General features: G+C 61.9%; 1 protein-coding gene and 1 long non-coding RNA gene across 6 annotated transcripts; both read left to right on the forward strand.

Annotated features, from left to right (window-relative positions):
- The first annotated feature begins 10,809 nt into the window (after window positions 1-10,809).
- NACC2 (NACC family member 2) lies at window positions 10,810-77,764 on the forward strand. 5 transcript variants are annotated; one of them, XM_086684525.1, is made up of 7 exons: window positions 10,810-10,957; window positions 50,009-50,436; window positions 50,767-50,941; window positions 73,033-73,197; window positions 75,212-75,317; window positions 75,667-75,764; window positions 77,103-77,764. In XM_086684525.1, the coding sequence occupies exons 2-7, from the start codon at window positions 50,071-50,073 to the stop codon at window positions 77,606-77,608; spliced, it is 1,416 nt and encodes a 471-aa protein (XP_086540651.1). In that variant the 5' UTR covers window positions 10,810-10,957; window positions 50,009-50,070; the 3' UTR covers window positions 77,609-77,764. The 5 variants fall into 5 exon arrangements, with proteins under 5 accessions (XP_086540651.1, XP_086540652.1, XP_086540653.1 ...); XM_086684526.1 differs by having other exon boundaries at window positions 50,770-50,941; XM_086684527.1 differs by having other exon boundaries at window positions 50,785-50,941.
- A 5,921-nt stretch (window positions 77,765-83,685) lies between these two features.
- Window positions 83,686-90,088, forward strand: LOC147575168 (uncharacterized). Its single transcript, XR_015243237.1, has 2 exons — window positions 83,686-84,039; window positions 89,333-90,088. It is a non-coding gene; the product is annotated as an uncharacterized LOC147575168 (long non-coding RNA).
- Window positions 90,089-110,340: the final 20,252 nt, after the last annotated feature.

Here is a 110,340-nt window from a genome sequence, read left to right on the forward strand (position 1 = left end):
AGGTGAGATGGCCCTGGGACAGGGCAGGAAGGCCCTTCGTGGCGCAGACCTGTTCCAGGTCCTGACCTCAGGGGTAGGTGGCCAGACCTCCGGGGGTGCGGCATGCTGGCACAGCTGTGGGATGGACGAACAGGGGTGAAGAGCTGTCCTATCTCAGGGCATCCCCGCGGCCATAACCCAACACCACCGACGGCCCCATGACCCCGGCTCTGGAGGCTGCGAGGCCAGGGTCCTGCACCGGCAGACTTCTCGCTGTGTCCTCCCGCGGCGGCGGGAGCCGCGAGGGAGCTCTGGAGTCCCTCCCCTGAGGCTCCACCCCACGACCCCCTCCGCTCCCCAAGGCCCCGCGTCCTAACACCTTCACCTCGGGGTGGACCCTGAGGACGGCATGTTCTCGTGCCCGTAGGCCCTTGACGCTTTCTGCACGACCGTGTCCAGGGTCACTCCGTGCTCTGCGAGTTCGGTGTCCTCGGCGGAGCGTCTCCCTCCAGATGCGTCCGTGGGGATGGGCGGCTGCCTTTTGCCGAGCTCTCCTGGGCAGGTAGCCGCCGCCTCGGACCCAGCCCCCGGTGCCCTCGCACGGGTCTTCCCTGGGCGTCCCCGGCTGCGCCTCCGAGGCCCGCTTCCGGGCAGTGTGTGCCCGGCCCTCGCCTGTGTCCTGCAGGCGGCACAGAGTGTCCCCCAGCTGCTGCACCCACCCTGGCGTGACCGGGCCAGGCTCCGCCGTCCCTCCTGGGAGGAGGGGAGTCCGCGAAGCCACCCCGCGCCTCAGCCTTCTCGAGAGCAGGAAGCCACAGCTGCTGTGCAGCTGCACAAAGCGGTGGAAATTTAGGACAAAAGAGGAAGGAGATGGGAGCATCCGATTTAAACTGAGGGGAGGCGCGCAGAAGCCGAAACGGTGCTGCCCTAATTCACGTGCGCGGAGAGCCACCAAGTCCGCCGCCGCTGACGCGGAACCAAAATACTCACCCAGTTTCCTTCTGTGTAAGGGATCCAAACTCGCCTCCGAGGACTCACAGATGTCCCCGGGCCCCGTGGGGCGCGGCCTCAGATGGCCCCGGTGCACAGCAGTCCCCCTCCGGCCGCAGGGTCCCGGGGCGCTGGTCCGGCTGCAGAAGGGGGTCCGGCGGAAGCAGAGGCTGGGGGAGCTGGGGGGGGACAGGCGAGCTCAGCAGTCTCCAGCTGCCGCCTGAGGACCCACTCTCAGCGGAGCCGCGGGGCCCAGGGTTGGCGAGCAAGCCGGCGAGTGGAGGGGGCGAGCCCCAGCCCCAGCGCCGAGCTGCCGGGCCGCCCCCCCCCTCCAGCCTGGAGCGGGGTCTGTGTGCCGACACCAACTAAGCCAGTGCCGGCAGAGGAAAAGCCCATCTCTGCCAGGGTGGCCGCGGTGCAGGCTGACAAGCTGTGACCCCTCAGGGAAGTTTAGGAACGTCTGGTTCTTACTGTGCCTCAGTCACACGCTCCAACCGACCAGAACGAGCCTGCTCTGCCTGGGTTTGGGAGAGGTGGCTTCTACGATCCAGAGGATTCAACCCAGCTGTCTGTCCGGGCCTTTGGCGGAATGCCCAGGGGAAACCCCCTCCCCTGCGCAGCTTTGGAGGGGAGTCAAGGAGAGGGTCTGCCCCTGCTCACACACCTGTCTGGAGCCAGGCGCACCCAGCCCAGGATGCCCTGGCTGGGGCCGGGTGTGGAGCGTGGGGGGTGGGGAGGGGGCAGGTTCCACCACCAGCGGGGGCCGGGACCCCACACCCTCAAGCACCTTCGCCCTTTCTGTTCACTGGGGAGACACTCTCGACCTGGCTCCTGCCTCCCCTGATGTGTCGTTCTCTCTCTCTCTCTCTCTCAAATAAATAAACTTAAAAAACAAGGAGGTACCTGGACCCAGTGGCCACAGGGCTGTGGCAGTTCCCCGGTGGGGCAGGGGTTCCAGCAGCCATGGGGACGTGTCACCAGCACGTAGGCCAGGCCTGAGCTAAGGCCACACCTGGTGACCGGAAGGCCCACCCTGGCCCTTGCCCCAGGCTGACCACCTCATGTGGGCAGCCCGAATCTGAACCACCAGGGCCTCGCCCAGAATTCTCCAGGATGGGGCGCCTGGGTGGCTCAGTTGGTTAAGCATCTGACTTTTGATTCACTCACTCTCTCTCTGCTCCTCACCCCCTCTCTCAAAATTAATAAACATTGAAAAAAAAGAAGAAGAATTTTCCAGGACAAAAGACAGATGACGAGGATGGTGGCCACGGCCAGCAGGGACCAGGGCCCTGGTGTCCACCGGGCAGGGCAGGGCTGGATTCAGTCTCCCCTGCAGCCCCAGTCACCACCCAGAGCAGACAGTCAGGTCCTCGAGGGGCAGGGCTGCCCCCCCCCCCCACCGTCTGTCACTTTTGGCTTTTTTCCCTGGGGAAGCCCAGACCGTGGCCATCTGAGGGGACCCCACAGACCGCAGGGCAGTTCTGGGACACGTGACTGCATGGCCACACACAGGCAGGGACGAGGGACAGCACACATCCCTTTCCCCCCGGGGTGGGGGGTGGGGGCGAGGTTGTGAGCAGGAGGACCCTGCCTGGGACAGCCACATGGAGTGACTGCAGGGGCTCGCTCCATGGGCCCTCCTACCAGCTCCTCCCGGTCGATGACCAGCTGTGGGTCATGGGCTCCCCCTGCCCTCCAGAGCCCTGGAGAGTCTAGGTGAGGCATGTCACCTGGGTCAGGGCTTGGAGCACAGAGGCCCGGGGCCTCCTCTGTGCTGCCCGTCTGAGCAGAGAGCAGGCCCAAGACCCCTTGCCGGGGAACTCGGACGTCTTGCGAGCCAGAATGGCAGTGGAGGCAAAGGAGGAGTGGGAGCCACAGCTGGGGTGGCCCATCACCCCGCCATGCTCCACACCACCCCCAGGGGCCCGTCTGGGGGTGGGCCATGCCTGCGGTGGGCCCAGGAGCAGGGCTGCTGGGGGCTTGGAGGAGGCGTGCCCCTCGAGGCCACTCTGCTCCCAGCCTTGGGGCTCAGTGGGAAGCCCCAAGGTGGGGGATGGCGCGCAGCCCACGCTGAGGATTTAGGTGAAGGCACGGAGAGGAGTCACCGCGTCAGAGGAGTTAAACCTCACGATCCATACAGACAAGGTGAAGCGGCCCTTGGAGAGGCAGCGGGGCATGGAGAGGAGGGTCCAGCGGGTCGGAGGGCAAGAGAGCAGAGCGGATGTGTCCCCTCCTAACCCCAAGGGGAGGGCTCTGCTGGTGGGCACACCCGGGCCCACTGCGCTGGCCCCACCACCTCTGGCTGAATGGCTTTAGTCTTTCTGTGCCTCCAGACCAGCAAGCGCCCAGCTTTCCTCACAGGACCAGACCCAGATTTGAATCTGAGGGGCCCAGCTGCCCTCTAGCTGCCTGACAGTGGGTGAAAGCTCCTGGCAAAAGAGCCTGCACGTGCAGACCCCAGGTCCAGCGGTCCTGCCTGGGGACTGTGCTCCCTGGAGTCTGGGGTCTGAGCCATCACGTCCCCCCATCCATCCCCGAGGGCTCCGGGTCCACAGCTGGCAGCCAGCAGGGCCTGTGGGTCTCAGGCAGGGGCCCACGGGGGTGGAGGGCAGGCCAGGCAGGGCCCGACGGCGCTCCCCACGGATCCCGGTGTGGACCAGCGCACCTCAGATCCTAATGTGCACACTGGTCATGTGGGGGGGGGGGGCAGCGCAACGCAGATTGTGGTTCAGCAGGACGGGGGCCCAGGAGGAGGTGTAGCAAGTGGGGGAGGACCAAGCTGGCAGCGTGGCTCGGGGAGCCACTAGGTCTTTGGTGGAGGGCAGTTCGACCGCGTGGCCAGACGCTCACAGACCACTGGCTTTGGGGCAGCGGTGAGCACAGGTGACGGCAGAGACCCTGCATCCCCGCGCACTGGTCCCTGGCCACATCTGGTCTGACTCCCGGGGCCTCTGACTCCAGCGGGAACTATCCAGGGGCTCACGCAGCCCACACGGGAGGCCACGTTCCCCCAAACTGCCCCCCAGCAGGCCTCCCGTCCTGCTCCCTCCCCCTGGTTCCATCTCCTGGGGTCCTCACCAGCTCAGCCCTCCCTGGACTCCGGGGGAGTCCCCAGTGGGTCTCGTAGAACCCAGCGGTCAGGGCCCCCTCCCCCTCCCCCACCGCGCCCTGTCTCCAGCAGCGTGACCCTTTAGGTATTTCCCGTAAGCGGAATCTGAACACCGTTCTGCTGTAAGAAAGACGACATCCGGCGGTCCCATCGAAGGACACGGGTTGTTTCCACCCCTTGGCCGCTGCGAAGGGTGCCGCGAATGTGGGGGTGCAGACAGCGCTCCGAGCCCCTGCCTGCAATGTTGGTTCGTACCCACAAGGGGACCCGCTGGACCGTGCGCAATTCTACCTTTGATACCGGAGACCCGCGCACCTTTCCCGGCCGAACGCGTTCAGTCCGTGCGGGCAGAGCTGGAGGTGAGTCTGTGGCCGCCCCGGCTGGTTTCTGGCTCCCGCTCTGCTGTCCTACCGCGTGAAGGACCTCACTGTGCGCACAGCACTTTCTAGCTTCGTTTTTAACTGACCGTCCCCCTGGCTCGGACAGAAGCCCCAGGACTGCGGCCCTGGCCCACCTCGCTCCACAGCACATCCGTGGCCGAGCACCAGGCCTGGCACACAGCTGTGCTCAAGGATGACCTGGTCTTCCTGCTCTGGGGGCAGGCGAGCCAGCCTGTTCGCCCCCTGCCCCCCCACCTTGGCGAGGGGCCTGGCCCGCAACCCTCCCGGGCTGCCAGAGCTCAGCAACTGTGTCTCTTCACCCTGGGTAGGGGCCCGATTAGCCCACGTGCTATAGCCATACCTGTGGCTGCCTTGAGGGGGCCCAACCCTGCGAGAGCCACCTGGGGGGTCGGGATGGCTTCCCTGAGCACCTGAGGAGACCACCTAAGGGACGAACCGATCAGAGTTCACTTGCCAACACAGAGTGGAGGCATCCCAGGCAGGGAAATTGCAGGTGCAAAGGCCCTGTGACAGTGGGCACAGGGGCAATCAGCCAGCACAGGCGGTGGCCCGTGTGCTACAAGGAGGGTGTGGGTGGGTGGGAGGAGGACCAGGGCCGGGGAGCGGGTAGAGGCCAGCTGCTCAGGCCTGCTGGGAACTCACTGAGCACAGAATGAGGCCCTGGCCAGGCCTTCTCTGCGGGGCTGGGACCCCGGGACTCTGCTGCCAGGTCCGCTGCAGAGCAAGCCTGGTCCCCGTTCGGCGTGGACCTGGCGGTGGGTGAGGGGTGCCAGGCAGCCCGAGCCAGGAGCCACCGCGGCCTGCACGCCACGCTGGGCTTCTGAGCACAGCAAGGACACCCCAAAAGAGGTGCCAGTGACCACATGTGCCCTTGCGTGCAAGGCCCACGTAAGTGCCTTGCAGCCCAGTTCATCCCCAAGGGGGAGTGGAGGGACCCCCGGGGTGGAGGGTCTGTTGTCTCCTGGGGGTTCCCGCCGATCCTCCAGGGTAACCGTGGTAAGGACAGAAACGGCAGAGGGACCAGGAAGGTTTGTGAGAGGCCAAGCTGGCAGACCTCCAGGTAAGTTTGGCTGCCGGCCTTCCTAGGAGGGTCTGGGGGAGGGGCAAGGCCCCTGAGACTCCCAACCTGCTGGCACCTTCCATTGTCCCCTCCTCCAGCAGGAATGCACAGAATGCTGCCCTGGGGGCAGGCCCTCAGCTCCCCATCCGCCCCCAATCTCCAGGAGCTGGGCCAGGAACCAAAGCGAGGTGCTTTCCGGAGGAGGGGCGTGGGCTGTGTTTAAGGTTGGCCACTGCCCTCCAGATGTCCTGTGTTGGGCTTTGGTAGGAAGGGTGGCCTGGGTCCGTGGGGTCCCTGCCTGGTGTCCTATGCCCTATCGCCCAGGATGGCCACGAGCTGTGGGCAGCTCTTGCCCCCCCCCCACCCCTTCCCATGGATCCTGGCTCCCCTCAAAGGCTCCGCAGCGCCACCCTGGGGTCCTGGGCAGGCTTCCTGGAGGGTGTGGGCTACAGGATCAGGTTGGAGTGTTTAATGTTAAAAGGGGTGGTGGCCTCCATCTGAATCCCAAACTGGGGACGGGGGAGGGGCGGGCAAACACCCACCTGCTAAAACTGGAGGCCTGGCTGCAGATGTGGGGGTAGGGGTCTGCGGCGTGGCCGGCCTCTGCCCCCGCTGAGATCCCGGACTCCGGGGTGAGACTGGGGGCCCCACTCAAACCCTGGCCGCGAGGGGACAGCCGGGGCTGTCGGGGGGGCCCCCCTGCACCGCCCAGTCGGCAGGGAGCAGGATCCCAACAAAGGGATGCTTTGTGGGCTGCTGGCGTGTGGCCGCAGACCAGGCGGCCGGGGCCTCTCCCGGATCTTCCCTCGGGTGGGGTGGAATCGGAGAGTCGCCACTTTGCTGGCAGCTACCCGGGGTCAGGCCTAGGGTCTTCCCTGACTCTGCCATGCTGGGACCGCCGGGCGCTCACGGGAAAGCCCTCCCCGTGGCGGCGGTGGCTGGGGAAGAGCCCACCTGGGGCAGCTTCTGAGGCAGGGTTAGGGACCTGCGGTCAGTCGGTTCCTTTGGGCCCCAGTAAACTCCTCTTTGGACGCTAAAAGAGGCTTCCTCGCGAGAGGATGCAAATGCCACGGCAGCAAAGGGCTTTTCGACGTCGTTGCTTCTGTACCAACAGGCAGGAGTGGGGGGCGGACACCCTCCCTCCGCGGTCCCTGCACAGCCCGGCCCGGAGCTCCCCCCGCTCTCGCCTCGCCGAGAGGACAGGCCCCTGCGCACATCAGGGGGGAAATGCCGCTCTCCATCACTTATGGGGCTGTTCGCTGGCCGGCCGTCCTGGCCTGGGCTCTGACCCTGAGGTCCCCTGCCTGGTGCTTCCCTTCCTGCTGACTGGGTACTCCTGACACTCCAGGGGCAGGAAGGAGGCACCAAAACTCAGGCAGGTGGGCAGGGGCTCCGGCCCCTCATCAACGGGGGCACAGCACCCCTCAGGCTCCCACATTCTGCAGATAGGTACTGTCACCTGACCTGTGCCGGGCATCCCACTGGGCCAGGGCCAGGGTGGTGGGCAAGACGGGGAGCCTGTACCCGTGCGGGCAGGGGAGAAGGGGGTGTGCATGTCGGGAGTGGATTAGCATTAGCACCAGGGTTGGGTCGGGGGGAGCTGGCTGGCAGTGGCCCATCTGGCTCTTTTATATGGGAGGGTCGGGAAGGCCCAGGCTCCAGGTATGACTGGCAGAGACCCAAAGGAAGTAAGTAATCTCAGAGACAAGGGGGTGGTGGGGGGCCGTGCTGGAGAAGGCGCACAGGTACTGGGAACAGCAGGTGCAAAGTCCCTGGGGCAGAAGGAGGCCAGCAGTTGGAGGGCCCATGCAGAAACCGGTGTGGCTGATGCTGGAGCTGCACGGGGACCAGGCAGGGGTGAGTGTGGGGTGGGGACCCAGGTCGTGGCCATCGCAAAGACTTGGGCTCAAGTTCTGTGCGGGAAGGAGATTGGGGGACCTGAGCAGAGGGGTGATGTGATCTAACACGTTCCGAGCCATCTCTGTGCTGCTGTGCCGTGACAGACCCGGGCAGGGGCACTGGGAGGTAGGGAGACAGGGAGCCCAGCTTCAAGGCCGCTGCAGTAACTTGGGGAGAAGGGGGTCGGACCAGGAGGGCAGCGGGGAGTGCTTGGGTTCGAGAGAGGTGACGAGGAGGGGTCCGAGGTGGTTGGGCCTGAGCCGCCCAAAGGCTGAGCTGACGTTCCCCGAAGCAGGGGAGGCAGGGGCGGTTCTGGGGCACGGGGAGCCGCTCTGTGTGGCCACGTCTCCGTGACACGGCCCTCAGCCACCCAGGCGGGCAGGAGTCGAGGAGGCGGCTGGCGAAGCAAGGCGTGAGTTCGGGTGTGCTTGCTGGGCCTCAATCCTTGTTGGAGACGAGCCTCGGATGGAGGAGGTCGGCGTCCTCCAGACCTGGTGTCGCAGTGCGCACAGACCTGACGGCTGCATTCGGTCCTGAAACCCCTCGGTTCAGAGGCCCAGGAAGAAAACCGTGCAGGATGCAGAGTTTGGGGGTGTGTGTGGCCAGGGGAGCCCAGGGAGGAGAAAGGTGCTCCCGCAGCCCTCCTCGATGGAGCACCAGCTCCGGGGAGTCATTTCCCCGGCAGGTGTTCGCAGGGCACGCAGCCACCTGCAGGACGTCCCCCTTTGGTGGGGCGCCAAAGCCTACTGCGTGGGGGAGGGGGAGGCAGACAGGTGGCCGGCACTGGTTCCCCGCCCTGCTCCTCATACTACACCTGGGTGGTTCCTCAGTGTGCAGACCTCTCTCTGGTGACTTCCCTCTTCCCCCACAGCCCGATGCTCTCCGCCCCGGCGGCAGGACCACACGCCAGGCCGGGCCTTCCTGAGTGGAGAAAACCCTTGCTGGCATCTCAGAGGGGCTGCGGTGCTAATCAGGTCCTGCAAGAGGGGCCTGTGGCCACCGGGCCGGCGTATCAGCCAGCAGCAAGCTGGCGGCTCACAACGTCTGACTCACAATGGTCAAACGGAGGCAGGAGGTGCTCAGGCCCCCGCCCTGGCTGGGCTCAAGTGCTCCCCGCCTGCTGGGAGCCCTGGCTGAGCGAGCCCCAAGCTGGCTGCACTTTCTTGCTGAGCGGCGCTATCCTCGTTAGCAGAACAGGGCTAGAAACAGCTAACCTCACCGGACCCTCGAAGCGTAGTTAGCCCGCACGGACACGCACAGAGCACAAACAGACCACAAACAGGACACGCACAGTGCACGCACAGAGCACGCACGGACACGCACAGAGCACTGCGGAACACGCACGGACACGTGCGGAACACGCACGGAGCACGCGCGGAACACACACAGTGCACGCATGGAGCACGCACGGAACACAGGCCACGCACAGAGCACGCGCGGAACACGTGGTGCAGGCCTGGAGGCCAGCGGGCCGTCAGCATCTGCATTTAAATGTGCTTGTGCAGTGTACTCACACCCAGTTGCACAGAGACTGCAGCAAATCCTGTTACCTTCGGGGAACAGGTTTTTGGTCATCTGTTGTCTTTTAAAAACTTTACAATGTTTTCCGAATGTCATCCATTTAAGAAGAAAGACTTTGAGATTTAGAAAACAGAGTGATGGAAGCAATCAGATCGTGCAAATGTGGGAACCAGCTCCCCACGGGCAGGAGAGTGCAGACAGACGCCTCCCATGCCCTGTCTAGGGAGGCCGTCACACCTCTAGACCCTCTGTGGGTCCTTATCCATGCAGGGACCCCGGTGCTGGCCATGAGGATCTCAGGAACTCATGGATGGCTTCTCGTGCCCTCGCCCTGGGCTGGAAGTGCTCAGACGCTAGTCTGTCCCTGCTCACGCGTGTCCTATGTAGAAGCCCAGATTTCCCAGGGCCGGAGGGTGTCTGCACAGCCAAGATCCTCAGTAGCACGTAGGAGCCGGTGGATCCTGAGGCCCGGAGCCTCTGCCCCACACCACCCTGCGGGCACCTGTGCTGGCAGGGCACCTCCCGGACCACGTGAGCACAGGCCAAACCGCAAGTCTGTGCCTCTGGTGGGTAGAGGCCCCTTGGACACGCCAGACTGCCCCTTGGGCTTGGAAACTGCAGTAGGCTGGACTGGTCTGGGGGTGAGGGGATTGGGGCCCTGTTTAGGTCTGAGTGGGGTTCTGGGGGCGTCCCAGAGAGTCCTTGAGAGTTCACACCCATCCTCCCAGAGGGCAAGGCAGGAGAGAGCTGGCGGGAGGCTGTTTTCTGTGCAGTCTCAAGTTGGAGTTGGGGGGGCGGGAGGGGTCAGTGTACGATCAAGGTGAAGGACCCGGCTTGTGCTTGGGGACGGAAGTTCTTGGTCGGGCTTCTGACCATTGTCCTAGGAATGACCTTGGCTAACTGTCTTGCAGGGCTTTAGCCCTAGCCTCTTACCCCCAAGGGGTCCAGAACATTCTCTGGGAGGGTGGGTGGGCATCTTGTTCTTCACATTAACCCCCTCCTCCTGGTGACCCCACGCTCCAGATCACTGTTTTGGTACCACCCCCATTTTCCCATGAGGACCCTTGTGGGAGGGAGGGAGCCAGGCTGTCTCTGGCCTGTCCTGACTGAAGACTCCAGATTGAAAAGGGGGCCTTTGTGGGGTGCTGCGGGTGCGGGTGCGTGGCCTGTTTGACTTAAAGGCGCACCTGTGTCTACAGGAGTGTGGCCTCGGGCAAACCCGGAGCCCGGGCTGGCGAGGGGAGGGGAGGGGAGGGGAGGGGAGGGGAGGGGAGGGCGGGGTGGGGGGAGAGGAGGGGGGAGGGGCGGCCGGTGGGAATGAATGACAATAATGCGCCAGCGCGCCCGGATCCAGCCAGGCCTGAAAGCAGCCCCGGCCGAGTTCCCGGGGCCTAGCGAGAGGCCCCGGGGCCCGACGCCAGGTTCGCCCAAAGGCGCTCCCGCATCCCCGCTTTGCGCGCACGCCCTCCCGCCGGCGGCCCCGCTTGGCGCCGCCTTGCGGAGGCTGCTCGGTGCTAGCTCGGGCGCCGCGGGGAGGGGGCGCTCCAGGGCCCGGGGCTCCCGGTCTCCGCGGGTCCGTGCGAGGCCTGGAGGGCGGGGGGGGGGGGGGGGGGGGGGGGGGGTGTGGGTCGGGCCCGGCCCAGCGTCCCGGGCAGGGCCGGACGCGCGAAGCCGGGGAAGGCGGCGCGGAGGGGCCGAGGAGTGCGGCCCCCGCCCCGGGACAACTCCCACCCCGCGCCCGGCGCCCCCTCCCCCCGCCGGCACCTCCCCCCGCCCACCCGGGCTCCCACCTGGCGGCGGGGCGGCGCGCCCCGGGGCGGCGAGTGCGCGCGCGCGGCCGGCGCGCTGTCCCTTTAAACGGCCCGCGGCGCCTCCCCGCGCCCCGCCCGCCGCGGTGCGGCCGGTGCTGGGCGAGGCCGGAGAAAGTCCATGTGAGCCGGAGCGCGGGGACGCGAGACTTCCTGCCGCCGCAGGCCGGACCGGGCCGGGCGCCCGCAGGTACGCCCAACTTGGCGCCGCCGGCCGGCTCGCCGCCGCCGCACTTCCCGCAAACTCCGCGGCGCGCCCGGCCGCCTCCCTGCCGCAGTGCCCGCCGGCCGCCCGCAGCCCAAGTTCGCGCGGCGCGCCCGCCCGGCCCGGGGGAGGCGGCGCGGCCCGGCCCGGCCCGGGAGGCGGCCGGCCCGCGCCCGCGCCCAGCTGGGGCCCCGGGCGCCTCCCCCGCGCCGGGCCGCCCGGGACGCCCGGCCTCCGGCTCCGGCGTGGAGGCCGGGGTCAGGGTCCGAGGCCGGCCGCGCGGGCTGCGCATCCGCCGGGCCGCCGCCTCTCCCTCCCGGTCCCCGCGGGCCCCCCTTTGCCCGGGCGCCCCTGCCCGCCCACCCCCGTTCCTGCCCCGTGCGGACCCCAGCCTGGGGAGAACCTGGGCGCCGGCTGCCCTGGGAGGGGGGGCTCGCACCTGTCACCCGCTGCGCCCACCCTGCGGAGCCGAGGTCTTGTCGCCCAAGCCCCTTATCCAGGAAGCTCAGAGGTGACCTCTGAGCCCGCTGCCCACGCCCATGGCCCGGGCAGACGACCCAGGCTCTTCCGAAGTCTGCCGCGTTGATGGGGGGGTGGGGGGGGTGGCATGAGGTCAGAGGTCACCTCCGGGTCCCCTCTTCCGGGCTTCTCAGAAGTTTGGTCTTGGGGCTGGTGATTACCAACTCTGTCCCGATGCCCTTTAATTAAACCTGTGGATTTGCCGGTGGTAGGCCCCCTGGAGCTGGCCTTGTAGACCTTTCCCACTGCCCCCCCCCCCCCCCCCCCCCCCCCCGGGGGCCTGTAGATCTGGGATGTTTTGGACGCATAGGCAGTCGGGCGCCTTCTTTCCAGTGGTAATTCTTCGGACTCACTGGGCACCTGGCTGTGTGTGTCCCCTGGCTGTCCTAGTCCAGCCCATCCTGGGGGGGGGGGGGGCGTTGCTGGAGGCAGCCATCCTTCCTGCCCTCCGTGTGCCCACCATCCCATAAGGCTGCTTTTTCAGCCACCCTCCTCTTCCTGCGCCCTGCTGGGCTGGGCTGGGCTGGGCTGGGCTGGGCTGGGCTGGGCTGGTGTGGGTCTCTCCCCTGGTCTTCCCTCTCGCCGCCCCTGACTCCCCACCCCCCTCCTCTCCTCTTGAGCCCCTGACCCCACTCCCCTCCCTCTCTCCAGTTTGCCCAGGTGATGGCGGTAGGTGGCTCTCCACACTTATTGTCATTTAAGCCTGGCAAGGGCGCCAGGAGACGTAGCCTGTGTTATTGGCTCCGTTTCGCAGGTGAGGAAACAGCCCGGCAGGAAGGAGTTAGGTAAAGGGTCAGGCAGCGGGCACTGCCTTCCCCTTCCAACGAATCACCTTGTCCCTGCTCCTGTGGCCCCCTGTGGTGCCCGTCCCTCCCAGGAGGCCCGTTGGCATTTCAATAGGGTCATTCCAGGGTTGGGTGGTACCTTGGCTGGAGCCTGAGTGAAGGAAATAGAAGGAGGGGACAGCGAGGTGTGGGGCCCCCGCGTTCTTCGGTGAAGGCTGCTGGAAGGAGCCTGCAGGTGGAAGATATCACTTGTCACCTCTCAGTGGCCAGAGACCTGCTGTCGGTGGTCACGGCCCGGGCAGAGGCCGGGCTGGACGGGGTGTCTGACACCACGCTGACCCTGGGGCGACTTTGCCCCTTCTCTCCTGCAGCCATTTAGAGCCTCCTCCTGAGCAGGGGGGCAGCACGTACTCCTGGCGCGCCCCTGACCTGGGAGCACCGGGCCGCACGGGGGTGTCTCGGGATCGTCACCGTAGAGCCGCTGGAGGGTGTGCCAGGGCGCCCAGAGAGGCCGGCTCTGGGAGGCTGGACTCTGGGTCACTTTTGGCAAAATCCTTCAAAGCTTTCTCTGGTTTCCAGCTAAAGCGAGCACGAGGTACTCACGGAAGGGGTGACGGCAAGCCCTGAGCCGGGCCCTTTGTGCGTCCTTGCCTTTGGGTCCTGCCCGCCTTGCGTCATGGCTTGAGGGGGGCCCCGTACCCCTGGTGGGACAGGGGATAAGAACCGTGGCAAGGAGTCTTCCAAGGGTGTTCCCAGGGCTCCACCCCACATCCCTGCCTCTGAGGTCTGAGCTCCCCCGAGTGCAGAGTTGGGGATGGGCCGCCCAGGCCAGGCCCCGGGCTTCCCCTGACGGGCGGCAGCACCTGCCATCCACAAGGGCGACAGCGTCAGTGCCCTGAGGCCCCCCCCCCCCCCCCCCCCCCCGCCATGGCCCAGCCCCCATGGGCCCTCTTCCAGCTCACCTTGGCCTTCCCTGCCTGGGCTCTGCCTGGGTTCTGTTGTCCCGAGAGACCATAGGGTTGCAAAAGCCACCCTGGCCGGGGGCAGTGTGGTGAGTGTCTGCCCAACTGTCCGCGTGTGGACTGAAGCCCAGATCATGCCCCTCGCCCCGGCACACTCGCGTGTTTTCCTGGGAAGCAGGGCCTTTGACAGGCCCCGGTGTGACGGGCATACTTGGGAAGTTCGACTAGGTTCGTGGGACGCGACGAGCTGATGTTCGGTTCAGAGTCGTGTTCGCTACCTGGCTCTTTCTCGAGGCTGCTGTCCCTCAGGGGTGCCCTGGGCTCAGGACCCCGGGGCCGGTCTTCCAGCCCTGGTCTTTTGAAGGGGAGCAAAGCCTGTGGTGTGGTGCCACTGCGCGTGGGGGGGGGGGGGGGTGGTTCCAAGGCAGGAACAGGTGCCCCTGGTGTCCCTGGCTGGATCCTGAGCTTCTCCAGCTCTGTGGGCGGCCCCACTTTTGGGGGCTTGTAAAGTCTGGTTGGGTGAGGGGTCTGCCTGGGGCCGGGGAGTGGGCACAGGGCCTGTGCAGGGCTGGCTCCTGTGGGCCTGTCCTCTGCCCAGGCCAGGCCGGGCCCTGGGCCCCCCGGAGCCCCTGTCCAGCACCGCGCGTCGGCCCTGCCTGGCCTGCTCCCCTCCCTCGGGCCCTCTTGATGAGCAGGGGGCTCCAATCAGTTGTCTGTGTGTCCGCCTCAGTTCAGAGATGTGCGGACCCCACACCGTGACCTGCTGCCACCTCGGGTGTGCCTGAAGGGTCACGTCCTCCCCCGACTTGGACCTGGGCTCCAGGGGACCTGGCTGCGGGCTGGGGAGAGCATTCGGCTTGGTGAGGCCAGAGGCTCGCCTGCAGGGCAGGGCAGGGATCCCGGCCATCTCTGCTTTTCTTTTAGCAAGTGCTTGCTCTCACCAGGCCTGGCCTCGGGCTCTGTGGAGACTGGTTCCGGGCTGCCCACGGCTCTCTCCTGTGCCACGTGCAGCTGCTGCTTGCTGGGAGCTGGGCCTCCTCCTCCACGGTGGCCTCCGGCCTTTCACGTGCTGGGTTCTGGAAGTGGGCCCCGTGGGTGAGGGCCTGGCGGCCCGTGGGGGGGAGGGGGCAGACACAGAGGTGGCTGGAAGCGGCAGCCGTTGATGTTTGGGACGTGAACTTTGGAGTGGGGCTCCCTGGTGGCCGCCTCTGTGGTTAGCATCTTCAGAGTGGGGCAGTGCCCTTGAGGACAAGGGCGGCGGGAGCACATCTGCGCGGGGGAATGGATGGAGGGGCTCTGACCGTGACCCTGGGCTCTCCGGGCCCCTCCCTGGCCTGGGTTCAGGAAGGGGGGGCGGTTGTGAGCACGAACTCCGGGGTCTCTCCCAGGTCTCATCCCGCCTGGAGCTGGGTGACCTTGGATGCATAACTTGCCCTCTCTGAGCCCCCACCCTGGCCTGTGAGTTCCAATGCTGAGTGGTAGCTTCCTTGTTTGCTTGGAGGATGAAGGTGAGCGGGCCGGCCTGGGGCCTCTGTGCAGGTTGGGCCCAGCCTGGAGGCCCTCCCGGGATGCCCCCTCCCTGTGAGTGGGCCGCAGCCAGTGAGAAGCACATGGCCCTTTAAGGGGAGGCTGCTTCTCAGTCTCCAGGGAGGGCACAGACATACTTTCCTCCGAGGCGAGGCGTTGTTCTCTGGTCCCAGGGGGGGAGGAGAGGCTGGCTCTGGGTCTCTGAAGGAATCTCCCCCTCCCCCTCGGCCCTGGGCCCTGGCATCCAGGAGGGCACATGGCCATGGATGGGCCCCGCCTAGCGCCTGCCTGTGTGCCTGGGAAGCGGGCAGGTCGGGGGCGGAGACCGCAGAGGCCTGAAAGTGCCCATATATAGTCACTGGGTTTGAGCAATCAGCACGACTGCAGCACTGTGTCCCGGGCCCCGGACTGGCCGGCCCCCAGGCCCAGCCAGCAGGTCCCCGAGGGAGGCACGGTGTGGGGGCTGTTGCAGAGAAAAGGCACGTCGGGGAGGGGGGCGCAAACCGTCAGATAGAGCAACAGGCTTGGGACTCTGAGTGTTTGTTGATTGAAAATAAAAATCTGCAGAGCCCTCGGTAGTCAGAACCAGGTGTATCTGTGGAAACGCTCACTCTCTTTGAGAGCTGGAGCTGGCTGGCCAGGACCGCCCGGGTGCCTCGCTGTGGGTGTTGGAGGCCGGATGCCCGCTTATCCGCCACCCCAGCCTTTGCCCCGCAAAATGCCCGCCGCGTTACGGTGACGTCCCTAGATGTCTCCTCCACTTCCGCACATCACCAGGGGCCTTCCGCTCTGATGGCTGGTGTCCTCTGGACGGCGCGTCCCACCTCCGTCCCTCCGGCTCCTGGACGCGGCTGGCAGTCTGGACTGTGGGTGCTGCCCCGGCCTGCGGGTCAGGAGCAGAAGGGTCCGGGTCTCAGCAGTACCTGCGCCCGCGGCTGCTGCCCCGCTGTCTCCCGTTTTTGCCCCATCGCCGTCTCTGTGCCAGGAAGGGAGAAGTAACCGCCTTTGCCGCATTCCTGACTTTTGTGCCGTTAGAAAAATCACAATGTGAGCATAGTTTTGCTCATTTAATTTAGTTTCCATTGCGCTGCTAAGCGCCTTTGTTAAATTTTGTATATTGATACTTTTTGTTGTCGTCAGCGGTTTTTTCTTCCCTGTTTTTGGATATAAAGCCATTAGAGAGGGAAGATTAAAAAGATACATTACGATTAAAATGTTAATGAAATCTGCATCATACAACTTACGAAGCCCTTTAGGCATTAATCTTGCCTGTGTCACGTCCATTAACTCTGGCCATTCTTATTTCACACTGACCCCTGCTGAGAGATTTGTGCTATAATTGGATTTTTTTTAATAAAAAAGAAAAAAAAAAGCTTTTAAGAAAATAAAGGTTGAGTGGTGGCCCTCGCTCCCAGATGAAAGGAGAGGAGAGCAGGGGGCGTGTGGCCTCTTCTGTGGGGCTCCCCTTCTGAGCAGGGCGGGGGCCCCTGCGGCTCCCGGCGCCCCCCCCCCCCCCCCACGGCTGCCCCAGGGGCCGCGTCTGTTCGGGCCCTCGCCTTCCCCACCCCCAGGCACCGGGTCGCCCGTGACGTTCGCCCCCCCGGGCCGTCGGAGGCACCACGGGCTGCACCTGGGGTACGGAGGTGCGACAGTCTAGGACAGGCCCACCTGCCCGCACGCTGGGTGAGGGGTGACGGGTGACCCCGGCCGGGCCGCAACCTTAGAAGGGCCTGTGGCACCAGAGCCTAGACGTTTGAGTTCTTAGGCTCGTGTATTGCCTGGGATCCCACGAAGTCTGCCCCCCCCGCCGGGGCGCTGGGGTCTCCAGCGTGAGGCCGGGGCCGGGGAGGGTGGGAAGGGAGAGACTGCCAGGGCAGTCGGGACCCCCGGCAAGAGTGGGCGGTAGGTGCCCCGTGAACGTCCCCTTGTAGACGCGCCCCTGCCGGGAAGGGCCCCCTGGCCCCGGTGACGATGGGGCTGGGGCCCCGGGGGTGACGTGTGGCCCCTGGTGTCTGGGCTTCCCGGGCCCCGGTGCTGCAGTCACAGCCGCCACTGGGAAGCTGGTCAGGTGCTTGGCAGTGGGGCTGCTACAGACAGATTTCATGTCTGTGTGTTTTTGCAACACCTTGCTATAAAGGGAAACATAATTTAAAATATGATTACTTAGTGTTGTAACAGCCGCCTCAGCGCTCCACGCTATGCCGAGATCATTATCAGAGGCTGATATTAACTTGCAAAGAATATTATGCAAATTGCCCGCTGGCTCCTCCGGGAACCTTCTCCCAGGATGGGCGTGGGGCACATGGGGGTGGCGGGGGTGGGGGACGCTGAGGGACCCGGGGAGCCGGGGGCAGAGTGGACGCGGTGGAGGCTTTGGCGTGGCTCTCGTCCAAGCTGCTGCCGGGCTCCGTGAGGTTTGCTGAGCTCGCGTTGCCTCCGTGCCGGGGCCGGGCCCTCCCTGAGGTCCCCGTCCACTACAGGTAGCCGGTGGTGTTTGCTGCGGTGGCCTCTGGGGTTCGGGTGAGTCCCCGAGGAAGGGACTGAGGTCACAGACCCGGCCCCGCCTCCGGCTGCTCTAGCCCGTCACCCTGACCAGCTTTGCAGCTCGCAGGAGGGGCTTGGGGCGGCCTCGAGGGACATGTGGCCAGCCTGTGGCTCTGCGAGGTGGCCAGAGTCTGAGGACGGCTCCCTCCGCCACCAGCCCCCAGCTGGTCCTGACGGGGGGCGGAGGGGCTCTAGTTTCATGGCTTTGTGATCCCTTCCCCATGTCCCCTCTCTCCCACCATCTAGAAGAAGTCGGGCAGGGCCAGTGTGGCGTACAGATCCGTGACCCCCCCATGGCAGAAGAGCCCATTTACGGGTCCCCAGAAGTAGGGTCCGCCTGGCAGCCGTGGAAGCTGGTGGTGCCCCGGGGACCTCGGGTCTCCTGCATTTCCCGTGGACGTGGTCACATATGGGCAGGGCCAAGGAGCCTGGGACCGAGCGCACGTCCCCCCGTGTGGATGGGAGGCTCTCTCCCCCTCAGGGCCACACAGGCAGGAAGAGGACAGGGTTTTGGGGGCCGCTGGGACTGGACGGGACCGTGACCATCCCCACGATCCTGTCAGGGCCACTCGGGGCCGTTCTCAGCCGAGCGGCCACTTTCTGCAGAATCCAGGTTCGGAGCGAGTCTCATCTTGGGATTTTTGAGCGCTGTTCCTTACTGTGTGCTGTGCTACCGTGGCCTCCCTGGGCCTCAGTTTCCCCACAAGTGAGAAGAGCTTTGAAGGAGAAACGGAAGTGGGGCACCGCCCACTCTCTGGTCACCGAGATGGCCCCGGAAAGGTGCCTCGTAGGCTCCACGCACAGACGCGCTCGCTGGAGGGTGGGGGCCGTCCCCGGTGTGCTGGTGCGTGCCGTGACCCAGCCGTGATGGGGCAGTGCTGCTCTCTTCCCTGCCAAGGTCCTTCCCCTCTGTGGTGCCCCCCTCCGTTCTGTGACTGCTGCTCTGGGGCGCCCCATGGGGTCTGTCCGCCCCGGGGAGGGCAGTGATATTTGCCAACAGGCAGGGAGGGAGCGGGCGGTGGGAGCCCAGGCAACAAGTGACCGTAAAGCTGGTGGCTTCAAAGGACAGAAATGTATCCCCTCCGCCATTCTGAGGCCGCAGGTCCAAAGTCAAGGAGGCGGCAGGCCTGGCCCCTTCTGGAGGCTCCAGGGGAGAACCTGGCCTCTCCCGGCGTGCCGGAGGTCCTTGGCGTCCCTTGGCTTGTAGACCCGTCCCTGCCACCTCTGCCTCGGCTGTCACATGGCCACCCTCCCTCTCTGTGTCTGTGTTCAAATTTCCCTCTTCTTACGAGGACACCCGTCACGGGATGCGGGGCCCGCCCTCAACCCAGGACGGTCTCGTCTCGGTCCTTAACCGATCACATCTGCAAAGACCCAGACTCCAAGTACGGTCCCGTTCTGAGGTCCTGGGTGGACGTGAATCTGGGGGGAACGCTGTCCGGTGTGTGGAGGTCACAGAAACCCCTTGGTGCCGGAGGGGAGGGGATACTGTTTGGGAAGTGGGGGGCTGGCCCTGTGCTGGCCTGGGAGGGTAGGCAGCCAGACACACAGACAGAGGCTGCTGCCCCGACGAGTACTGGCTGGCAGGGCTGGAGGGCCAGTACCAGCTGGGGAATCTAGAAGCAGCTTTGTTTCCAGGACCAAAGCCCGGGGTCGAGGGCAGGAAATGGGGCCATGGGCGGAGGAAGCTTCCTGAGGCACAGTGTCTGCGGTTATGTAAGTTTTGGGACAGGCGGCAGAATTTGTGTTAATTGTTGTAACCCAGTTTAGTTGGCCAGCCCCTGTCATGTGAAGGGCCAGGGAAGGAAAGGCGTGTCGTCCAGAGGAGCCCTCGGGGCTGGGCCTGGCCGTGTGCTGGATCCCAAACCTTAGTGCAGACTCGGGCTCCTGAGGCCCCTGGAGCCTCCTCCTTCCTCCCCCTAGAAGGAAAGTAAGCTGATGAGGGGAAATGATGCAGCGGAGGAGGCGGGAGGGCCACAGCGTCCCGTCCCGGCTGTGGGCCACGGGAGCCGAGAGGCTGTGCTGTCCCTCGGGACCACACGAGCCCGGATCTTGAGGGGCCCCGCTGGCCTCGGGACCCCGAGAAGCAGGCGGCTGGCTCTGGAGACCTGTGATGGGGGCCTCAGGTGCTTCTCGGCGGAGGAGCAGGGTCCCTGGTCTCTCCCCACACCGCTCCAAGCCACGCAGACCGACCTGGGCCCGGCTGGACCACAGCAGTGAGGGCCCCAAGGTTGTGGGAGGCTGGCCCGTGGTTTTGCTCTGGGTCCCTTGTCAGGTTCTCCATGACCTAGGAAAATGGGAAGTCCCCTCCACCGAGCATCCTTGGGAACAGGCCCGAGTTCTGCTTGGGAGGCCCCTGGGGTGTTTGGGGGCACTCCTCTGCCTCCCCCTCCCCCAGCTGCTGGGCGTGCTGCAGCTCAGAAGGTCCTAGAGGGTCCTGGCCACATTCAGAGACTCATTTCTGAAGGCTTTTACCGGCTGGGCTTGGGGCCGACCCGCAGAGCCCGACGTGGGGCTCGAACCCACGAACCTCAAGATCATGACCTGAGCTGAAACCAAGAGTTGGATACTCGACCGACTGAACCTCCCAGGCATCCCTAAAGTTTTAATTTAAAAAACCCTAGGGACGCCTGGGGGGGCTCAGTCAGTTGAGCGTCCGGCTTCGGCTCAGGCCATGATCTCGCCGTTTGTGGGTTCGAGCCCCGCGTCGGGCTCTGTGCTGACAGCTCGGAGCCTGGAGCCTTCTTCGGATTCTGTGTCTCCCTCTCTCTCTGCCCCCTTGCCCGCTCACACTCTGTCTCTTTCTCAAAAATAAATAAAAACATTAAAAAAATTTTTTTTAAATCCTAGTTACCGTATGTATAAAGCTTACCATCTTAACCAGTTTAAGGGCACAGTTCAGGGGCGTCAGGCGCATTCACGCTGTCGGGCAGCCGCCCCCTCCCCCTCCGTCCGTCCCCAGAACGTGTCCGTCTTCGCAGACTGGACTCTGCCCCGTTACACACGGACCCCCCCCCAGGCTCCCTCCCCCGCCCCGTCCCACCGGTCCCCTCCCCTCCCCCCGCCTCCTCCCCGCGTCTGGAATTTTCTCCCCCTCTCCCTCCTTTACTGTGGTGAACGGCACAGGGCATCACGTCCACCATCCGAGCGTTTGACGCGTGCGGTTCAGGGGCGCCCCGCGAGTGGCCGCCCTCCGTCGCGGGACCGCTCGTCGGGCAGATAGGAGCCCCCGGCCCCCAGCTCCCCTCTCTGTGTCCGTGGGTCTGGCCACCCCAGGGTCGCAGGTGAGCGGATCCTACGGCGTTCGTCCCTGGCGTCTGGCCGTTCTCACTGAGCGCGTGTCTTCCGGGTGCATCCGCGGCCGAGCTACGGCTGAGGGGGGTCCACGCCGGGTCGACCACGCTTGCTTCTCCGTTTGCCTGTCGATGGAGACTTGGATTGTTTCCACTTTTTGGCTTTGTGAATAATGCTGCTGTGAGCGTAGGTATGCTCTTATGTGGTTGAGTTTTTTTTTGTTTTTTTTTTTAAATTTGTTTTAATGTTTGTTCCTGAGAGAGTCAGGGCCAGGGGCAGAGTGAGAGGGAGACACAGAATCGGAAGCAGGCTCCAGGCTCTGAGCTGCCAGCGCAGAGCCCGACGCGGGGCTCGAACCCACGGACCGCGAGATCGTGACCTGAGCCGAAGTCGGACGCGTAACCCACTGAGCCACCGGGGCGCCCCGTGTGTTTCAGTCTTACTGTGTCTTTTAGGCTCCCTTAGTCTGGAAGCTTCTGTGGTCTTTCCCTGGCTCCTGTGCCCTTGACTCTGGAACGCAGGCCAGGTTCGCACAACGCCTCCCAGCCCGGGTCTGTCCGTGTGTCTCCGGGGGGAGTGATGGGCCACACGGGACCCTGTGTGCAGTGGGGGGTTTGGGTCTCAGGCCCAGGGGGGCCGGAGTGGGTGACGCTGTGGTCCTGTCGGGACCAGCTGCTCCCAGAGGCGGGTGAGCGGCCAGGCCCCTCGGGGCCCCGAGTCTGGCAGCTCTGAGCTGGCGGGCTGTGGCGGGCAGTGAGGAGGCGTCCCGGACTCAGAGCACGCCTGGCCGCCCTCGTTCTTGGCAGACATTGTCCAAGTCGGAAAACCAGTGGCTTCCCATTGCTTCCGAGCCGGGGTCAAGGTCGATGTCGGTGGGGCGGGTGTGTGCGGGTCCTGATGCTGCTGAACAGAGGCCCATGAGCTTGGGGTGGGGGGCGTCCAAACAGCAGGACTCTGTGTCCACCTGGGTCCGGAGGTCAGACTGTCACCGGGCCGTGCTCCCTCCCAGCCTCTGGCCGCTGCGGGCATCCTCAGCTCACGACCACATCCCTCCTGTCTCTCTGTGTGTCCCATGTGTCCACGCCTGCTTTTCAGAAGGACACCAGCTGTTGGGTATAGAGCTCACCCTCAACCCAGTAAGGCCTCTTCTTAACCTGGCATCTGCTGCTGGTTTCGGCTGAGATCCCATTGTGAGGTGGGATTTGGGGGGATGTGGTTTGGGGGGACCCTCAGCCAGTACAGGAGTGAAGGCCCCGCTCCCCGTTCTGCACGACTGCTGCCCCCTCCTTCTGCCAGCCCTGGCCTTGGAAGGAGCAGCAGAGCCGGCCCCCCGAGCACGGACATGTCCCTTTGTCCCCCGGGCTGGGGTAGGGCCCCTGGTCCTCTGACCTCCCGCCCGGGGTGGCTCCATCTCGGAGCAGAGGAGTGTCGCGGGGGGGGGGGGGGGGGTTCCAGCCCGGGGCCAGGCCCGCACACTCGTGGGGACAGAGGAGATGGGCATGATCGCTGTCGTGTCTGCATGGGTCAGATGGGGCCCGAGTCACTGCAGCTGGAAAACACAGGATCATTCCTCTTGCTCCAAAACTTGATGGGATTGAGGCAGTCAGCACAAAACCCTAGTGGTAAAGGGGGCCATCCGTGAGGGTGAGGGTACAGTTAGCAAGAGAAAACCAGCCGCTCTTGGAAAATGCGTGGTTTTCTTTGTGGGGAGAAGGAAGCAAACACCCCTGCGAGCCAGCCCCACCCAAGGGGGAGAAGGGTGGGGGCCCGGGCTCTGCAGTGGCCCGCCGGCCGCTGAGGGGCGGTGAGCGCTGTGGGCCTGTGTCTGGGGGTCCAGGAGGCCCAGGCCTTCCCACCCGCGGCCCCAGGAGGGGGTCACCCTGCAGGGAGGGAGGCACCGCCTGGGGCGGATGGGGGGGCCTCTCCTTGGCTCCTGTTTTGTTTGGGGTGACTCAGGGCGCCCCCAGGCAGAAGGCTCGCGGGTCAGCCTTCCCCAGGGGTCAGGCCGCTGTACTTTCCGCGGGCACCGGGAGGAAGCCGGTGAACTGTGCCCGAGAGTTCAGCCACCAGCTCCAGGCCGCGAGGCCGAGGCTTGGGACAGCACTCCCGGCTGCCCCCCTTGTGTCGGACCCCTGTGGCCCCTTTAGGAGAAGCCCCTCCTCTCCCCTCCCCCTGCCTGCAGGGGTGCTGGGCAGTCATGGTTTTGCTTTGAGCTGCTGGCGGGTCACGCCGGGACCCACGGTCTCTGGAGAGTATCTGATTCTCCCTTCCATTTGTGGAAGGGAAATGAGGCCCAGAGGGGTTGGGTCCAAGAGCTGAGCGGGGTGTAGGGATAACTGCCCCCCCCCCCCGCTGATGGTTTTCTGTGGGGGCCAGGGGGCCGCTCCAGGTGGGCTGGGGTGAAGACAGCAGGGCCCCTGGGCAAGGGGGTCGCCAGCTGCCCTCGCAGCCCTGCCCCGCCCTGGCGCTCCTGGTTGCCTGGACGGGGTATATCCAGGTGGCTAGAGCTGGGTCAGGGTGGGGTGGGATGGCTCCAGGAGGGGCCAGCAGGAAGGGGCCGGGTGTCCTCGTCCTGGGCGGGGTGGTGGGGTGGCCGGTGAGGGCATGGCCACAAGGTGGGGCCGCCCCTCCACCGGCTGTTGGGTATTCCTGAAGGTTTCCGTTTCTCCTCGCTGTTTCTTAACTGTGCTTTCGTAATAATTATAACCGAACGGAGCCACTGAGCGGGCTTGTTCAGAGCCCCAGCAGCTGTGATTACATTACAGTCACTGATTTCCAAGAACCCTCACAAGGGAATTGGTTAGAGCCCGAGGTGGATGCAGACGCTCTGCACGCCTGAGCCTCGACGCCTCGGGACCCTCACCCCGTGCATCTGGACCACCCCTGCGGGGACGGGGCACTCGCCAGTTCCTGGGGCAGGCGAGGTGGCCCCGGGGGCAACGTTTGCAGGTTGTTGGCTAATGTGGGCGGGCCAGGTTCGCCCGCTGACCCCCGTCCTGCCTCCGCCAGAGCCCCTGAGGAGCTGGCTGGCCTCTTTCCCCTCTGGGTTTCCAGCGGCTTGGGATCCTGCAGGGTCCCAAGGTGGGCGTCTTGGTCCTGAGCTTGGTTTGGTGTCTGTCCTTGGGAAGCCTTTCCCACGTCCCTTGTCGGCCCTGGGATATATGAACACGTGTGAACATGTTGTTTCTTTTCCCCGAGGCTGCTTGATCCTTGACCTTGGGCTGTGGTGTTCTAGGTCAGCCTCTTCCATTCGTGGGAGCAGGCACCCACGGGGTTAGCCATCCCCGGGCCTCCTGGAGGGCACAGGGAGGGGCTGGCCTCCCTAGGCCGTCCCCAGGCCTGTCCTGCTGCTCAGGTGGCTGAGACGAGCCGCACACACCGGGTCCGGCCTGGGCCTTCCTGGGGCTGGGCTCGTGGCTGCGTGCGAGGGAGGGCGGCCCCGGGGCCCAGAAACGCTGTCCTTGCGGTGACGAACAACACAGCAGTGTGGCTGGTTACTTGTTCTTGAACCACTGCTGGAAAGGCCGTCTGTTTGCCTGTCACTGACTTCCCGCCCCGTCACCCCAAAATGCCCCGTCTGGGGGCCGCGGTGCCCGCCTGCTGCTTGGGGGGCTTTGCTGGGTGGGGGGCTGCAGGCCACCAGCTCGGGTATCTGGCTGCTCTCCTCTTCCCGGGCCCCTTCTGCCTGGGGTGTCAGAGTGCCCCCCGTGTGTCTGGAGAGGAGCCCCCTGACCGGATGTACCTCCGGCCCCCCAGAATGGGACAAGGAGGAGCGCACCACAAAGTGTCCTTTGTTGGCTAAGTTCTGTGCCGTCTGGGTGGGGGTGGGGGCGGTCCAGGCACCTACTGGAGAGTTGATGGCTGTTGTTGAGACCCCGGGGCAGTGGGCTGACACTCGGGGAGGGCCAGCCAAGCAGCTTCCCTGGATAGAGCCCTGAGGGCGACGGAGGGAGGAGGGGCCCAAGCGGCGGACTCTGCTCTGGAGTGGGCCTGGCCTGCCACCTCCGGCCCAGTGGCTGCTGGAAGCTCGCTCCCAAGCTTGCTCCAGTGCCAGCCGAGGCGGGAGGGGTGGCCGGTGTCCCTCCTCCAGGCCGTACCTGGGCAGGCCTCGGGCCGTCCTGGGTTGTCCCAAGCGCGTCCCGGGCAGCCCGTGATCTGCGGGCCCTGCTCCCCCTGCATGGGCCCGAGTCGAGTCTTGTGCTGGTGGGAAGTGTCCCCTGTGAGCAGCCAGGGCAGCGGCACAGGGGGCTGATCTCACGGGGGGGCTGGCGGGCCGGCCTCCCCTGGTGCCCCCTCGGCCGTCCCCTTGGCCCCTCGTGGTCAGTGTCCTTGCCCAGGATGGAATGCCCAGACGTTCGAGTGAGTAGTTTTCAGGTTCTGTGCCCTAAACCGATAGAGCGTGCACTTTGTTTTAAAAAGCCGTGATTGAAGTCAAATTAACATATTTACCTTCAGTGCTCCCCGGGGAACCGTTAGGGAATCAGAGAGGTGCGGCGGCGGCTGGAGCGGGTGGTGACAGTGACGGTGGCTGTGGCTGTGGCTGGCAGCAGTGGCCCCGGCTCTCCCGGCTTTGGGACGGATGGTGGTCCTGCGCGTCAGCCCCCAGGCTCCCCTGCGGCTCCCTCGCTGCTCCCAAGGGCTCCCGGGCACCTGTCCCTGGAGGGGCCCAGGCTGGTGGGGGGTTGTGCCCCGGGGTTGGGGCTCTGGCCCCACCTGCCTCCGCCCCCACGTGGCCGACGCCCAGGACCCTGAGCCTGGACCCTTGTCCCCCTTGCTCTCCGGCACTGGGGTGGGTCCCTCTGGTGCACGTGCCCTCAGCGGCTTGTGGCCCAGGAACATTTGGTCCCCGAGTTCTGTCTGCACCAGGAGGCCTGATGTCCAGTCTCGAGATTCAGGTCAAATTCCTGGGCCGGTGAGCCAGTTGGCTCCCCACGCAGACCCTCGGTTTCCCTACCTGTAAAAGGGGGGTGTGGCATTCCTCGCAAGCTCGGATAAAAATGCTGCTCAGCACCCGGACATTTCGACCATTGTGACAAGACCTGGGATTTTCTTTTTTTTTTTTTTTTTAATTTTTTTTTTTTCAACTTTTATTTATTTTTGGGACAGAGAGAGACAGAGCGTGAACGGGGGAGGGGCAGAGAGAGAGGGAGACACAGAATCGGAAACAGGCTCCAGGCTCTGAGCCATCAGCCCAGAGCCCGACGCGGGGCTCGAACTCACGGACTGCGAGATCGCGACCTGGCTGAAGTCGGACGCTTAACCGACTGCGCCACCCAGGCGCCCCAAGACCTGGGATTTTCTAGCCTCCCGCCTGTGTGTCCGCTCTCCCGTGGAGATGGGGTTCTGAGGCCTTGGGAGCTCTAGGCCAAGGGGGTGGCCATCCTGGGCGGGGGGGGCCGCTGCTACAGCACAGGGTGTGGGGGTGCACCTGCAGCCTCGGTGCCGCCCGCCGACACTGTTTTTAAAAACCCGCGCGTGGATTGTTGAGCTACGTGGCGGAAATTTTCATCGTCGGAAAGCTGTTAGTAGAGCGACATCACTTACCTGGTTTTTCCCCCGTAAAAAGCACACCTCTGGGTAGCGAAGTGCACAGAGGCGTTTAAGTTCACTGGTCAGGTCTCGGACTCGTTGCTCACGTGGCCGTGCAGCTCACAGGAATGTGCACCATCCTAAGCGCAGAGTTCGATCTGTTTTCATGCAGCTGACACACCACTGTGTGTCCGGGGTGCAGGTGGACAGGGCCAAAGTGTCACCCCCCAGACCTCTCCCCCCCACCCCCGGCCCGCCCGCCAGCCGAGCTCCCGGCACCTGGACGGTGTGCCGTTGGATCCCAGGTAAGGGAGTGGGCCGAGGCTCCCTTCATTTGTCCCTGCGTCCCCGCGGCACCTGCTGTCTAGAGGTTCTTAGTGGGCAGGTGTTCCTTGGCGGGGGGGGGGGGGCTCCCCATGTTTCCAGCATCTAATCTGTCACGGGCTCTGGGGTCGGTTCTGCTGTGGGGCACGGACGGACGGCCTCGGCCAAACGACCTGGTGTGTGGGGGGTGAGCCCGGGGCAGGGTGGGTACAGGTAGCTGGCCCCCCCACCCCGGCCCCTCCCTCCCCTTGGAGGCTCTGCTTCATCTCCCTGGTGACTAATCCTCCCTTCTTCTCTGGTGCCTTTGGATGCTGTCCCCTGAGTGCCTGTTCTCAGCTTTTCCCTCCCTCCCAGCTGAGTTGTCCTTTTCTTGATTGGCTTGTAGAATTCTTTCAAGGTCCTGACCACACAAATTTGCCTTACAGGTATTGTAAATATCTTCGTCCTCCTTGTCTTTTTTTTTTCTTGGCGCCGATCTTTTGAATTCTCGATTTCAGTGAGAAAATTGGTTGGTACAGTTTGCCAACAATGCCCTTTATGGCTGCTGCCGTTTGTGTCCTCCTTGGAATCCTTCCGCCAAAGGTCACGTTTCTCTTCTGTTCTGACATTTGACTCTCGCACCTTTCACATGGAGGTCTGATAAATTATTACTTAAAAAATTCTAATGGAAAAATACACATGACATAAAATTTATCATCGTAGCCGCTTTTAAGGGCACAGTTCAAGGGCGTCAAGCACAGTCACACTGTTGTGCAGCCGTCCCTTCCGTCCCCAGAACGTGTGCGTCTTCCCAGGCTGGACTCTGTCCTGGGACCCTCCCCTGCTCCAACCTCTGGCCCCTCTCCCCCACCCTCCGTGTCTGTGGCTCCAACTCCTCTCCACGGCCTCCGGTGAGCGTCCACTCCTACAGGACGTGTCCCCTGTGACGGGCTGACGTCACTCAGCACGGTGTCCTCCAGGTGCGTCCGGTTGTAGCAGGTGTCGGGATTTGCCTCCTTTTGAAGGCTAAGTAATATTCCGTGGTGTGGACAGGAAAGCCGGTTGCAAGAGCATTTGAGGAACTGCGTGTTTCTAGTCGCCGAAGAAAGAGTATTGGAGTCTGGTTGTTCGGTTGGTTACAGAATTGCTCGGTGTCCCACAGGACAGGAAGACCAGAGCCTTCGGGGCTCCCTCTGCTACTGTGCAGAAATCCCCGTTTGCCCCCCTTTTGGGCACCAATCTAAGGGCTGACACGACCCGGTCCGGAGGTAACGAACGTCAGATAGTAAGTCAGACAGAAGGATCTGAAGGAGCTAACCCTCGGTGGGCCCGCCGGACCCTTCCTCCTGTCACCTGGAGACGGCACACGGTTACCCTTTGCCACGTTTCCAAGTTTTGGGTAGGCGTTCCTAGCAGCATCCTCTCGTGGTCATAACCGAGCTCCAAATACGGTTTTCGAGAGCGAGTTTCGCTGCCTTCTGTGTGATTCGCGGTGCCACGCGGCGGGTGAGCGCGAGGGTGTGGCCGGTGGCCCCAGTGGCCTCGACGGCCGCGGGGGACACCGGCTTCCCCCCCCCTCCCCCTCCCAGAGCACAGGAGCCGTGCACGTTCCGGAGGTCCTTCTCGGCTGCGCAGTCAGCCTGGGCGGCTCCGTCGGGGGGCGGGGAGGGGGGGCAGGTTCTCAGGGAGCACTGCAGATTGCTCTGCTGCCATGAAAGGGAAAGAGACTCCAGAAAGATCTTTGCTTCTGAACCGAGAGGCTAGGGAGACGGCGCTCGCAATGTACAGAATGTTCCCTTTGGAATGTTTCCACGCTGTGTACAGAAAGAGGGCCGGCGGTGGGTCTCCGGGGGAGGAAGGGTTTTCCGCCCCAGAGCCCCACGGCCACCACCCACCGTGGTCCGTGGGGGCCTTGGTCCGCAGCCCGCGCCTCCGCGCAAGGAAAGGCGCCTGGACACGGGGTCCCCTTGCTGGGGGTGAGCCGTGCGGCACGCCTCCTCGGGAGACATCAGCGTCCCTGTCTGGCCGGCAGCTTCCGGGCAGCAGGAGGCACCTGCTGATGGCCAGACAGGGCCCGGCGGTCTCCCAGGGAGCCCTACGGCGCCGGCCTGGAGGAGGTTAACCCCTGCACGCAACCTAAGCGTCGCGTGAGGCCGTGATCGCTCTTTCCCCCAGAGGAAGACCATAAATGGACGGTGTGGAGAGACCCGTCTCCTGGAAGGGAACGTGTGAGAATTCTCTTCCTACGAACGGCCCTTGACAGTTCAAGCTTAACCCTGGAGGGCTCTGGGTGGGCAGCCGAGGCCTCCTCCGGGGCGGTTCTGGAGGTGCGGTGGGGACGTCCCGGCGCCGCGGTAAACCCTGCGTGCCCCGACTCACACGCCCAAGGCCGTGGGCCCCCGGGAAACTACCGGGCTGGAGAGTCAGGAGAAGACGAAATCAGAGCCATCGGAAGAGGTGAACATTCCACTGTGGGACGACGCCTGGCTTTCGCCTGGGTGCTTGTTAATCGAATAATTATAGTCTTGGAAATCAGGAACGCCTTTGCGAGGAAACGTCACTGCTTTGGGAGTGAAGAACTTTAATTTTTTTTTTTTTTTAACATTTATTTATTATCGAGAGACGGAGAGACACAGAAGGTGAGCAAGGGAGGGGCACAGAGAGGGGGAGACAGAATCCGAAGCGGGCTCCAGGCTCCGAGCCGTCAGCACAGAGCCCGACGCGGGGCTCGAACCCACAAGCCGTGAGATCATGACCTGAGCCAGAGTGGGACGTTCAACCGACTGAGCCACCCAGGAGCCCCTATTTACAGGTATTACAAAGCAAGAGAAATAAAGATCACTTTGTGCAAACCTCCTCCAGTTTCCCATATGTCTATTTGAAGTTTTAGGTGCTTTTTTTTAAGTTTATATATTTTTGAGAGAGAGAGAGAGTGCGTGAGCAGGGGAGGGGCAGAGAGAGAGGGGACAGAGGATGTGAAGCAGGCTCCAGGCTCTGAGAGCAGAGAGCCCGATGGGGGGCTCGAACTTGGGAACCGTGAGGTCGTGACCTGAGCTGGCGTCAGATGCTTGATCGACAGAGCCGTCCCCTTCCGCATGCTGGGACAAACAGCCATTTCCCTCTAAGACAAGATAACTCTTTTCCCCTTGGTAACAGAAGACGCCCTTTGATATTCTTGGACCTGTAGTCACACTTCTTTGTCCCGTGTTGTTATGTCTTTGGAAGGGGGTGACTAACTTCTCTCTGACACAGAGGGCTGCGAGCGGAAGGTGATGGGGGCCTGCCTGTCCTACACACACGTGTGCCTGCCACACCTTGTCAGAGTGGCCGGGAGCGTGTTCCTCTGATCTGTGATGAGGACAGATGAGCAAAGTACCTGCCGTCCGAACACTGTTTCCATCATGCGCTGACTGATCACGCGGAGCTACCCGAATGCTGTTCGTTCCGTTTAATGTTCGCATGGCGTGTTACGGTGAGCGAGGAGTTGGGATATCTTACGTTGACACGCTGATGCTTTTTGGTTTTCGTTTTAGCTTTGTATTTTGAGATAATCCTAGGTTCACGAGCAGTTGTGAATCATACAGAATGAATGGAAAAACAAAGTGGTGAGTCCCTGTAGGGAAGGTTATTTGCTCATAAAAGGGAACGGGTGGATTTTGTGGTATCTCAGTACAGCTGTTACTGGACCAGGTAGCACTACCGACAGACCCAGTGCACCCTCCACAGGCCCCCCGGGGCCCCTCCCACCCCCACCCCGTAGCCTCTGACAGCCACCACCCTGGTCTCTTCTGTAAGTGATCCATCGTCCCCCTCCGTCACCAGCATTTGGTGTTGCTGCTGTTGGGGCTGTAGCCGTTCTAATAAGTTTGTGGCGCATCTCGTAGTGGCGTTAATTTGCGTTCCCTGATGGCTGATGGCGGGGAACAACTTTCGTGTCCTTGTTTGCCATCTATATGTCCTCTTGTGAAATGTCTGCGTGTCTTTTGCTGATTTGTTGTAAATCGTATTAATTTTGAGAGAGAACGAGAGCGAGCAGTGGAGGGGAGAGAGAGAATCCCAAGCAGGCTCTGCACTGTGAACACCAGGCTCGTCACGGGGCTCGAACTCACGAACCGGGAGATCACGACCCGAGCCGAAACCGAGAGTTGGATCCTTAACCGACTGAGCACCCCCAAGCACTCCCTTTGCTGATTTTCTAATTGGACTGTGTTTTACTGTTGACATGTAGGGCTTCTTTATATAGCCTGTATCCTAACCCTTGGTCGTCCATGTGCTTTGCAAGTATTTTCTCCCAGCCTGTCTTTCCATCTTGCTAACAGGGTCTTTTGACGAGCAAAAGTTTAAAATTTTGATAAAGTCAAGTTTACGAGTTTTTGCTTGGGGAAGAATGCTGTGTCTAGCCCTAGATTCTGAAGTTAATTCTCCTGTCCTTTTTTCTAGTTTTAAATCACACATGTAGGTTCTCAATCTCTTTTGGATTAAGTTTGTGCACAGTGTGAGGTCGAGGTTCATTTTGTTTGCCTCTGGATATGCACTTGCTCAAGCACTGTTTGCTGAAAAGGCTGACTGTCCTTTACTGAATTGCTTTTGCATCTTTATAAAAAGTTACTTGGACATAATTGTGGGTCTTTTTCAGGGTTCTCTATTCTGTTATTGATCTGTCAGTCATGCTGTCTTAGTCTCTATAGCTGTCTGGAAAGTCTTTATATCAGGCGGGTTGATTTCTTCCACTGAATTCCTCTTAAAAATTCTCTCGCCTACTTTAGTTCCTTGCCTTTTCATATACATTTTTGGTCAATCTTGTCTATATCTACAAAAAAATACGCTGGAATTTTGGTAGGATTGTGTTAATAATTGTGTATAAATTTGGGGAGAATTCTTTGGGGAGAATCTTCCTGTGTCATCTTTCCATCCATGAACATGGTATGTCTCTCCATTTATTTAGATGTAGATTTCTTTCATCAGCATTTTGTAGTTTTCGGCATACAAGTCCTGTGCATCTTTTGTTTTTGTTTATGTTTTTGTGTAGTTCTTTTTAAGTTTATTTATTTTTGAGAGAGAGGGAGAGGGAGAGAATGAACAGGGGAGTGGCAGAGAGGGGGAGACAGAGAGAATCCCAAGCAGGCTTCATGCTATCAGTGCATAGAGCCCAATGCAGGGCTCGATTTCATGAACCATGAGATCATGACCTGAGCGGAAACAAAGAGTTGGATGCTTAACAGACTGAGCTGTACTGGAGCCCCTACCTGTGTGGGGTTTTTTTTAATGTTTATTTTTGAGAGAGAGAAAGAGACAGAGTGCAAGCAGGGGAGGGGCAGAGAGAGAGGAAGACACAGAATCCAAAGTAGGCACCAGGCTGTGAGCTGTCAGCACAGAGCCTGACGCGGGGCTTGAACCAACAAGTCATGAGATCATGACCTGAGCCGAAGTCAGACACTCAACCGACTGATCCACCCAGACGCCACTGTTGTTTGTTTGTTTGTTTGGTTGGTTGGTTGGTTTTGTTTAGTAAACTCTACCCCCAGTGTGGATCTGGAACTCACAACTTTGAGATCCATTTCATGCTCTACCAACTGAGCCAGCCAGGCACCCCTTACATATAGATTTTTCTGAATGATCATAGTATCATCTTGGTAATTGATTGTATATAGAAACACAGTTGTTTATCTTGTATCCTGTGACCTTGATAGACTCACTTATTCTAGAAGGTTTTTTTGGTGGATTCCTTGGGATTTTCTATGTAGGCAGTCCTGTCATCGACAAATAGGGACAGCTTTTTTTATTTCTTCCTCTCTAATCTGTATGCATTTTCTTGCTTTATTGCACTGTGTTGAGTAACAATGGTGAGGAGGATGTCCTTGCCGTATTCCCCATCTTAAGGAGAAAGCATCAGCTGTAAGATTTTTGTAGATGCTTTTTTATCAAGTTGAGGAAGGTCTCTGAGAGTTTTTATCGTGGGTGGATGTTGACTACCGTCAAATACTTCTGCATCGAATGGTACGTTCATGTGATTTTTCTTCATTAGTCTGGTGATAGTGGGTTACGTTGATTGATTTTATTTTATTTTTTTTTAATTTTTTTTTCAACGTTTATTTATTTTTTGGGACAGAGAGAGACAGAGCATGAACGGGGGAGGGGCAGAGAGAGAGGGAGACACAGAATCGGAAACAGGCTCCAGGCTCTGAGTCATCAGCCCAGAGCCCGACGCGGGGCTCGAACTCACGGACCGCGAGATCGTGACCTGGCCGAAGTTGGACGCTTAACCGACTGCGCCACCCAGGCGCCCCCGTTGATTGATTTTAAAATGTTGAATCTGACTTGCCTCCCTGGAATAAATCCCACTCGGTCGTGGCGTATGATTTTATTTTATTATTATTTTTTTAATGTTTTTATTTATTTTTGAGACAGAGGGAGACAGAGCATGAGCAGGGGAGGGGCGGAGAGAGAGGGAGACACAGAATGGGAAGCAGGCTCCAGGCTCCGAGCTGTCAGCACAGAGCCCGATGCGGGGCTCGAACTCACGGACTATGAGATCATGGCCTGAGCCGAAGTCGGACGCTTCACTGCCCGAGCCACCCAGGCGCCCCTGATTTTATTTATATGTTGTTGAATTTTATTCATATTTTGTTCAGGGTCTTGCATCTGTATCACAAGGAACGTTGGTGTGCAGTTTTCTTTTTTGTGTCATCTTTGGTTTTGACATCAGGGTAACGCTAGCTTCGTAAGTGAATTGGGAAGTGTTCCTTCCTCTTCTGTTTCCTGGAAAAGATTGTGTACAAGTGGTGTTAATCCGCCTTTCGATGTTTGGTAGAATTCTCCGGGGAAACCATCTGGGCTTGGAGATTTCTTTTTTGAGAATTTTTAAAGTTACAAATTCAATTTCCTGAATAGTTAGAAGGCTATTCAAATGCCCTGTTTCATATTAGGTGAATTGTGGTAGGTTTTTTCCCTTAGGAATTGGTTATTTAATTTATGTTGTCAGGCTTACGTGCAGAAAGTTGTCCGTATTATTCTTTTTCATCTGCAGGGTCTGTAGTGATATCCCTTGCTTCATTTCTGATACTGGTGATTAATTTGTCTTCTCTCTCTTTTTCTTGTCAGTCATGATAGAAGTTTGTCACTTTCATTGATCTTTTAAAAGAACCGATTCTTGGGGCGCCTGGGTGGCTCAGTTGGTTAAGCTTACGACCGGCTCAGGTCATGATCTCGCAGTTCGTTTATGTAAATAAACGTAAGTGTATGTAATACAAATAAATGTAAAAAAAAATTTTTTTAAAAGAACCAATTTTGTTTCATTGATTTTTTTTCTCTATTTTTTTTTTTTATATTTTCAATATGATTGATATCTGCCCTCATCGTTATTTTTTTTCAGTTTATTTTGCTTCTTTTTCTACGTTCTTGAGATGAGAGCTTAAGGTTATTGATTTGAAATTTTTCCTACTACAAGTACTTAGTATAAGCTATAAATTTTCCTCTCCGCTCTTAAGTAGTGTCCCACAGGTTTGGATATGTTGTATTTTCCTTTTCATTCACTTGATTTCCTGAAGACTTCTTCTGACACGTGGGTGACTTAGAGGGGTGTTGCTAATATTTCCAAGTGTTTGGAGATTTCCTTGTTACTTTAGATTATTGATGTCTAACTTGATTTCATAGTGGTGGAAAAACACACCCTGAATGATTTCAGTTCTTTTAAATTTCTTGACGTTTATTTCCAGGATATTGCTTGTCTTGCTGTAGGTTCCACGGACACTTGAAAAGAGTGTGTATTCTGCTGCTGTCGGATGGACAGCTCTGCGAGTGCCGATCAGAGCCTGTTAGTTGACTTTGGCTCTCTCTGTACTTTTGCTCTGTCGACAGAGGGTTGTCCAAGTCCCCGGATGCGATGGTGGATTTGTCTCTGTCTTTTAAGTTCTGTCCATTTGTGCTTCATATATTTAGCTGTTCTGTTTCTGGTACAGATACATTGAGTACTTCCGTGCCTTCTGGGTGGGTTGACTCTTTGGTCCTTGTGAAATGTCTTTCTTTGTCTCTGATAATTTTCTTTGCTCCGAAATCTACCTTACTTGATATTAATATAGCAACTCCTGTTTTCTTTTGATTATGTTTGCATGATTTACCTTTTCCTGTTTTTTTGAAATTATCTGTATCATTATGTTTGAAAGTGGATTTCTTATAGACCACTTATAATTGGGTCCTGTGTTTTCATCTACTCTGCCAATCTCTGTCTTTTAATTGGTATATTTAGGCCATTTACATTTGGTATGCCAGGGCTTCAGTCTGCCATTTTATTTTTCGATTCTGTTTGTCTTTTTGTTTCTTTCTCTGTACTCCCCCCAACACCTTCCTGTGGGTCTCTTGTCATTTAAAATTTCATTTTGGCGGATCTGTAATTTTTCTCTCTTTGAAAGAAAGGTTTATTGAGATATAATTCACACACCATACGGGTCACTTGTAGGCACACAATCCAGTGGTCTTTAGTCTACTTGGAGTTGTGCACCCATCATCACAGTCAATTTTAGGACATTTTCAGAAAGAAAATTCTGAAAGAATTTCGCAGAAAGAAATTCTGTGCCCTTTGGCTGTCACTCTGATTCCCTCTTTTCCTCCCTGATCCCCCCACCACCTCCAGCCCAAGGTAACCACTGATCTGTTTTACGTCTTTATAAATTGCTTGTTTTGGGGGGCACGTGGGTGGCTCAGTCAGTTGAGCGTCCAACTTCGGCTCTGGTCACGATCTCGTGGTTCATGAGTTCGAGCCCCGCATCGGGCTCTGTGCTGACAGCTCGGAGCCTGGAGCCTTCTTCCCATTCTGTGTCTCCCTCTCTCTCTGCCCCTCCCCCGCTTGTGCTCTCTCTTTCTCTCTCAAAAATAAACATTTAAAAAAATAATAAAAATAAATAAATTGCCTGTTCTGGACGTTTCATATAAATGGAATCGTGTAATATGGTCTTTTGTGACTTTTTTTTTCTTAGCATGATTTTTTCAAGGTTCATCCATGTGATAGCATCTGTCAGTACTTCATTCCTTTTTATGGATGGATAATATTCCATTGTATGGTTTTGTCACATTTCATTTATCCATTCATCCGTTGATGGATGTTTTGGGTTGTTTCCACTTTTTGGCTATTGCGAATAATGCTGCCGTTCATATACTGGTTTTTACATGGATATTTGTTTTCATTTCTGTTGGCTGTACCTAGGAGTGAAGTTGCTGGGTTATGGCAACTCCATATTGAACCTTTTGAAGAACTTCCAGACCCTCGTCCACACTGGCTGCATCCACTTATATTCCCATCACATCTACACCAGCACGTTTACTTATTTACTCACTTAATTTTTTTTAAAGATTATTTATTTATTTTGAGAGAGTGAGCAGGGAAGGGGCAGAGAGAGAGAGGTAGAGAGAGAATCCCAAGCAGGCTCTGCACCATCAGCGTGGAGCCCCACGCGGGGCTCGAACCCACGAACCGTGAGACCATGACCTGAGCCGAAGTCGGACGCTCAACCGACTGAGCCACCCAGGTGCCCCTTCCTCTGTGTTTTAAGAGTCGTATCGTTTTATCTCCTACATTCAAATCTTTGGTGTGTTTTAAGTTAATTCTTGTATGTGGTGTGAGGTGAGGGTCCAACTTCATTCCTTTACATGTGGACGTCCGGGTGTCCCAGCACCATAGTTTGAAAAGGTTGTTATTTTCCTGTTGAATGGTCTTGGCCCCCTTGTTGTTTGTTTCTAGACTCCCACTTTGATTCCATTGATCTATATATATCCTCATGTTAGCACCACACCGTTTTGATTACTGGAGCTTTGTAGTAAGTCTTCAAAGTGGGAAGTATGAGTGCTCCAACTTTGTTCTTTGTCAGCATTGTTTTGGTTATTCTGGATTCCTTGGGTTTCCCTAAGAATTTTAAGATTGGCTTGACAGTTTCTGTGGTGATGTCACCTGGGGTTTTGATTAGGATCCCACTGAATCTGTGGGTCAGTTTGGGGAGTACCTGCTGCCTTGGCGATGTTCGACCTTCTAATCCGTGAACATAGGTATCTTCCCATTTATTTACATCCGTAGTTTCTTTCAACACGGTTTTACAGCTTTCAAAGTGTAAGTTTGTACACTACTTCTGTTGAATTTATTTATTTAAGTATTTTGTGCTTTTTGATGTCATGGGAAACGAAATTAGTTACTAATTTCATTTTCGGATTATTTGTAGCGTACAGAACTGTGTTTGAGTTTTGTCTACTGATCATATAGCCTGCAAACTTGCTGAACTTGTTTATTGGTTTTAATAGTTTTTTGGCCGACTCCTCAGAGTTTTCTGTGTACAAGATCATGTCACCTACAATAGAGATAGTTTCATTTTTTTCCTTTCTAACTACTTTTGCTTTGTTTCGTTTTCTTGCCCACTGGGCTCCGTGAGGGCCCCTTGTACGGTGTTGACTTCCTTGCCTTTTTCCTGACCTTAGGAGGAAAGCAGCCAGTTTTCTGCTGCTGAGTATGATGTCACTTGTGGGTTTTTCACGTGCGCACTTTTTCAGGTTGAGGAAATTTCCCCCTTTCCTGGTTCACTGAGTGCCTTTATGTGTTGTTTATGTGTTACGTGTTTTTGGATGACAGATGCTGGAATTATCTTGACAGAGATTCTATTTTTTATCTTTATTTTTTAATGTGTATTTATTTATTTTGAGAGAGAGCGTGCGCGTGCATGAGCAGGGGAGGGGCAGAGAGAGGGAGAGAGAATCCCAAGCAGACGCCCCATCATCAGCGCAGAGCCCAACTCGGGGCTCGATCTTACGAACCATGAGATCATGACCCGAGCTGAAATCAAGAGTTGGACGCTTAACCGGCTGAGCCACCCAGGCGCCCCAACAAAGAGAGATTTTAAAGAATCACTCCCGTGTTCCATATTCCCGGAAGTAGAAATTCAACACAATTTTGATACAAGTTTTGGCATCAGTTTGAGTTATTCAGTAGAGTCGACCATAGATTTTCTATTTTTTCCTAGTCGGGAACACACGTGCGTGTATCAGTAGCTTCTCTGATTGGTCGAAAGGTGTAAAGAGTTTGGGAAATTCCGATTAACTACTTTCCTCATGAGAAAACACATCCGGATCGTGATAATAAAATCCATGCTGGATTTATAAATTAAAGACATCAGGTTGTTTTTAATTTTTTTTTTTAATTTTTTTTTTTTCAACGTTTATTTATTTTTGGGACAGAGAGAGACAGAGCATGAATGGGGGAGGGGCAGAGAGAGAGGGAGACACAGAATCGGAAACAGGCTCCAGGCTCTGAGCCATCAGCCCAGAGCCCGACGCGGGGCTCGAACTCACGGACCGCGAGATCGTGACCTGGCTGAAGTCGGACGCTCAACCGACTGCGCCACCCAGGCGCCCCCTTTAATTTTTTTTTTTTAACCCAAGTTACCGGAGCACTCTCATTTGTTCAAGATTGTGGACATTTGGAGTTTTGCTTGGAAATACTTTTTGAGCTGGTTGTTTTCTCTGCAAAGGGCTCCCTCCTTAAAATGCTAGCTCATTTACAATATTAGACTTTCCTTCTCTTTATATTGTGGGAATTCTGAAAGTATTAGGTTTGTGAAGTTACTTATTACGTATGAGTGCACGAGGACGCCGCTCTCCGAGAGACTCTGAGTCACAGACCCCTTCAGAAATCCCAACGTGAGAAAGGTCTGGACACAGCCTGCGGCACCGGCCACGGGTCAGAAGGGAACATGGAGAGCGGCTCACCTTGCCTCGTCTGATGAGAGAGAGGATTTCCTTTGCAGCGGATGTGAGCTCTTCCCTTGACTGATGAACGAACACGACTGACGGCACAGGCGAGACCCCTCACCTGCCCCTCAGAGTCTCCCCGTGGTCACACTGGAAAGCCGGCCGTCGGTCCGCTCGCTGGCTCCCGGCTCCGGCGGTGCCCCAGACCGGGGTGGCGGAGACCAGCCGGGGCCCCGGCGACTGCTCCTTCCCGGTCCTTGCCACAGAGAAGGGACGTGGCCCGGACCACACGTTACCCGGGATATGGGTGGGCTGACAGATCAGGCCACCTGCCGGGGACGGAATAGTCTTGGGGCGGGGGGAATAAACCGCCAAACAGAAGAAGACCGTCAGCGGAGGCCGCGGTCTGCTGCCCCCTGGGCTCACTCGACGGGAGGCTTGCGGGCCAGCCCGCGGGATGTCCGTTGGCGCATAGTGTTTTCAGTTAGGCCCCAGACCCGCGTACACGTGCAAGGTGAGCGCGGTTGCAGATGTGCTGACCTCACGGAGGAGGAGATGGCGGGTGGGAAGGTGACTGTGAGGGCGCCCGAGGAGCCACGGACACCGAGGCCCGAAGGGGAGCGAACAGGTCGTCTCCCGGACCTGCCAGGCCAGACCCGCGGCTGGCTCGTGTCCTGCAGAGCAAAACCCCGCGCCTTTGGGGCTGTCTTTTCCAGCGGAGAGAAAGTTTGCATCTTTCCTGGACGAAAATGAGCATGTTTACATGTAACTTGGCAGAGCCTGGGTAGAAAGGGAGTCGGAGGGCGTCCTCCCGGACGGTGGTCGTCCTGGGACGACCTTGCGGCGGCCCGGCGGCCCCGCCTCCCTGTGATGGTCATTTCCAGGTGTTTGATAATTCTCTGAATGGCGTCCCGTCCACCTGGGGTTCACGATCGTGTATCTCCCGAGCTTGCTTCCCTCCCAGCCTGCCCGCCTGCCGTCAGCCTCTCGGCCCTTCTCTGAGCTGGTGCTTTTGGGGCATCTGGCTGGGGGCGGCCAGCGTGGCCCGTCCGCCCACCGCTCCCTGACCTGCCTCTCTTGGCTCCTTCCTCTGCTGTCTTCCCTCTACCTCCAGCTTCTCCCGCAGGCTCAATTGATTCCCAGCTGACCCCCAGTGGCCAGGTCCCCCCATTGAGAAGGGCAGACCCTGCGGCGGGACTTGGGGAGCCTGGTGTTCTGCGGGGCCGGGGGAAGCATCTTCGTGGGACAGGTGCCAGGTGGGGGGCCTGCTGTCTGTCCGAGTGGCTGCTGGCAGCCTGGGGTTCAGTCCCGTGAGCCTGGGGCAGCGGGAGCCCTGACCTCACCCCACTGTGCCCCGGCCAGGCCGTAGGAGGCCACCTGGTGTCTGGCAGGACGTGAGCTGGTGGCCGCGGGCTCCCTGACCTCCGTGGGATTCCAGGGCAACTGGGGACCAGGCCTGGGGAGGGCCTGCCACTGCTCCCCTCCCCCAGCCCCTGGGGGAAGGGTCTCCTTCAGCCTAGAAGGTAGTGGTACCACTGGGCCTTGTCCCTACTCTGAGACAGTCCAAGATGAATAGTGTGGTCCCGGGCCAGGAGATCTGGGGACACACACACACACACACACACCTCTCTCTCTCCACCTCCTCTGCTCCCTGCCACCTGTTCAGACCCCTCACCCACAGGCTCCCAGGAGGCGTGTGGGTCTGGGAGGGCTTGGGGCGAGCAGGCAGCGCAGGGGGGTTCTGGTGAAGGCGCCGCCAGCTGGATGCCCGCATAGCCGCTACCTGGCAGGTGGGAATGAGCCGGGGAGGGCTGGGGCCCTGGGCTCCCAAGGGTGGTGAGCATGTGCCCCAGGGTGCTGAGGGTCTTCAGAGAACGTGGTGCCCACCGGCTGCGTCTCTGATGGGCACGTGGCTTTGTCCTCTGTCTCAACCCCCACCCCTGAGGTGTGGGGGCCAGCCCGTCGGGGGGGGGGGTCCCACCCTCCTGGTGTGAGCACTGCACCCCGCCGTTCCCGGCCGCTCTGGCTGGTCCTGTCCGTGCCCCACAGATTCCGCAAGGTCTGGGGCTCTGCGGCCCCTACCCCCCAGCTTGCCACGGGAGCCACATGAGAAAGCGGGGTGGGGGCCAGCCCGGTGCCCCCACCTGTGGCACAGGGGAGCCGCCTCTGGAACCCACCGCCCTGGCAGTAATCCTCATTCCCAGGCTATAAAGTCGGGCGTTCGTATTTACGATCTTTATTTTTCATATCAGTAATTACCTTTTACAGCCCCGGCTGTATGCCGCGGCCTGTGCCTCTGATCGCGGGCCAAGCACGGACCTGCCCCCTCCTGCTCCCCCCACCTTCGCGCGGCAGGATGCCTCCGCCTTGCACAAGGGCTTGGGGAGATCTGGGTTTGTGGTTAAGATTCTCACATTGGAGCACGAGGACAATTATGTGTAGCTTTTATTCGGCCCCCAGGATTCTTACTGCATTATCCGTATTTCCTTTAATTTGTGGGATTTCTAGTAAATGGGCTTAAAAATAGGTCTGGGCGTGATGCCAGGCAGATGCGGGCAGCAGGCATCTCTGTGTCTCCTTGTATAAAGGCAGAGTGGGGCAACCCCCGTGTCACTTGGGCCCAGCCTCCTGCATGTCCCCTGAGGCAGTCCCACTGCCACTGCCCCCTGGGAAGGGCGGGGCCGGGCCAGCCCAGGTGCCCTGACTCCTGGACAGGAAGTGGGGCTTGTGTTTGGGGCTGTCCGGGAAGGCAGGGCCAGGGGCATTTGGGGACTCTCTGAGGGGAAGGAGGCGGGCAGATGCTGTGGGGCTCTGGTGCAGGGCAGCGGGCGGGGTCCCGGCTGTCGGCATGTGCACCCCCGGGCTCACCAGGTGGCAGCCCCCAGGCGCCCCGAGACCTGGGTCCATGCCACCTGCTGGAGCCCCGGAGGCCCCCGTGGTGCCCGTCTGTGAGGGCTGGTACTGTATTGGGCTCTAAGCGGCTGGCGTGGCCTCCGTCCCCCAGACCCTTCTGTTCTGCAGGTCCCGATGCCCCGTGTCCCTGCAGACAGGGGGACTGGCCCCAGAGCGTGGTGCCAGAGCCCCCTCTGTCCTGCTTGTGTGGGGCTGGAGCACCCTCAGGACTCAGAGGACCCGCTGACCTGTCCTCTTGGCCCCTCGGTGGCTTGGCGCCCTGTCCCCAACTCCATTCCAGAGTGGGGGTGGGGGACATCTGTCTGTTTCCGCCCTACTGTGTGAACCGAGCCCGCGGGAGGGCCAGAGTGTCCAGGGGGTTGAACGTGGAGACAGGGAAGTAGAGATGCTCCACCCATGGGGTCAACCCTCACGGCCAGGGGGAGCGGCACCTGCTGAGGTGGGCAGTGGGAAGGAGGCCGGGAGTTGGGAGCCCTTAGGGAGAAGGTGAGGCCGGCTGGCTGGCCCTGGGGGTGGGGGTGGGGGTGGGGGGTGGGGGGGGGAGGTGTTGCTGAGGCTCCTCAGGCATCCACCCCGCCCCACACTGGCTGTGGCTTCAGGGCCAGCAAGTGTGAGGTTGGCCAGGGTCTCCGGGCCAGGGGGGCCACCGCCACCAGCTGCCGCCTTGCCCGGAGCTCCGAGGTGGGGGCTGCTACGTCGTGGCCCCGTCTCCGTGTAATTGGACCCCCCCTCCGGCAGCTGATTGAGTATTTCTGTGTCTGTCTGATTTACATTAGGTTTTTAAGCATAATTAGAAATGCAGGGGAGCTTTGTGTCTTACCTCGACTATTTATGGCACGATATGCAGATGAGAAAGGCTATGAATATTAAGGACGGGGGTGTGTGGCACAGCCGCGATGGATGAGGAGCCGGTGACCGGCCCAGGGCAGCGCCCCCCGCCCCCCCCCCCGGCGCCGGGACCCCCGCCCGTCCCCCAGGTGCTCCGGGACCCCCACAGGCCTGTGGGAAGGGGAGGGTGCCCAGCGGGCTGAGGAGGGAGTCCGGCTCCACGGGGCCTGGCCCGCTCGGTCTGGGCAGCCCCGGTGCCCCCGAGCCCCGCCCTCCAGCCGGGGGGGTGGGGGGGGTGGGGGGGTGGGGGGGGGGTGGGGAGTGCAAGGGGGGACCTCCCGCCAGCCGATAAGGGGGAGGAGGCCCGTCTGCCAGCGAGTGGAGCTGGCTTTTTAAGTTATTAAACTATGCCCGAGGGAGACACTCTTCAAGCTTACGTTATTTAAATTACAAATACGGGTGAGGGAGATTGTCGGCTCTGTTCAGAACACTGCTTCATTCTTTGGGAGCCTTCTGGAACCGTTTTGTGGCTCGAGAGCGGACCTGCTGGGTCGACGGGCTCCTGGCGGGGCGGCGGCCAGTCCCTGCTCCTTCATGCCGTGTGGCCGTGTGGCCGTTCGTGCCGTGTCTGTTTGTCCCCCCCCCCCCCCCCAGCCCCATACCCACAGTAAAGTCAGAGTATTTGAGAGTGAAGGGTGGGGGGGCTGGGGTGTCGAGGAGCCCCTCGGACGTGGGCCCGGCTCGGCCACACGGACCACCAGACCGGACCCTTGTCGGAGCCCGTGCCGTGGGACATGTGCTGAGATGCGGGACCCGCTGCCCCATCTGGCGGGGTGTCCGCCCAGCCCGTGCCCAGCTCTGTGGCCCTGCAGCAGCAGCGGCTCTGATGGCCGTTGGTGGCCTGCCTGGTGCCGTGGGTCCCCGTGTGCGTTGAGCCTGTCTGAGGACCAGCCCCGGGTGTGTGGCACCCTCCTTGGGGCGGTGAGGGGGAAGGACTGATAAGCACATGTTTGAATTTGCAGATTCTGGCACCCTGCCTTTTTCTGTTTGGGGGAAGGAAAAAAAAGCTTCCAGGCAAACGCTTGTTGTGAAGTTGAAGCCAGTTGAAGCCAGCTGTGGCGCCCGATGCCGGCCCAGGCTGCGGTCGGGGGTGGAGGCTGCCGGGTGCCGGGGGGCACGGTGAGCCAGGGTGGGAAGTGCGTGCCCCTTCCCCTGGCACAGGGGCTCCGGGGCCAGCACGTGCAGAGGCCGAGGGGGGAGTCTCCTCTGCAGCGGATCCTGGGGGCGCCGGGCGGGTCCGGGCCCGAGCCGCCCCACGGTGCCTCCCTCTCTTGCCACCCGAAGCTCGTCCTGGGTGGCTGCAGATGGGGGACGCAGGTCCCGGGCCCTGGCCTTGGCAGGAAGCTCAGGCTCCTTGTCCGCACCCACCTGGAGAGGAGGGGCTGGGAGGCGGGCACACGGTAGGTGCGGTGGGTGCATGTTGGGGGCCGCGGGGAGGGGCTCCCGGCAGCCGAGACCCCACCCTGGAGCCCCGGTCCTCGAGGGGTGACTGGCCCTTCCATTAGCAGCGAGGCCCCGAGGCCCCAACTGGCGGGTGCCTCACCCAGCCCCTGGGGACCTGGCACGCCCAGCTGGCGGCCGTGCTGTGCTGGCAACCGACACCTCGACCCTTGAAGGGTCGCCCTCCCCCGGCGAGGCCAGAGGTGCTCGGCACAGCCAGAGGCACTGCCGGGCGTGGGGTGTAAGTGAGCCTCCGCTCCCGCAGGCCGGTAACCGGAGCCTGCGCTGTAATTGGAAAGCTCCCTCCCTGCCCTCCCTTAACAGCCCAGACGCACACAGCAGGCGCGGCCCTGGTGCCCCCCCCCCCTCACGTGTGCGCGCTGACTCACGGGCTAACTTGCCTGCCTCCCGGTGAGGCACTGTCCTGGGGCTGCGGCCTGCCCCGCCCCCACCAAACTCGGAGCACCTTGACTTTCAGGAGGTGTCCCCGTTGCTGAGCCGGGAGAGAACCCCGGATGGCAGGGCTTGGCGGCCTGGCCGAGGGGCTGCCCCGGGGACGGGCCTGGTGCTCGCTCGGGGCAGGGGAAGCAGGGAGGCAGAAGGGGCTCCTTTGTTTCCTGGGGCACCTGCCTCCCCGCCTCCCTGCCACGGGCGTATTTGATAGCTGTGCGTTTGCCGAGGCCCAGACCTCTTATTAGATTGGAAGAATTAAATCCTGCCCGATGATCTTATTTAATTTCATTTATCATTTATCTCGCCTCTCCTTCCTGGGCTGGTGGTGACCCTACAGAAGGTAGCCGCTGCATTGTCCCACCTCAGGAAGCTCCTCGGGATCTGGGGGGCCGGTGGGGGGGGGGCTTCTGACAAGGACCCCCAGACCTTGCAGCCATACCTGCGTGGGGTCCTGGGGAGGAGGCACCCCTGCTTGGAATCCATCCTTCTCTGGTCCTCTGGGCCCCCAAGAGAAGTCCTCGGCGTGTTCCCAGTACCTGTTGGAGCCCCTGCTTCCCCAGGTGCACCTAGAGCCCTGCGTGGCCGGCCTTGGCCTGGCTGCAGCCGAGAACCTGTGCCCTGTCTGCATCCTGCCCAAGGCCCTGGGGCGCACACCCTGCGGCCAGTCCCTCGGTACCTGTGTGGGCACCTGTCTGTGGCTCCTGGGGCCAGTACCCTCACCCCCTTCTCGTTGGGCTCCTTCCCTGTGCACCTGCTGGCCGCGCTGCCCGTGGGGGGCCGGGAGGACCCCTGTGACCCTGGGTCCTAGATCCTGGCTCTCCCCAAAGGAGGGTCTGCGGTGAAGAGACCCACCCCCTCGCTACCCACATTTTCTCATTCTGGGGGGAGGTCGTGGAGTCTGAATGGGGTGGCGGCCCCCGAGGCTGGCACAGCTGGACTCTGGCTTCGGGATTTCCCAAAGTGGGTTCCGTCCTGAAGGTCGTTAGGAGGGGGCGGGGTTCCGTGGTGCAGCGGCTTTGAGGATGGCCAGAGTGAGCACAGTTAGAAATTTCTGCCGTTCCTTCTGGCTCTTCAGAACCTTCAGTAATAGGCCAGTGGGCATGGTGAGTCTCGCTGTGGCGGGGGAAACCGAGGCGTGGAAGGGGAAAGGCGGTCTTGGTGGGGCTGGTGCCCGCTGCCCTCGGCCCACTCGGGTCCCGGCCCTTCCTCTCTGGCCACCGCACAGGGTCGGCCCTTGACCTGCCCTGCTTTGACGGGTCTAGGCACGTAAACCAAGCCTTTATTTGATTCTTGTCTCCTAAAGTTCAGCTTTGTTCTTGTCCCGGCCAAGGCTTCTAAGAAAGCAATCTAAAACCAGCTCTTGTAGGGCTGTCCTGGGCTGGGCCGTGGGATGGCAGCCTGGCCTGTGCAGGTGGCCTGAGGACACACGTCCCCCGGGACCCGATGGCCTCATCACCTTCCAGAGGAGGAATGGTCCCCTCTCCGGGCCAGCGGTCTGGCCCCCAGCCCTGGGGCACAGGTGTGGGCGGGGATGGGCTGGGGGCTGACGGAGGCACCCATCTGGACCACCGCCTCCTGTCCCAGTCACCGCAGGTAACGGCATTGTGATGCAGGTTACTGGGGCATAGAGCATGCCACGTTCGCCGTCCGCCTCGACCCTGTAGTGACCGTCAAAGCGTAAACCTGACCCCCAGGGGACAGATGAGCGTCCCAGATGTGGTGCCATTTGCTTGAGGCCACAGGACACGGATAGGAGAGCAGCAGGGCCGGGCTTGTGGGAGGCGGGGGGGGAGGGGGGAGGGCATTGCCCGGTGGGACCCAGGATTGCAGCCCTGCTGACCAGCCAGGACCTGATGCTTGGAGGGACAGGCTCCGAGGGCCTCTTGGTGTCCCTGCCCTCAGTTTGGGACCTGGCCACTGGCTGGCCCAGCCCCAGGCCACTGGGGCCCTCTGGGCACCGATGCACAGTGTACCTTTGCTGGCCAGGCTGACTCACCCCTCTCACGGCCCTAGAGCCCTCATCTGGCTCAGGGGACCCCATCTTGCTCTCCAGGAGACTCCTGGCAGTGGGTGCTGTGGGTCTGTGAAGGGGCCATTTGGAGGGCCCCTCTCCTCTGTGGTGTATTGCTGGCCAGCACAGCCCCACTCTCGTGGCCCTCCCTGGCGTGTCCAGCATTGGGCTAAATGTCCACCAGGCAGTGGGCAGACCACCCCCCCCCACCCCGACCTTGCTCAGGTCAAGAGACACCCTTGGCAGGCTTCTCTGAGGAGGTGACAACAGGTCTGTTCCAGGCAGGGCCGGGACGCAGCACAGCCAGCGATGGGGGCGGGGGGATTGCTCCTGCAGAACTGGTGGAGGCTGCGTATGCTGGGCCCTGGGGCCCAAGGCCAGCACCCAGGCCAGGAGTGGCCCTGCCCCGCCCCCCATCACGGGTCCCGCCATCCTTTGGCCTCTGGGTGGCCCTCTGTTTCCCCATGTCGGCTCTGCCGGTGCCCCGGTCTGCTTTCTTTTGTGGCCGGGTGGCACGTGGGGGGTTGTGCCCCCAGCCCCCTCATCTTGGGGCCAGTGGGCTCCTCCTAGGCCCCAAGACAAGGAGGCTGCCAGGACAGCACAGTCCAGTCGGGAGGCCTGGCATGGCTCCTGGCGGGGGCGACCCTGGGTCTGTCCTTCTGGGTCTGGATGCCGGCGAGGCTGTCCCACCGCCGCCCGGGGTTGTGCGGACACAGGCGTCCGCGTGGACCCCCAGGCAGCTTCCCCAGGGCAGCGGGGCCAGGCTGTGCGGAGCACGAGACCCTTGCCCTGAGGCCTGTCTGCTGTTGACCGGGCCACCCGCGCCGCCCCCTCCCCCGGACTTGCTGCTTCGACACCCTCCAGGTAGAGGAGAGCGAGGGCCCGGGGTCCGGACTGGCTCCATCGCCAGGGGGACGAGGGCCAAGTCCCCCGTCGGAGCAGCGAGTGGGGACCATTTCTGCCGACGCTCCAAGCTCAGCGCTCACGTGGCCGCCACGCCGAGTCGCCATCCGTCCCACGGAGGAGCCCGGCAGCCACTGCTGCTGGGAGGCCTCCCCACACCTGTATTTCTTCCTGTGCCGTTCCTCCCGCAGTGTTTTATCTGCTGTGGGAAGCTGAGCCCGCCGCATGTGAGCGCGGACGCGCCAGATGGCCCTTTCTCTCCCTCCGGACACGCCGCTGCCGTGGAGGGGGCGGTGGGAGGGCTGCTGCCTGTGCCCCGGCCCCTCCCGCTCCGGCCGCCAGGGTTAGGTTCTCGGTGGTGGCAGCCGTGCCGTCACCCGTCTCGACCGTCTTCCTTTTTGCAAGCTGTGTGTGTTCTTCCCAGGGCCGCGGTTGGGGGCGAGAGGGGAGACCGAGGCAGGGCGGGCCAGTGGTTTGCCACAGGCGGGGGTGTGGGCCTGGAACAGGACGGGCTGTGTGCACAGCACAGCCTCCCCTCCCAAGGGAGGCCCGGGGGAGGAGCCCAGCCTCCTTCACACGGGCACCCTTGCAGGTGGTGGCTTTGCTGCCCGGCTGCTGGGAGGGGCCCCCTCGGCCTGGCCCAGCTGCACTCACAGAGTTGTTCTTCTTGAAAAGACCCGCGTGGGGGCTTGGGGGACAGGGTGACTTTCCTGGGTGAGTGGGATGGGGTGTAGGGCTGCACAAGCGGGCCCTGCTGCTTCCGGACCCCAGGGAGAAGTAGGGAGGCGGGCAGGGGCCACTGCGGAGCCCTGTGGGGGCACTGGGGGAGGCTGGGCCTCGTCCTCGCCCCTCCTTCCCTGTCTCTGGGCCTCTTCTCCCACCTTTGCTTTCCTTCCTGCCTCCCTGTTCTCATCACCTGCCCCTCTTTCCTCCCGGGCTCCCCACCTTCACCCTCTGCCCTGCCTGTGCCACCCCGTCGCCCCCCTTCCTCCTAGCCTCCCCGCCCTCTACGCCCCCCTGTGCCCCCACACCCTCATCCTCCTGTCCCCGGCTCCCTGCCCCCTCGTCCCCCACCCCCTCTCCCCTGTCCCTTTATCCCCCCTGCTCCCTCATCCCCCACCGCCTGACCCCCCCAGCCCCCACGACCCCAGCCCTCCGCCCCCCTCATCCCCCACCCCCCTGTCCCCCCACCCTCCCTCCCTGGCAGAGTTGGTGGCTGTGCCAGCCCTGCAGACTGTTTGGAATACTTTAAATGCTTTGACACTCGGGCTGTGCTGGATGGCAGGGCGGCAGTTTACTGGGTAATTCACATGCAGAGCCGCACCATAAATCTCGGCGCTCAGTTGCCGTGGCACCACGGAGCGTTTCTCCGCGTACAGTACAGTATTTCTGCCATCTTTGTTTGCATTGTGGTGAGTCATCAAAGTCTGTCTTGTACCAACACCCGGAGCCGTGCATTCCTCGGGCACCAACACTCCACTGTTTTTAAAGCCGGGGCTGGAGCTGGCATTTACTTGGGCTCCCAAGTCAAAGGCCGCTATTCATTCCCGAGAGCTGCCTGAATGTCCGTCTGCATCCGGCCTCTTCATTTAGATGCTGTGCGCTGCCCCGGAGAGCCGGGCTGGGTACAGCTGAGCTGCGGCCGCCGAGCCCAGCGCCGAGACTCTCTGCCCTGCTCCTCCTCCTCCTCCTCCTCCTCCTCCTCCTCCTCCTCCTCTCCCGGCTCCTCGCGCCCTCCCCACCCCAAGGGCTCCCGCTCTGTTTGCTGCATTCCCGGAGCAGCTGGCGAGCCTGCCCCTGCCAGGCGGAGCGGGCACTGCCGGGCCACCGGCGGCAGCCGCCAAAGGTAGGTCTCCCCCGCGGGCCGGTGCCACGGCCGACCGACCGGCAACTTCTCCGCAGCGGGGGCACTGCGGGCCCTCCCCCCCGCGGCCACCCATCTGCCCAACTCCTGTCGCCGGGGTCCGGGCGCTCCGCCCTCCCTCCGCCCTCCCTCCTCCGGCCGCCCGGCGCCTCTGCGGCCGCCTGCACTTTCCTCCCTCGGGACAGAGCGGCCCTTTGTGCGGGCGCCGCTGTGCAGAGTTGGGCCGGCGCCTTCTCCACCCGTCCGTGCCCGGCTTCTCCGAATCTTCTCTGAATCGGGCGTCAGATCAACCTCGCTGGAGCCCCGGCCCCCGGCCCCTGGGGCGCCCGAGGAGGCAGTGGCATCCCAAGCCCTTGCCGGTCCCTCCCCCCCACTCCTCCCCGCCCGACTCCCCCCCTGACCCCTTTAGTCACCTGGGCTGGGGCCGAGCCAGCAGGGATTGGCCGGCACGGGGAGCTGGGGGACCAGGAGGGCAGGCAGGTGGGGTTGCGACAGACTCCCGACCGCTGGTCCAGCCGGGTCCCTGACGGGCGCTGGCGGCCTGGGGAGCCGGCCCCGGGGGAGGGGCGGGGGTGGCCAGCCACTGACTTCTGGCTTCAGCTCACTCCCCTGGGCGCCCCCACCCCCACCCCTTGCCCGCCTCTGCAGGGGGACGAGGGGCCAGCATCTCAGCCAGTGGGGTGGGACTCCCCCCCTTGTGGGCCCTCCGTGTGGCTGCTCTGAGGGAAAAGAGGAAAAACAAACCAGAAACCAAGAGCCTCCGAGAGACCCCCTGCGAGACCCCCCCTCGCTCTGGGCTCCAGCCCCTCCGAGGGGCAGGGCTGTGAGGGGTCCTTTGCTGCTAACTTTTTCTTGGGGAGAAGAGTTTGCAGACGCAGCCCGCCGCCCTCACCCCTCCCAGCCGCCGCGGGTGGCAGTGCCCTGCTCCGTGTTCTGTCCTCCATCCACCCCGTCCTCCCCTGAGTGCAGGCCTCTGTTTGCATTCCTGGCTTCTGCTGAGACGGGGCGTCCCGGGCCCCGAGGGCTCAGGCGCTCTCCTGGGGGTGGGCTCTGGGAGCCACGCAAGGAGCGGGGGGGGAGGGGGGGGGCGTCCCCCTCCCCCTTGCCCCCCACCCCCACCCCCCCCACCCCCGGCTGGAACATGGCTGTGCGGCTCTGAGTCCCGTGCAGCGCTGGCTGCAGGCCCAGCCAGGGTCCTGCCGTGAGGAGCTCGGGCCCCAGGACCTTCCCTGGGTGGCTCTGCTGGAGCGGGGCCGGGGCTGGGACCGCGGCGGAGGAGGGCGCAGCGGCCGAGTGCCTTTCCGTACCCTTGGCCGGTGGGCCCCGGCCGTCCGGGGAGCCTGACCCGCGTGTCCCCGCGCCCTCTCTCCCCCACAGATGTGCCCCGCTCGGGCGCTCCCGTGCTGAGTGTGAGGCGAGCCCTCTAGCGCCTGCCCGCCATGTCTCAGCTGCTGCACATCGAGATCCCCAACTTCGGGAGCACGGTGCTCGGCTGCCTCAACGAGCAGCGCCTGCTGGGCCTCTACTGCGATGTGTCCATCGTGGTCAAGGGCCAGGCTTTCAAGGCCCACCGGGCCGTCCTGGCCGCCAGCAGCCTGTACTTCCGCGACCTGTTCAGCGGCAACAGTAAGAGCGCCTTCGAGCTGCCGGGCACTGTGCCTCCCGCCTGCTTCCAGCAGATTCTATCCTTCTGCTACACGGGCAGGCTGACCATGGCGGCCAGCGAGCAGCTCGTGGTCATGTACACGGCCGGCTTCCTGCAGATCCAGCACATCGTGGAGCGCGGCACGGACCTCATGTTCAAGGTGAGCTCGCCCCACTGCGACTCGCAGACCGCCATGATCGAGGACGCCAGCTCCGAGCCCCAGAGCCCCTGCAACCAGCTGCAGCCGGCCGCCCCCGCAGCCCCCCCCTACGTCGTGTCCCCCTCCGTGCCCATCCCGCTGCTGACCCGCGTGAAGCACGAAGCCACGGAGCTGCCGCCGGCGGCCGGCCCGGGCCTGGCCCCCAAGCGCCCGCTGGAGACGGGGCCCCGGGATGGCGCCGCGGTGGCGGCGGGCGCGGCCCCCCTCAAGCTGCCCCGGGTCTCCTACTACGGGGTGCCCAGCCTGGCCACCCTCATCCCCAGCATCCAGCAGGTGCCCTACTCCCAGGGGGAGCGGACCAGTCCGGGGGCCAGCAGCCTGCCCACCACCGACAGCCCCACCTCGTACCACAACGAGGAGGACGAGGAAGACGACGAGGCCTATGACACCATGGCGGAGGAGCAGTACGGCCAGATGTACATCAAGGCCACCGGCAGCTACGCAGGTAACGCGCCGCGGGGGACTGCGGGGGACCGCCGGGGCCCGTGCGGGTGCAGAGGCAAGCCCGCCCCCTGCCCCGTGGGCCCTCACAGCCTGGCTGGGACCCCTCGGGGAGACCGCCGCGCCGGGCCGGGCTGGATGGGCTGGAGGGCACGACCTAGGTCAGCCTCTCATGGCCTTAGCTGAGGCCTCGACAGCCGATGCCACGCGAGATGGGAGCCGCGGGAAAGCCGAGAGACCACCCACTGGAAGCTGCCGTCCAGCACGTGGGATGGGGCTTGGTCTCCCGCTCGTCAGACGAGGAGACCGAGGGCCTCAGCGGACCAGGGACCTGGCTGAGGGCTCACAGAGTGCTGTGCGCGCCGCCTGCTCGAGGCCCGAGCAGCCCCATCAGCAAAGTGCCAGACGCTGTTGGAGGCCCCAGCGGGCCCGTCTGCATTACCTTTGACCTCAGCCGGCCCCCCACCCGTGTGGTGTCACCTGCCCTGTGACTCTCAGTGAGGCCAGAGACTCCCTTGTAACGCATCTCATTTGTCACCACCTCCCTGGGTCCGCCACCAAGGGCCAGGCCAGAAAGTGCTTGTTGAGCTGAGTGAGATACGTCCCCCCAAGTCACTCGTGGGGTGCTCCCCCATTGGGGACCCGTGCGTCTGAGGTGCCCTAACTCAGCATGGCGTGACAGACCGTATCACATCCCTGGAGACTGTTTGGGGTTTGTTGGGCGGAGGGTCTGGTATTTGGGGCCCCGGATCGGGTGTCTACCTGCCTTCCGTGTTCCCCGAAAACTGGCCGTGTGCCTGGGCTCGCTGCCTGCTAATTTGCATGCAGGGCCCGTGGTACCAGCGGGAAGTGGCGATGTAGAACCGGGGCCCCGAGGGACCGCGTGGTGGCTCTTTCCTCCCCTCTGTTCCCCCACGTCCTGGTGCCTGATGGGGCAAACGCTGCTCCCCCGACCAGCCTCCCCCTCCATTTCCAGGCAGGGACTTGTTGATCAGTGCTGGGGAGGGGGGGGGGCGGTCCCAACCAGCTAGGGCCCTTGGGACGGCCGCTCCCCCGGGGCAGCCGAGGACTGGACAGCCTGGCCAAGCCGGGTTCCTCTTAGCACCGTGGAGAGCAGGGAAGCACCGCCCTCGGCACCCCCCTGCCCCCTACCTGCCCCCTACAGGGGCTGTGGGTGGATGGTCGTTCCCTAGAAGTCATTACTTTATTTAAGTGCATGTTGTTACGTTTGCATGAATCCCACAGGACGCTAGTGCAAAGACCACCCTGACCTGGAAACCTGCAAGCTCGGTTCGGCCCTTCAGAGGGCCGCTGGGCCCAGGCCTTAGGGGGATCTCTGGGAACCTGCCCGGTGTGCGGTGCCCTCTGCCCACGGCCGACAGCCACCCAGGGGGCCGTGTGAGGGCCGTGTGGAGCCCCGGAGCCTGCCACAGGGAGCTGGAATCTGCCAAGGGTCCCGGGGCGGGGGCTGTGCGCTGGTGGCCCACAGTGGTACCCCACTGAGGAGATGGCCCAGCCTCCAAACGTCTCCATCCAACGTGGCCATTGGCCTTGGCAGGTTTGGGGTAGGAAGAAATAAGACGAGGCCTTGGCATCTCTGGGTGCAGGTACTCTGAGACGGCCCGTCTGAGTACACCTGCCCTTCCGGCCTGATGAGCCTGGAGCCCTGTCTCCACCTGGACGGCAGTGGCCTACCTGTGTCCTTGGCTTTTCCAAGGAGCCAATGGGACAGTGGCCCTGGAACGGCCAGGGTAGGGATTGGGGGGCCGGGCCGCCCCACTGCCTCGACTCTGGCCCGGCCGTCTCACCAGCCCCCCCACCCCCACCCCTAGCTCTCAGGCAAGATGCCAGGGGCACAGGCCTGGCCCGGGGCAGTGTGCCTACAGGGGTCTCCCGTGCCTTGGGTGACAGGAGGGAGTCCGGCGGCCATCAGAGCCCCTTGCCCCCATCTCCCTGGGGGCTGTTGGCAGAAGAATGGGGTGCTGGGAAGCTGGGAAACAGAAAGGGACGGTGGGCAGAGGTGGGCCGGGCATGGGACCAGCCCTGCCTCCAGTCGGCCCGGGGTGCTGCAGTCTGGGTTTTCTCCTCAGTGAGACCATAAGTGGGGCAGGGGGGGGGGGGGTGTGATTTCTTGGTTAAAATCTAGGTTATTGGCAGTGACGTCGCTGGCATCACCGGCCGCTGGGAAGACGTTTGTGGGGGAGGGGGCGGTGGGGGCAAGCAGGCAGAGATGGGGACCTGTTCCCCAAGGCTGGCTGCCCCTTGGGTGCCGGCTGCCTGTACCCCGGGCTCCCTCTTCGCCCTGGCTTGGCCTGGTTGGGGGACATCCTCACAGCCCCTTGGGCGGCCGGACATCCTGCTGCCCCTGGTCCGGGGTCCGGACGGGGGCGGGGCAGGGCAGGGCCGTCGAGAGCTGGTGGGATCGGGGATGTCCCAGAGTGCATGCCTGCCACATACGGACGCTTGGGAGTCCGTTCTTCCCGGCCTCACTTTCCCCGCCTGCCAAGGGAGAGGTTGGCCTGAGTGACCCTCAAGGGTCTTTTGACCAGCAGCCTCTGTGTAGGGAAGTGGGGGACACCACATGGTCACCCCATGTCTATCCCCCGCCTTGACAAGAGCCGTCAGCAGCTCCCGTCCTGGACGTCCAGGGATTCGGTGCGGCAGAGGCAGAGGGTTGACTCTGACCGTGCCCCAGCAGCCCCGCCGTCCCACGCGTCTGCCGCCTGCCTTCCGAGTCCCGCGTTCTCGTCCGCGGGGCGGGCACACCACAGCTGACTTCCTAGTCCCCGAGGACCCTGGGTTGGTCTTCTGATCTGTTGCTCTTAGGACTGACTGATGCGCCAGGAGGGTCCTGAGGGGGGTGGGACCCTCCTGGCCGTGGGGCCCTCTCCCCACGTCAGGGCCCGCTGGGTCCCTCCTGCTGGCTGGGGGAGGGTCTCCTCCGGGGCTCAGGAAACCCCTGCTCCAGCTCTAAGTGCTCGAAGGCCCCTGGGGTCTGCACGCCTGCTTGCCATGCTGGGAGCGAGGGGCTGCCCCCGTCAGGGCAGCGGGGTCGGGGGGGCAGGTGCTGGTTCCAGGGTGAGCAGGGCACCGAGGGCACCCCAGTGCAGTAAGGGGTCTGCTCTCGCGGCCTCTACTTGGCCACACTCCTTGGGCACGTCTGTACCCACGGGCAGACGGGGAGACAGACAGGCAGCAAACAGGACCTCGATCAACTATTTAATCTTGGCTGGGGTCCCTGTGAGGCAGGACGGGCTGCCCCCTGGCCCCAGGGAGCGAGGCTCGGTGGTGGGGAGAGTGAGCTGCCCAGGGGGGTGGGGAGGGCTCCCTCTCCCATCGCTGCCACCTCTGCGTGAGGAGCGTGGGTGGCCGGGAGGAGCCACCTTCGGGGCCGCCGCCCCGGGACCGGGCTTCCCGTGGCGCCTTCCGCCGCGGGCCCAGCCCCTCCTCTGCGCGGGCAGATGTTTGATCGTTGTTGGCAGACGCCGTTCCCTGTGGATGAGACAAAGGCACTCCTCGGCACTTACACTCTAGCCAGGCATGTCCACGTTAGGGGCCCCGCGGGGCGCTGTGCCGGGATGGGACAGGTGGCCGCGGGCTGGTGGCCCTGCCTGGGCTCGCCCTCTCTTCCCCTCTGCGGGCTGGCCGGCTCCTCCGGGTCTGCCCGCTGTCCCGGCCCCCGGACACGGGACAGACACTGGCGGTGCTTGGGATCGGGTCCTGTCTCCCCCGCTTCGAGCAGAAGCTGCAGACGACTCCTGTGAGCCCTAGAAGGACGCAGAGCGTGGGCGCCCTGCCCCGGACCAGGCCCTGGTCAGTGCCACCACGGCCTGTGGTACCCTTGTGTCCTGCTCACCCCAGAACCAGCAGCGCCCCCCCGCCCCCGACCCTACCTCCCTGACTAGGGCAGCCCCTCGCTCCCAGCATGGCGGCAGACAGGCAGACCCCTAGCCTGTTGGGGGGCTGCCCCCCCCTGCAGCCCAGCTGCCCCTTGAGGGTCCCGCGGGGAACGGGGAAGGCTAGGTCTGTCGTGCGAATCCCAATCCTAAGCACCCCTCACCGCCTCCTGACCTGGGCCCAGGGTGTCTACGCTGATGGATCCCCGCCCAACTGCTGGGAGGGCCCCGGGAGCAGTGGGTGCGTTTTGTCCCTGGCCTGGTCGGGGGGGGGGGGTGTCCCTCCCTTTGGAGGCAGCAGTCAGGGCACGCGAGGGAGGCGCGGGCCCCAGCGTGCCTGTCCCACATGTGCCCGGGGAGCTGGCCCCGGCCTGTTCTGAGGTTCCGGGGGTGGCCTCCCCGGCTCCCTGGCCCTCAGCTTCTCCTGTCTCAGGCACAGGGACAGGGCATTTCTGTGCAGTGTCACGTGTGGCCCCCAAACCCCGGGAGACCCTGAGGTGCCCTCTTACGTCTGAGTGACTGAGGTATGACGTCCGTGCCTCCCCAGAAGGGGCGTGAGATGCACCCGCTTGAGTCTTGGGCTGTGGCACCAGAGCACGGTCAGACGGAGGACGCTGCCGTCACCCGCCCGCCCCAGGCAGCCCTGGATCTGCTGTCACTCGGGATGTGTTTGCCGGTCCTAGAACATCAGGTGGGCACGGTCGTGCCCTGCGTCCTTGCGTCTGCTTCTCTCCGCAGAATTCGGGTGAGACTCGTCTGTGCTCCCGGGTCAGGCCCACCTTTCCCTCCCCTTGTTGGGTGGTTATTCCAAGTGTTTGCACACAGTGAAATGTACCGATTCCAAGTGTACAGGCGATGACTCTGGGGGCTGTAATCAGTCGAGTACCAGAGTCACGGTCAAGATCAGATCAGTCTGCCTCCCCTCAAATGTCTCCGGGTCCTCCCGCCCCAGCCCTGGCCCCCTGCGGCCTCCCCACCGGCTTCCTGTCCTTGTCGATTTGCCTTTTGCACAATCTTTTAGGTGGCATCGTTCAGAACGCAGTCCTTTCTTCTCACTCACCGTATTTCGTGGCCTGTCCACGTGGTGCCAGGTGTCGGTCCTCCTAGTCCTAGGCCGTGGACGCGGCCACCAGTGGCCAGTGCGTGGGTGGCTTCGGGGGACAGGAGCTGTTGTCATCTTGCTGCTGTGAACGTCCGCGTGCAGGTGGCGCTGCTGGGTCACGGGAGAGGCACGTGTCCACGCTGCCACACGCTCACTGGTCTCCTGAGAGTTGATTTGTGTCCTGAGCGGTGACGCGGGTTTTTGCCTGGATTGGACACGTGTCGTGCTGCATCGGTTAACTTTCTAACGCAGAGCCACCCTCGCAGCCCCGGGATGGAACCCACGTGGCGTGGCGTTTATGCCGCGCTCGGTTCAGTTTGCTGACGTTTTCTCGGGGGTTTCTGCGCCCGTGTGCGTGGCGGGCAATCACCTGTAGTGCTCTTAGGATGGTCTCGGGGATCAGGAGAACGCGAACCTTCTCTTCCCTTCTGTAGTTTTTGAGAGTTTGTGTAAGTTTGATGTGACTTCTTTCTTGTGCGTTTGATAGAACATATCCACCCGTGAAGCCTCTTGGCTCTGCGGGTTTTTATTGTTGTTAATTGTGGGAGTTTTTAGTGATAAATTCTGTTCCTTTAGGTACAGAACGAATCGATTTCCCTTTCCTCGTGCTCCAGCCGTGGCGGTTTGTGTGTTTCCTGGAGCTCATGCGCTTGTGAAGGCTGCTCTGACACGATCCCTGCGGCCATGCTGGCTCCCATGTCTGGCTTTTTTAGCCTCACTGTTGACCTCTGTCTTGGGCCGCCCAGCCCCCTGCGTCTTCACCCCGTCCCTGGGGCCTTTGTCCCTGACGCCGCCCCCCGTGGCCCCCTGTGCGGTCGTGGTCACGGGTTTCCCTTCTTGACGTGCGACCAGCCTTCCCACACGTCGTCCTCTTTACCTGAAACAGCCAGCCGGCTTTTCCTCACTTTCGGTCCGTTTTATTCATTTAATTAATTTGATAAATTAATTACTTTTTACTTAAAAAATTCTATAAGTTTTTTAACATTTATGACATTTTTTAGCGTTATCTTTGAGAGCGTGAGTGGGGGAGGGAGAGAGAGAATCCCACGCAGGCTCTGAGCTGTCAGCACAGAGCCCGACGCGGGACTCGAACCCACGCACTGTGAGGTCGTGACCTGAGCCGAGGTCCGACGCTTCACTGACTGAGCCCCCCGGGCGCCCCGGTTTTCAGTTCTTTGAAGTCCCGTGAGACGTACCGGCTTCGGCCTGCGGCTCTCCAGTTCACAGCAGTGCCGTCAGCCCCATCCTCGTCTCTGCCCGTGGGCGCCAGGCCGGCCCCCTCTCCGCGGCTGCCCCGGCTCTTGCCCCGCCGCTCCGCCTTCTCCTGTGGGTGGGCCGCCAGCTGCTCCGCGTTCCCGCCAATGCTTGGTCTTGTCTGATGTTGAAAGCTGTGCCCGGTGGCCGTAGCGGTGTCTCTGTGACGTCCGATGATGTCGGACAGCTTTCACGTGGGTCCGCCGGGTCCGCCGTCCCTTTGAATCCGTGCCCTTCTTACTGGGCTGTCTGATCAGCGAGGGTGTGAGGCACCGTTGAGAATCGGGCGTTCTTTGCATGCTGCAGGCGGAGGCCTCTGTCGGGCCTGTGATTCGAGAACGTTTCCCCCCCGCCGCAGTCTGTCCGTTCCCTTGACAGAGCCTTTCATAGACGGACACTTTGGGATATTGATGAAGCTAAGTGATTAATTACACTGACCCCGAACAATCCGCTTAAATGTGGATTTTCTGCATTGCGGTGCTGTAAGTGTGTTTTCCTGTCCTTTTTGGTATTATTTTCTTTCCCCCAGCTCACCTTGTGCTAGGAACACGGTATATGGTGCGTAGAACGTACCGACTGTGTGTTAATCGACTGCGTGTGACCCGTACGGCTTCCGGTCAACAGTGCGCTAGTTACGTGTGGGGGAGTCCAAGTCACGTGCGGATTTTCGACGGCTAGGGCGGCGGTCGGCGCCTCTGATAATCGCCTCGTACAAGGTCAGCGATATTTCTCTACAGACCGCGCTCTCGTGGTGGTTAAGTCTTTACCTGACCAGCACGCAGACATTTCCTCTACATTTTCTTCCAGATGTTTTACGGCGTTGGGTCTCACATCCGGCGTGTGGCCCGTTCTGGGTCAAGTTCTGCGTGAGGCGTGAGTCAGGCTCCTTTGTCTCTCTCTTTCAAAGAAATGTCACTTATGAAAAAACCCGGTGATAGTTACCGCACGTACTCATTTTGTGAGACTTGAGCTTCTCACGGTCCTAGTGAGGGACCCGCAGTGGATTCTGAAAACTCGCAAACACGTCTTTATAGCGTTTGACAGTTTGCGGTAGTGATGTGTGATTTACGTGCCATGAAGTCAGTCCCTTGTCGTTGTGCGGGGGTGTCCGTGGCCGCGAGCGTGCGTGCCCTGGAATTCTGGCCGGACGCTTGTGTTCCGCCTTCTCTTGTTTTCTTCGTGGGGACTGTCGTCCTCCTGTGTCCCTTGTGCATGCTGTGTCTCTGCAGGCCGCCTTTGTCCCTGACCGTCCTCCACCTGGTTTCGACGTGCCCCTGTGTGGTGTCCTCTGTGTTCATTCTGCTGACGTCCATGGAGCCTTTCAGGCACGTGCATTTATACCATGGTTTCTTCAGGTGTCTTTGTGCCCCTCTGTCCGGAACCCCGGTCACGTGGCCTTTTGCTCCTGCGATCTCCGAGGCTCCGTTTGTTGACCGAATAGTTCCTATTGCTGTTTCTAATGCTTGCTGATCTTCTCTGCAGTTGCATTTGGTTCTTAACTTTGGCTCCCTGTTTCTCTCCTCATTGGGTTCCTCTTTTTTTGTTTTTTTAAAGTTGATGTATTTATTTTGAGAGGGAGAGAGAGAACGAGCCGGGCTGGGGCAGAGGGAGAAGGAGAGAGAATCCCCAGCAGGCTCTGCAGTGTGAGCACAGAGCCTGATGCGGGGCTCGATCCCACAACCCTGGGATCATGACCTGGGGCGAAATCAAGACTCACTCAACCCACTGAGCCACCCAGGCGCCGCTGCCCTCCTCTTTTGCACAGCTTTAAAAGTTGCGGTCGGGGCGCCTGGGGGGCTCGGTCGGTGGAGCGTCCGTCTTCGTCCCAGGTCATGATCCCGCGCTTCATGGGTTCGAGCCCCACATCGGTCTCTGTGCTGATGGCTCGGAGCCTGGAGCTGCTTCGGATTGTGTGTCTCCCTCTCTCTCTCTGCCCCTCCCCTGCTCTGTCTCCCCAAAATAAGTAAACATTAAAAAAAATTTTTTTTTATAGTTGTGGTCACGTTATGTGGCTAGTTTAAAGCCTCTGCCACTGGTGCCGTCCTGTGTTGTTTCCTGGGGTGTCTCTGCTGACCGGCTTTCTCCTCCTTAGGGGTCGTCTTCTTGTGGTGTGTCGGTTGTTTGTGGATACGGGACATCGTCAGTGTTACCTCGTGGAACACTTGCAGTTTGTCACTCCGGGTCTCTCGCGGTAGCTGGTTACGTGGCACCCCGTAACAGCGGGCGTGGCAGCCTGCGCCCCGGAGCCTCCCTGCTCTTGTGGGCTCCCTGCTGCCCTTTGTGTCCTCTGTTGGGCTTGACGTCATGAGGTCCGCTCACGATTTAGCAATGGCAGTTTTCGGATTTTGTTTAAAGACCTCTTTCTCCACGTCTGGATGGCTGTGATGTTCTTCTAGGTGTTAAACAATTCTGATTTGGAATCATTTATTTTACTTATTTTTTTTTAACATTTATTTTATTTTTGAGAAGGAGGCAGCGCGCGAGCAGGGGAGGAGCAGGGAGAGAGGGAGACACAGACTCTGAAGCAGGCTCCGGGCTCCGGGCCGTCAGCGCCGAGCCCGACGTGGGGCTCGAACTCACAGACCGTGAGATCGTGACCTGAGCCGAAGTCGGGCGCTCAACCGACTGAGCCCCCCAGGCGCCCCATGATTTGAACTCATTTTAAATTTACAAAAACGTTTCAAGATCAATGCCCTTTGCTCAGACTCGCTCACGGGTAAGAATGTGCCACGTCTGTTTCTCTTCCTGCGGAGAGGCTGTGGGGTCTTTGGACCGTTGGGGGGCGAGCTGCAGACATTGTGTCCTTTGCCCCCAAGTACTGAGCATTTCCTGCAAGCGGGGACAGCCCCTTCCATAGACACAGTCCCGTGCTCCACGCACAGGAGGCCGGGCGGTGACGCCATGCTGCTCGCCGGCCTGTGCCTGAGTCCCTCCACGTGTCCCCATGCCATCCTCCAGAGCAGCGCGGTTTTCCCCCAACCTGTGCCCAGTTCAGATGCGCACAGTGTGTATCGTGGCGATTCTGTGCCCTCCCCCGTCCTCGGCCTTTGCCCTTCAGGACACTTCTCTTTCTGAAGAGCACAGTTCAGCCGTTTGGCTGAATGTCCCTCTGTTTGGGCTCAGGTTGTGCGTTTCCGCCGCATGTCGGAGGAAACGGTGCCTGGTCCCTCCCGGCGCGTCCTCTCGGGAGGCACCTGAAACCCATGCGGCTTCACGGTGGTGATCGGTGACCCCGGCCGGGTGGAGCGCGGGTTCGCCCTCGGCGTCTGTTGATGATCCTGCCTGGGCTGGTTACTAACTCCTTACGCCCTACCCTTGCTAGTTGGCCCTCTGCGTTCGGAAGGGGCTTCTCGACATATCCCACTCCGCTCCTGCGGTGCTCCCTCCCTTACTGTGTCTCCCGCGTGAGTGGAGAGGGGTTTTTGGAGCATTTGTCATCTCGTTGGGCAAAAATCCAGCTGTCTCTCCCTTCAGCGGGGAGTGGCGTGGAGAATTCACCGTCGAGGTGCGAGGTCTGCGTGTGGCCACAGGGACGTCCTTGTTTTCAAGCCCCCCTGTCCGTCAGAGCTGGGACTCATAGATTGTAAAAACCGCAGGTTCGGGCTGGTGTCTCCGAATCCAGTCCGACCCCAGGGTTGTCCTAGCCTCCCCTCTTCCTGATGTCCGTTCTCCGAACAGACAAGATCCGACGCTCCTGTTTCCGCGTGAAAGGCGTTTACGTCTGTAGTGTGAGTGGAATCGATGTTTCAACGTGCTGTGATCTGGGGTCCACGGTTTACTTTTTTCCCACCCAACTTCCGAGTGGGTCTGCCACTTTTCATTGAGAAGACCACCTCGGTGGGCACCGCCCTGCTGACCCCGTGTGCATGTGGCATGTGGGCCCCATCCCTAGCCCTGCCCTGTCCCCTCTGTCACTGCTGGTCCCTGTGCCAGGGCACACCGCCCGCATTCCTGCGTAAGGTCGGCCTCTGGTTTTGTTCCTTACAGCCGTCCTGCCATTTTGCTGCATTTTTACGTGTTTTGTCAAATGCCACACAAAAGTACCTGCGGGGTTTGGTTGGGATTTCGTTGACTCTGCAGATCAGGCTTGTGCGGAGATCCCTCCAATGTTGGGTGTTTCCTCCATTTACTTACATCTTTTTCGGGTTTTCTTGGGACTGTTTTGTAATTCTCTGCATGTCTGTTGTTAGATTAATTCCTAGAAATTCATTTTTTGTTTGAATCTACGTGGTATTTTTTTTTTATTGTTTGTTGCTTGTATGTAGAAACACATTGGATTTATTATTTAAAAGCAAATCTGGGGGCCCCTGGGTGGCTCAGTTGGTCAGAGGTCTGACTTCGGCTCGGGTCACGATCTCACGGTCCGTGGGTTCGAGCCCCGCGTCGGGCTCTGCGCCGACAGCTCGGAGCCTGGAGCCCGCTTCGGATCCTGTGTCTCCCTCCCTCTCTGTTCCTCCCCCGCTCACACTCTGTCTCTCTCTCAAAAATAAGTAAACATTGAGGGGCGCCTTGGTGGCTCAGTCGGTTGAGCGTCTGACTTCAGCTCAGGTCATGATCTCGAGGTCCGTGAGTTCGAGCCCCGCGTCGGGCTCTGTGCTGACAGCTCGGAGCCTGGAGCCTGCTTTGGATTCTGTGTCTCCCTCTTTCTCTCCACCCCTCCCCTGCTCATGCTCTGTGTCTCTCTATCTCAAAAATAAATAAAAATATTTAAAAAAAATTAAGAAAAATAAGTAAACATTGAAAAGTAAATAAAAACTAATAAAAACAAAAAAAAATTTTTTTAAGTATTAAAAAAAAAACCCTGGCCACCGCCCACTCATTTATTCCAATAGTTTCCCTGCAGACTCTCAGATTTTCTCTGTGTCCTATCCTGTCACCTGCTGGCAATGGTGGCTTTATTTCTGTTCCTGGCCCGTTTGCTTCCTTTTTGCCCGACCGTACTGGCCAGACCTTCTGGTTCACTCGTCTCATCTCTGAGCTCAGGAAACGCGTTCAATATTCATCTTGAGGTGGGATATTTGCTCTAGGCTTTTGTGATGCGTGTTATGAGGTTAAGGACGTTCTTTTCTTACGTTACGAGGTTGGTGTGTTTCTTTTTCATAAATCAGGGTTGAATTTTAACAAAAGCCTTGTGTCTAGATACTGAACTGGGCATCCCGCTTTCCTCTTCTGCCCGTTACTTTTCTGAGTTACGCTGATCGCTTTTTTGAACACTAAAAAAAACAAAACACTTGTGTTTCTGGAATAAGTTAGGCCTAGTTACGATTGAATTTCTGCATTCGGTCTCCTCCTCCTTTTTTTTTTTTTTTGCCCGGTTTTGGTGACCGTCCTGAGGTGTGAGGCCCTCCGCAGTGTCCGTGCCCCGGAAGGGGCGTCAGGCAGTGTGGAAGGGGGCCACCTGCTTCAGTGGGAGCCTGGGCACGTGGCCTGCACGGTCCTGGGCTCCGGCCTCAACGCCAGGAAATCTGCTGGCACAGGCCCCACACGCGGTGTGGGCGCCCCGGTGTAGACGCATCCCCGCCCCCACGCCCGCCTCGGAGGAGGCGGGGGGCTCCGAACCAGGGCCTGGGGGCCGCGGAGAGCGCCTCGAGGGTCAGATCCGTTTCACGGGCGGCCACCCGCCGCGGGAGCGAGCCTGGACGTTCCTCGCTTGCGAGCACCGGGCCGCGTGTCTCATTTCCCGTCAGACGGTGCCTCACGCTTCCCTGCGGGGTTATCCACCTTCTGAAATGAACCGAGAATTCCTTCCCGCCTGTTTTGTACTTTTATGTCTTCTCAGTTGAGGACTCGGTCCGCCTGGAAGCGTGCTCCTGCCTCTCCGGACGGTTGTCGGCCGCATCTGGTTTTCTGACTCATTGGCGTGAACTTGTCCCTAACATCCTCTTAAGGTGCCTCCTGACGTCTGGAGCGGGGCCGTCCCCTCGTGTGTTCCGTGCAGCCCACGACCTAAGGATGCCGTTTATGTCGTTAAAGAAAGATCTCCCGGGCGCCTGGGGGGCTCAGACGGTTAAGCGCCCGACTCTTGGTTTCGGCTCAGGTCACGATCTCACGGTTCTTGGGTTCGAGCCCCGTATCGGGCTCTGTGCTGACAGCGCGGAGCCTGCCTGGGATTCTCTTCCCACGCTCTCTCTGCCCTCCCCTGCTCTCTCTGTCTCTCAAGATAATTCATTAATTAACAGAAACATGTGCAGCTAAAGTCGCGTGCGCCCCAGACAGCCTCAAATACTTCCCGTCGGTCTGTTCACCCTGGAGGTCTACAGGCCCTCGTCCTGCAGGGGCCTGTGCTGTGTTCCGAACACTGTTAGTTTGTGCCTTTTTCCTTTCCCTTTTTCTTCGGAGAACCAACTTTTGGATTTTTTTCTCTATTTTCTGTCTTCGTATATGTTTTCATCTCACCGTACTACAACTTTCTCTGAGTTTATTCGCTGTTCTTGCCCTGGATTTTTAAGACAGATCCTTCGGGGCGCCTGGGTGGCTCTGTCGGCTGAGCGTCTGACTCCATTTTGGCTCAGGTCATGATCTCAAGGTTTGTGAGTTCGAGCCCCTCGTCGGGCTTTCAGCTCTCAGCACTGAGCCTGCTTCGGACCCTCTGTCCCCCTCATTCTCTGCCCTTCCCCCACTCTAAATAAACTTGAAAAAAAAAAAAGGACAGATCTTCAGATGACTGACTTCTCAGCCTTTTACGGTAAGTGCGCGTGGGGCCACGCACTTCCTGGGCCGCGTGGCTGGCTTCACCCTGTCTCGCGCGTTTTCATCGTCACCCACGAAACAGATTTTCTGGTTGTGTCACTGAGTCGCGGTGTTTTCCTCGACCCTTGGCTTGTGCGATGGCGTGTGCCTCAACTTCCAACCACACTTTGGGTTTTCTGGTCATGTTTTTGTTGAAGTTTCCAAATCAAATGCCCTGCGCATTTCATACCGCCTCACTGCTCTGGAATTCGTCAGGAATTTCTTTATGCCCCAGAATATGTTCCATATGCACTGAAGGAAGCAGCCAGGCCGTCAGCTGAATGAACTGCACCGATGATTACGTCGCATCCCACACGCGCCCGCACGTTTGTTCTCGTGTTCCTGCTGGGGTGGCCGCGTACGGTGGTTCTTACGTCGTCCCCTGCTGCGCTGGAGTGTCGCGTGCTCTCAGGTTGGCCCGCCGGCCGCCCCGGTCCGTGGCCGCGGCCGCGCTGTGTCGTCTCCACGCGGCTTCACGATGTGTCGTGGGTTTTGGTGTTTTTGTCCGGGCTTAACAAACCTTCATTGTCTTCTCGCGCACAGTCCGGTTCCATCTCGTGTAATCACTGGTGTCTTTGGGTTTCATGTCCCGTCTTTCTAGCGATTTCCCATCCATCCCCTCTGATCTGTGTTTCTCTATCTTCCCCCTTTCTGGCTGATCAGCCATTTGGTTCTGTTTGTTTCCCTTTCTTTTATTATGAGTGTGGGGGCTGCTGTCTTCAGGGTTAGAAAGTCCAACATCCATCTGAGCATGGCCTCCGTCCGGGAGCGTGTTCAGGGCCCGGCCCTCTCCCTCTTAGCTGGGACCTCTCGGTCACCCTGGCTCCCGTGCGCCGCCGGGCCTCCTGGGCTCCCGGGACACGGGGTCATGCTTGCCCCACGTTCCGTGTCTCTTTCGCTCTTTGTGACTCTTGTGTTTCCTTTCTCCGCTTCAGTCTGGATATTGGCATTCTTTTCCAGGTTGGCATTCCTGTCACCTGCTCTGTTCCGTCTCCTCCAGCGACACCGATCTTCCGTCCAGGGTCTGATCCTTCCCACAGATTCTGGTTTTCTGGTGCAGCTCCCCATTGTGTTGCTACTGTTTCCTGCCCTGTCGAGAGCAGGCGCTCCACGGGTGGTGGCCATTGTCTGGGACGGACCACCTTGGGTCTGATCTAATGTCTTTTTGTAAATTGGTTTCTTATTACTCATTTCCCCCTGTTCCTGCTGAGTTCTCGCTGAAGCTCGACACGGTAGGAAGCATCTGGGAGCTCCCGCCAGCGCTCCTCCACAGACGGTCCGTCGTTAGAGGCCTCAGGTGGGAGCCGGCGAGGTGCTCGCCGCGGCTCCAAGGCCACGGCTGGTCCTGGGGTTCCCAGACTGCCTCCTCCCGGCAGGCCCCCGAGTCTGCCATCTCGCACGTGGGCACCACATCCCCGATTTCACCTTTCTTTGGTTTCTGAATCTGGTCCTGCACACGTGCTGCTTAGTGGTGGCAGGAAGTTGAGGGGAAGCCGGGCCATCTCCCAGGCCGAGGCCCGTCGAATCTGCACGCTCCAGGCCCGGCTGTCCCTCCCACCCAGCCCTACGGCAGCTGTCCCCTCAGCTCAGGGGCCTGGCCTTGAGACTAATTTTTTTTAAGTTTTTTTTTTTTTTTTTTTTTTAATTTTGAGAGAGAGCCTGTGCAAGCAGGAGGGACAGAGAGGGAGTGAGAGGGTCCCAAGCAGGTTCCACACTGACAGTGCAGAGCCCGACTCAGGGCTCAAACCCAAGATCGGTGAGACCTTGACCTGAGCCGAAATCAAGAGTCCGACGCTTAACTGACTGAGCTGCCCTGGGGCCCGTCCAGCACCTTATTTTTAATGCAGCATTTGGAGTTCTTGATGGGGGGGGGGGGTGTCACTCCCCCATTGCCGTACAGGGGTCTCTGGGGCACCTCACAGGTTAAATGCGTTTGTGTTTGTGTAGCTGATGTGCGCTAATCATTGTAAAGAGTATAGAAGGTCACACTGGGGAGAGCTGTTCTCCACCCGTTGCTCCGCCTCCCGCTGTCTCCCAGTGGCCTCGCGTCCCGTGTTTTGTCTTCAAGCATAGCCCGTGCATGCATCTTACATAAACACGGTCCCAGGGCACGCAGAGCCCCACTGTGTTTTCAGGGTGACCAGTGTCACCTGGTGTCACGGACCAGGATCTGTCCAGGCCGTCCACGGTGGACGTCTCGAGTCCGCGGAGCTGACAGAGGAGTAATGCGGTCAGGCTGGCAGTGCGGGCAGCCGCTGGGTTTGCCGGGACACCAGCTGGGGCCTCGGTGGGGTCTCCCAGGGCCAGACGTGGGTGCTGGACACAAAACCGGCAGACCTGTGGGGTCTGGGGACAGGCAGCATCCATGGCAGGTTTGAGTGGGACTGGCTGAGCTGGACGGGGAGCCTCCCAGAGGAGGTTTGGAATGTTATGAGCCGGGCCCCAGAGGAGCTGCAGCTCAGGGTCGCCCTGGGTGCCGTCCAGGGCTGCAGGGTCAGAGCCTCACGTCCTGTCCGGCCGCTGTGCCTGCGCCTGCCTGCGCACGGGGACCCGGGGACCCTACCTGTGCACGGAGACTGTTCCTGCGTGGGGGGCCCCTGGCAGGGTGTTTGCACACAGTCTCTCCTCAGCGTTTCTGTGTCCGCTCGTAGGTTTCTTTCTTCGGGGCTTTCCCTGCCAGACATGTTATTTTGTGCCCGATGTGCTGGGATCTCGTTGGTTCTGAGATGCCTTCTGTCCTTCCTTGCCTTTTAGCCCCCGCAAAATAGGGTTCGTCTCACAGTCGCTGGGGGACGTGGCTACATTGGTGGCATTTCTGTCTTCACGTGAGAGCAGTCATCTGTGATGACCCCCAGCTGCTGATGCTCTGCCCCACCCCTCGGGGCCCAAGTGCGCCTTTTGGAAGGACCCCCTGCCCTGCATTCAGGATGCCAACACGGTTGTGTTCAGACACATGGGTGCCTTTGTGGGTGTGGCCCTTTCAGAACTGCCTGCCTGGTGGGTGTTGGGGGGGCCTCCTGGGGCCCAGCAGCAAGGGGCAGGGCAGGGCAACGCTGGGCGGGCTGCCTGGGCGCTCACGATATACAGCAGCTCCGTCAACCCTCCGTGCTGCCCGACACCACCCACCCCCACCCCATCCCCTGGCGGTCACCGATCTGTTCTCTGTCCCCACACGAGACACTGGGCCGTCTACAGTCAGGGCATTTGTGAGCAGAGCCACTGTCCACGTCCTTGCTCAGGGCCCGAGCGGACTGTCTTCATCCCGTTTCCCTGGCTGAGCACCCAGGTTAGGGGGTGTGGCTCCCACACTCAGCCTGTGTTCAGCTTTGGAAGAGCTGTCCAGCCATCCTCTGGAGTGCCCGTGTCCCCTGCCCAGCCATCCCCCGGGGTGCCCGTGTCCCCCTGCCCAGCCATCCCCCAGGGTGCCCGTGTCTCCTGCCCAGCCGCCTGTGGAGTGCCTGTGTCCCCTGCCCAGCCATCCTCTGGAGTGCCTGTGTCCCCCGGCCTAGCCATCCCCCAGGATGCCCGTGTCCCCTACCCAGCCGTCCCCCGGGGTGCCCGTGCCCCCCTGCCCAGCCATCCTCTGGAATGCCGTGTCCCCTGCCCAGCCATCCTCTGGAGTGTCCTTGTCCCCTGCCCAGCTGCCTATGGAGTGCCTGTGTCCCCCTGCCTAGCCATCCTCTGGAGTGCCTGTGTCCCCCTGCCTAGCCATCCCGTGGGATGCCCGAGTCCCCTACCCAGCCATCCCCCGGGATGCCCGTGTCCCCTACCCAGCCGTTCCCCGGGGTGCCTGTGTCCCCCTGCCCAGCCGTCCCCCGGGGTGCCTGTGCCCCCCTGCCCAGCCATCCTCTGGAGTGCTGTGTCCCCTGCCCAGCCGCCTATGGAGTGCCCGTGTCCCCTGCCCAGCCATCCTCTGGAGTGCCCGTGTCCCCCTGCCTAGCCATTCCCCGGGGTGTCTGTGTCCCCGTGTGCACTGTGGCTGGGGACCAGCGCCCAGTGGCCACCCCTCGCCCCACTCAGGCCGCAAGTTCAGCCGCACCGTGCGTGTGGAGTGGTGTCTCCATGTGGTTTTATTTGGAGTTTCCGGTGGCTAACGTGGCTGCCTCTTCGGTGCCGGTCTGCCGTCTGTGTGTTCTCTCACCAAGCATCTGTTTGGATCTTTTGCCCATTTTAAAGATCGAGCTGTCCGTTTTCTGGCTGTCGGGCGTTGAGAGCCGCTGCGGGTTTTCAGCACAAATCGCCTGTCGGGTACAGGCCTGCAGGCTGGGGCCACTGTCTTTGCGGGAGGCTTTCCCTTCCGTGGGGTCCCGCTAATCAGACCATTCCTTCAGGGGCTGTGCTTTCGGGGTCGTGTGTAAGCTTTTCGCCAAACCCGAGTTCACGAAGAGTCTCTTCTGGAAGTTTTGTAGTCTTGTGTTTTACGCGAGGTCCCGGGTCATCTCTGTCAATTTCCGCGTCAGGCGTGAGGCTCAGATCAAGGGCGGCTTCACTTTTGTGATCTGTCCGTGCCTGGCTGCTTCCTCTGCACCACGTGCCGAAGCAGCTGTCACCTCCCCCGTGGAGTGGCGAGCGAACCCTTGTCACATCTCAGCCGAGCGTGTCTGTGCCGGCCTGTTTCCGTGCTGTGGACCGCGTGTCCCTTCACTTGCCCGCACATACCGTTACGATCGGTTTATAGTGGGTTGAAAGTGGGTAGTGTGACCGGCCTTTTTCTTTCCGTTTGGCTTTACGTTGTGTTTTCCGATATAATCAAGGACTAGGGGTTCGATTTCTTATTGTGCCATTTTAACAAATGACACGTACTCTGAGTGTCCCCTCCCTTGTCCCCACACCTCCGCGCCCAACCTCCCAGGGGCTCGGTCACCTGCTGGCGGCCACACACATTGGTGGGGGCTCCCTGCCAAGGATGGGGGCTGCCTAGGCCATCTCCGAGGGGCCGCCAGAGACACTCTGTGCATCTGGGGACAGGAACAGAGGCCACACCGTTGGGGCGTGGTGATGCAACGGCATCCCGTGGGCTGGGGACTCTGCGTGTCTTGTTTGGGGAAAGAGTCCATCACTTCCTCCAGGTTCCCAGTCAGTGACCCACAGGAGGGCGCGACGGTGCAGGGACGGAGGTCGGTGACCCTCCCGGGGCCCCTGCAGGCCTGCGTCACCAGCGCTGCCTTCTATCCGTGCTTAACAGACTGCGAAGTGAGGACCACAGCCCTTGTCTCCCACAGAGGCCTTTCATTCTTTCAAGAGAATCGTGTTGTTGGGCTGGAATATCGTGACGCAGGATTTGCCGTGACAGCTGTTGCTGAGGGCACAGTTCGGGGGCGTCGGGCACACTCACGCTGCCGTGCAGCCGTCCCCTCCGTCCGTCCCCAGGGGTGTCCGTCTTCCCAGACCGAACTCGGTCCCGTTACACGCCGACCACCCTGCCCCCCGTGCTGTCTGTCCCTGTGGGTCCGACTCCTCTCAGCCCCACAGCCAGTGGAATCTGACGGGACTTGTCCTTCTGTGCTGGTTTCCTCTCACCCAGCACGATGTCCTCGCCGGCCGGATTCACGCAGCGTCACCGAGCCAGGGAGCAGCTGGGTCCCTTCTTGGTGCCCAGAGTCCCTGGCAGGTCCACCCATGAGTCCTGTGTCCACAGTTACAGTTTTCTCTGTCCGGTGATCCGAGGGAAACTCTGCCTGTCCTTGGTTGCGACTGCCCCTTTGGCCCAGATCAGCTACTGTTCTGGATCATTCCGTAGAGGCCTTTTGACCAGGACTCACCTTTCCTATAGAGAGAGCAATTACTCACCTCTCGGGACAAACACCTAATTGCTCTTCACTTTCATGTGCTTCTCTCCAAATTCCATGGGCCCAAAATATTCGGAGCCCACGGTCCTGGAGACTGGAGCTGTTGCTGGTTGAAAACGAGGCCGTTGATGGTGAGGGTGGTGGTTCCGCCACGGTGGCCAGTCCCCGAGTGACCTCAGTGTGATCCGTGGGTCCGTCTGCGGGCTGCCGTGTCCCTGCCCACAGCCCACCGAGGGGCCTCCCGCCAGCCCCCCAGTCAGGGACGCCTGCCGAAGGCCACGGGGACATGCGAGGGGCCCCGTGCACGCTCTCCCAGGCTCCCAGAACCTGGTCGTAAGCTGCCCCCTCCTCTCCCTGGGAGGAGGAGACTTGGGGCCGGGGGAAGGGGCAGGGGCAGGGAAGGCTTTGGGCGCACCTTTCCAGATGAGCCACCACGCGGGTTCGGGTATTTTTAGCTGGCGCAGTATCCGCGCTAGGCAGAGCAGAAATAGAAGAGGCTGTTCTGGGTGTTCTGGATCTGCTGGTCTCTGGCTCTCCGGAGCTGGGCTGGGGGCCGGGGGCCGGGGGCTGAGGCGGGGGTCCGGGGGTGGGGGCTGGGGTGGGGGGCTGGGGTGGGGGGCGGGGGGCTGGTGGCCGGGGTTGGGGGGTAGGGGGCTGGGGGCCGGGGGTGGGGGCCGGGGGCGGGGACTGGGGGCCGGGGGTGGGGGGTTGGGGGGTAGGGGGCGGGGGGCTGGTGGCCAGGGTTGGGGGGTTGGGGGGTAGGGGGCGGGGGGCGGGGGCTAGGGGCCGGCCCCCCGGGGGGGGGGGCAGGGGCCGGGGCCGGGGTGGGGGGCTGGGGCTGGGGGGTTGGGGGGTAGGGGGCGGGGGGCTGGTGGCCAGGGTTGGGGGGTTGGGGGGTAGGGGGCGGGGGGCGGGGGCTAGGGGCCGGCCCCCCGGGGGGGGGCAGGGGCCGGGGCCGGGGTGGGGGGCTGGGGCTGGGGCTGGCGCTGGGGCGGGTCGGGGGGCAGGCAAGAGGAGCGGAAACAACTTCTGCTGTTTGGAGAAACACGGCAGGCTGCGTTGTGGACGCCGTTATTTCTGTTGGTTAGCGCTCTTTATGTAAATGCCGCGGCGCTGGCTTTGGCTCTGCGTCTGCGTGTGTAATCACAGCAGGCCGTGGGGGGGGCGGGGGCGGGTAATTATGTTTTAAAATACCACCCGGGTTGTTTTTCCTGTGCTCCCTGAGCCCCCGGGTATGCCAGGTTTGGAAGGTTCTCTGTTGCTCTCTGCTCATCTGCCCCCACCCGCGTTCCCCACACACACCTGGTGGGAGGTGCCTCCCGTTCCCCAGAGCGACTGCCCCCCCCCACACTTGAGCCCTGATCTGGGGCGGGGGGGGGGGGGCTGGGCACTGGAGCCCGGCCTGCCTTCTCCCGAGGGGATCTCCTGTGGCTCCAGGAGGCCGGTCCCCACCACCGCCCCGACGGGAGCTTGAGGCTGCCGGGTTCTGGCCGCTTGGGGGTGAGGGTCTGCCCAAGACGCCTTCTTGCCACCCTGTCTCCTGAAGCTCCTTTGCAGCAGCCCCCGTGTGGCTTTCCCAGGTCTGTGGCCCGGCCCAACCTGGCACCTGCCACAGTGAGGCCAGGTGCTGATTTTTCCTGGGACCCCCTAAGCGGGGATGGGTCACAATGCGGAGGGGACAGGACCACTGCTCCAGCCTGAGTGGCCAGGTGTCCCTGCCTGGAGCCTGATGGAGAGCAGGTTCCAGCCCGGGCTGGACACTATAAGGTTCTACAGCCACCTCCTCTGGCCCAGGAGCCACTAAGGCTGCTACAGAGAACTGCTGTCCTTGACCACGAGGGCCCAACCCTGAGTGACCCTCTGAGCAGCCTGAGGCCCTTGCCGGCATGCAGACCTTGCCCCTGTGTCTGGGTGGCTGAGGGCGGGCTGGGCCGTGCTCTCTGCCAGCTGTGTGGGGGAGTCCCCTGCCCTGGACCAGCTGTGATTTCCCAGTGACAGCAGCTGACCGGGAGCAGGTGGCCCTCCTGGGAGGTGACCCAGAGTGGCCCATGTGCTGGGGACACAGGGTGAGGGAGGCGGGGTGAAGCGTGCCGGGCTGATGGCAGCATGTGTGTGGCAGGGGGCTTTGCCCTGGAGCCCTGCCCCGTGCAGAGGCCCTTCGCTGACCTTGTGGCTTGTGTGGCTGCTGGGGTGGGGGGGCAAGGACCAGGGGGCTGCAGGGACATGGGGGAGGATGTGGGGCTGGACTTGGGGGCACCTGCTTAAGGGGTCTTGGGACACAAAGCCTGGTGGGGCTCAGTCCTCTCCACCACGGGAGCCTCCATGCGGCGTCTCTCCCCACCCAGCCTGGCTACCTGATGAGCCCCCGACGGGGCATCCTCTGAGGGCCTCTCCTTGCCCCCCAGCACCTGGACGGCACTCGGTGTGGCTGGTGCCCAGTAGACTCAGGGCCTTCATGAGCACTAGCGGGGGAGCCCCACCCCGGCCTTGAGAGACTGGCCAGAGGGCCTGTATCCAAGCCAGGGGAGGGGGGAGGGTGGGGCCTCGGGAGGGGAGGGGAGGGGGGAGGACAGTGGCCTTGACGTCCAGCTGCTCTTATGCTCCCGTGTGGCTTGGGGACATCAGAGGGGGCTCAGCCCCTGCCCCAGCGTAGCTGCAGGTTCGGTGAGCTCAGGGACCCTGACTGTCAGCTGGCAGTGGTTTGTCAGGAGCATTCCCAGACCACCTGGAGGGCTGGAGGTGCCCTGGGTGCCCTGCCCGACAGTGCCACTGCCCAGCTTTACTGCTGGCAGGTACTTACGGAACTGTCTCTCGTCCCGGCAGCATGGCACAGCCTCCGCGAAGTGCCCACTGGCAGGCAGAGGCCCTGTGTGCCCCCACCTGTGGAATGGGACCGCCCCAGCAACCAGGCCAGGGGCACAGTGCAGGCCCTATGCGCTCCAGGCCTGCACTCCACCCGGCAGAGTGCCCGATGAGACCTCGGGGCCAGCCCGGCTGCCCTCCGACCAGCCCCTTGCACGTGCCATCCTGAGCCCTCAGTCCTGCCTGATCTGCAGGCCTGTGTCTGGTGGGCACCTCCCGGGCCCTCAGAGCTTGTTCACAGGTCTGGGTGGGCATCCCTCCCTGCCTTCTTCCCTTCACTTCTCCACTCTGGTCCTCCCTGCAGAGGTCAGGGTGAGGTGGGCAGGGAGAGAGTGGGGACGGCACGGAGGCAGGGAGGGAGCAATCGAGCCCACCCTGGAGGGTCTGACCCGAGCCTGGCTGGGCAGGATCTCCATCTCCGTGCCTGAGAGCACCCCTAACCAGATCGGGTCTGTGTCCGCAGTGCAAGAGAAACCAGAACCCATGCCGCTGGAGAGCCGCTCCTGTGTCCTCATCCGCCGCGACCTGGTGGCGCTGCCCGCCAGCCTCATCAGCCAGATCGGGTACCGCTGTCACCCCAAGCTCTACTCAGAAGGGGACCCTGGCGAGAAGCTAGAGCTGGTGGCAGGTGAAGTGCCCCTCCCCGCCCTGTCTATTGTGTGCAGATGCCCTCATTTACTTTCTTTCCTTCAGAGCTCTGAACAATGTACTCATCACTAATCAGTCAAAAAAAAAAAAAAAAAAAAAAAGAACATCTTAAATTTCCTCTAATTTCCTTTTAGGAGAATGTGTCATTAAGAGAAGTTATTCAATTGAATTAATTTAGCATTTTAATTGAATCCCCTGGGCTGGTCGCGCATCTGATTGGCAGGGGCTGCAATCACGATTGTGTTTTAATTTAGGTGGCAGATAAAACCAAATCGAATACAGCGCACAGGCCCCCCTCCCCCAAGTCCCAGAGCGCCCCATCGCTGCGCTGACGGGTAGTGACCGAGGCTCCAGACACAGGTCCGAGTCAGAAACGGAATTCTGCAAAAGCGAACGACACAGTAGAGTCCGAAAGCCCATTAGGGCCGGGTGCCTTTGTCAGAAATACTTATCTTTTCGACATGAGGATGCATCTGGCCTCGCAGGCCCCTCGTAGATTTCTAAGGCTCTTCACAGGGAAGACAGAAGATGCTGCCGTCACCCTCGGCGGGGAGGTGGAGCCATTTGTCACCCTCGCTAGGGAGGTGGAACCATTTTCCAGGACTCTCCTGGTTGGCCGGGGGAGCCCCTAACAGGCTGGCCAGGACCCATGGGCTCCTTCCCTCCCTCCAGTGGTGGTGTGGACCTTCTGTGAGCTTCTGCCCCACCCCCAGCCCCAGTCCTGTTGGGCACTCCTGACCACCACGCCCTGGGCAGCATCATAGGGTTCTGCCTGAGCTGTCCCCTCTGCTGGGAGCCACTGTCCAAACAGGCAACCTTAGAACAGGGCAGAGAGGGGTGGCTTTGCCTTTCAGCTAACAGCCTGTGTGTCGGGGTTTGGGGTTGGGGGCGGGGGCCAGGGCTGGCCACCATCCCTGGCCCAGCCCAAGCTGGATATCAGGTTCCCAGGCCCCACTGTGTCCCAGCCCCCACTTTACAGGTTTCCCCACAATGAAGGGGTGTCCCCCGTGTGGCTCAGAGTGACCTGCTCTGCTGTTGGGTTGGAGCCTCTGCAGACGGGAGCGGGGTGGCCCTCAGGGACACGTGGCATGCTGTGGCTGAGGACTGTCAGGCCACACTGACCCGACGCCCCCGACGGTGGTCTCCATCCAGAATCACGTGTCTGTTTAAACAGTGGGCCTAGGCTCCCCCGGAGACCTGGCCCGTGGAGGGAAGCCAGCCCCAGGCCGCCCAGCTGGGGACCCACATGCAAGAACACCTCCTCGTGTCTTCCTTCCACCCTGCCCCCCGAGAAAGGAGCCCCACCCCACCCCCGCCCTTGTCTTTTTCACAAGATTCAGCACGTGATCTGTGACAGCTGGGGTCACAGAGGCCTGAAGGAGACTTCAGGAGGCCCCAGAGCCCGCTGGGGTTTACTGCACTGTTGTCTCAGGGGGTCGGGGGCACCGTCCGGTGCGGGCTCCTTTCTCTGCAAGCAGCGTCCGTTAAATGGAGGCCACCCCACGCTCTGGGCAGTGTGTCCTCTGTGGCTTGGCCCACGCCCTGCTGGGCCCCTGGGCCTTGCCAGGTTTCTTTGGGGTAAACAGTACCGTGTGGGCTCACTGCCCCCACCCCTGCCCTGGGCTGGCAGCGCCCCTCCCCCCACAGGCACAGGGCCGGGTGACCTCCAGAACTCCAGGCCCCAGCACTGCCCGAGGTGCTTCGGTTTGGGGGAAGGGATAGAAAGGCGGGGAGCGTTGCCCAAACCCTGGGCTGAGCAGAGAAAACCCCTGAGGCTGCCAGGGTGATCTGGGGACACGTGGCCAAGGCTGCCTCCTCCAGGTGACAGGGCACGCCCTGGGGTGCTGCACCCAGAAGTCGGGTGGCCTTGCGCCGCTCCCCACACCCCCCTGTGCACCTGCTCTGGCCCCAGGAGCCTCCCGGGGAGGTCCTGGCCTTGGGCTGTGTGGGTGGGGAGGCCGAGCGCTTCACTCTTCTGTGTCTGGTGCTCACAGGCTCTGGCGTCTACATCACACGAGGTCAGCTGATGAACTGCCACCTCTGCGCAGGGGTGAAGCACAAGGTCTTGCTGAGACGGCTCCTCGCCACCTTCTTTGACAGGTGGGTCCCTGGGCAGGTGCAGAAGCCTCGAGGGTCTCCTGTGGCTGACGCCTCTCGCGTGTGAGGCCCCCACCTTACTGACTTCACACTTGGGTGTCGGCCCGGGGACTGTGGAGGTGAGGGAGGGGGGGCCTGGGTCTGGGGAGGGCTGTGGACCACTCCCCCTGTAAAACAAAGACCTACGTGCTTCACTTCACGGGTGGGTCAGAAGGTGGCGGGCCTGTTCCCCACCCCTGCACCCTTGGAAGTCAGGAGCGGCAGAAGGCGGGGGCCAGGTAGACTTCTGGGTGGGAAAGCCCCATTCCCGTGGCACCTCTGACTACCCCCCCCCCCGCCCCCCCACCGCCAGGAACACACTGGCCAACAGCTGTGGCACCGGCATCCGATCGTCCACTAGTGACCCAAGCCGCAAGCCTCTGGACAGCCGGGTCCTGAACGCTGTGAAGCGTAAGTGGACGGGGTCTCCCGGGTCAGGGGTGCAGGAGCGGCGGGGTCCCCCGGGGACCCCGGCCTGGGCGGGCGGCCTCTCCCCGGCACCAGGCTGGCCCTGCAGGGCTGGGGGGAAAGAGAAAAGAACAGCTCTCAGGAGCCAGGTCTCGAGGTGCTAACGTTCTTGGTAGGTTTCCAAGCATGATGGATTCAGCTGCGTGCGAAACTATTTTAATATGTGAAATAGATCTAATTTTCCTTTTTGAACAAAACCCCTTATTTACATTTCGAGGTTATTTTGAGCCTTTGCCATCTGCTTGCTGGCTCCTGCCTCCCGCTCCTGGGCGCGTGGGGGCGGAGCCGGTCCATCTCCGCAGCCGACTGCTGCCCCCCGGCCCCAGCCCCGGCCCCGGGAGGAGCCCACCGGCTCCGATCGGGCCAGACGGGCCGAGAGCCGGCACTCCTGCGGCCGTCGGCTCACGAGACACTGTCTTACTTCCTTGCTTGGAAAACATCTCTTGTGAGGCTAATTCTGTTTTAGAGCAAAGAGGGGCCTTTGTGGTGGATAAATGGGAGTCCCAAAGCGTGCAGTGCCAGCGGGGCTCCGGGAAGAGGCCGGGAGGTGTGCGGCCGATGCTGGTGTGAGGGGCTCGCCCTGGGGACCTGGCTCCGGCTCCCAGGTGGCTTGCAGAGCGGGGTCCTGTGGCTCCCAGTGGAGGACCAAGGAGAGGCTCGGCACTGTTTTCAATGACGACGGATGCAATCACCGGGGCTCACTTCCTCCCGGCGCGGGCTGGGCCGAGGGAAGGTGCTGACCGGCTCCGCCTCGCTCCTTGTCCGGACCGTGAGGAAGCGCCTCTGACGAGCAGGTGCCGAGGGCTGCCTGCCCTCCCTGCTCTGACTCCCCTTCTGGCCAGGGCGGGGTTACCCATCAGGCTTGTCTGAGCAGGTCTGGGACCCAGGGTGGGTGGGGCAGCGATAAATGAGGCCCAGAGATGCCAGGGACCTGCCCAAGGCCACACAGCCAGTGGGTGCTCAGGGAGGTACCACGGCCTTGTGTCCCGATGCCAGTTGTCCCGAGGGAGCAGGGCAGGGTCTCCAGGACTGGAGTGGAGAGAAGGGTGACCCCCTGTCCTCAGGCTGAGGCCAGAAGAGGCCTGGGTGGCCATGAGGTCTCTGGAGGCCCCCAGCCATGCGCCCACTGGCTCAGGAGTGGCCACTCCAGCAAATAAGTGCCCTGACCCCGGGGCTGTGGGGCCCCTCGGGAGGCGGGGGTCACCCTGACCCCGGGGCTGGTGGGGCCCCTCGGGAGGCGGGGGTCACTCAGCCCGTGCCCCCGCACCCCTGTGCTCGCAGTGTACTGCCAGAACTTCGCCCCCAGCTTCAAGGAGAGTGAGATGAACGTGATCGCCGCGGACATGTGTACCAACGCCCGCCGCGTGCGCAAGCGCTGGCTGCCCAAGATCAAGTCCATGCTGCCCGAGGGCGTGGAGATGTACCGCACGGTCATGGGCTCCTCGGCCGCCGGCCCGCCCCTCGACCCCGACTTCCCGCCCGCCGCGGCGCAGGTGTTCGAGCAGCGCATCTACGCGGAGCGGCGGGCCGACGCCGCCACCATCGTGGCTCTGAGGACTGACGCCGTGAATGTCGACCTGAGCGCCGCCAACAACCCGGCGTTCGAGGCCGGCGAGGAGGCGGACGGGGCGGGCTCCGTCATCCAGGAGGTGGCCGCGCCCGAGCCGCCGCCCGCGGCCGCCCAGAGCCCCCCGCAGCCCTTCGAGCAGGGCGGCACCAGCTCCAGCCGGCCGCAGACGCCCGCGGCGGCCCGGAGACAGGAGGCGTCCTACGCAGGGACCTTGTAGAGGAGCCGCCGGCCCGCGGGACGGTTTTCCAGCTGCTTGCATGCGTTACTAATACAACAAATGTGATCAAGCCACTTACCTACGGAACTGCTACTGTTGCCTGAAAAAAATGTGATTTTTATCCTGCTTGTATTTAAAGTTGATGAAGGAAACACACGCATTCGATATACTGTAAGGACGAGTCCGCCGGTGACCTCGCGAGGAAGGTCCCAGGGCCCCTTTTGATACCTGCGAGGTTAGCCTCCAGGCTGTGGCCCCGCCCCCCGCCCCACCCCCACCCCTCGAGTGGGCGGGGACGGGGACGAGAGCCTGGGGGAGGGGAGGGGGGGGTCCGCCTGCCCGCCCCCTCTGCCCAGGGGGCCTGGGGTGTGGGGCACCTGCCCCCTGACGCTCACTGCTCACCCCCCTGGGGCCAGGGGCCAGGGCTGGGCCCCCGGGGGCCAAACTCCTCTGGTTTTCCTTCTTCCTGAGACTCGGGGGTCAGGCCTTCCGGGTCCACTGTGTGCGTGGGGTGTGGGAGCGCGTGAGAGCGTGTGTGCGTGTGCGTGTGTGTTTGAGCGTGTGCGGGGGCAGCGGGATGGGCCGCCCACAGGAGGAGGCAGGGTTCCGGCATCTCTGTCCTCCCACCCTGTGCCCGTGGGCTCCCCTGGTCCCCCAGCTCCTTGGTCCTTGGTGCACCGGGGCCCCACAGGCTGGGCCAGCTGCCGTGAGCGCCCGCGGGCTCCCGCCCGGCCACCTGCCATCCTGTGGGGCGTGGCTACGGCCCTGGTGCCGCCCCACAGCCCTCAGCCACGTTGGGATTACGTTTGTCTGTTTATTTGTTTTTGTCTTAATTCAGATCTATTTCATGTATGGTTTGAAAATTTTCAGACCCAAAAGAGCAAAAAATTAGGGAGGATTTGGTGTCCCTGCCTCCAACCCACTGTGGCGGGGGGGCTGGGTCATCTGTATCCGGGTCCCGCCCGGCCCTGGGTCCCACCTCCCTCCTGTGCAGAGCAGGGCCCTCGCAGGGAGACGCAGCAGCCGGGGCAAGTGACACAGGAGGGTGCCGCGAGCCCTGCTCGGGAGGAGGCAGAGGCCAGGCCGGGCTGGAGTGGGTCCCCGTTTTGTGCTGCAAACCCTGGGGTGTGCGCCTCTGCGGCTGTGGGTGTGCGGGGGTGGGGGGAGCAGTAGGGGTGCAGTCTGGAATGCACGGCAGGGTGCACGGAGGAAGGGCCCCTAGAAGTTGCCGGAAGGCTCACTTTGAAGTTGAGTTGCTGTGTTTTGGTGAGGGAGGGCACGGGCTGCACGGAGCACTCAGGTGGCCACTTTGTCCAGGGGCTTCCTTCCTTCCGAGCCCCAGGCAGCCGGTAGGCCAGACCCGAGACACTCCTGGGTTTCCGGACCTGAAGGGGTCTGTTGGACCCCTCCCCTTCCCTCGCACTCTCCCCACCCCCGACTGGGTGCAGATTAGGCCCACCTGCCTGCGTGTGCCTGTAGGTGTCCCTGCCCGGGACCCACGGAGCTGAGCCTCCCCCAGCTGCGGGCGGCCTGCAGGGGCTTAGGCCCCTTTCCACTGAGGGTCCTACTGACTGCTGCCCTGTGTGGAGAGGCCCTGGGGGAGGCTTGGGGAGGGGGCTCCCTGCACGGAGCCTCCAGCCTCCTCCAGCCGGCCCAAACATGTGCCCACCCTCCAGAAAGATCTGATGGCTCCCGGAAGAGGGGTGGGGGGACCTTGGGCAGGCACGGGGGAGCTGATCGCAGCCCCTGTGCCCCAGACCAGGGTGGTCCGGGCCTGGAGGTTGGGGCCCCGAACCCACCGCCTGGCCCCGAGATACGCCTCTGTCTCTGCCTCCTTCTCCCCCCGACTTGGGCCCAGGTGGGGTTGGCTCTGTGTGAGCCCCTCAGGACCTGGCCCTCCTGGGACTGCGAGAAGGCCTCCCCCCAGCATCCTCAGGCGGCCCCTGGGGGGTGGGGGTGGGGATGGGTAAGGCTGACCCCCATCCCCCCATCCCCCCTGCAGCTCCCCTTCCTCACCCCAATGTGCACTTTAATTTGACCATCCCTGAGGACCCTGGGGAGATGGCCAGCCCGCCCCGGCCGTCAGCAGAAGGGCTCGCTCGCTCTCCCTCTCTCCCCTCCGGTCCAGAGTGGGAGCGGCCCCCGACCCGAGGCCAGGTCACGCAGGGGTGCACTGGCCCGGTGGGGGCAGTGGCGCCTGCACAGAGAAGGCCTGACCGCCACTCAGGCCAGCACAATGTCCCGCGACCTCTGTCCCCTAATTGTTTATAACCGCCGTCTGTTTTGTTCTGGGTTAGGAAGGCAAGAGCTATGGGTGAAACTTTAATACTTCAATGTGAATGGGTTCTGAGCTCCCCCTGTGCCCCGGGCGGGCCAGGCCGAGCGTTTTGCACTAAAGTGTCCCGCGGTGGACGTGGGTCCGGAGCGTTTGCAGACGGGCATGGCTGATGATTGTATCTGCCGGGGCGCTCCCTCCGCGTCCTGAATGTTCCGCGGGGCGGGCGGCGGCGGGCCTGGGCTCGGAGGGGCCTTCCAGAGTGCCTTAGCATCTTCCAATCATTTTTCCCAAGGAAAACCAATTAAGAAAACCGGACCCTCCCCCTCCTCTGTTTACAAGACGGCTAATTCCTGTCCCGTGAGCGTGACCCTGACTCACCCAGACCCTGTAGACCGAGAGACAAGCCACTCAGTATTTATGACATTTCTGCACCTTTACTCCCAAGCTTGACTATTAGCAATATGCATACACTATGTAGAGTCTATTATAGAGCTAAGTTAGACCCGCGCCTTTTTGAGGAGGAGAGAAGGGACTGGACCCCGTCAGAGCGGACGTGGCGGGCAGCCGGCTGGGCGCCCATCCTCCCCCGGCGGACGGGCTGTGCCACAGGAGGCAGCTGGGACGGAGTGCAAAAGGTCCAGGAGAAGGGACGGGTAGATGTGACAGATACTGTGAGCTGGCGGGGCCCCCCCGGCCTGGCCGGGGCGCCTCAGTACTTGAATTCTGTCTTGTTTTCTGCACTGTGTCTGGTCTCACCCAGAGTTCTCTGTGGTTGCTTAACTTTGCGTTTGGTTCGATTGTCTTACCTTGCCCCTGAATGTGGCCGTGGCCGGGGATTAGAGGCCAGGGGAGATAGCTTCCCAGGTGCGGCCTGCAGCCCCTCTCCGTGCCCGCTGCCGTGGTGCTGGCTGACCGTGGGCCTGGGGTTCACGTCTCCTCCGCGCACGCGAGGGAGCTTGCGTTTGTGTGGGCGTTTGTGTTTGGAGCTGGAAGGAAGGCAGAGGGGGAGGGGCGCGGCGGGGGGCGGGGCCGGAGCATCTGCGGGGACTCTTGGTGTGCCCGGCCCTGACCTATTCCCTCCGAACGGCAGAACTTTCTAGCACCAGCCCAGTGCCACCCCCAGCCATTTACCGCCTAGACTCCCCTCAGATGGGTTATTTTTATGGAGGTGTCTTGATGCCCGCGGAAAGAGGCCGATGGCCCATTAACCGACCGAAAACTGCGAGAAAACCTCTGTTTGCCTCTGCCAGCAGTAAATCCTAAACACAGAATTGAGAGTTCATAGCTGTCTGGAGCTTTAACTACTGCGATGCATAGATGTGTCATCATGTCAGCCAGCCAGCTCCGAATACCTGCCACCCGCCACCGGGAGGTCGTTAGGGCTTGGTACAAGATGTTTCTAACATGGCAAAGGTTCTGGGTTCCGTTTGTTTGTTTGTTTTGTTTCTTCGAGGAAAAAAAAAAAAATGAAAAGGAAAATTATGCAGAATCTGGAGCGTTCAGATTGGACAACCTGCTTGAATTCAGATCAACCCCTTCATTGTTAGCGTTTTGCACATGATTGTAATTTTTATGTCAAAAGAAGCCAAAACTTGCAATACTATTTTTAGCAGACAAAAAAAAAAAAAAAAAAGAACTTAAGTATAAAATGTATAAATATTTTTGACTTGAACATGTGGATGGCACTGGGTGCAAACAGACCATTCATGCTTTGGACGGAATGTTTGGGAAAAAGAGCCTTTTGATAAAGGAGACTGTCGCCGCCACACGGTCTGGTGGGGGTTGTTAGGTAGTGCTGTAACTCACGACTGTTAATAAACGAATGAGATCACTGTCCCTGTGCCGTGGAGGAGGTCTGTTTCCTGAGCCGCGAGCTCCGTTCCAGCCCCGCAGGTGCGTCCTCTCTCCTTTCTGCTGCTACTCAGCAGAGTCAAGACTGTTGCTTTTTCGCCGTGGCTGACGCTGCACCGGTAACTCGACCCTACAGACACGTCCGCCGGCGACCGGGAAACCCAGGGCTTCTGTCGCGCTCAGAGCCGATTCGTGAGGTGGAAATCCGTTACAAACAAACAGAAGGATGTGATCGTTAATTGTATAGCGCTTTGTAAAATTCACATTTACGGAATAATAAAGTCAGTTCAAACCCAGCTGCCCGCACCTTGCTTGGTCAGTGCGACTGGGGAGACGCTGAGGAGCCAGGGAGAAGGCCGGCTGCTGGGCAGGTGACCCAGTGACTCGGGGCGCCCTCGGGACCCAGGATCCCCAGGTGGGGGAAGGGCCATCCCCAGGCTCCGTGCCCACGGGCCCCCCGCCCCGGGGGGGGTTACGTGCTTGTGGGAGGGCTCCAGGCTGAGCTGGGAGGAGCTCCTTTCCTTTTTGTGGTCTGGCAGCTGGGAAAGCCACCTCACCTGGCTCACCTGCCTGCCACCCGCCAGGTGACAGCTACGGCCGGCTGTGCCCCGGCCACCTCCTCCTGGGCCGGGCCTGCCCCCAGGTGGACAGAGGGGGGATTGCAAATGGACAGCAGGTCCCCTGGCCGGACTGGGAGCCCCCCGGTGTCCGGCGGGACACTCCCATCTCCCAGCCGTCTCTGGAACTGTCCGCCTCAGGCCAGCTCTGGACTGGGGTTCTCAGATTCACGCCTGGCAGCTCTCTGCCCCCTTTGTTTCTCTGCTGAGAGCTCGCCCTGAAACCAGGGCGCTGGGCAAGGGAGGCCGTGCCTCAGGGTGTCCCTGAGACCTGGACTGGGCCCTCGCACGTGCTTCCTGCACCCGGGCACCTGTGCGGCAGTCCCCCGTCTTCTCATCGGCATCCCCGGTTCTTGCCCGGGCTGAGCCACGGGTGTATTTGCTGACTTGTTTATCGAGCTTCCCCGGGGGATGGGGGGGGGCCTGTAGGTCTGCTTCACGGTGGTGTCCCCAGAACGGGGTCCCCTGGAGCCACGGCCAGCACGGAACAGGCACAGAGTCTAAAATGGGCATACGTGGTTTTCAAATGGGTGCTCTACCCTGGGGACCCCTGCATCAGCAGGTACGCTGGCTTGGGTCAGCACATCACGCCGTCTCCCCCGGAATGCCCAAGGAGCCTGGCCCAGGCAGGGCTGGGGACCTGGGTGTGCCTGTGCCCACCCCACCGCCAAGCCCAGCTCCGGCCACCAGGACAGTGTGTCACTTCAGATCTTGTTTTCAGAGCTGTTCCCTGCCACCCCCAGTCCAGCTGACCGGCGTCCTCTCTGGCCCCTTCCCGCCGCGGCCTCACAGCTGCTGGACGTGGTGGAGACACCCCTCCTCTGGGCCGTGGGACACACACCTGGGAGGCCCCAAAGCCCCCTCACAGGCCTCCAGATGCCCCATCCGGGTGGTCTGGGGCCAACTGAGGCCCGTGTGCGGTGGGAGTGCGAGTTCGGAGGGGGGGGACCCTGTGGCACGGGGACCCGCCTGGCCCAGCGTGTCCCAGTGTTTCAGGAGGAGGGGGAGCCCGGCACCTGCCGGCCTGTGCTCTGTCCCCTCCGGCCCCTGTCCTTCAGCGGCCTCCCTGCCCTTGCAGCCTCCACAGAAACTGGCTGAGGCATCAGAACCTCAGCCCCGCCTCTCAACCCTTTGTCCTGATCTGGGAGGGGGTGCAGTGTCAGCAGGCCCGAGGCTCTGCCCTGGAGCCCTTTGTCCTTCGCACAAAGGGTCCGAGCCGGGGACCGGGTGGTCCCGAGCCTGTGGAGGAAGGGCCCCGGGGTCCCCGCTGTGCACTGTGCGCAGGCCAGGGTGAGGGCCCGGCCGGGGGTGGGGGTGGGGGGGGAGGGGGGGCTGAGCAGGGAGGAGGGACGGCCCCGGGCGGGAGCCACACTGGTCACCTTTGTGCCAGCTCCCACTCGTTGATAAGCCTGGGTGGCGTATTCGTCACAACCCGCTCTGGATGGGCACCACCCCTCCCCGGAGGGGGCACGGAGGCCCTGTGCCGTCACCCCGCGCCACGCTGGCAATGACCCAGCCCATCTGCTGCTGCTGAGGAGGCCTGCGGCGGCTCGGTCACAGCTCTGCGTTACGTCCGCTCGGTCAGGTGGCCCCAGAAGGGCCAGGTGGGAGGGTCCACTCAGCAGTGGACACAGACGCTTGTCCAAGGACCACGGAGGGATCTTCGTCGGGAAGGAAGGAGAACGGTGGGCAGGCGGGCTGCGGTTAGGGCCCTGGGCTGGGAGGGAGGGAACGGACGGGGAGGAGGGACAGGGTGTTCAGATGCACCCAGCTCTCCGGTATGTCGGCCACCGAGGCACCCACGTGTCTGGGCACTCGGGGGACGGGCAGGGGGTGAATTGGGTGACGATGTCAACAGAGCTCCTGCTGTGAGAGTAGGGGTCACGGAGGCCGGGCTGCCTGGGCGGCCGAGGGCGGGGCGCGAGGCCATCCCCCGTGGGCGCTGCCTCTTGGGCCCCCCTGGGGTGACCAGTGCAGAGAGCTGGGCGGGGCCCCGGGAGCCTGCTAAGGAGGGGGTGGGGACACATCAGGTGGCCTCAGTAGGGAATGCCGCAGAAGAGCAGGGGCTGGACGGGATCTCTGGCCCAGATCTGCCCTTCCCTTGTGGCCCACCTCCGGGGTCCCCGTCTTCTGAGGGAGGCTGTTCTGGGTGGGCCCGGGGTGTGGCAGGTTTGTGACTGGGAGCCTACGGAGAGAGGGGGCGGGGCGGGGCGGGCGCAGGGACCAAAGGGGCAGTGTCGCCCAGGCAGTGGCGGCCGTGGGGGTCTCGTCCGGGCTCCCCTCCCACACACACCGGGGAGGCAGGTCTCACTGAGCAGAAGCTGGTCCCAGCCCCCTGGGACCCGTAACTGCCTAACTGCTCCGGACAGACAGGGAGCTGGGAGGTGGATGCCCTTGCCGCAGGGGGAGGGGCGCGGAGGCCCTGATTTCCAGGAAAGGCAGCCTGTTTCTCTCGGGCTGGCCATCAGGGGCTGGGGAGAGCAAGGCCTTGCCCAGCGCCAGCCAGGCTGGCACAGAGCCCACGTGCACGGCCCGGGGCTGCCCGGCTCCTGCCTCAGGTCCCTTTTCGCGTGAGGGACGGGCTGGTGCGGGGGTGTGGCTGTTTCCTGGCAAGGAGCCAGCCACGCTTGTCCCTCTGGCCTCCCCACGGTGGAGCAGGTTCTGGAAAAGGGCTTCCCCAGCAGCGCTGGCACCTTGTTCGGGAGGCAGCTCTGCCTGGTCACGGAGGTTCCAGGGCGCCCCACGCTGGCACCCCAGGCAAGCCACCCCTTGGGCCATACAGCTCTGTGGCCTTTGCCCTGCCCAGACCCTGGCCGGCCCTGGTCCTGGAGGGGGCAGAGGACAGAAGTTCACCCTCCAGGAAGAAGTCCTGGCCCCCAGCTGGGGGGCTGCACCGGGGCGGGAGGGGAGGAAGGTCACCCCTGGCGGCCGGCCGGGTGTTCACATCCAGCCCCCGCAGGAACAGTCGGTGAGGCGGGGGGTGGGGAACTTGACCTCCACAGACCCCGACGGTCTGGGTCTCCATCCTGAGCTGTTTTTGGAGCACCCCCACCCTCCCTCTAGGCGCTGGAGGCCTGAAACAGCTTGGGGCTGGGAGGGCATTTCCTGCCCTGAGGGAATTAGCGCCTCGTGGACCCCGAAACGCCTCCCTGCGACCGGGCCCTGCTTGCTCAGCTGTGCGATCCTTCATCCACCAGCCGCCCCCCACCCCCTCCGGGCCCCTGGTCCTCCACCCCCCCAGGGACCCTGGCCTGCACGAGAGCCGATGATTTGAGACCTGGCTCGGAGCCCCGAACTGTGATATGGACGCACATGTTCCCGCCTCCGGACCTCGGCTTCGGCCTCTGGGCTGCAGGGTCTCTGGGGCCCTCGCTCCAGGAGACCCCGAGTCCTCCCCACCTGCCTGAAAGCCAGAGCCGCTGGGCTCAGGTCTCTGGTGGGGAACTGCTTTGGCTACTTTTGTCACTATGAATGACACCCCCAAAAATCACAGCACACGCAGATGGCCAGGATCCCTGTGGGGACCTGAGGGGTCTGGGCTGGGGGAGGAACGCACCTGCTACCCCTGCGGGAGACCACACCGTACCTCGGGCCTCCCGGGGGTGGGGGTGGGGTTGAGCTTGACCCTGCTGACCTCTGCAGGTCTGGTGCTCATGCAGGACTTCACTGAAGCCCCAACACAACCCTGTGAGGCGATCTCATTGTAGCCCCGTTTTTCAGACAGGGAAACTGAGGCTCAGAGGTGTTGAAGGGGTCTCCTCACCCCCACCACGAGGGGGGCCCTCAGCCCTTCCTCTGAGGAGGGAAGGAATGGGGCACCTGGCCTGGCCTGCCGGGTGACCCGGGGCTCTTTGAGGAAGGCGAGGGTTGAGGGGCCCAGAGCGGAAGTCACCTGCCTGGGTGGCCCCTGGGGTTGGGAGAGCAGGGGAGGGGCGGGCAGCCTGGCTCAGCGTCACCCCGAGGGGCTCCAACCTCCGAGGGGTGACAAGGAGCCTCGGAGACTCTTTCAGACAAAGAGGCTCCAGTCAGACCGGTGGGCACTTTCCCCAATCAGGGTCCCCAGAGAAAAGGCAGGTGTGGTCCTAAGGTGCCAGCCTCGTGCCATAAGGTGGGAGCAACCCGACTGTCGGTCGGAGGTGAGCGGGTCGAGCGGACCCCTCGGGGTCTGCGTGGACACAGAGGCAACCTCGCGCTTTCCGGCCTGACCGCAGCCCCGCCACCCAAAGAAACAGGGAGGGGAACTCACGGCCCTGCACACGGCTGGCCAAGTCAGCCGGCCTCGAACGCCATTTCAGAAGCCAGATGGAGATTCCTGCTAAGGATGTGCTGGATACCGGCCGGGCCCGGGCCAGCTCTGTCTCAGCTGTGACCCACGCGGGTGCCCACTCCTATTCTGGCTGCGGCTCCTGGCTTCAGAGTTCTTGAAGCTTCAGCCGAGGGCCAGCAGGGAGTAATTGTGATCGGGGGTGACGCTTTGAGGGGGACACTGTGACCGGCCACAGGAACTCTGAGAGCTCCCTCTTGGGGGGGCCTCTGCATTCAGCCCCAGGGCCCCCATCACTTCCAGGAGCCCCCGCCCACAAGGCTCCCCGGTCTCTCGTGGGGAGGCCATCACCCGTGACCACACTCCCCACGCTCTGTAGCCTGCAGAGCCCGGGGCCAGCACAGGGGCGTGGCCGCGGCACACAGCCCCACCCCCACGGAGGCCCACAGAGCCCCTGCCCACCTTCTCCCACGCCAGGTCCTGAGAGCTGATGGGCTGTGGAGAGGGGCGGGTGCTCCCAGCTTTTTGCTTCCTGTGGTCACCCACACCACACAGATGGGGAACTGAGGTCATATGGTGGGGGGTGGAGCTTGGGGCAGGGAGGGGTGGCCTCTGGCCCAGGACAGACTCTGACACTTGGGAAGCGGCTCCGGGCTTGGACTGGCTGCTTCTCTCCCGTGGCCAATACAGTGGGTTGAGAAGACAGGCCCAGCTCTTTGTCTGGGGACATTGGGCAAGGCAGTGGGGCGGGGAGGTGGGGATGGAGGGCAGAGGAGGAGGGGGGGGGGCCTGGACTCCCCTCCTGGGGGCCCTGCAGGGGCTGAAAAGGGTCCCTCTGGGCTCAGAGACTGGCCGCAGGGGCTCTCGAGGTCTGTGTCTCCACACAGGCCCTGGGCGGCCGCTGGGCCTCAGGACCCGACGCGCCCCTTCGAGAGCCCCCACAGGCCAGGGCTCCACACAGACCGGGGACGGCCTGGGCTGGAGGGCTGGTGCCCTGGGCTCCTGGGCTCCTGGACCTGTGCCCTGGGGCCTCCAGGGACTCTCGGCCACCCCAGTCCCAGGGGACGTGCGGGCCCGGGAACGTCTCCAGGACGGAGCGGCAGAGCCCCTCCCAAAGGGGAAGCTGGACTTCGCTCGGAAGGGAACCATCAGGCCACCCCGGCAGATCAGGGGAGGCCGGCAAGGCTGGGGGGGATATTAGGACCTGGAGCCAAAGTGCTCGGGTGAGCCCAGCCTCGATCGGATGGGCTTTGCCGGAGACCCAGCCCTGGTGGGAATACAGAAGTGATTAGGCCTAAAAGCTCGGGCCATTTGGCTTTTATTCGATTGGCAGAGAGGCCCTCTGTGCCCTCTGCTTTTTGCCGTTTGATTATATGTCTGTGCTCAAAATACGGTTCCTGGAACGTAGGCAGCAGGCAGGACTCATTGGAATGGAAATCAATTTGATTAGCGAGCAGTCGATTACCGTGAGGACTGAGGCTGTGATCCAGGCGGAAGCCGGCTCCACAAACATGGAACTTTCTGAACGCGCCTGTGTGGAGAGGCTCACTCCGGAGGGGCCGAGGCTGAGGTAGGCCAGGCCCGCCCGGGTGCTCGCGGGGCGGGAGGTATAGCGGAGCTCTCCCTCCTCGGCCTCGGCATGTGCTTGACTCCCCTGGGCCTCGGCTTTCCCCTCCATGAAATGGGATCAGGCCGCTGCTGCCGGGAGGAGTTTGGGGCCTCAGAGGGGCCGTGCGTGACGGAGAGTGAACGTTCTCCGGAGGGGCCGTGCATGATGGAGAGGGAGTGCTGGCCGGGTGGGTTCTGTTCAGGCAGGAATCCGGTTCCCCAGCCGCACATACTCGGACCCCTGGAGGGTGCCAGTGGGTGATTCTGTACCGAGAATCCAGGGAAAGCTGGTCCGGCAGCCAGAGCCAATTTCCTGAGAGACAGGGGAGGCCGAGAGCAGCCTGGGCCTGGCCACTCTGAACCTCAGTCTCGTCCTCTGTAAGTGCAACCTCTGTTCTGACTGTGTTCATCAGGCCTGCAGCACACTGCAGCAACACGGTCACTGCGGCCCCCACTCCGGTCCTCCTCTGCTGAAAGCAGGAGTGTGAAGGGTGTGACCCTCAGCCTTCACACCTGCACGGAGTCGGGTGCCTCTCTGCACGGCTTTCTCCTGGGGATCCCTCCAGCAGAGGCTGGGCCCGGCGCCACTGTGGCAGGGCCCAGGCACGTGCAGGCCCGGATCGGAGAGGCAGGCCTGTCTCTGGCCTTCTCCCCGTTCCTGCACCAGAGGCACACTGTGTCCCTGCTTCCCACACACAGCAGAGGGCAGCCCCAGGGCTCCCTGGGTAGGCCTGGCACAGTGTGGGCCCCTGGCAGGACACGGCCAGACCTTCACCGGACGCCCAGCACCTCTGCGCTGGTCACGACAAGGCACCCTGGGCGAAGGCAGCTCCCGGGCACATGATGGGGGTGGACAGAATGGGACCCGGGCAGCCCCTTTCATCCCCTCAGCCGGGCATCCTTGTGCAGTGAGCAGCCTGCACCCATGTGCACGGCGGCCCTGCTCTCAGGAGCCACATGGGCTGTGACAGGGTCCCGGCCCCGTCCTCTGGCTGGGGGACTCTGGAATCACTTAACCTGTGTGAGATTTTGTGAATTAGAGAAAACAGTTTCTACCTCACCCAAGTGGCATGGAAATCAGAAATCGGAAATCCCCTATTTGCTAGGTATAGAGCACCGACTGGATGCGCCAAACGAAGTGGCTGGTGCGCAGCAGGGGCTCAGTAACTGTGGCTGCCACGGCCGGACCCACGTGCCAGGGCCACCCTGGCCACTCTTCCTCACGCGCCACAGGAAGCAGTGATGGTCTCCATCCGACGGGCGGATCCGCCGCCGCCGAGGACGCTTGCTCACACGTCTGTGCCCCCGGCGGGGCCGCGGTTCTCAAGACGCAGAACGCGGACCTTCCACGGGACTCAGCCGTGCCACCCCCCCGGCACGCGCCCCAAACAACTGAAGACCGATGTTAGGACCAAAACCCGTCCTCGCACGCGCTATTCACCGCGGCCAGAGGGAGGGACCACCAGACGAGTGAACGGGGGTCCCCCGGACGGTGGGATGTTCCTCCACCAGGATAAAGGGAGGAAATGCCGATTCCCGCGGCGACGCGGAAGAACCTTGAAAACGCGGCCCTGCGTGAGGGAGGCCAGGCACACGAGGACACGCAGCGTGGGATGTCACGTGAAACGTCCAGGACAGGCAGCTCCACAGACAGAAAGCAGGTCGTTGGCGCCAGGGGCCGGCTGCTGACTATGGGCACACGGTGTCCTTTTGGGGGGAACGTTCTGAAACTGGAGGGTGGTGAAGGCTGCAGCATCAGAAATGTGCTTAATGCCATCGAACTGTGCAGTTTATAACGCTTAACTGTAAATCTTGTCTCTGCCGTATTTGGCCATGATTTTTAAAGTGTATTATTTTTTTAATTTTCGAAACGTATTTTTGAGACAGAGAGAGAGCGAGCAAGGGAGACACAGCATCCGAAGCAGGCTCCGGGCTCCGAGCCGTCAGCACAGAGCCCGACGTGGGGCTCGAACTCACGAACCGCGAGATCCTGACCTGAGCCGAAGTCGGATGCCCAACCGACTGAGCCACCCGGGCGCCCCGCCACAATGTTTTTAAAGTTTGTTTATCTCGAGAGAGAGAAAGAGCGAGCGGAGGGGGAGCAGAGAGAGGGAGAGAGAGACTCCCACGTGGGCCCCGTGCCGTCAACGCAGAGCTCGACACGAGGCTCGAACCGTCGAACTGTGAGATCGTGACCTGAGCTGAAATCAAGAGCCGGACGCTTAAGCGATGGGGCCACCCCGGTGCACCCCTATTTTGCCACAATTTCAAAAATAACTCCTCACGGCCAGTGGGTGGTGGGGCTGAGTCGGGCCGGGCGTTACCCTCCACCCGACACCGTCCCAAATAGGGGCTTGGTGCCGGGGGTCCCGCCAACCCGCCGGGGGCTCGGAGCGCTGAGCAGACAGGTGCAGGAGGGAGGTGTTCCGGCAGAGGTGGGGGGGGGGGTGGTTCTGCACCGGGTGAGCCCTTGTCTGCGATATGAGGTCTGGGGTAGAAAATCCGCACCTGCCAGAGGTGACTGACTTTGCTCAAGCGGACAGCATGGAGGCAAAAGCCCGGCCCACGCGGGGGCAGGTGACGGGGGCGAGGGGACGCCGTTAGCCACACGGTGGAGCAGGAGGGAGGCCCGGTGCAGCACAGAGCCAGCCCCGGGCGCTCTGGCCCCAGACCGAGAGCTACGCGACCCCTTCCAGACCAGGGGTGACCTGGGTCAGGAGGGGCTTCCAAGGGCAGCTGCTTCCAGAAACCTGGGGAAGGGAGGGCTGGGGACAAGGCTGGAGAGGTGCAGGGCAAGGCAGCCATCCAGCAGGCCAAGAGGAAGGGACCAAAGAGCCAGGACACTCCCTGTCCCGATGCCCCCCAGGCGTCACCAGAAGCCTCTCCATCCCCACCAAGGTCCGCCAACCCCTCCAGGCTCCCATCCCCCAGGCCTGTCAACTATCTTGTCCCCTTTACAGAAAAGCCCTGTGAGTGGCCCCCGGCCACCCAGCACGTGGAGGAGAAGCCAGCCGATTCTCTGAGTCCAGTGTCCAGGATGGGGGGGTCATGAGGGTCACCCGTTGGGGCAGTGGCCCCACAGGCACCCACTATGCATTTGCGGAGACCCTGGCCCGTGTCCCGGGAGGGTCTGTGGGCACTCTGGGCAGCCGTCAGGGGCCAGGAGAGGCTTCCTGCTGGAGGTGCCCCGGGGTGAGCGCTGAGGGACATCAGGGCAGAGCCCTGCCGGGGAGAGAGGGGAGCTCCTGCGGCCTCGAATGCCAGGCCCAGGACTCCCCTGTCTGCAGGCAGACTCCCGGGCTGGCTCTGGGGCCGCGCTCCCAGGAGAGAAGCTGGGCCAGGAGAGAAGGTCCGGCCCCGGAGAGAAGCCGGGCCAGCCTGGCGGGAGGAGGTCCGGCCCAGGAGCCTCAGCTGCGCGAGTGAGGCCGGCACCTGTCTCCGTGCTGCTTGGAGTCACGTGCTCCCTGCATTTGTATTTACTGGAGCAGATGGTGGGTGCAGTAACACTTTAAATTAAGGATTCCAGAAGCACATTAAATTTAGATTTAATAAGACAGTTATTGTATGGAAATTAAAGACCCATCGATGATTATTCTTTGATTATTGAGGGTGCAATCATTTACCGCGTTCATCGTGCGGATTGCGCCTGAGTGCACGCGGGGAACGAGGCTGGCTTCTGCAGCCCGGCCGGCCCTGGACACCCGCCCTGCCCGGACCCTTGGTCCGCAGAGCCCTGTCCCTCCAGGGGCCAGCAGTGCTCAGTGGCCAAGCCCAACCGGCCAGGTGCCGTCCTCAGGCTGGCCTGGAGGGTGTCCCGGAATCCTCCAGAAGCTGCTCTTTGTTTTGCAGGAAAGGAAACTGAGGCTGTGAGAGAGATTGGATGTGGCCGGGCGCGGGCGGCTGGGGAGGAGGGTGGGGAGCCCAGGGAGCCGCAGGGGCAGGGAGGGGAGCCCCTGAGCATCGCTGAGCGGGGGGCGGTGGTGGGGGGGGGGCACTTCCCGGCCTTGGCCCGTCCCTCCCAGCACTGGCCTCCCCAGGCTCTCCCCTCCTCCCACCCGGTGGGGGATTCCGGGAGCAGGCCCCGCCCCCCCGCCCCGCTGCTCAGTCCCCAGGGGGCCCCCACTTCCCCTCGAGCCAGGGGCTGGAAGCTGCTGAGCGCATGATGATCTCTTGTGGCTGCAATAAATCTGGTCACTTTGTCCTCCCCAAGACAGGAGGCGAGGTTCCTCGTCTCCAGACTGGAGGAAACCGGCTTCCGAACCTCGAGCCGATTACCACCTCCTCCTGCCGTTCCTGTAACTGTCAGCCACACGATTGGTAATCAATCGCTTTGGCCCTAAAAAATGGGCGTTTATCACTTGCTTCAGGGGGAGCTGGTGGCCTGTGCAGGTGGCCTGGCCGGGTGGGGTCTGAGCACAGCCTTCGGTCGGTCCCGCGGATGCCCGGTGAGGCTGGGCCGGGGGGGCCGGGGACACTGGGTCTGCCTCGGGCCCTGCGGCGCCCAGGCCTCCGGGGGCGAAGGTCAGCCACGCACTTCCTCCGTGAAGGGGGCCGATTGGCCCAACGCTTGCCCCTGGCCCCTCTTGGTCACCTCCGAGAAAGGGCCTCGCGGCGAAGGGGTAGGAAGGTCAGGAGGGAGGTGGTAGCCTACCAGCAGGACGTCTCAGTGCAGGGGCAAGGCTTGGGCCCAGGGTCCACCCTGCAGCCGGGTGGGTGCACCCAAGTGTGGGTCATCCCTGGCTAAGGTGGCCAGATTTAGCGAGTAAGAATACATAACACCTAGTTAAATCTGAATTTCACACACAAATAATTTTTTAGTATGAGTATGTCCCATGCAATTTTCAGACATGCTTACATTTTTAAAAATCATTACTTATTTGAAATTTAAAATTTACGGGGCTTCCCGTACTTTACCTGGCAATCCTCCCTGCCCCACGCTGGCTCTGTGTTGCTCTGGCCCCTCCCTCCATGTGCCATCGGCCTTCTTCCATCTCTGCCACAGGACCTTTGCCCACACCACTCCCTCTGCCAGAGCCACCCTTCCCTTTTGCCCTGGATGCCTCACTCGGCCCACAGCCCAGGCTCAGTATCCCTTGCGGGGTTGGGAGGCGATGGACAGTGGCCTCATCCCAGGTAGCAGCAGACTGTCACTTGTTAACGGCTCTCTGCATGGCTTTATCCGGACTTGTATTTTGGATTGAGATCAAGACCTTGTCTGCCCCCGTCCAGCCCTGAGTTGGGCACAGCACTGCCCTGGGGGGCGCCCTGCCGACCGCAACACAGAACTGGCCTTTTGAGCCTCCGTTTCCTCGTTTGTAAAGGGGGGTGGTGCCCACGTGAGAACCCTGGTTTCTGGTGATGGTGGCACCCTGACTGCTTTCCTTAGGTGGGGGGACCCAGAGAGTCCAAGGGGGGACGGCAGGAGGGGCCCGGGAGAGCCCAGCAGGAACGGGGGACCTGCCCCCACCCCAGGGAGACCGGGGCACCCAGGCCCCCCCTCCTTGGGAGCCAGGTAGGCGGCATTGTGCCTGGGCTTCCGGAGATGGTGGTGCCGGGTCAGAAACCCAGAGGCCAGAGACCCTGTCCTAAACTCCTTCCCAGATGACGTTGGTCAGCTCACCCCACACGGCAGCCCGCCTGGGAGGACAGAGAAGGGACCCCCATCGGAGGGGTCGAGGCCCCTCCCCCAGATCCCACCACCCTGCAGCCCGGAGGGCGGCCACACTGGCCGTGCACAGAGGCGGGAAGCGGAGACCCTCAGGGGTCTGGACGCCAGGCTGGCACCGGGCCAGGCTGCCAGGTTGGGGGGGGGGGACGGCTGGCACCAGGCAGGTGGAGGGGGAACGGCTGGCACCGGGCCAGGGTGCCAGATCAGGGGGGGACGGGTGGGAGGGGAGGACCCCGAGCAGCCCAGCCCTCGGGAGACGGGCCTCCACATCTCCACCTTCTGCCTTGCTCGTCTCCTCCCGGCCGGGATCTGCCCGTGGGCACTGCTCACTTCTCGTGTTTAACCAGCGCGGCTTCGTCTGGGAAACTGTCAGCGGCAGTCTGCAAACACCCCTTCCCGCTCTGCCGCACCGCCTGCCAAGCGCCACCAGCCGACAGCTTGGCTGGCAGTCGGCTCGCACAGGCTGCCCGGCCTGGAACCCGGCTTCTCGCTGGTGGCCGGGGAGGGCTGTCCGCCGCTGTGCGCTGGGTCTTGCGACCTCACGACTGGGCTGCGGCACCCCCCCCCCTCCGCCGCGTCCCCCGGCCTCCATCCAGAGCAGCGTCCGCGGCCCCGAGGCCCCACAGGCCCGGGAGGATCGGCACCCCAAGGCTTGGAGATGCCATGGGAGGAATTACCGAACTCTGGGGAGACAGGAGGTGTGGGAAAAGAGGAGAAGCCCTAGGAGGGAGCACGTGTCACCGAGGCTTGGGGGACAGGCCATCTCTTGAGGTCAGCCTGTGCCAACCCCCGAGTCCCCCTCTTTCCTGCGACACGGCTGCCAACACCCGCCCTGCTGGGGTGACTGAGGCCCAGGACCTTCTCAACAGAGCTGGGCCCTCCAGGAAGGAAGTAACACCTCAGGACGGACCCCTGCGTGCCCGAGGGGCCAGCCGGTCTCACCCCAGTCAGACCCTGGGGCGTGCTGGCTGGGCAGCCTCTGGGGGGCCCGGAGCCCAAGCAACACCGCTCCCCTGCAGCGCAGGCTCCCCAGGCTGGAGGGAGAGGTTTGGGGCTCCCTGGGAGCGGCCCTCGCCCTGGTGCCTGGAACCCCCCCGCCTCTGACTGCCCCCAGGCCCCCAGGAGCGCCCGCGGTAAGTGTCCAGGCTCAGCCTTTAGGACTGGGTTGCACACTCTGAAATTAATAATCATGCTGTCTCATGGCCTCATAATTAAGTGTCTGTTCATTCCGATTATTGTCAGAGAGTGATTTGTTGTCCTCTAGGCAATAAAAATCAACCTGCTTCAGGAGGGGGCCTGGGAGCCGCTTCCACCCCCTCCGCCTGCAGCCGGGGGGCCGTCCTCGCAGGCTGGTGGACCCTCGGCCTTTGGCTTTCTTTGCGGACACCCCGGGGGCGCGGAGGTGCCCTGGGACGCAGGCAGAGCGGGCCCTGCGCTGGCCTCAGGCTCAGGGGCTCCGGGGAGAAGGTGTTCGGCCCCCGAGTGCTGTGCCCCCAACACTTGTGCCCACACACACGTGTGAACGTGGCGTACTAAGGGTGGCTCCCCAGGGCCGGGGGTCTGTGGTTAGGAGCCCCACCTGTGCCTCGAAAGGGGCTGATATCCGTCACGACCTGTCTCCTGGGGCCGAGGGACAGAGAGGGGTCCTGCCGAATGTGGTGGAAAGAAAATGCGCTGGACCGTCTCCAGGCCCTCGCCGTCCCTCCCCGCCTGCGTCTGGGCCCCCTCGTCTATGAGCCAGGTCACCGGGGAGCAGCCTCTGAGGGTCCAGGGGCCTGTGAGGCCTTGAGGCCCCCGCCTCGGGCGTCCAGCAAGGGGCAACTGCCAGGCCCCTCACCCCCAGCCCAGGAGCCGGTGCGCTCACTGGTTTCCAGTCGTGGGCAGAGCAAGCCAGGCCCAGAGGTCACAGGGGCACCTGAAGGTCATGCCCTACCAGCCCCGAGGGCTCCAAGGGCACCTAAATGGAGGAGGAGGGTCCCCTCGGACTGACAGTGAGTCCCCAGTGGAGAGAAGAGCAGAAACACCCTCCTCACCCCCCACGCTTCCCCTGGGAGGAAGAGAGGTGCTCCCAGGCCTGCAGGGGTCTGAGCCCCCGGGGTCGCCCTGCCCCCGGCCAGGCAGGGGGGAGCTGTGTCCACATGGCCCGTCCCGTATTTTCTTAGGGACAAAATATACATAAAAGATTTTTTTGAGGGAGGAGAAAATGTGAAATAATGAGCTCACAGAAGACATTTGGTCAAACATAATCTTCTAACAAGAATTGACTTTAAAATTATGGTTATTAGCCATATCTCCTTTCTGGAGCGGTTAAAGACGCTTCAGAAGGTGAAGCAATTAATTTTTAAGTTTATGTTGCACATTTTAGCACAGCGAGCCGCTGATGAGGTGGCAGGCAGCCGCGGACACTCTCTGGATGCTTGCTGGACCGCCCCACAGAGGGGCTCGCCCGCGTCCAGCCCACGGGGACGGGTGCCCGAGTCCCCCGGACTGGAGAGACGCGTCCCCTGTGCCCCGGGAGGAACAGTTCCCTGGGCCTGCATGTCCAGTAGTTCTGGGGACTCTGGGGGTGGGGGATGTCCCGTGGAAGGGAGGGGGTTCAGTCTGGGATGGGGCCCGGGGTGAGAGGTCAGAGTTGGGGCTGGGGCCTCTGGGCCTGGTGGAGGCACCTCTGTCCCGGCTCCAGGCCCTGACCCTGCTCAACTAACATGCTTCCTCCCAGAGGCCCCACTTTCCAGGGAAGGGGGCGGCTGGTGTGGGTGGGGGAGACTCGGAAGTCAGGGTGCTGAGCTGCACTCAAGGTCGTAGCAGGCAGGGCCAGCTTTGCTCCAGGCCGTGACCCTGAGGCACTCCTGCCTCTGCCTGGGCCTCAGTCTCCCTACTAGAAGCAACTGCCAGGTGTCCCCTGCCCTTACCTGCTGCGGGCGTTGGCTGGGGCAGGGGCGCTGCTCTAACCCCAGCCCTGCAGCCCTGCGGCCCTGGCCACCCCTGGTCATCCCCCAGCATTCCCCTCCCCGGGCGGGAGCGGGGGCTGGAGGCCGGGGAGAAGGGGCCGGAGTGAGCGTCTCCCGTCGGGCTGGAAGAGAAGCAGCCGTGCACACACTGATGACGGCATCTCGGACGCTGACACCTGAGTGGGAGGCAGCTTTGAGCTGAGCGCAGGCGCAAGTCCCAGATGGATGGACAGGGGGTGGAGAGAACAGCCCGGGGCTCCTGGCCTGGGGCAGGGGACAGGCCTGCTTGACGGGACTGTGGACAAGCTCTCTGGGCCTGGGAGAAAGGGACGCCCACGTGGTTCTTAACTGGATTGTCTGGCTGGACACCTCCAGGGTGATGGGTTAGTGCATTTCCCAAGGCATGGGTTCCCAGTGCACGGGTTAGCGCATTGACCCCTTTCAGGACTGAAGCCTGGCAAACGTTTGTGTTGGGAACGCTTGTAAAAGTCACCTCCGGGGCCCTACCTTCGGAAGGGCGTCTGAGCCCCATGGGCCGGCCATCCCGGGGCCGGCCTGGGATCCCGGCTCCTGGTTCCTCTGCCCACTCTGCTTCTCAGCCATCGCTGGGCGCCCCGGCCCGCAGACGCTCTCTCGGGTGAGAAAGTCACGCCGGGTGGGGTCAGCTCTGTCTCCTCCTCCGGGCCCTGCTGCCCCCCGAGGGGCTTAGGGTCAGGGCGTGCACCCTCAGTTCTGCTTCGGCCCCCCCCCCGCCATGCAAGGGCAGGAGGTGGGGGTGGGAGGGGACCTGGGGCGGCGGCCCCACGTTGTGCGCGGGCCTCCGCCAACGAGATTCAGATAGATCTGAGACGGGTCTGCGAAGTCTCATACCTATAACTTTAAATTAAAAAAGCCATGTGCTGTTTACGGTCCTTCCGGCAGCTCTGTGCTGGAGCCCATAAAGATCATATTATAGTACAAGCCATTATGCGCCGAATTTACTGTATATACGTTTCTAAATGGTTCGGCAAACAGCGGCCTGCTTATGGGCAGGAAAGGAGAACTGGTTCATTTTGGGTAACAAATGATCCTTGATTTGATTTTAAATGCAGTGACAGCCAAATTTATTTCGTATTTAATCACTTCCCTGTGCCGTGGCGAACAGGGTGATATTAAACTCCACAACGCAGAGCGGGCTCTGGAATCCGCCGAAAGAGCCGCGCGAATAGATTATGTTTATGGGGTAGAGAGAGATTGTAGAGCCGTGCACATAACCACAATGGGTATTTTTGTCATTTATACAGTGGTTTCCATCATTATTTCTCCCCGCTTCCTATTTTTCAGTAATAAAAATATAGGCAATGTGATTCTCTTTGCATTACAGATAAACCACCCTGATTCTTTATTAAATATTTGTATTAATCTCAAGTACTACAAAGCGTTTGCGCGGATAAATCAGGCTCCGGGCTGCCATTGCCCCTCTGCGGGCTCTCCGCGAAGCAGCCCCTTTACGAGCGCACGGTCCCCGAAAAGAGGGTTTCCATATTCACTGCCAGGCTCCCTTCTGTCGCCGCTTTATGGCCATGTGTCCGCGGTGCGATCGGCGCCGACGGCATATTCGTTCCTCGAGATCCAACGATCTGGGTAATCGCTCCTCAGTTCCCGGTTTTCTCTTCTATTTAATTAGGAATTACCGTTCTGGCATCACTCACGGGCACCAGCTGGGACGCAAGACCCTCTCTGCCGCACAGGGGGCTCCCGGAGAGGCGCGGGCTGGGCAGCACCGAGGTGTTTGTGGGCGGCCTCGGTGTGCGTGTGTGTGGGGGGGAGGGCGGTGGGCACCAGCGGGGCTCCTGGCCTCGGGGGCAGGGAAGCCAGAGTGCCAGCTCTGGTCAGACCCCTTCCTGGGTGGCCTGGGGTGACTCGGCCGGCCCTCTCGCCATGGTGGGGGACACATGGGTGATGGGGGGCAGTGGACCCACTTCCCTGGGAGGCCGTAGGAGGTGGGGTTCTCCCATAGCACGAGAGAAAGGAGGTTCCCTCGGCCCCTGGCTGTGTCCCCACGTCCTCCCTCCACCCCTGGCTGATGTGAGTGCTCCCGGGGGGTTAGACAATGCTGCCTCAGGCTGATGACAGCACAATAGTGGGGACCCCTCTCGGTGGTCCCGGAGGGTGTCTGCTCTTGGATGGGGTGTAGATCTCAGCCTGTGCCAGCTCAGAGGTGTGTCTGCCGGGGGCCTGGTGAGTGAGAGCGGGTGAGCCTTGGTTAGGGAGCCCTGTCCCTCAGTCCCTGGAGGGACACCCCAGGTCCACCTCCACCAGATGATGCTGGAGGAGCAGACTGGGAAGGCTTCTCGGAGGAGGAGCTCTGGAGAGGCCATGTGTCCGTCAGGAGCCGGTCGGGGGAAGGAACAAGCCCCAGGGGCAGTGCAGAGGACGCAGGAGCAGAAGGAAGAGTCCCCGAGTGCGGGGCTGCACGACTGCCCAGGGAGGACGCCCTGCTCCGGCTCCCCGTGGGGCCCCGTGTCAGGAGGAAGCACAGGACGCTGTGGGCACCCTCCGAGGGCGGCCGCACACCGGTACTCAAAGCTGCGGGTGTCTCCAAGACAAGCTTGGATGGAGGTGGAGAAGGGGCAGACAAGCACTGAGCCTGGGGTGGACGGACACAGAGGAGGAGGGGCCACCCGGCACCAGGCAGTCCGGCCCAGAGCGGGCGGGGGGTGTCAGCAGTGGCCAGGTATAAGCACTGTGGGGGTCCTGACACCCCGCCCACAGCGGGCGGGGCCCACCTGCTTTGCTTGTAGGCCGGGGGCGGGCGTGCACAGCGTGTGTCTGGGGATGGGTGGCCTCCGGGAACTTCGCTGCCTCTGCGAAAGTGCCTGCTTGGAGGAGGGAGGGCGCCTGGCCCGCCTGGCCAGGCACCAAGGGAACGCCGTGTTCCCACCACCTCCTCGGCAGGCACCCGGTCTGAATGCCACGCATGTGCACTGCAGAGCCACCAAGACCAGGCGAGCTAGGCTGGGGGATGGGTGGGGGAGGGTGTGGGAGGGGCTGGGGGGGTGGGGGAGGTTGGGGGCTGGGTGGGGGTTGGGTGGGGGAGGGGTGGGGTGAGTGGGGGCTGGGCGGGGGAGGGGTGGGGTGAGTGGGGGCTGGGTGGAGGAGGGGTGGGGGCTGGGTGGGTGAGGGGTGGGTGATGGGCTGGGGAAGCTAGGGGACAGGTGGGGGAGGGGTGGGGCAGTGTGGCTGTGGGCCTCCCCTACCTGAGCCCCTGTGACCGTCTGGGGGGGCCCCTCGGTGGCCCAGAATTTCCTGTCTTCTTGGAGGAATAGGGCTGGGGTAGGGGTGGAATGGAGTCGCTGAGTGAAGCAGTCACACCCCTGTGTCTGCCCCCGTTTCTCCATCTGTTAGTGGGACTCGGTCTCCCGTGGGAGGGGTGATCACATGAGTGACAGGGGCAGAGGACAGGCAAGTGGGTGCCCAGTGCAGCAAACGTGGGACCGAGTTCGCCTGGGCCCTGGCCCCCTGCGCCCTCCTGAGTCTCCACCCCACCCCTCACCCTTCCCCAGCCTGGCTTGCTCACCCTATGCCCTGGTGGCGGGAGAGCAGAGGGGCCGAGAGGCCTGGGTGCGTGTCCTGCCCGCACTGCCCGGTGGCCACGGCCAGGATGGGACCCCCCGACCTTCCCCATGAAAGCAGAGTGCAACTCGGGTGCTCTAGGGCTGAGAGGGGCTCAGCACAGGGAGAAGAGGAAGGTGGGCCAACACTGTGTCCCCAGGGGGTTCCACGCGGCCCTCCCTTGGGACAGACCGTAGCCACCTGACGGGAGGCCCATGTGCGGAGCCTGCTGGTTCTCATTTACGCCGGGTGCGTCCCTGGCATTAATGCTCCTGGCAGTTGCATACGATGTGGTGGGAGGAGGAGGAGGGATCTGTGAGGCCCTGGGAGCACCGTCAAGCCCACAAGAGTGGCCCCTGAAGGCAGCCAGCCTCCCCCTCCCTGCCCCAGGGTCAGGTGCCTGGGCTGAGCTGAGCCCCAGGACCGTGAGGGCGGGGACCCTGCGGGTCAGCCCACAGAGTCCTAGGGTCTGCGGGGAGGTTCTGGGCTGAACCCCGAGTGACCTCAGCCACGAGCCCCGGTTTCCCAGAGGCCCTGCTAGGAATGCACGGTGGGGCAGCCGTGTCACCCCGTGACCGCCCTCCCCGGCGCTGTTGGGGGCCAGCCGCCTCCCCGCACACGGCCTCCATGGAGGCCGCTCCCAGCCCGGACCCGCCTGGGACTGCAGAGCGAGGGCTCCTCCCGGCCACCCTCACGGCGTGTCCTCAGACTGGACGGAGCCTGTGGGGCCTCTGTTTCTCCCAGTCTGGAGGTGATGCCTACGGAGCCGGGCCGGGGGGTCTGAGGGTGGGGGCGACCGAGGAAAGAGCCAGCCAGCCCCGGTGGTGAGGCCACGCTCTCCTTGGAAAAAATTAATTTTGTTTTGCTCGGATCACGCTGACTATGGATTTGCCTGCACCTCTGAGGAGCTCTGGATGGTTCTGGTTTCTGGGATATTACACTAGGAATTTTGAAATACTCCAGGCACCGTGGGTCCTGTGGGCTGAGCCCGCGGAGCATGGGGGCCCGAGGTCATGGCGGAACCCCCCAGAACCGCTGAGCTGGGGCCTGGCCGCCCAGCTCTGCCCTGCCGGTGCCCTCCACCCCCACCCTGTCCCGGGGCAAGGGTGTAGGACTCTCCCTGCTGCCTGCTGCCAGCACCCCAGGTCAGCCACGGCCTGGGAGGGGGGCCACGGTCACAGCGACGGTGTGCCCCCGACCCGGCGTGATGACGAGGGCACCTCGGCTCCGGGGTCTCCCACACCCCCGCCCTGGTCCCGGCACGAGGAACACATCAGACAGATCCCAGCTGAGGGCCGTTCTGCGAAGCCCCTGGCCTGGTTTCCCCGGAACCGACCAAATGGTCAACACCAGGGAAAGTCTGAGACTCCGTCCCCACCCAGAGCGGCTGCCTGCAGTGCGGGTCCGGTGGGGGGGGGGGGGGAACCCCGGGCAGGAAAGGGACTTAAATGAAATCTAAGGAAATTGGATAAACTGTGTACTTTAATTAATTAAAAAAAATGTATTCCTGGGGGTGCCAAGTGGTCTCAGGGAGCATGTGTTGGGGGCCTGTGCAGGTCCCTCTAGCCCCAGACCCCAGGCCACTTTGTGGGGTGCCTGGACCGCCTTCCCAGAGGCCGGGAGCCTCATTTAGGGCACGTGGGCTCCGGGGGACCCCGCAGGCTCTCGGGGAGAAGACTCAGGCAGACAGAGGGACAGTGGCCGGCGCTCCGAGAGGGTGTTCGGAGGGAGAGTGGCCGGAATAACCACATTTTAACCCATCATAATGTGGACAGTTTTGTTATGAAAAACACCAGAAATCCATTAATGTAAATCATGAAATATTCAACAAGGCAGTCGCTTAAACGTCTCATGTTCCCAGAATCGGTGCCGGATGCTTCCTGCCTCGGGGGCGCCCAGACATCAGCTCTTTTGTGCCTGTTCAGAGGCCATTATCTCAGAACTGGGAAGCGTTAGCTCATCGCTGCGGACGCTCGCCTGCCTTCCTGCCTCCGAGTGAGGGAAAGGAGGCGCTTCTGGGGCTGCGGTGGCCGCAGCCCTCCCCTTAGGGCCACCTGGACCCGCGCCCCCAGAGGTGCTGTCCCGGAGGTGGGGGGGGGGTGGCCGTGGTGAAGCCACCCCCTGCCAGCCCCCTCCGCGGACGGGTCACCGGTGTGAGCCTTCCTGTGCGTGAAAGTCCTCCCTAAACACACGGCCCAGCCCGCAGCGGTGCTGACGGTAAAAAGAGCTGCCGTGTTTTCTTGCTTGCACTTCGCTGGCCCCTTACAGGCCGTCTCTCATTTCTTCTGACGGCAGGCTCAGGTTGCGCAGCTGGTGAGAGTCAAGGCGAGGATTTGGATCCAGAATCGTGCTCTCCACCATCACACCCAGCCCCTGGAAAACTCCCCACTGCAAAAACACAAGACGAGACAAAGCGACAAACCAAAGCAAAAACAAAACAAAACAGGACGAGGGCGAGATGAGAGGATGGGCCCGGGGGAGGTGGGGGGGGGGGGACGGCTACCACCCACCCAACGGGAGAACGCAGCATGGCACGGATGTGGAGGGTGGGTGCCCCGCGGGCTGCCAGCGCGGGTGCAGCGTGGCTCAGACACCATGGGAGACAGGGTGGAGGTTCCTCAAAGGACTGGACATCGGTCTGCCATATGACCCAGCGCCCCCACTTCTGGGTATGTCCCCGAAAGAATAAAGGCAGGTTTTGAAAAGGCATCTCAAGTGTCCAGTGACAGATGGGTGGGCAAGCAAGATGTGGGGCGTCCACACCACAGGATATCACTCAGCCTTCAAACAGAGGCAAATCCCGGCACCTGCTACAACTGGGCGAACCTGGAGGACACCATGCTGAGTGACGTCAGCCCGTCACAGGGGGACACGCCCTGTAGGAGCGGACGCTCACCGGAGGCCCTGGAGGAGTCGGAGCCACGGACACGGAGAGCGGGAGGGTGGGGCTGGGGGAGGCAAGGGTCCGTGTGTAACGGGACAGAGTCCAGCCTGGGAAGACGAACACGTTCTGGGGACGGAGGGGGGACGGCTGCTCGACAGTGTGAATGTTCCCGATGCCCCTGAACTGTGTCCTTAAAAGTGGTAAAAATGGGGGCGCCTGGGGGGCTCAGTCGGTTGAGTGCCTGACTTCGGCCCAGGTCGTGATCTCCCGGTTCGTGGGTTCGAGCCCCGCGTCGGGCTCTGTGCTGACAGCTCGGAGCCTGGAGCCTGCTTCGGATTCTGTGTCTCCTTCTCTCTCTGCCCGTCCCCTGCTCACGCTCTGTCTCTCTCTCTCCCAAAATTGAATAAACATTAAAAAAATTAAAAAATGGTTAAAATGGTGTGTGTGTGTCTGTGCGTATAACCACAATTTTAAACATAAAAAATGAGAATATGAGAACAGCAAACAGTGTGTGTCAGGGCGCGAGGGCAGGACGCAGGGACAATGCCAGACAGCAGGGCAGCCAGGGGCGGGGGCCGGGGGTTCAGCACCTCGGAGAGAGGCACGGCCACACCTTTTTGGCTGGGGTGGGGGGACCCTCTGGACCAGGGATCTGGGCGCAGGAGGTGCTGGGGTCTTTCTGACGTCCTCCGTCTTCTCCTCGTGGTGGCAAAAGCAGGCAGGTGTTTGGTGAGATTTCCCAAGGACTTTGCATGTCAGACTGCAGGGGTTCCCCAGCAAGCGGGGGGGGGGGGGGCCGGTGCAGCTGAGGCTGTGCACCTGGGGCCACCCCAGCTGTGAAGGGGCCTCAGGGGCCTGGGTCCCACCCTGCCCTGCACTGACTCCCCATGGCCTCGGGAGGGCTGCTGCCCGTCTGGGGGCCTCTTGATTCCCCCACCGCCCCAGGGGCTTCCTGGAACCAAGCTGGGATCTCCTGACACCAGCACTCTCCCCTGGGGTGGTGTGGCCTCAGCCCCTGGGATAGGCTTGCCGGATGTTCTTGTTCCAGGGGGCAGGGGTGTGCAATCGGCATTTAGTGCCCCCACCCAGGACCGTAAACGGCATTCGTGGGTGAGCCAGCTTTGCCCCCTAGGCCCCTCCCCCACGGGGCCGGTGGTGTCCCTGTGAAAAGTCACTGCACGTTCCACAAATGCCATTTCAGCAAAGAGCACACAGCCTTCCGGAAACCAAGCCTCTGGAGGCCCCGGCCACTCAGATTCTCTGTGACAAGATCCCAAGGACAGTTGAAGACGTCGGGTTACGGTAAAGCCCCTCTGTTCCCGGGGTCAGTGCTGCCTCCTGTGCGCACAGCGCTGTCCGCCGATCAGAGCACGCTTCCGGCACCGGCTGGGGGCTCCCTCTGGGGAGCCGAGAGAAGCTTCCCCACCCCATACGATCTCCCCTTTAATCCCATCGCTGGGGCCCACGGGGCAGCATCTCGGCTGTCAGCAGAGGACACTGTGGACCCCTGGAGGTCAAGACCGCAGCTCTTACACATCCTCCCTAGCACTGTTCTGGAAAAGTGAGGCACGATGTAATTCCCCAAGAAGGGTTCTCTTGGGGGCCACACTTTGTAAGGACGTGTTATTTCCAGAGTAAACCTATGTCACAGGTCCCTCCGATCGATGCTTCATCCATTCATTCTTCACTCGTGGGAACAAGAACGAGGTCGACTGCAGCTCTCCCGGGAGCCCTATGCTGGGGCTGGGGTCCAGGATGCAGTAATCCCTGCCACTGAGGAGGGACAGGCAGAAGCAAACACAGGGAAATGGGGAGACCTGAACTCTGACCCAGGGGACTGGGTCCGGGGGTGCACAGGGGGTCCCGGCTCATGCCTGGCAGGGGCAGCCGGGGTGGGCTTTGCAGCAGAGGGATGTTCGAGTTGAGTCTCGGGGGTCACAGGGGCAGGATAAGCTGAGGCAGGGGCTTTGTGGGTGCAGAGCGTGAGAAAGGCTAGGCGGGGGTGGGGGTAGGGGTGGGGGTGGGGGTGGGGACAGGCTTGGGAGGTGCAGGGCTGGGCCTCCTGGATGGCCGACCCGAGGCCAGGCTGAGGAGCGGCCCCCAATCTGTAGGACGGCCTCGGTGGGGGCCTTCTGGGTCTCTCCGGAGACAGGCTGGGGCTAGGGAGGCCGGCGCTGGAGACAGCACTGAGGCGCAGGGGAAGGGATGGGGTTTGAGGAGGGCCCTTCCCCTCTACCATCAGCCCATCTCTGAAAAGGAGTCCCTTCCCATACGAACAATTATGGAAGGGAGCCATGGCATCTGATTTTCCACTTAAACACGTATTTAGTGAATTGCTACGGTTTATTGGGCTTTCGGAATGGCCTGTAATTGCATCGAGTGGTAGAAATCATACCCGGAGGGCGCTCCCGGGGAAGCTGCTGGGTGTTACCACTAGTCCCTCTGCTACTGGGAACAGAAGATCCAAACTTCAGGGCAGTGGGTCCCGATGCTCTGTCTTGCCAGACCTGAGGCATCAGCGAGGGGGCGAGCACCCCGGCTCTGGCACTGGGTGAACCTGGGTCCAATCCTGGCTCCAGACCCCATTTCACAGATGGGCAGTTGAGGCCCAGAGTGCCTTGCCTAAGATCACTCGGTGTCAGGATTTGAACTGCTATCTGTCTGGCTCCTGGGAGAAGCTTCCCACCCCCTCAGCTGGCTCACGGTTGGAGACACCGTTGCGGCCCCACGCATGCCGAGTGCCTGCAGAAACTCCGTGCACCTGCTTATAAACTGTAAAGTGCCCAGGGGAGCGGCAGGGGGGTACAGTATGTTCACTGCTGTTCAGCCATGTTCCCATGGGCTGACTGCGTGTCTGGATGAGTGGTGGGAAGGCCTGGCACCCCCACCCGGTCCCCTACAGGGCAGGGACTGGCTCCCTGGGACTGTTTGTGGGTGACCGGAAAGTCACTGCCGTTTCATTGTTTCAGGGCCTGGAAAATTACTATTCGTGACAGCAAGCTTAAAAATGAAATAATAAGTCTGTCCTTTTAAAAAGCAAATTGTGACACTGGAATATTCATGAGCTGTGACTTCACGGGAATGGCAGCAGCCGGGAGATTATCATTCGGTTAAGTCAGCAGCAGAGGAATTTAGGGAAATGCACTTGTCACTCTGAGGAAACGAGTGATTAATACTTTTCCTGTTTGCGGGGCCCCTTAACGGGCGAATTTTTAATGTCATAATTAATTAACCTTGGGACCACTCCTATCTGCCAGGCTCCTGAGGCCTCGGCTCCCCAAGGGCAGGGTGCGGCCGGCTTGGTACGTGCCCCCCACTCATGGGTGCCCGTGACCCATGGGGGGCTGTGTAGGGTCCCCTCCAAGCTCACGCCCACCCAGCACCTCAGAATGGCTTCATTTGGCAACAGGGTCTTTGCAGATGTGATGAGTTAAGGGTCTAGAGATGATGTCATCCTGGATTTAGGGTGGGCCCTGCATCCCGTGACAGGTGGGCGCCCTCCAAGAGACGGAGAGACAGAGGCACGGAGAGGAGGGAGATTTGGGACACAGGGAGCCGTCCCAGCGCGTCTCCAAGCCAAAGGACACCAGGGATTTCTGGGATCACCGGCAGCTGACCCGCGACAGACGCACTTCCCCGACAGCCACAGAGGGGACCAGCCCTGCCCACACCCGTGGCTTCCAGAGCTGGATGAGTAGATTCCGGTTGTTTGAAGCCCCCTGCCTTGTGAGACTTTGTTCTGGTGACCCCCGGCCACTCCCACACCCAGTGACCTTGGGGGGCGGGGCTGGGGGGCAGCTGAGAGAGGCCAGGGCCCGCCTGGGACTACATCCTGAGAACCAGGAGCCCCCCACCCCCCACCCCAGGCACTGGCAGTGGGGCCGTGTGCTGGCTTTTGATTGAACAGGATACATGACCAGATGCCTGCCTCTCTGGTCCTGGGGTCTCCCGCTGAAAGGTGTCGGCCCAGAGCTGTGCTTTTCCAACTGGACTCCCGAAGGCACCCACAGGGGTGGTGGGGCTGTTTCCTCTTGTTGGGTGCCTCAGTTTCCCCCCAATCACTTCCTCCTCCCTCTTGCTGTCTGGAGAGCTCTTAGTCACTCATTAGGGCCCGTTCCCACTACCCTCGAAGGGGGTGCCGGCCCAGCCGCTGTGCCCAGGCAGGCTCCCGGCAGGGGCGCTGAGAGGACAGGGGCTGGCGCCTGCCCGCGGCTCACCCGCCGGCCTGCAGGACCAGGACCACAGCTCGCCCCTGCCCTCTAGTGGCCGCCAGGAGGCGCCGCTGGCAGCCGCTGCTGGGAGGCTTGGGATCCCCGCAGGGTGGATGCCCCTCCCTGCCCGGCTCGAGGCCCCCTTGGCCGGGAGACCCTCTGCAGCCCTTATGGCCTAGCCACTGCCTGCCCAGGGTCCCGGAGCTGCGTCTCAGCCGGCGTCAGCGGGGGAGAGGGGGCCATGGGAAGGGAGGTCGTCCCCTTGGCACCTCCCAGGGCGGCTCGGCTCTTCGCGGGCCCTCCGGGGTCCGGAGCCAAGGCTGCTCCGCCGCATTCAGGGAAACCCTCGGCTCTTCCGGGCTCGACCTTGGGCCCTGGGCCTGCCACGTTCACACCAGCAGCACCTCCCGGAGCCGGCGGCCACCTTATTCCTGCCGCACTTCCGGCACCTGAAGCGGCTCCCGGTGCACCGTAGGTACGAAATACGCGCCTGCCGGGCACCCAGGCAGGTGCGCAGGCAGAGGCTGTGATGAGTGGCAGGCGCAACGTGCTTTAGGGACCTGCATCTGTTGGGAGGGGGGAGGCAGGCGTTAGGCAAGGGGAGAAGCAGAGCTGGCTGCGGGCAGGCCGGTGGGGGGGGGGGGTGTCCAGGGCTGCGTGGGATGCCGGGTCTTTACACGGAGGAGCGCAAGCTGTCACCTTGCAAGGCAGCAGGGCTGGCGGCTGACTGCTCCCCAAAGCTGGGTGGCAGGTGCTCCCTCTCTGGATGCACACGTGTCCTCATTCTCACCTAGAACAGGAAACAGAGGCTCAGACAGGGAGGAACCCGCTGAGGTCTCTGGGGACAGCGTGGCCCCCTCACCGCAGGGAATCCCAGGACAGCACCTCGTCCCTGCTCCCAGTGGACTGCCGGGAAGCAGAGCCCGGGAGGAGGAGCCCCGGACCCAGGTCCTCTGGGTGTCTAGTACTCTTCTTCTGAATTCCTATGAGAAGAGTTACTGTTTACGACTGCTTCTTTAGGTCTGTCTCCTCAGAAACAGATCACTCAGGACACCCGTTCTGCAGGGGGTTATGCCCACGTGACGGGGTCAGGGTGAGCGGTGCCCAAAGTGCTGAGGGGTGGCTCAGGGCAGGCACAGTCAGGGTGGTCTTCCTGGAGGAATGGGGGGCCCTGAGGCCAGGAGTTGGTAGGTGAGCAGGGAGACTCTGTGGATGGAGGGTGCTAGGCACATGGCCAGGCTTGGCTGATTCGGCTGATAAAGGTACAGTGAACCGCTTTTCGAGAGTTGATTGCTGACATATGACAGGAAGGCCCCCTGGGCCCCCGTCCCGCACACGCGAAAGGCCTGTGGCGCCAACAGGAGCTGGGCCGAGCGGTACCGCGTAGCCCCTCGCAGACAGTGGCCGAGCCGGTGTGCGGTCTCAGAGGTGTGCGCCCCACCATGACTCCCTCCAGTTCATGCCCGCACGTTCTCCTTCTTGAAATCCCCCCTTTTGGATCTCATGGTGCCTCGCCCTTAGAACTTTCTGGTACCATTCTTCTGTTTCCTTGGTGGGCTTCCCTCTGCACAGGGGGGCGGGGTGAGCACCACCGTCGTTTGGCTCCTGTGGACAAGCCGGCGGCTGCCCTTCCTTGTCTCCAGCCGGGCCTGTCCGCTGGACCTCAGCCCTGCGCACTCAACTGCCTTCCGGCCCGGGCCCCTCGGACGTCCCCTGATGTCCAGGACTCCTTGTGCAGAGCAGAGCTCAACACCTCTGCCGCCCACCCTCTCCTGCTCCCTCGGGTGCTGGCACCGAGGTGCACCCTGTCACGCACACTGGAGGCACTCATGGGATCCCCGATTTTGCTCTCCCCAATACCTGCCCTCCGTCAGATGCATTTCCAAGTGCCACCGCCTCCACAGTCTTGGTTCAGATGCTTCGCATCACCCTCTGGAAGGATGCCGTAGCTTTCTCCCGCATTCAGGCTGGCTCCTGTCCTCCTCCTTAGCCCCACCAGAGGGTGGTGACCATCCACACTGCAGCCCCCACGGCCTCCGATGAAGGCCACTAGCTGTAGCGCCCCTTCCTGTGGCCTGGCCCCACTGGGCGCCTCCAGCTTCCTTCCCTCCCCCCGCCGCCACTGCCTCCCGGCCGAGCAGAGAGCCCGCTCGTTTGTTCATGTCCCGACTCATGGAGGCGATCACTAAACGCTAACAGGACAAACGAAATTCGGGCATGGTCAGAGTGATTGTGGGGGAGAATGAGAACATGGGTACAAAGTGGCACGGGGACAGTAAACGTCCGAAGGGGACAGACGTGGGGACCACGGCCCTATTTAGGCTGCCGGTCTCCTTAGCACGAACAGGGGAGCTGTGTGTGTGGCGTTCATCTCTGCTCAGTAAAGGTTCTCTGAATGGACCAGATCATACGTGGCCCAAACCGCAGCACCCACATCTGTCGTTGTCACAGGAAACGTGCGGGGGGGGGGGGGGGGGGGAGGACAGTTGCTACAAGTGTCCGCCTGCGGCTCTGCCCCCTAGTGGAGGCCGCTCAGGGTTGTCTGACGCGGAAGGTTCGGGGGAGGCCGGGAACCCGGGCTGCCGCTGCCTGGCTGGGGACCACACTCTGAGAAGTTGACCCAGAGCAGTGCAGTCCAGAAAAACACAACAGCTGCCACATGTGCAATTAAAACTGTGGGTAGGCTCCGCTTTAAGAGAAACAGGAGAAATCAATTTCAACATACCTTACATTACCCCATACACCTAGACTGTTATTTCATATAACAGTCTATAATCAATAACTTATAGTCAATACAAAGACAATA

This window comes from Puma concolor, chromosome D4, assembly GCF_028749965.1.
Source record: "Puma concolor isolate L17-30 chromosome D4, mPumCon1.1.hap2, whole genome shotgun sequence".
Taxonomy (NCBI): Eukaryota; Metazoa; Chordata; class Mammalia; order Carnivora; family Felidae; genus Puma; species Puma concolor.

What these genes read in the sequence shown, in the direction of transcription:
- NACC2 (XM_086684523.1), top strand. Translation starts at nt 50,071, where the DNA reads ATGTCTCAGCTGCTGCACATCGAGATCCCCAACTTCGGGAGCACGGTG. An exon ending in GGCCACCGGCAGCTACGCAG is followed by an intron (nt 50,942 to 73,032) that starts GTAACGCGCCGC and finishes CTGTGTCCGCAG; the next exon opens with TGCAAGAGAAACCAGAACCC. An exon ending in GAAGCTAGAGCTGGTGGCAG is followed by an intron (nt 73,198 to 75,211) that starts GTGAAGTGCCCC and finishes TGGTGCTCACAG; the next exon opens with GCTCTGGCGTCTACATCACA.